Raw genomic sequence first — 144179 nt, 5'->3', positions numbered from 1 at the left:
TTTATTTATGTTACAAGCGGCAGATTATTTCATAAGGAAAAAATCAGTCACTTCGAATTTCAGGGGACCAGTGATAAAAAACCCAATCGCTTCGTTTTGATATGCTACAAGCGAAAAAAAGCACGTATTGTGAATAAGATGAGAAACAAAAATGTTATGCCAATTTCAAACCCAATTTTTAAAGTCAAGATTCAATATTTCAGTGCTCACCAGATGAATTTAGCTGAATTGCGTTCTTGGAAATCCCAGCGGTGACGATCCGGGGCGTTTGCGGTCAGCTCTCCCTTCTCAGAAGATTTTTGAGGTTGGAGACTGAAAGTTTTTCTTCCAGGATGGCCCGTCACTGTCCGCGTCCCGTCCCAGACGATCACTCGAGGGATCCCACTCATGACACCAAATTGTTGTGGAAATTTTCCTTTGCTGCTGGTGAAGAATGAAATAGAGACTTCTGCCGGCCGACAAATGTTTTATTTCTTTGCAAAGAAAGGTCGATCAACACACGAGCGGTCAAAGTGGAGAAAAGACCCCGAATGAAGGAGAGACAGCCCAATTTATAGCTGGAGAATGCCCACTAGGGTGTGGGGCATCTCACAATATACAACATAAAGAGGACCTTGCTAGGTGTGAGAACTTCGTCTGAACATCCCATTTGAAATACAAAGGGGACCTTTTCAGGTGTAAAATCTCATCTGCATATCAACTTTGAGACACAAAAGGGGACAAGGTATCGGCAGGAAAGGGGGAAGGGAGTCTTGCATTTCAAACGGGCTGAGACGAAAATCACTATTACACTGTTCTTCTATTATTCTTTATTAAGGACTCTGATGGCGATGATTCCTTTCACGACCTTGACATTGGAATACTTCTCACTGAGCGTGATGGTACTGTGCTCACATCTTCCCAGCATCTCAGTCCAACCTCGCTGAAAATCATCATTGAGGGACAACTTGTGAAGGACAACATTCAAGATCTGCCAAAAGCAATGTGCATTCTGTTTGCACTCCATCTTAACTACCCCAAGACTATGAAGCGTACATTTCAGTTCATCCAAAAGGTATTGCTCTCGTTGGGCCACACTGACCTAAAGCCAAAGCTACAGACTTTGAAAAATCAGCTTGCAATGTAAAGATATGTCAAGTCTACTGTAAGAAGCTGTTGATTACTTTTTTCTTTTTTTTGCCACACCAGCAAAAACACTTTCTGACCTGTGGGGTAAACTTTTTTATTTTCAGAGAAGAGAAGTTTTTTTTGTTTTTTTTTTCCTAAATTTGTGATTTTTTTGTAAATGTTTTTCTTGCACATTTGAGTGGGGTTTCTTGTGAATTTAAGTGTAATGTATTTACCACTTTATTCTCCGGGGACAACCAGGTTTTTTTCTTGTAAGTTTGTGACACATTCAATATTCAACACCCACACACTCAACACACACAAACAACACTGGCACATACAACGTCCACACACACATTCAACACACAAACAACACAGGCACATACAACACCCACACAAAACTGTTTAAATTATTTGAAATTACCTTTTTCAGGTTTATCTTTTTAGGTTGAACATGTTGAGGTTTACGGAGCCCCAGAGATGACATGGGGAAAAATAATAATAATAATATTTCGTGGCCACGAGATACTATTTCGTGGGAACGAAATAAGTATAACGTGCAGCTGTTTACAGACAGGCTGGATGACGTGGTTCACATAGTGGTGAAGATCGCTGGCTTAAATAGATGGATTAATGTGAGGAGATCATTGCAAAAGTTTTCAATTTCATCAGAGTCAGATGTGCTACATGTGTTGATAACTGGACGGAGTTAATTATGGACTATTTCCCCGCACCGGTAGGTGAGGACACGAGAGGAGAGAGACAGCCGGACCTCCAGCTAGGACGCTAACGGTCCGGCTAGTTAGCCAAGATAATGCCGGAGAGAGTGAGTTGGAGGAAGATGAGAAGGAAGATATTGCGCTCATGGATGAGCCGATGGTAACATACAATGTCTCTGACTGTAGTTATCTAAACGAGGACAATGTTAAAGATACTTTGATAGCTCGGGAGTACAAGTCGAGCCGCAAGCTTCACAACAGCGGGCCTGCTAGCTGCTGTTCACCGGAGACGTGAGAAGACGTGACCTAGTTAAAGAGATGACTGATGGTACGTGCTTATACTTTATCTACACAATCCTCTTTTTTCTGGTAATAAGGGCTAATAAAATCACTAGAGCAGGCTAAGAAAGCAGCTAATAATGCTGTGTGATAACAGCAGTGTGTAACGTTAGCCCAGGTGTGGGTGTGTCTCAGGTGTCTACTGTCTCCTATAAATTACATTTATTAACATAATGAGGAAAATCAGTGTTTGAACATAATCCAGGCAGTGATTACTTTATCACCACACAACTGAGGCTAATTATTTAACAGTAATATACAAACATAATTTGTAGGAGACAGGTTTGCTGTGAGACACAAAGGTGAGGAGATCTTTAGGCTATAACAAAATAAACAGCCTAAAGTATAGTAAAAGTATAGTTAAAGTATTGTTTAAAAGATCTGATATGGTGAATCATAAACTGTGTGGTAAATATGTTATGTTTATGAATATGGGGCTGTATTAATTCCTGTGCAGTCTATCAGTTTATACACTGATCATATTGAAGCAATAATACAGAAATGATCAGGCCTCATTCAACAATGATTCAATATGATTTAGCCAGCCCAAAATGTTTGTGATGACTGGATTTTTCATTTTTGCTATCTTATTTTGTAGATGAGAAACATTTGGTCCATCTTGTGGAGCTCCATACGACTCTATGAGAGGATGCAGTGTGAGAAGCAGCAACACCAGCAGACTGCCTACTTCCTTGATGCATGTGACAGTTTAATTATGAAATAATAATAAATAAATATGAAATAATATAAAATATATTCTGTATTATTATTATATTAAAAGGGTCATTGTCTGTATATATATTTTTAATTATATGGATATGCACTTGTAAGTAAGTGTAAGTACATGTGTGCACGTGGCTCGATATTTAATATTTTATAAATATTCTTGATATTGATATTTTTTAATTACTATTATATTTAAATACCCATCATATTCTGTATTACGTCATATGTACAGTATATTTGTTCATATTTTATCATTATTGTATTCCATATGTTTTGGATACTTGTCTACATGGGCTTCTAGGCCTGTACTGTGTTGTGTATTGCTTTGATTTTTGAATTTATTGGTGTGTTATGTTGTTTAAGAGAGGGTTTTTTTGCTTTGATTTTTGAATTTAGTAGTGTGTTATGTTGTTTAATAGAGGGGTTTTGCTGTGATTTTTAATTCAGTTATTTCTTATTTTTTAAATATGTTATCTTTGATTTTTAATTGTGTTCAGTTCAATAAAGATGATGTTAAAGTCACCTCAGTCTTTGATCTCTTACGTAAGTGGTATAACCTTATGTACAAAGCACATTCACCTTGTCAGTGTGTCTGACAGAATTTTTCTAGTACAAGTAAAATGTTACAAATGACACATCATAATAGCATTATAAATTAGGATAGATAAAGTTTTAACATTTATCAAAATAAACAATGACCCATATTTTACTAGAATTCACTAAAGGCAAAAAAAAACTCGACATTAGACTTCAAAAGGATGCAAACTATTTTAGCATGATGAAAATGGGAATGACAACAGCTTTTTAAAGTTTTAATGCCGCTTCAAACTCCCTTATTTGTCATTTGGTGCATTTCTCACATCAATATTAACATTTGGACAACAGTTAGTTCAACCTCCTCAACATTTAGTCATTTGTGCTCATCATAGTAGCAGTTTCTCCTTACAACAAATTATAAATGCTTTTGGACATGCATTAATTGCTTTCATACAACTCTCTGCTGTCTTATAACATTATCATTGCTTATGTCAAGTCAGTCAAAATTAACTATACTTGTGAATGCTGAATAGTCATTCCATATAAAACTAATAGTCCTCATTTCTTTACTTGAGTCATTACATACAAAAATATAAATATATATATGCTCCTTATTTGTTTATATGCGGCCAATAATAACAACCGAACGGTGCTTCACGGCTGTCATCAATAAGTGGTGCCGTTGAGTAAATCTAACATACTCCTCCAGCTCTACGTTTGACTCCACCCACCTCAACGTCCGTTGAGCTCCGCCCCGATCTGCAGGCTGCAGCCAGGGGCTTCTCTTAATATGTGACCTGCTCCATCAATGTGAGTCACATTGACCCCGAAACACATTTTGAGATTTTGATGTGTATGTAAAGAGGAGACTCTTAGCTTCATGTCAATACCAAAATTATGTTTCTACGCCAAATATTCCATGAGATATGATCATCCAAAATTCGACTGTTCAAAAGTTAGTTTTGAGAAAAAGGGCTTTAAAGAAAATGATACAGATTCCTCCATGTTTCACATTAAAACACATTTATTAAGACTAGACTCCAAATGAACACAATATTTTTGGGTCAAAGGTGATACCCCACATCTGTATGTGTAGTCTACTCATACTGTCACACATACACGTGCACGTGACCTCGTGCACGAGCACATACACAACACAGTACAGGCCTAGAAGCCCATGTAGACAAGTATCCAAAACATATGGAATACAATAATAATAAAATATGAACAAATATACTGTACATATGACGTAATACAGAATATGATGGGTATTTAAATATAATAGTAATTAAAAAATATCAATATCAAGAATATTTATAAAATATTAAATATCGAGCCACGTGCACACATGTACTTACACTTACTTACAAGTGCATATCCATATAATTAAAAATATATATACAGACAATGACCCTTTTAATATAATAATAATACAGAATATATTTTATATTATTTCATATTTATTTATTATTATTTCATAATTAAACTGTCACATGCATCAAGGAAGTAGGCAGTCCGCTGGTGTTGCTGCTTCTCACACTGCATCCTCTCATAGAGTCGTATGGAGCTCCACAAGATGGACCAAATGTTTTCATCTACAAAATAAGATAGCAAAAATGAAAAATCCAGTCATCACAAACATTTTGGGCTGGCTAAATCATATTGAATCATTGTTGAATGAGGCCTGATCATTTCTGTATTATTGCTTCAATATGATCAGTGTATAAACTGATAGACTGCACAGGAATTAATACAGCTCCATATTCAGAAACATAACATATTTACCACACAGTTTATGATTCACCATATCAGATCTTTTAAACAATACTTTAACTATACTTTTACTATACTTTAGGCTGTTTATTTTGTTATAGCCTAAAGATCTCCTCACCTTTGTGTCTCACAGCAAACCTGTCTCCTACAAATTATGTTTGTATATTACTGTTAAATAATTAGCCTCAGTTGTGTGGTGATAAGGTAATCACTGCCTGGATTATGTTCAAACACTGATTTTCCTCATTATGTTAATAAATGTAATTTATAGGAGACAGTAGACACCTGAGACACACCCACACCTGGGCTAACGTTACACACTGCTGTTATCACACAGCATTATTAGCTGCTTTCTTAGCCTGCTCTAGTGATTTTATTAGCCCTTATTACCAGAAAAAAGAGGATTGTGTAGATAAAGTATAAGCACGTACCATCAGTCATCTCTTTAACTAGGTCACGTCTTCTCACGTCTCCAGTGAACAGCAGCTAGCAGGCCCGCTGTTGTGAAGCTTGCGGCTCGACTTGTACTCCCGAGCTATCACAGTCTCTTTAACATTGTCCTCGTTTAGATAACGACAGTCAGAGACATTGTATGCTACCATCGGCTCATCCATGAGCGCAATATCTTCCTTCTCATCTTCCTCCAAAACTCACTCTCTCCGGCATTATCTTGGCTAACTAGCCGGACCGTTAGCGTCCTAGCTGGAGGTCCGGCTGTCTCTCTCCTCTCGTCTCCTCACCTACCGGTGCGGGGAAATAGTCCATAATTAACTCCGTCCAGTTATCAACACATGTAGCACATCTGACTCTGATGAAATTGAAAACTTTTGCAATGATCTCCTCACATTAATCCATCTATTTAAGCCAGCGATCTTCACCACTATGTGAACCACGTCATCCAGCCTGTCTGTAAACAGCTGCACGTTATACTTATTTCGTTCCCACGAAATAAGTATCTCGTGGCCACAAAATACTTATTTCGTTCCCACGAATTAGTATCTCGTGGCCACGAAATACTAATTCGTGGGAACGAAATAATTTTTTTGTTCTTTTTTTTTTTTTTTTTTTTTCCCATGTCATCTCTGGGGCTCCGTAGAGGTTGACCTGATAAGTGTGTCATAACAAGTTTGCCTGTCTTTTGCCATTTTTCTTAAAAATAAAATGCATTGGAACATTAAGAGGTGTTTTTTTTTTAAATTTCCATCCAATTTAATTGAAATAATTTTTCATAGGGTATTTAAAAAAAATTCAAAACTAAATTAGAGGAAAATACAGTAATTGTAATAAATGATAAGTATCAATAACTAGTCATATTAGCTAGTTTTAGCTAATGATTTTGAGTACACACTACTAATAAATATAAATAATAAACTTAAGGTTCCGTGTTAATACAACTCAACATATTTAGTTTTAGCTTGGTAAAAGGTTAGAGTTCCATGTTAATACAATTCAACATATTTAGTTTTAACTTGTGTAAAAACTAAAGTGGTATAGGGCAACGGGTTTCCACACGATTTGCGAGTAAAGTCAACTAATCCGGGTTAACAGTGTGTGACATTCCTGAACTCTACCCCCCTCTCTCTCACACACCTGCCCTCCTCCTCAGAAGCCCCCTTGTGCAATGACAATAAAGATTATTCTATTCTATTCTATATCCTGAAATAGGCCATGATCATCTAATGAAAAAACAGTTCATATAAAATAAACACATAAAAGGCACCTTTTTCTTATTACATTTTAGTTTGTGTTTTTGACGAATACAGTAACACAGTAACAAAATGTATACATTAATGTTTATATAAAACATGAAAAGGTTTAAAGAAGGCACTTTCCACCAATATATCGGTTGCAGCACTTGGTAGAAACAAAGATATAACGTGTACACTCAGCGTGTCCTTTAATCCCCCACCCACTAATCAACCCCACCAGCCACCCTTTTGTGGGCATATGTGTGACAAGAGAATGTTCACCATATTCTTAATAATGGGAGGAGGTGGGTGGAGGTCGTGCGGCAGGTGGTGGGCGAGGACCATCTCCCAGGCATCGATCAGACGAACATTCAGTCCTTTGAACATGGTTCTCAGCACATTGTTACACTGCAGTGAATGCCAGTCACTGTTGGTTAATGACACAGGAAGCGTCAAAGCTTTGAGGTTTCCTGTTCGGATAACGACCAGTGTACCTGGAGACCTGTTCAGCAGCCGCACCACCGCCCTGCGGATGTTCTGCAGCCGCCGGATGTAGATCTCCATGGGGAAAGTGCCAAAGTGAGCCCAGACGCCAAAAACTACAACAGTGTTGGTGCCTCCGATGACACCATCCAGTTCATTGGCAATATATCGAAGCTCACTGGTTGAGACAACAACGATACGGATCGGAGGACCATGGAAGCGGGACGTCACCAAGATGTTGTTTGCATAGTCCAAGGAGATGTAAGGTCCAGCTTTTTTTGGGCTGTGCAGGTCAAACTCCTTAAGATCTGCAAGTATTACAGAGAGAACAGATGAAGCTGCAGTGCTAGCAAAATCAAAGTGTTTCCAGAAATCCCTGTGGTAGATACCTGGTAGTGCTGTGTTGAGGTATTCATAAAACTGCCTGACAGTGGAGTCTCCATACATGTGGACCACTTTGCCTTTCAGACACTGAGTGATGGCAGAGGCGTCGTTGAATTGGTGAACTGTGGTGCCATCTAGTGCTCGCCACACACCCTGGTAGTAATAGCCAGAGGGTCCAGATGTCACAATGCTGCTCTTCACCTCTGATTGATCTGAGAGGGAGTTAAAAGTGGAGTCATTTTACGTCTTTGTTAGTGTCAACATAAAAAGAAGCCATTTTATGGCTTGTATTTATTTCTTATGGACTATCCTTACTTCTGAGGGACTAGATTCACTTCTAACTGCGGGTGCCACATTCATAAACTTTTAGCCTTATGCTCCATACTCTCAGCACACTTGGGCCAAACTCTCTCTATAAGAGAATTCTACACAAAAGCAGGAAGAAAATCATGATTTACCTTGCTTTTTAGGCAACACAGTAACACTGGCCGGTCCTGAAGCCCGAATGGAGACTTTCATGTTGACACCACTGAAAAAAAGCACATCTAATAAAATATCTCTCACACACACTCAAGCTCAACATTACTATTGGTTCTACGTGACAGTGGCCTTTCCCCAGTTCTACCACATTTCAGGAAATTAAAATGTACCCGAGCCAATCTGGGGCCGCACCACAGACCACAGCAAAACTGGCCAATCAGGGACTGTGTTGTAGATGATGATGCAATATATAAAGGGTGCTGCTTGCCAAACAGAAATAGAAGCTCCTGAAAAAACAAACATGAATGCTAGCTTTAAAAAAGCTCTATGTGATAGGATGGTCTTACCAGGCTACAACATCGACATACAGTGGCAGGAAAAAGTATATAAACCCTTTGAAATTACCTGGTTTTCTGTTTTAATTTGTCATAAAATGTTTTCTGATCTGCATCTTGGTCCCAAGTAAAGACAAGCACATTCTGTTAGTCTATACTTGGGACTGATAAACTTGGGAATACATTTTCCTCTCAATGATGGCAATGATGCTGCCTGAGGCAGCGAAGCTCCCTCCACCTATTTCACCGTTTGCATGATGTTCTCATGTTGGTATGCGGGGCTTTTTTGGCTCCATACGTAGTTCGTTGTTCTTCCCTAACAATTCAACTGTAGTTACAACAGTCCTTCTTTTTTCGGAAAGCAGTGGCATCCTCCATGGTGTCCTGCCATGACCTGTTCAATATTTTGCGTATAGACTCATGAACAGATATGTCAACCACTGCTAATGATTGCTTAAAGATTTTAGCTGTGTCACAACGTGGTGAGGTCTTGGGTTTTTTATGTTTTGGTCTTGTCACTGCTTTTATTTTGAAAAGTAACTCTCCTCTCGTTTCAGATCACCTGCCCCTCCCTGTGTGTGTCACCTGCCTGAGTGTCTCCCCTAATTACCAATTGTGTTCACCTGGTGCTCCCTCCCTCATGTGTTAAATAGTCTGTGTCTCCCTTGTCCTGTGCCAGTGTGTCGTTTTTCGTCTCGCCAGCATTACCACAGTTCTTGTCATCGCCACAGTCATCTGCCTTGCTTTGTTTTCAAGTTTGTTCTCCTCGTAAGAGTGATTTTCTTTTGTAAATTTTCACAGCTTAGCTGCCCCCTTAGTTTGTTAGTTGTTTAGAATGCCTTTTGTTTTTCCTCCTTAAGAGTGATTTTGAGTTATTTAGTTTTTCTCCCTTAGATTGTTCCTCCATTTTACGGAGTGATTTTTAGTCTAGTCTTTTTCCCTGTTAGGTCATTTCCTCCCTTTTGGAGCGCCTTTTGTTTATTAGTATTTTATTTTGTCCCTTTTTCCCCCTTCCCTTGTCTAGTTGTTTGTTCCTTATCCCGTAGGATAGTTTGCCCTGAGTTTCAGGATAGTCAGGAGTTTTGTGTTTTTCCCTCTTTTTAGGGATTATTAGTGTTAGGTCTTTTAGACTGTTAATGTTCATAGCCCTTTTGTTTCCTCTGTTCGGGGAGTTCCTCTTGCTGACTAAGTACCAAAATAAAGTGCTTTTGACATACTCTATCTCTGCGTCTGAGTCCTGCTTCGAGCCCGGCCTGACAAGCTGTTACTCTGGGGTTCTCTTTTTATTTTTTATTTTATTTTCTTACCTCACTGAGCATTCTGTGTTGGGCCTTTGGAGTCAACTTGTCGGGGCACCCACTTCTATGGAGAGTAGCCACAGTTATCTCCATTTGTGGACAATTTGTCTAACTGTGGACTGAAGTCTGATGCAAAATATCAATTCTTGATCGTAATTCCCGGTGATCTCTTTTTTGCCAAGCATGGTTCATATCAGCAGATATACTTGTGAAGAACAAACTCCCAATTTTTTACTCAAATCTTGTTTCATTGATTGGACTCCAGGTTTGCTAACTCATGACTCCAGTTAGCTCTTGATGAAGTCATTAGCAAAAGAGTTCACTTACATTTTCCACCAGAACTATGAATGTATCATGGATGTGTTCAATAAAGACATGAACTATTAGAAATTGTTGTGTGGTATACCTGGGACTTAGATGCAGATCAGATCACATTTTAGAAAAAAATTCAAAGGGTTCACATACATTTGTTACCACTGTACATACAAGAAAGGAGCAAAAAACATCTTAAGATGCAATGAGTTGCATGCAGTGATGAATCATCAGATAATCATCATCTGACTTTGCAGCTGCCATCAGCTTTACAGATATTGCAGCAACTTTCTGCTCATTGTTCTGGTTTTACGCCCCACTACTTTACTGTTTTAGACAGATATTCTCCTCTTGACTTGGTTGAGACCAACTAGAGCTTAAAGGACAGTGAATATTATACACATCTGTGTATAATACCTTTTCTACTACTACTACACTACTGAATATAAAAAGACAACTGTCTGTCTGCGACCACTTTAGCCTAAGCTCACTGTGCTGCCTTGACGTGGCAAAAAGTGTGCATCTTGAAATTTCTGCAAAATCCAGATACAAATTTTAAAAGAGACAAGAAAAATGAGTATACAACAAAATTTGATTTGTATTATCTCTTAAAACTTTTGATTAAATCTTAACTGCCTGGAATTAAAATAAATGAAACTTCCCACCAAGGAGATACACACTATCAGTCCTGTCTTTCTAAGACCTCACCTTTGAAAGAGTTTGTTCTCATTGGCCTTGAGGTTTTGTTTGGTTCCTCCCATAGCATGGTTGATTCTGGCATCACAACTCAACTTTTTTGGCTTGTAGCAGAACCAAGGTTCGCCTGTACGGAGGTCAGTATAGTTGCACAATGGCTGGGTTGGACGTAGGCACACGTTACAGAAAGTAGTTTCAGAAAGTGAGCCTGATTGGAAGACACTTTTGAAGTAAATCCTGTCAGGCTGTTCACTGTTCAACCTGTTCAGCACTTGAATAGCCTCACGAGGGTGAACCAGCATCACCTGATTGGAAAGAGAACCAGAGTTGTCAATGAGACCATGACGTTCACTCTCATTCTCATTCATAGACAAGTAAAGACATTTATAAAGATTTACTTCTTTGTAAACTTTTGGTCTTCTATCACTGGAGAATTGTCCATTCAGTAAACCCCCCTCCCGATAAACTGACTGTTCAATCATAGTTTAGCTGCCACCTCTGGGCCTGACAGGTGAGGCCAATGAGGAAGTGCCTTAAACCTGCATTCTTTGTAATGGCCAGCAGGGGGCGACTTCCCTGGTTCCATTAGGGTATATTTCAATGTCAATAGGAATATGATCCTACTTCTCACTTGATTTATTACCTCACCACATTCTCAAAATGAAATCAATCGTGAGTTTCAAATCTTCTTCAATACAGCATGATGCTCATTTTGTAAATTATGGTCCAATTTGAAGTAAAGTAGACGATAAAGCAGGGTATGCTTGAGAACATGTCTACTGTATGATTGATGTGTTACTCCCACTGGGCACTGTGTGTTTCCGTCTTTACTGTTTCACAGTATATTTTAATTTCATCAAAGTTAACTGTAACATTTTGTTTGGGGGGCAGGGTTAAGTGATTAATCAGTTAGAAGATAGATTAAAAACTTCACTTTTAACATGATAATTGAAATCACCTCAACCTGTGCGTCTCCTTCCCAGAGTAAAGAGAAAACAGCAGAGTAGCTGCCATTGAGATGATCCACCACCTTCCCAACCACACCTGCACCAAGCTTCTGATTGTGCAGGCGGGCCACCAAGAAGTCTCTCCCAGACTTCTTGGGACGGCCATGGAAATCAGACATTTTGATAATAATCTCCAGCTGATCGCCGACATGCCACTGTCCTCCTGTCCTCCCTGGGAGAATGGTGAAAGTGCTGTGAGCTGGATCACTGGTCTGATCCAGGGAAAGAGGATCTGACAGAGGCGGAGCTTCAGGCCAAGCAATGGAGTCTAGTAGGAGGCGTTCCTCCAGAGCATCCTCAGGGGATCGTGGCTGGAAGGTGCAGAAGCTGTGATGCATGTTAGGCTCAGTGGAAACTTTTGGGACGATGATGGTGGAGTTCACTTTAGTCTGAGACTAGCAGGAGAGACATGGTGGCAAAGATACATCAAACAAATGCACTGAGAGCAAATTAACAAAATATGGAAAACAGAAAAGTACAAAATTGGTTTGTGGCACCTTACAACCAGGACACACAGGGTGCCGGGGCAGTAGGCTGGTATGTGGTGGTGGAGGTTTGGACTGGGTTTGAGCCTTCAGTAAGAATGGATAGAAACACATGGATCATTGTGGTCTAAAGTATAGAATATTTTCAGCCCTATTTTATAACTAGAGTCAGCTGTAAGATTGGGAGAGAAAATATAATTTAACTGTAAGAACATTACTGTTTCTGAGCCACATTGTGTTTGAAAACAATGTCTTGAAACCTGACTAATAATAAATGTTAAGTCACATTAAAACCAAGTTCTCACCTTCAGAACGTCTGTGTTATGTAGCAGAAAGGTGAAGACAAGGACAGCCAGAAAGAGAAAAATGGCAGCAAGCTCCTTTCTTGTACAAACTCTGGCTTTCATGATCGCCTTCATCTATGGCTGCAGCATGACAGTGTGGCCACTTCCTCTGGTGCTGGATTGAAAAAATAAAAATGAAACTTACACCTCGTTGTCTCGAAGAACCTTATTTCCTCCTTATGAACTCCTCTTTACACTAATAGTGTAACATGTCTGGCTTTTAATTATTAGGACTGAACTTAACTTGATACATTATCACAAGTATGAGATCATTTCTTATTGTTTATATGTTACATGTCTCCAGCTAAATGCAGAGAAGACAAAGGTTATAATTTTCGGCTCTAAAAATGAAAGATCTAAGATCAGCGCTCACCTTGGCTCTATGTCATTGACAGCTACAAATCAAGCCAGAAATCTTGGTGTAATTATTGACTCAGACCTGAACTTCAACAGCCATCTAAAGCTTATCACTAAATCTGCCTATTAACACCTGAAAAACACAGCTAGAATTAAGGGGTTTCTGTCCAAACAAGACATGGAAAAACTTATCCATGGATTTATTCTTAGTAGGTTGGATTATTGCAATGGCATCTTCACAGGTCTTAACAAAAAATCAATCAGGCAGCTGCAGCTGATCCAGAACGCTGCCGCCAGAGTCCTCATAAACACGAGGAAACTGGACCATATTACATCCGTCCTTGAATCACTACACTGGCTGCCTGTGAGTCAGAGGATAGATTTTAAAATCTTACTGCTGGTCTACAAAGCACTGAATGGTCTCGAACCAAATTACATGCTTGATCTGCTACCTCTCTATGAAGCATCCAGACCCCTTATCTGCTGTACTCTACTGCCCTTACTTTTTAACTACGCAATGTTTGACTTGTGCTTTTTATTATTTTATCTATTTTCTTATCCTGCTGAATCTTATTTTATCTTATTTCTATTTCTATTTCCCTGTTTTAATTGACTGTTTTTACTGTTTTCAGTTGTGTCTTGCTGTTTTTAATGTTTATGTAAAGCACTTTGAATTACCTTGTGTTGAATTGTGCTGTACAAATAAACTTGCCTTGCCTTGCCTACATAAATATCAACGAAAGCCTCGATGCTTCATTAGCCCTCATTTGCCCCTCCTTAAGTTCATAGAACAACTGTACTGTTGGCCTTCAACAGGATCATCATTAAACAGACAAAAACCAACCAATAAGATTCACCTTCAAAAGTAAAACATTTTTAACGACATACAATGCCTTGAGCAAATAGATTTTTTCAACACACAAATGGCGTCCTCTCTTGTTCCCTTTACACTAAACCAACCGATCAGAGTACACGTCATCATGTCCAACGCTTTCATCCCATCCCCATCAAAAAATCTTCCTGTAAGTCAACTCACCAGACTGAAGAATATGATCCAGAAGAATACAAAAAGATAGATGTTCTCTAAATTTAGAGAAAGAAATTATCCAGAAGATTGGCTTGTACAAAAGACAATAAGGATCCACAGCATAGACGAGGAAAAAAAGTCACGCCTATATTAAGGTTCAAGGTTCGTGCAGTGTGCTAATAAAAATGAATGGTTTATAGCCCTTCTAGCCAGCTAGACAACTTCCTGTAACAGTTCGGTATCTTTACTGTTGTGATGATTGAAAGGTTTACTGTGAGCAGTTTTGAGCCTTTTGGAGGCATAGCATCCATAGCATTGGATCCATAGAATCCAAATCAAAAGTCACGCCTACTTTAAGGTTCAAAATTGCACTTCCAGCGGACAACCTCCAGTAATAGGTCATCCTTTAATAGCTATATCCTGTTAAAGGGCATATGTTTCCATCTCCCAGGCAGTGGTGATATGATTCACTAAGTCTATTTACTCTGCGATTGAGAATATTTTTTGGTGCTGTAGTGTCTCCAATTCATATTACTTTATACTCTTAATTTATTTCAAAGTAATAGGTACTACACAGAAGCAGATTACTGCAAAATATAATCCACAATGCAGTGAAAATTGAAAGGACAAAGTGATACTAACAACACTCAGTACAACATTGGTCTAGACAGTCGATACACATTTACATCTCTCATGCACCCTATCAGTGCAATGACAACATGACACAGGTAAAAAGCCAAAGACTCGCCAAGGACAACACCTGAGAGCACTGAAGCCACTGTAGAGTCGGAAAAGTGAAGATATGGAGTCCAAATGTTCCTAATGTCCCTCTGTTATGACAAAGTGCCATGCATATGCCTTTTCACATAACTCTCTGAACATTTTCACATGACTTCATATCCCTTTTAATTAATTTTATATCATTTTCATGCGAACACAATCCGCCCTGTTCATCCTGTAAGATAACATGTCACAGTTGCTTCTACTTGTTCTTGCGTAGGATGCCTGCTATCTCAAGTCCTCAAGGTTGTAAGGCTGTACCTCCTTGAACAATACACACACACTCATTGTAACGCTATAAAAACTGTTAGCTCTCTTTGTCTGCAGATTCACTCTGTGCAGACCTTTTTGACTGTACCTTGTGTTCTCCTAATTGCAATTGGAATAAACCTTTTTTGCTTATACTCCAACGACTCAGTGATCTTTCCTCCTTATAACGATTTTTGCCACTACAACTTGGTGTCAGAAGTGGGATCGCCCGGGAGTCTGTCGGGATCGTCGGGACATCGGGGGTGGCCACCTGATCTACAGGATCATCCTCTAACCTCCAGTAAAAAATTCAGAGAAGGGAGGACCGACGTCCTGGGGTCGACTGACTGGCTCCGGCGCGATCCCCAACCAAACCTACACTCTCCTGATTCTGGTGAGATGTTGAATTTCCATTTTCTAAAATTGTATGATTACCAATTCTGATAATTTTGGCAGTAATGATGAATTGAATGACATTGGTAAAGTAGTATTTCTGAGTCTTTGGAGTAAGGCATTTAGAATTGGTCTGGTGTACTTTCCGTTCACTAAAACAATTTACTGCAGTCTAAGATTTACTCCTACTGAGACCAGGTTAAAATCCTGTGAAGTAGCCGGGTGTGATTCATATTAAGACCAGGTCAAAATCCTGTGAGATATATGGTTATATTAAGACCAGGTTAAAAAATCCTGTGAGATATAACAGATATATTTTATATCAAAGACCAGGTTAAAGTCCTGTGAGATATAAAGTTATATTAAGACCAGGTTAAAGTCCTGTGAGGTATAACAAAAGCAGTTTGAAAAAATAAAATAAAAACTAAATAAATAAATTAGATTAAATAACAGAAACTGAATAAAATAAAATAAATTTAAGCAAATTAAAAGAGTAAACAATGGGTTCCCAAGGCAGTAAAGTTGAACAATGTGATCCAAACAGTCCGATAATACAACAAATGAAAAAGAAATACGGCCCTGAATGTTGTGAATGCTTGCCATATTGGATAGAAAAATACGGGTTCCCCAAAGGGGGATCCTTGAGCAAAAATCAGTTGGAACAATTACGAACAAATTTACAGACAGAAAAAGATGAGTTGATGAAAAAAGGCAAAGTTAAAACTGAAAAAATCAAAGAACTTGAGAAACGTGGAATGTCTGAATGTGTGGGAGGATGAATGTGAGCACAGGGAAAGAAAGCAGGGCTTTAAAACCATGACACTGTTAAAAGCTGAAGAGGGATCACAAACAGATAAAGTTGCAAAATTAAAGATTAAATCCAAGTCTTCTCTGTATCCTTCTCTAACAGGTCATGGTGGCGGGCCTCTGAGCAGCGACACTCTCCTCGATCTGCCCCCCCCCCACAACCCGCCTGCTGACGCCGCCTCCCCTCAAAGACAGCCTCCTCCAACCCCTCCAGTGACATCACCACCAACCAGCAGTGCCCTCAGCAGCGCCAGAGATCCACAATCACCACAGCTGCCTCTGACTTTGACTCCACACCCAGGCCCAAGGCTAGCTCTGTGGGACCCCAACAACCCACTCCCACAGCCTGCCTTCTCCCCAATCGCTGACCACACTAGGTCCCACGACAGGAAGGATGACATCGGCAGGGGAGGAGAAACATTCACACTCCCAATGGTCCAAGTGATGGGACATGAAGGCGCAGCTGGTTATGTCTACCGCCCGTGGACTGTAGCCGACCTGCTCCAAGCAGCTGAACACCTCCCTAAAGCCACACAGGGAGGTCAAGTCCTCGGTGATGCAGTGATGGCCTTTATCAGAGACTTTACACCAACTTCCAGTGAAATGGGCCGCGTTATGATGAGGAAGCTGTCCGGAGCAGACTTTGTTACAAGCATCAAAGAAGCTTTCCCTCTTCACAGCGATCTCTCCAAGGTCAACGCCTGCACCCAGAAAGCTGATGAGACCCCTGAAGACTACGTCCACCGCCTGCAACAAGTGTTTGATGACCACAGTGGCATCCCTAAACAACGTAACTTCCCAGGGGACCAGATGTCAGCATATGAGAGCCTCCTGAAGCAGCAGCTCCTGAATGGACTTTCAACTGATGTCTGCCTGGCTGTGAGAGATTCCTGCATTGGTCATAATGAGTCCTCTGTCCGACTGGCCGATGTGGTAAGACATGCTAACCACGCCTACAAGCGCCTGCAAGAAAAGACTGAAGCTGAGAAGAAGAAAAGGAAAGATACTGCCCATCGAGCCCAGCTGCAGCTTCTCCACCAGCAGACCCAGCAGCCACAACGTGGACGTGGTGCACAGCAGGGTCATGGACAAAACCAAGGCCAGCGACCAGGGCCTCAGAAGCAAGGCACCTACGACCCCAACATCTGCTTTAACTGCGGTGGGACTGGACATTGGGCTAGAGAATGTCCCCATCCCAAGGCCAAGCGTGGACGCGGACGCGGAGGACCGCCTGGAGACAACGGTGGACACCTGAGCCAGACACAGGCCTCAGACTGACCGTCCGGGGGTAAGGTGGAAGGGAGGGTGCCCGCTGACCAGACGCCCAGCCAACCTGCTCCACAAAAGGGAAGTGAAAACACACACATGCACGCTTACACCACAGCAACAACACAAGATATTGACAGATGCTATCACTCATTTAGAAAAGAAAATACAAACACAGCCTGTTGGTACATATATTGCACACTTTCATCTTACTGATGAAAGTGTGCAAAAATTACCTACCATGACTTTAGAAGTCCAAGGCCAAAATATTGATTCCATTGTTGACTCAGGTGCTACTCACTCTGTTTTAAAACAATCTGTGTTTCCACACATAAGGTATAGTGGCAGAAACATAATTTCCATTGGTGCATGTGGTAACAGGATCAGAGAACAGTTCACCATTCCCATTTCATGTGTACATCCCGTACCTTTAACCAAAATTAAACACTCTTTTCTCTTCTCTGCTGTCTGTCCTTTCAATCTGATGGGACGAGACCTGGTGATGACTCTGGGAGTGGACCTCATCTCGACACCAGATGGCGTTAAAGCCGTGCGGAGAGGCTCCTCCACCTCCCCTCTGCAAAGTGACCCCGTGGTAACGTACCAATTAGCCAGTTGGCTACCTGACAACCTGCTCTATGTGTACCAATGGAAAATCCCTATTGATGTAGCACAGCCACTGACAGCACGTGCACGTGCACTGGTTAACCCGGCTTCGCAGTTTTTGCGGGCTGAGGCTCTCCACTGCACGTCACACGTGACTCATGACCATGACCTCGACTCTGAGCATGTTTTCTTTGCTGACGTCAATGACAACCTCATGACTGACACCCTCTACTGGTCGCAGACAAGATGTGCACTCTCAGTGACGTTGACTGACAAACAGTTACCCTTTTACCATGTACCAGGTTCACATCCACACATTTCACTCTCCAAACCAAATTCTGATCAATGGAGAGACTTGGGCCCATGGGTAAACTTTTGTGCGACTCTTTCCGATTGGACACAAACTCCTGACCCTGCTGTGATGTATTCATCAAAAGGGGGGGTTTACAAATCATTTTGCAAACTCAGTTTCCCCTGCCTCAGATCAGTGCGTGTACTGACTGACGCAGACAGGGTGGAAGGGGAAACTGCTGTGTTAATGTCTGCTACTGAGGTTCACCCTGCTTTAAAGGAAGTCCCTGACTCCTTATGGGCAAATGGCAAATATTAATGATTAAGAACTGCGAGCCTGTTGTCGTTACACCTAAATCTGATTACAGACCAAAGCGCTCACAATATCCGCTCAGACAGGATGCTACTGATGGCATCACTCCAGTTTTTGAGTCGTTACTAGAAGCTGGCGTAATTATTCCATGTGATAACTCACCCGTTTGCACTCCCATTTTTCCTGTCCAAAAATACAGAGAACCCCCCTCGAAACCCGAGTGGAGGTTCGTGCAAGATTTGAAGGCAGTGAATGCAGCCATTCATGCCAGGACTCCAAATGTCCCAAATCCTTACACTCTTTTGTCACAAGTGCCGCCCACCTCTCAGTGGTTCTCTGTCGTCGACCTCTCCAACGTGTTTTTCAGTGTCCCTATCGACAAAGATTCCCAATTTTGGTTTGCTTTCCAGTTTAACGGTAAAGGCTACACTTTCACACGACTTTGTCAGGGCTTTTCTGAGTCCCCCACCATCTACAATGCTGCACTTTGCACGTCTTTAGCTCCCCTGGAGCTTTCAGACGGAACCGCGCTTCTGCAGTATGTTGATGACCTCATGATCTGTTCCCCCACTGAGGAACAATGCATCGCTGACACTGTGAAACTCCTTAAACACTTGACTCAGGAAGGCCACAAAGCCAGCCTTTCTAAATTACAGTTTGTCAAGGAACAGGTGACCTTCCTAGGACATGTCATTTCAAGTCATGGTAAGACAATGTCTTGCAAACACATTTCTGCCATTCAAACCATTCCCAAACCTGTCACAGTCAAACAGATGCTCTCACTTCTTGGTGTGTTCTCATACTGTCGCACCTTTGTTCCCAATTTTTCTGAACAGGAAAAACCCCTGAGAGCTCTCTGTTATGGTACGGGAAAAACATCTAATTCACCTGTTGAGTGGACACCGGAAGCAGAAGAAGCTTTCTTGAGTCTCAAGCTCCAACTCCAGTCTCCACCGACTTTAGGTCTCCCTGATCCCTCGAAACCTTTCACCCAGACTGTGGACGAGCGTTCAGGTTGTATGACCTCTGTTCTTTTGCAGCCACATGGCGACAAACTTCGCCCAGTTGCATATTTCTCAGGCAAACTTGATCCAGTGGCTGTCGGTATGCCTAGATGTCTTAGGGCAGTTGCAGCAGCTGAAAAAGCCCTAGTGGCTTCACGGGACATAGTTGGCTATGCCCCCCTGACTCTCCTCGTGCCCCATGCTGTCACTTTGATTCTCTCTGAGCAGAAAACATCTCATCTCTCTGCCGCTAGACATCTGCGCTACCACACGTTTGCTGGATATGCCTAATGTCACTATTAAGAGATGCAATGTTCTAAATCCTGCCACTCTTCTCCCCCTCTCTGAGGACGGAGACCCTCATGACTGCATGGCCGAGCTCACATCTGCCTGCTCACCTCGACCTGACCTTTCCGACACTCCTCTGCCTAATTCTGACCTTGTTTTCTACGTTGATGGCTCTGCCTCACGAGACCCTGACACTGGTCTTGGTAGAGCTGGTTATGCTGTCTGTTCTGATCATGATGTTGTGACATCATCTCCTCTTCCTCCACACATGTCTGCACAGGCTGCAGAACTGGTTGCCCTTACTGAGGCTTGTCATTCAGCTAGAGGTAAAACTGTCACCATTTACACTGATTCTAGGTATGCTTTTGGTGTTGTTCATGATTTTGGTGCCTGTCTGCAGATTCACTCTATGCAGACCGTTTTGACTGTACCTTGTGTTCTCCTAATTGCAATTGGAATAAACCTTTTTTGCTTATACTCCAACGACTCAGTGATCTTTCCTCCTTATAACGATTTTTGCCACTACACCTCTGAAGAGTGAAGCAGACAGGTCAGGTACTCAAGGGGGAAACATTCCATAATTATCTTATGCCCATTTGATTGAGTAGGGGGTTTATCACTTATCACTATGATGTATAGTTCGGAGGAAGCTGACATTTTCTCGACAAGAAGGATACAGTGTTTTAAGAGCCCAACTCATACTGGTGGCTTAAGTTGGAAAATATTTTTTTGTTTGTTTTGACACAGAAGTGATAATTGAGTGTTTAACAGTGAAAGTGTCATTGAGAGAGTAGCAGGCAGGTGGCGTTCTTCACATCCTATTCCTTCAAACAAACAAGAATTTTTTACTTGTTGTAGGAGTGCTACTCCTTGATGTAAGTCAGAATAGTTATGGAATAATTTTGGTTCAATGCATGGGTCAACGATATTGCCTTGACTTGGGCACCCTCCCCACTGTGGGTAGCAGGTGACCTTTGCTGGTTGGGTTTCCACGTAGCAAAGTAACCTATTAATAAATGTTATGAAACTAAAATATACATTAAATAATAACAAAACATATCACTACTACCCTAGGGTACATATCACAACTACTATTTCATGTTATCTTAATCTAAACGGTTACAGGTCACTAACATGTGCTTACATTGTCAAAATGCTACAAAATGACAAAACTATAAACAGCTAAAAACAATGTGTTTGTTGGATAGTCTGTAGTGTGTCAATGTAGGCAATAGCTTATATTTTTCCTGCATGAATGCTCAAGTATGTATTGAGCAAGTTTAAGTTTTTTTTAATATAATTTAATAAGTTAAGTTTATAATTTTCAGGGACAAATAATTACATCTAGAATATGAACAAAACGTTTTTATCAAAATAAAAAATGTACAGTCTATGTGCAACAAGATCCAAGTTACAAAAATCAGAGCGTTTTATCAGATTAATGTCAACGATGGAGGAAACAAAAGACAGCGCTCAGACAAACATATTGGACTACATTGCTCTGTGTGACATTTTGCAAACTTTCAAGTCAAGGCAATATATAGCACCAAATCACAACCCATGTTCTTCAGGCATTCAGGGCTGTGAGATTTGTCCTGTTTGTCCTAGTGGAGCTGCCTTACCTTGCTGTCTAATCAGCGATTATCATCAACCAATCATATTTGGTACAATGGTGATTGGTGTGGCAAGGAGCGGAGTAATCTAGAGAGTTTGGAAACCCGACAACGCCACCTGGGGACTTCCACCCCAGGATATGAAACTGAAGGTATTAATTACTATAAGGACACAGGTAAGGGACTGAGGAGGTGTGGCTGGATGGCTGCGTAATCTTCTCTACACTCTCTAGCAAAGTGACCTGGCTTTTGGCACCTCCTACAAATCACTGTTCTCCTACCATGCCCCGACTGGATTCTAGGGCCCCCCTGAAGGGCTGTAAGGCTCTTAGTAAGGTGAGTCAGCTGCTCTTGCTGGTGCTTAAGGATTTCCTTCAGTTCACTCAACTCTGAACTGAAAGGTGAGTTACCTGGCCCCTGGTGGTTGGACCGATTGCCTTGTATGGCGTGCTGGTAGCCAAAGGCATTGGGAACAGAAGAGCTTCTACCCCTTGTGCCCCCAGGCATCCCTTCTTGTTCCCATCTAGTGGCCTCAGTGCGGACATCTAACAAGGTGGCGGTAGGGTGGCCCCGAACAAACTGCTTGAGCTCTTTGCGAAGGGAACAATCAGACACATGTTCAACAAATTGATCTCTCAACAACACCTCCTTATTAAGTGAATTATGAGGGGATTTTTGTACAACCTTCTCCATCAAACACAGTAATGCAAGAGAGAACTCTTGTAATGTTTCACCATCTTGTTGCTTCCTAGAGAAGAAGTCTTCCTGCAGGGACACATGATTTTGTACACCCATAAAGTTATTTTAATATAAGCAGGACCTTGTTGGGATCTCCCCTCTCCTCTGGAGGCCGATACTTGATTTCTTCCCTCGCTTCTCCCTCCAGGTGATCATAGATGAAGAGCGCTTGGTCTGCTGGAGACAGGTGGCGAGCCCGTATGCAGGCATGGACCTCTTCCGTCCACTCCCCAATGTTTAGTCCTGTTTAGTCTTTCAGTGGCTGGGGCAGGAACTGAGGAGAACCCAGGAGCTGACGAACCGGCGGATGTGCCGGGCCCAGGCTGGTTAGCCTCCCGCTCCCGACGCATCTGTCGGTTCTCAGCTTGCAGCTGAGTAATCAAGTCTCTTAATTGGTCGATCTCCTCCTCCATGAGGAAAATAAAAAAAATAAAAAAAGCGGTGAGAGACAACGAATCGGGCCAGGAGCCACCCAGTTCCTGCTGCTGTGCTGTAAAACAAAACAAACTTGTGCGATGCAATTGGGTTGTGGGAACAGAAAAAACAAAACTACTAGTCTCTGCCTTCAGTCATCCTGCCGACAATGCCAAATGTGGCAAGGAGCGGAGTAATCTAGAGAGTTTGGAAACCCGACAACGCCACCTGGGGACTTCCACCCCAGGATATGAAACTGAAGGTATTAATTACTATAAGGACACAGGTAAGGGACTGAGGAGGCAGAGACCGTAGGATAAAAGGAAACAAATATTTTTATTGGAATAAAGTGCATGAATGAAGCTTAAAAATAATACTGCTGCGGAGAGGAAAACAAGAAAAGGTTAAACACAAGGTGGGTCATAAGAAATTATTTTATTAACAGAATAAATGCTAAAAGGCCGGCTAACAATACTAAGATTTAAGGAATGATAACAGAAAACTAAAATCAGTGGGCTGGGGCCCCAGAGGGAGGCATACTACAGTGTGGGGGTGCTCCTCCTTAAGCTGGGGTTGGAAAACACAAACTACACACACACACACAAACTACGAGTGCCCCAGTGACTACTTGCATGCACGGCGATGTGAGGTCCTCACCACGGTGCCTAGCCCCCCACCTGATGACACCCAGGCCACACTGAAACTCAAAAGAAATGACAAAAAGTTAACAAAACCCACAACCCAATCAATAAACAATTATATTGTAAAGGTAAATTAACAAACAGCAACAAACAGACTTAAACTAACCAAACTAAATTGTCAAGACTTTTATTATTTATCATTATTTGTAGCTCTAAATAATTATTTAAGGGTTTTGTGCCTCTCCGTTTTATTTTGAAAAGTCTGTGTTGCTTCCTGTGTTGCATCCTGTGTTACTTCCTGTGTTATTGATTGCAGCAGTTGCATCCAGGGTTTTGACAGGAGCACATAGTCCATTGGTAAGCTGCAGCTAGCTAAGGAATAGACTGCTATTAATGTGTGTCTTATAAATATAATGTATTGTTGATGTGTACTGCACTGTTAGGCAGGCTTGAGAGTGTTATTTAGCGCTCGCGGTTAGCGTTAGCATCGCCGCTAGCTCGCGTTAGCATTGTCGCTAACTCCCGTTAGCATAGGGCTAACTTCATTAGCTTTCAGGCTAGCTCTTAGTTAGGTGTTGCTAGCAGTTAAATGCTAATGTTTAGCTAAGACACGGTTTAAGTTTTGGGTTACTATGTTACTGCAATTCATTACTTTAATTCATAAGAATATGTTTGTATTTAAAAAGAGTAAATGCTTTTTTAATGTAAAAAGTAAGTATAGCTATTTTAAAGCTACAATTTCATTAATATTATTGTATGTAACTTGTTGTTTTTGTATTAATCATTTCAGGTTTATGACCTGTGGTCACCTGTGGTCATTTTGTAATAAATAAAAGAAGACCAAGGATAAAACACGAGTTATTGCTTCAGTGTGCTTACTGTCAAGCCTTTTCAGAGGGCTGAATTTTTAAAATCCGAACATAAATAAACAAAAAGCAACACAAAGAAAGCAAAGCAAACAAAATGATACAACAGAACTGCACCAAAACAAACTAACAAAACAGCACAGCAGCAAGTAAACCTAAAAGACAAAAGAAACACATGTTATTGCAAAATCAAAACTAAAATCACTCAAGCAGGAAAAAGGGGACCCTACTCACCACCAGCCATGCCAGCTCAGAAAGAGGCTGGAGGAGGCCATTTTGAAATCTTATATACCCGCCCAAGCAGGGGAGGAGCTAAGGGAGGTGCTAATGGGAGTGGGTTGCGTTCAGACCCCACTACATTGGCATGCCCACCATGTGTGTTAATATGTTGTGAACAAATAAAATATACATAAGATCATCTCAGCGCTCTGTGTGTGTCTCTGCTGAAAGAACCCACAGTGGCATCAGAGTACGCCACAGTTATCATAGTTTTAAACTGGTCCATAGTTATAATTGTGTTGAGTTTGAGTGAATGTTGTAAGATGTTCCAGGTAGATGCAGCAGAAAAACAGAAAGCAGTTTTTCCAAATTCAGTATTTGTCCGGGGAACATTGAGCATTGAGCTATCACTTGATCACTATGTGATCAGTTTAGTAAAGTGCTGAGGTATGGTGGCGTGTTGCCTATCATATAAATTAAAATTAACCGATGCATATCTCTCCTCACAGGTAAAGGTTCCCATCCCATCATGTTGTTAGTAGTAGTAGCAGTCTTGGGGTGGTGCTGCCCTGCAGTTTGGGGGCCTGTTTGGCTGAGTGTCACTACAGAGCTGTAACACAAATCAGAGACAGTCCTACCAGTGTTTGATTGACATGATACCATAACAGGGGAGTATTGTTATATTTGGATAATTATAATGCTGTGCAGAGAAAATGTAACTTTCCACTATAACCCGCTAGTGATATATATGTATTATGACAAGAAGGCAGAATAGCCAATGTGTTTTATTCCATTGTAGCTCTTCTTTCCAGGCCTTAAACAGTATAGTGTGGTTCTTACAATATGTTTTCTTGTTTAGGTTTTGTAGCTCATAGATACACCTTTAATACAAACAACACACAACAGTAAGACAACTGGCTTTGATTCTGTGCTCATGCTGTTTATTCATCCCTCCCAGCAGGGTGTGGAGGAGTTTTGCACCTTAATTTTAAATTAATATATTGGCAGCAAGCTCAGGTGGCGTGTGTGATGTCATAGGTGAGACATGTTAGCTGTATGTGACATGAATGACATGGTGAAAGACCTACATGGACGAGGAGTGGCAGATGGAGGTCTTGATCTATGGCCCTGGATGATAAGTGGTGGGTGGACAGCCACCCTCTTGAAATCAGTAACCTCACTGATAATCATATTTGTTATTTGCATAGTTCTTATGTGTTGCTGTATCCCCTGTCCTAGAGGTTTAATGAATAGAATGGTAACCACAGACATTGGTGAACCTCACCACCTCATCACTCTCCCTCTTGGTAGGAGAAGGTAACCAGAGAGGCTCTGATGAAGAGATTGGTCCCCTAGAGACCACCTCCTCAGACATTTTCCCCATTTCCGAGTGGAGCAGAGAAGACTTAGATAAAGAAGATTATACCAAGGTGTAGAGAGATACCAGTTGGTCATCAATAAGAAGGTAAAAAGCTCCAGGTCGCAACGGATGGTTTGAACAGAGAATACAAAGCATCAGCTGAGGAAGCCTGACCTTAGCCTAGGGTGTCATCAAGGGCAGGCCGAGTCTAAACCAGGGTGCTGACCAATTAGATAGTTGCACATTCACATTATAAAACTCTGTGTAAAAGTAAGATAGACATCCTTTCTCTGACGGTAGTTGAAGCTAACTGTCTTACAGACTGAGTTCTGATCAGATTAAGGTCCAGATACATGATTCACTCTGTCATTGCTGGCTTAATAAGTAGTAAAAGGGATATTACTCTCCTCTCTTCTGTTCTGCAATAAAAACAACTCTAACAAGGCCAACACTGTAATAAAGTTTGCAGATGACACCATTGTGGTAGGCAGGATCACGAGTAACAACAGAACAGAAGTAGAGAAACTGGTGAGCTGGAGCTGAGAGAACCACCTGATCCTCAATGCAGCAAAAAGAAGGAGATGATCCTGGACTTCAGGAGGAGATCAAAGCCATCACCCTCAACGGCGAGACACTGGAAGCTGTGCAGAACATCAGTAACCTCAGGTTCAACATCAGCCACGACCTGACCTGGACCGACAACGTCACGGCCAAGAAAGGTCTTCAAAGGGTTAATTTCCTGAGTTGTTTGAAGAGGGCTCCCCAGACTGGAGGACATCTACCAGCAACGCTGCATCCGGAGGGTCAAAGGCATCATCAGAGACAGCACATACCCTGGACACTGCCTCTTCACGCCCCTGCCCTCAGGAAGACGATACAGGACACTGAGAGCTGCATGACAAGACTGAAAAACAGCTTCTCCCATAGAGCTGCACTGTAAACCCAGATTTTGTTTCTAATTACACTTCCGAGTGGTCGGCGCGGCCGTTACGCGCCCGGTCGAAATCAGGCTTGAGGACTGCTCACATACTCGCAAGTTTGAGCGATTGTATCATTTATATTTCCGTTACTTTACGTTTATTTTTACATAATTTATTTAAAAATATCTATTTTTAATATATATTTCTGTCATTTTACGCGGTAGAAAATCGGTTCAACCGCTGTCAGGGTAAAGGAGTGTAGCAGGCGCCATGGAGGTATTTATGTTGAGGACACTTGACCGCTCCTTGACCACGCTCTTTTTCCCCGCTCACTCACTCTCACACACAGGCTTGTTTACATACTGGTTTTCACTGTAACACTGACCTTGGTTCGGTTCTATTACCACAACCCGTTCTCATTCCCAAAGCGTAATATACCGACGATTTGTCACACCCCTAGACATATCATACTGACGCAAAGGGTACCCTTCCACGTCTGTGTGAAACGCTCTGGGTTCTCAATTGACTCCAATATAAACCCGCTGGCGGCGCTGAGAAACGCTTAGAGCCGAGGCTACAGCCGTCTATTCACTCCAATGATATCCCGACCACGGCCCTACATGACGCTGCGAGCAACTGTTGTTGAGGATTGTGGGTAATGTAGGCCTTTCCGCTATCCAAAACAAACGAATAAAAGTTTATTTCTCAGAATGGAAGGAGAAAAAAATGATACTGAGAGCCACAACATGAAGCTATATTATTGTTGAATTATCAGTGAGACTTTGATGTGTTTGTGTTGAGAAATGTTGACGATGTCATTAAAAGAAATCCTTAAAATAGTGAGAAAAATACTTCCGTGCACAGGGTCCTCGGTTCTCCAATCAGATTGTCGCTCGCTGTGTCATGTAGGGCCGTGGTCGGGATATTATTGGAGTGAATAGACGGCTGTAGCCTCTGCTCTAAGCGTTTCTCATCGCCGCGAGCGGGTTTATATTGGAGTCAATTGAGAACCCAGAGCGTTTCACACAGACGTGGAAGGCTACCCTTTGCGTCAGTATGATACGTCTAGGGGTGTGACAAATCGTCGGTATTTTACGCTTTGGGAAGGAGAACGGGTTGATTACCAACAGTGACATTGTTGAGCTGAGTTGTTGAGCTAAAAGTTTTCTTGTTCTCTATTTTTCCAGATCCTTGTGTAAAGATGCAAGGTCCATATGAGAAGTTGAGGTAATGACTTACAGACTGAACATTTCAAATCATAGAGTGGACAGTCATGGATGTTTTTCAGCACTAATTTGCAGATGGCTTAGCTGCCTTGTATAGTTCAGTTGAGTTAGTTTTTTTTGTTCTCTGTATTTTTCAGGTGTTCATGGAGTTCAGCACGATCATGGGCAAGAACCTCAAGCAGGAATTCTGTGAGAGCATCGATCGGCACGGTCCCCGTCTCCTCGAGTTATTTGGATCGAAGAGAGGGAATGTTTGGCAGTTGTTGACACGGATTCCACAACAGACCAGGGTTGGTCCATACACTTTATGTACTCATGTCACAGTCCTACTCCATTAGTTGTGTAATTCAATCCAAACATTGCTTGGTTGGTTAAGCTTTCTCATAGATCATTATTAGCTATCTAACTTGTGTTATTGTGTTTAATTCCCAAAAGACTACAGAGCCAACTGCGATCTGGACAAAGGAGCTCAGGGGGCTTCCTATCATCCTTGAGGATGACCCCACAAACTTCTTCAAAGCAGGTTTTGTAAGTAAGCTCTTGCTTTCTTATAGTTTTCACCATTATTTATTTTTCACCATGAACCTCTTATATTGATTAAAGTTGTTTTTCAAATGAGAAATCTAATGTAATGACTGTTTTTCTATTATTCTTTATTAAGGACTCTGATGGCGATGATTCCTTTCACGACCTTGACATTGGAATACTTCTCACTGAGCGTGATGGTACTGTGCTCACATCTTCCCAGCATCTCAGTCCAACCTCGCTAAAAATCATCATTGAGGGACAACTTGTGAAGGACAACATTCAAGATCTGCCAAAAGCAATGTGCATTCTGTTTGCACTCCATCTTAACTACCCCAAGACTATGAAGCGTACATTTCAGTTCATCCAAAAGGTATTGCTCTCGTTGGGCCACACTGACCTAAAGCCAAAGCTACAGACTTTGAAAAATCAGCTTGCAATGTAAAGATATGTCAAGTCTACTGTAAGAAGCTGTTGATTACTTTTTTCTTTTTTTTGCCACACCAGCAAAAACACTTTCTGACCTGTGGGGTAAACTTTTTTATTTTCAGAGAAGAGAAGGTTTTTTGTTTTTTTTTCCTAAATTTGTGATTTTTTTGTAAATGTTTTTCTTGCACATTTGAGTGGGGTTTCTTGTGAATTTAAGTGTAATGTATTTACCACTTTATTCTCCGGGGACAACCAGGTTTTTTTCTTGTAAGTTTGTGGCACATTCAACATTCAACACCCACACACTCAACACACACAAACAACACAGGCACATACAACGTCCACACACACATTCAACACACAAACAACACAGGCACATACAACGTCCACACACACATTCAACACACAAACAACACAGGCACATACAACGTCCACACACACATTCAACACACAAACAACACAGGCACATACAACACCCACACAAAACTGTTTCAATTATTTGAAATTACCTTTTTCAGGTTTATCTTTTTAGGTTGAACATGTTGAGGTTGACCTGATAAGTGTGTCATAACAAGTTTGCCTGTCTTTTGCCATTTTTCTTAAAAATAAAATGCATTGGAACATTAAGAGGTGTTTTTTTTTTTTAATTTCCATCCAATTTAATTGAAATAATTTTTCATAGGGTATTTAAAAAAAATTCAAAACTAAATTAGAGGAAAATACAGTAATTGTAATAAATGATAAGTATCAATAACTAGTCATATTAGCTAGTTTTAGCTAATGATTTTGAGTACACACTACTAATAAATATAAATAATAAACTTAAGGTTCCGTGTTACTACAACTCAACATATTTAGTTTTAGCTTGGTAAAAGGTTAGAGTTCCATGTTAATACAATTCAACATATTTAGTTTTAACTTGTGTAAAAACTAAAGTGGTATAGGGCAACGGGTTTCCACACGATTTGCGAGTAAAGTCAACTAATCCGGGTTAACAGTGTGTGACATTCCTGAACTCTACCCCCCTCTCTCTCACACACCTTCCCTCCTCCTCAGAAGCCCCCTTGTGCAATGACAATAAAGATTGTTCTTTTCTATTCTATATCCTGAAATAGGCCATGATCATCTAATGAAAAAACAGTTCATATAAAATAAACACATAAAAGGCACCTTTTTCTTATTACATTTTAGTTTGTGTTTTTGATGGATACAGTAACACAGTAACAAAATGTATACATTAATGTTTATATAAAACATGAAAAGGTTTAAAGAAGGCACTTTCCACCAATATATCGGTTGCAGCACTTGGTAGAAACAAAGATATAACGTGTACACTCAGCGTGTCCTTTAATCCCCCACCCACTAATCAACCCCACCAGCCACCCTTTTGTGGGCATATGTGTGACAAGAGAATGTTCACCATATTCTTAATAATGGGAGGAGGTGGGTGGAGGTCGTGCGGCAGGTGGTGGGCGAGGACCATCTCCCAGGCATCGATCAGACGAACATTCAGTCCTTTGAACATGGTTCTGTCACACCGTGGTGAGGTCTTGGGTTTTTTATGTTTTGGTCTTGTCACTGCTTTTATTTTGAAAAGTAACTCTCCTCTCGTTTCAGATCACCTGCCCCTCCCTGTGTGTCACCTGCCTGAGTGTCTCCCCTAATTACCAATTGTGTTCACCTGGTGCTCCTTCCCTCATGTGTTAAATAGTCTGTGTCTCCCTTGTCCTGTGCCAGTGTGTCGTTTTTCTTCTCGCCAGCATTTCCACAGTTCTTGTCATCGCCACAGTCATCTGCCTTGCTTCGTTTTCAAGTTTGTTCTCCTCGTAAGAGTGATTTTCTTTTGTACATTTTCACAGCTTAGCTGCTCCCTTAGTTTGTTAGTTGTTTAGATTGCCTTTTGTTTTTCCTCCTTAAGAGTGATTTTGTGTTATTTAGTTTTTGCCCTTAGATCGTTCCTCCATTTTACGGAGTGGTTTTTAGTTTAGTCTTTTTCCCTGTTGAGGTTTTTCCTCCCTTTTGGAGCGCCTTTTGTTTATTAGTATTTTTGTTTGTCCCTGTTTCCCCCTTTCCCTTGTCTAGTTATTTGTTCATTACCCCATAGGATAGTTTGCCCTGAGTGCCAGGAGTTTTGTGTTTTTCCCTTTTTGTAGGGATTATTATTGTTAGGTCCTTTAGACTGTTAATGTTCATAGCCTTTTTGTTTCCTCTGTTCGGGGAGTTCCTCTTGCTGACCAAGTAGCTAAATAAAGTGCTTTTGACATACTCTGATATATCTCTGCGTCTGAGTCCTGCTTCGAGCCCGGCCTGACAGGTTCTCAGCACATTGTTACACTGCAGTGAATGCCAGTCACTGTTGGTTAATGACACAGTGAGCGTCAAAGCTTTGAGGTTTCCTGTTCGGATAACGACCAGTGTACCTGGAGACCTGTCCAGCAGCCGCACCACCGCCCTGTGGATGTTCTGCAGCCGCCGGATGTAGATCTCCATTGGCAAAGTGCCAAAGTGAGCCCAGACGCCAAAAACTACAACAGTGTTGGTGCCTCCGATGACACCATCCAGTTCATTGGCAATATATCGAAGCTCACTGGTTGAGACAACAACGATACGGATCGGAGGACCATGGAAGCGGGACGTCACCAAGATGTTGTTTGCATAGTCCAAGGAAATGTAAGGTCCAGCTTTTTGTGGGCTGTGCAGGTCAAACTCCTTAAGATCTGAAAGTATTACAGAGAGAACAGATGAAGCTGCAGTGCTAGCAAAATCAAAGTGTTTCCAGAAATCCCTGTGGTAGATACCTGGTAGTGCTGTGTTGAGGTATTCATAAAACTGCCTGACAGTGGAGTCTCCATACATGTGGACCACTTTGCCTTTCAGACACTGAGTGATGGCAGAGGCGTCGTTGAATTGGTGAACTGTGGTGCCATCTAGTGCTCGCCACACACCCTGGTAGTAATAGCCAGAGGGTCCAGATGTCACAATGCTGCTCTTCACCTCTGATTGATCTGAGAGGGAGTTAAAAGTGGAGTCATTTTACGTCTTTGTTAGTGTCAACATAAAAAGAAGCCATTTTATGGCTTGTATTTATTTCTTATGGACTATCCTTACTTCTGAGGGACTAGATTCACTTCTAACTGCGGGTGCCACATTCATAAACTTTTAGCCTTATGCTCCATACTCTCAGCACACTTGGGCCAAACTCTCTCTATAAGAGAATTCTACACAAAAGCAGGAAGAAAATCATGATTTACCTTGCTTTTTAGGCAACACAGTAACACTGGCCGGTCCTGAAGCCCGAATGGAGACTTTCATGTTGACACCACTGAAAAAAAGCACATCTAATAAAATATCTCTCACACACACTCAAGTTCAACATTACTATTGGTTCTACGTGACAGTGGCCTTTCCCCAGTTCTACCACATTTCAGGAAATTAAAATGTACCCGAGCCAATCTGGGGCCGCACCACAGACCACAGCAAAACTGGCCAATCAGGGACTGTGTTGTAGATGATGATGCAATATATAAAGGGTGCTGCTTGCCAAACAGAAATAGAAGCTGGGGTGGTCTGTAGCGTAGTGGGTTACACAGGCGCCCCATGTGCAGAGGCTACAGTCCTCGCTGCGGCGGAGCCGGGTTCGAATCTGGCCTAAGCTCCCTTTGCCGCATGTCCTCCCCTCTGTCACCCCCTTTCTATCTGTCTCACTATCAATAAAGCCTTGAAAAATGGCAAAAAAAAAAAAAACTGAAATAGAAGCTCCCGAAAAAACAAACATGAATGCTAGCTTTAAAAAAGCTCTATGTGATAGGATGGTCTTACCAGGCTACAACATCGACATACAGTGGCAGGAAAAAGTATATAAACCCTTTGAAATTACCTGGTTTTCTGTTTTAATTTGTCATAAAATGTTTTCTGATCTGCATCTTGGTCCCAAGTAAAGACAAGCACATTCTGTTAGTCTATACTTGGGACTGATAAACTTGGGAATACATTTTCCCCTCAATGATGGCAATGATGCTGCCTGAGGCAGCGAAGCTCCCTCCACCTGTTTCACCGTTTGCATGATGTTCTCATGTTGGTATGCTGGGCTTTTTTGGCTCCATACGTAGTTCGTTGTTCTTCCCTAACAATTCAACTGTAGTTACAACAGTCCTTCTTTTTTCGGAAAGCAGTGGCATCCTCCATGGTGTCCTGCCATGACCTGTTCAATATTTTGCGTATAGACTCATGAACAGATATGTCAACCATTGCTAATGATTGCTTAAAGATTTTAGCTGTGTCACACCGTGGTGAGGTCTTGGGTTTTTTATGTTTTGGTCTCGTCACTGCTTTTATTTTGAAAAGTAACTCTCCTCTCGTTTCAGATCACCTGCCCCTCCCTGTGTGTGTCACCTGCCTGAGTGTCTCCCCTAATTACCAATTGTGTTCACCTGGTGCTCCCTCCCTCATGTGTTAAATAGTCTGTGTCTCCCTTGTCCTGTGTCAGCGTGTCGTTTTTCGTCTCGCCAGCATTACCACAGTTCATGTCATCGCCACAGTCATCTGCCTTGCTTCGTTTTCAAGTTTGTTCTCCTCGTAAGAGTGATTTTCTTTTGTAAATTTTCACAGCTTAGCTGCTCCCTTAGTTTGTTAGTTGTTTAGAATGCCTTTTGTTTTTCCTCCTTAACAGTGTGTTCAGACCGGACGCGTAGCGAATATTCGCGTCGCGTTACTCGCGCGAATTGATACGCGCGAGAATTGAATTTAATTCGCGTCACTCGCGCGAGTAACGCGACGCGAATTTTCGCCCAAGAGACTATTTAGCGCCAAATAATTGCCTCCATTTCATTCTGTCATCAACCATGGCTGACATTACAAGCATAGCGTCCCTGTACCTGCTCTGCCGTCTTGTCTGGGTGAGTGACATCATCCGGAGGCACACTCAGCACGGAGAGAGGACCGCAGAGTACTTCCACCTTTTTCCTGTCCCTCCTGCCGACCCACTCCTCCTTCCTGCCTCTTTTCTCCTCTCTCTCATGTATGTATCTCGGACACTGTCGTCCAGAATCTCAACGCTGATAGGCTGTCCCGACACAGCGTCACGCGAATATTTCGCCAAAGTTGAATTTATTGAACTCACACGAATTCGCGTTGTTTCATTCGCGCCGCGAAATTCGCGTCAATCGCGGCATTCGTGTCGCGCGAAACCCGCGATTCGCGCCGCCGGCAAAAATTTGCGTCTATTCGCGTGTTTGCATTGACTTTGTATGTAATCTTGTCGCGCGAAATATTCGCTACGCGTCCGGTCTGAACGCACCGTAAGAGTGATTTTGAGTTATTTAGTTTTTCTCCCTTAGATTGTTCCTCCATTTTACGGAGTGATTTTTAGTTTAGTCTTTTTCCCTGTTAGGTCATTTCCTCCCTTTTGGAGCGCCTTTTGTTTATTAGTATTTTATTTTGTCCCTTTTTCCCCCTTCCCTTGTCTAGTTGTTTGTTCCTACTCCGTAGGATAGTTTGCCCTCAGTTTCAGGATTGTCAGGAGTTTTGTGTTTTTCCCTCTTTTTAGGGATTATTAGTGTTAGGTCTTTTAGACTGTTAATGTTCATAGCCCTTTTGTTTCCTCTGTTCGGGGAGTTCCTCTTGCTAACTAAGTACCAAAATAAAGTGCTTTTGACATACTCTATCTCTGCGTCTGAGTCCTGCTTCGAGCCCGGCCTGACAAGCTGTTACTCTGGGGTTCTTTTTTTATTTTTATTTTTATTTTTTTTACCTCACTGAGCATTCTGTGTTGGGCCTTTGGAGTCAACTTGTCTGGGCACCCACTTCTATGGAGAGTAGCCACAGTTATCTCCATTTGTGGACAATTTGTCTAACTGTGGACTGAAGTCTGATGCAAAATATCAATTCTTGATCGTAATTCCCGGTGATCTCTTTTTTGCCAAGCATGGTTCATATCAGCAGATATACTTGTGAAGAACAAACTCCCAATTTTTTACTCAAATCTTGTTTCATTGATTGGACTCCAGGTTTGCTAACTCATGACTCCAGTTAGCTCTTGATGAAGTCATTAGCAAAAGAGTTCACTTACATTTTCCACCAGAACTATGAATGTATCATGGATGTGTTCAATAAAGACATGGACTATTAGAAATTGTTGTGTGGTATACCTGGGACTTAGATGCAGATCAGATCACATTTTAGAAAAAAATTCAAAGGGTTCACATGCATTTGTTACCACTGTACATACAAGAAAGGAGCAAAAAACATCTTAAGATGCAATGAGTTGCATGCAGTGATGAATCATCAGATAATCATCATCTGACTTTGCAGCTGCCCTCAGCTTTACAGATATTGCAGCAACTTTCTGCTCATTGTTCTGGTTTTACGCCCCACTACTTTACTGTTTTAGACAGATATTCTCCTCTTGACTTGGTTGAGACACACTAGAGCTTAAAGGACAGTGAATATTATACACATCTGTGTATAATACCTTTTCTACTACTACTACACTACTGAATATAAAAAGACAACTGTCTGTCTGCGACCACTTTAGCCTAAGCTCGCTGTGCTGCCTTGATGTGGCAAAAATGGCAAAATTGCAAAAAAAAGTGTGCATCTTGAAATTTCAGCAAAATCCAGATACAAATTTTAAAAGAGACAAGAAAAATGAGGATACAAAAAATGGATTTGTTTTATCTCTTAAAAGTATTGATTAAATCTTAACTGCCTGGAATTGAAATAAATTAAACTTTAAATTAAACCCTCTAAGGAGATACACATTGGTAACACTGGTATATATCTATTAGAAGTCTCACAATATGCCAGACCTGTCTTTCTAAGACCTCACCTTTGAAAGAGTTTGTCCTCGTTGGCATTGAGGTCTTGGTTGAATCCTCCCATAGCATGGTTGATCCTGGCATCACAACTCAACTTTTTTGGCTTGTAGCAGAACCAAGGTTCGCCTGTATGGAGGTCAGTGTAGTTGCACAATGGCTGGGTTGGACGTAGGCACACGTTACAGAAAGTAGTTTCAGAAAGTGAGCCTGATTGGAAGACACTTTTGAAGTAAATCCTGTCAGGCTGTTCACTGTTCAACCTGTTCAGCACTTGAATAGCCTCACGAGGGTGAACCAGCATCACCTGATTGGAAAGAGAACCAGAGTTGTCAATAAGACCAATGACATTCATTCACATACTCATTCACAGACAAATAAAGACATTTATAAAGATTTACTTCTTTGTAAATTAGATTGGTCTTCTATCACTGGAGAATTGTCCATTCACTAAACCCCTCTCCCGATAAATTGATTGTTCAATCATAGCTTAGCTGCCACCTCTGGGCCTGAACAGTGAGGCCAATGAGGAAGTGCCATAAACCTGCATTCTTTTTAATGGCCAGCAGGGGGCGACTTCCCTGGTTCCATTGGGGTCTATTTCTATGTCAATAGGAATATGATCCTACTTCTCACTTGGTTTATTACCTCACCACATTCTCATAATGAAATCAATTGTGAGTTTCAAATCTTCTTCATTACAGCATGATGCTCATTTAGTAAATTGTGGTCCCATTTGAGGTAAAGTAGACGATACAGCAGGGTATGCTCGAGAACATGTCTACCGTATGATTGATGTGTTACTCCTACTGGGCACTGTGTGTTTCCGTCTTTACTGTTTCACAGTATATTTTAATTTCATCAAAGTTAACTGTAACATTTTGTTTGGGGGGCAGGGTTAAGTGATTAATCAGTTAGAAGATAGATTAAAAACTCCACTTTTAACATGATAAATGAAATCACCTCAACCTGTGCGTCTCCTTCCCAGAGTAAAGAGAAAACAGCAGAGTAGCTGCCATTGTGATGATCCACCACCTTCCCAACCACACCTGCACCAAGCTTCTGATTGTGCAGGCGGGCCACCAAGAAGTCCCCCCCAGACTTCTTGGGACGGCCATGGAAGTCAGACATTTTGATCATAACCTCCAGCTGATCGCCGACATGCCACTGTCCTCCTGTCCTCCCTGGGAGAATGGTGAAGGTGCTGTGAGCTGGATCACTGGTCTGATTCAGGGAAAGAGGATCTGACAGAGGTGGAGCTTCAGGCCAAGCAATGGAGTCTAGTAGGCGGCGTTCCTCTAGAGCATCCTCAGGTGATCGTGGCTGGAAGGTGCAGAAGCTGTGATGCATGTCAGGCTCAGAGGAAACTTTTGGGACGATGATGGTGGACTTCACTTTAGTCTGAGACTAGCAGGAGAGAGATGGTGGCAAAGATACATCAAACAAATGCACTGAGAGCAAATTAGCAAAATATGGAAAACAGAAAAGCACAAAATTGGTTTGTGGCACCTTACAACCAGGACACACAGGCTGCCGGGGCAGTAGGCTGGTATGTGGTGGTGGAGGTTTGGACTGGGTTTGAGCCTTCAGTAAGAATGGATAGAAACACATGGATCATTTTGGTCTAAAGTATAGGATATTTCCAGCCCTACCCCTAAAATATAATTTAACTGCAAGAACATTACTGTTTCTGAGCCACATTGTTCTCACCTTCAGAACGTCTGTGTTACGTAGCAGAAAGGTGAAGACAAGGACAGCCAGGAAGAGAAAAATGGCAGAAAACTCCTTTCTTGTACAAACTCTGGCTTTCATGATCGCCTTCATCTATGGCTGCAGCATGACAGTGTGGCCACTTCCTCTGGTGCTGGATTGAAAAATAAAAGTGAAACTTACAACTTGTTGTCTCGAAGAACATTATTTCCTCATTATAAAATCTTCTTTACACAGACAATGTAACAGGTCTGGCTTTTAAACATTAGGACTTAACTTGACTTAAATCTCTTTTAACATGATGAATGAAACATCTCTGTAATGTTACATAAATATCAACCATGAAGTTAAAACCCCATGAGGCCCACAGTAAAACTGAGCCACACTAATAAGGTACGTTGAAATGTTTTATACATGGGATTTATATGTCATGCGATAAATTATTTTACTCTAACATATAGCCAATACTATCAACAGATTTAATAATAACACACAGGCTTGTTCAACTTCTATTGCATATAAACACTCTTAGAAATAAATTTAAAAAAGAAAGAAAGCCTCAGTGCTTCATTCGACCTCATTTTCCCATCCCAAGTTAACAGAACAACTGTATTGTTTGCCTTCACCAGAGGTGGGGGAGTGCCCAATAAAACATACTCTGCTGTATCGTCTATTTTACTCTAAATGGGAGCATCGTTTTCAACATGAACACATTATGAGAATGTTTACTGAGGTAATTTATCAAGTGTATGTCTCATCGCCACACACATTCACAGCAAACACCTGATTGAGCCTTTGTTTCTGGAATTAGAAATCTAACAGAAACAACACCAAGTTCTGTAGACTTTGTTCAAGTCTAACATTACAGAAGAGTAATTAAATCAAATGTGGCCACATTCACCTTAAATATTAAGTCTTATAACACACCAGATCAATGAGAATGCACTCTGTCGCTCTTTTGTTCAAATGTAAATATTTTTTTATTTATTTTAAACGACATACAATGCCTTGAACAAATAGATTTTTTCAACACACATATGGCGTCCTCTCTTGTTCCCTTTACACTAAACCAACCGATCAGAGTACACGTCATCATGCCCAACGCTTTCATCCCATCCCCATCAAAAAGTCTTCCTGTAAGTCAACTCACCAGACTGAAGAATATGATCCAGAAGAATACAAAAGAAAGATGTTCTCTAAATTTATGACCTGAGGCAGGGCTATGGCAAAGGTTTACAAATGAGTGAGGTCCCGGTTTTTTCTCTTAATATATTGTATTTGAGGCATTTCAGGGCATGCATAATACATGCCCAAATGACACCTACAAATGCAACCCAAGCTATACACCGACACAGGTTCATCATACATTATTGATTACATCATGTTCATTTGCTTGAAGATCATTTCAAATACTTTGAACCAATTAATGCATGTAATCATTGTCAAAATACTATTACAATTACAACTAATGAAAAAAACACAGGAAAAAACAGCACATTCAGGTTCTATTATAAAAGGCTTGTTAAATAATCTGAACACTTAGTGTTTAGTTTTTTTTTTTTTACATACTTTTAACTTAAAGTTGTAAGATTAGTTTTTAAATCTGTGGAAGTGACTTCTTACGGTAAATAATATTTGCATTGAAAATCCACTCTTAGTCTGTCCAGTCTTTTTGCTGTTAACTTGTGTTAATAACGTTCTATTGGCTTAAAGCTAGCTAGCCCTACTTGAGTATTGTTCCATTCTTGAAATAAGTGAAGAGTGCTATCTACATAATGTATCAATATGCTATAATAATAAATAATAATAAAAAACTGGCCTTAAAATAGTGTAATCCATGCATGCAAAACTTATGCAAAAAGCACAGCCCTTTCCTTTGAAGCTTTTAGTGTGAAAGAGGTTCTCCTCCTTCAATGCAGTCTGGAATTTGTTGGTGTAAAGGTCTCAAGTTCATACACTGGAAGCCCATAAGTAAACACACACTGGAGAAAAAGTACTGGTCTCAATGCAGGCTTTTTATTTAGGTCACAGGTGAAGTTATGCAGATCTGGACTCAGACTGACACAGCTCTCGCAGGATCCCAGTCAGAATGAGCCCCGATTTTTTGTAATAATTTACATTTTATTCTTCTTCAGGGTTCGTACACTTTTTTAGCAATGGTTTTCCATAACTTTTCAATGACTTTTCCATAACCTTTCAATGAATTTTCAAGACCAAAAAATTAACGCATTTCAGTCGGACCACTGTAGTCGGTGCCTCTAAATCAAACCACAGACACATTTTGATACACCTTGCTATGTTTTAATTTCAACTTAAATTCTTAACACATATTTACCATAGCATACATCTCACCAAACACACCACAAACATGGAGTGTTAACAAGAATAAAGGGATAGTTCAACATTTTGGCAAATTGGCCCATTGCCATGATTCCTATAGTCATAGCAGTAGGTTTGTTACCTTTATTTGTCGGTGTAAGTTTTTTTTTAGAACGGCGGAGCAGAGCCGTGAACTGCTCAGAGCTATGCTACGGAGGCTCATGGGATTTCTTGGTTTCCCTCATTAAACTCATCAAATACAGAATCCAACAACTCCAAAACGCTCTGGTGGACAAGTTGTGACCTACACATTCATCACGCTATGAGATAATAACAGAATGTTACCAGACGGAGTTGTTTTAGAGGTAAATGCAAAGACCGCTTGCTGAAAAACTGTCCCTGAAGGCAACATGCATCAGCAGTTTTACATAAATTTACCTCTAAAACAACTCTGTCTTGCATTCCTTCTTGATTTCCAGTGACTGCCTCTCCGATATCTTGTTGGTGGATTTCAGTTGATTCAGACAGGTTTCAGCTGAAAATCCCACACTGACCTTTAGGGGAATGACAAAATTTGGTTATAAAATATTGCAACACAAAATGGTGAAATGATTAGTGAGTGTATCATGAAATAATCCGTGATTCTTCAAAGATATATTTTGTTTAACATTTCATTGTTAGTCATTAATCAAATGCAGAGTTAAGAGTATGAACTCACAGGGGCAGTACACTGAATCTTGAAACACAGAGTGCATAGAATTGTAGTAAAATAATAAAAAACATTACAAACTAAGGTCGTTAGCATTTGAATCCACATGCCTCATTTTTATCTCTACAAATGTGTCCCCGTTACAGGGACACATTTGTAGAGATATTTTCAAGGTTATGGGCTCGGAGGGAGTAAAGCACTGAGAAACACTAGGTATAGTCAGAGAGGGCCAGATAAGAAGAAATGTGTGTGGAACATATTCCTTCAACAGACGCCGACCGGAAGCTCTAACACCAAGAGGCTAAGGACTTAGCCTAGGGTGTCATCAAGGGCAGGCTGAGTCTAAACCAGGGTGCTGACCAATTTTGTACATTCACATTATAAAACTCTGTGTAAAAGTAAGATAGACATCCTTTCTCTGACGGGGGTTGAAGCTAACTGTCTTACAGACTGAGTTCTGATCAGATTAAGGTCCAGGTACATGATTCACTCTGTCATTGCTGGCAATGACAATAAAGATTATTGTATTCTATTCTATATCCTGAAACAGGCCATAATCATTCCTCGCCTCTGGAATGCACTTCCACTGACCTTACGCAGCATAGAGTCCACTGACAGTTTTTTGGTTTTTTTAGATTATTTTTTTTGGCATTTTACTGCTTTATTAGATAGAGACAGACCCGGTTCCGCTGCAGCAAGCACACGGCCTTCATGGTAAGCGCTCTACCAGTGTGAGCCACCGGGACGCCCCCCACTGACAGTTTTAAGATAGAACTTAAAACATATCTCTTTAGGCAGGCTTTCCCCTGATGTTGATGTTTTTCCGGGCATACGTGAAGTTACCTGTTGTTGTGCTATTGTGTGTTTTTTCTGTTAACTCTATATTTTACTGCATTTTATCCCTGATGTAAAGCACTTTGTGATTGTATCTATGAAAAGTGCTCTATAAATAAATTTTACTTACTTACTTACTTACTAATAAATAAACAGTTCATATAAAATAAACACATATAAGGCACCTTTTTCTTATTACATTTTAAATTGTGTTTTTGACGAATTACAGTAACACAGTGACAAAATGTATACATTAATGTTTATATAAAAGATGAAAAGGTTTAAAGAAGGCACTTTCCACCAATATATCAGTTGCAGCACTTGGTGCAAACAAAGATATAACATGTAAACTCAGCTTGTCCTTTAATCCCCCACCCACTAATCAACCCCACCAGCCACCCTTTTGTGGGCTTATGTGTGACAAGAGAATGTTCACCATATTCTTAATAATGGGAGGCGGTGGGTGGAGGTCATGCGGCAGGTGGTGGGCGAGGACCATCTCCCAGGCATCGATCAGACGAACATTCAGTCCTTTGAACATGGTTCTCAGCACATTGTTACACTGCAGTGAATGCCAGTCACTGTTGGTTAATGACACAGTGAGCGTCAAAGCTTTGAGGTTTCCTGTTCGGATAACGACCAGTGTACCTGGAGACCTGTTCAGCAGCCGCACCACCGCCCTGCGGATGTTCTGCAGCCGCCGGATGTAGATCTCCATGGGGAAAGTGCCAAAGTGAGCCCAGACGCCAAAAACTACAACAGTGTTGGTGCCTCCGATGACACCATCCAGTTCATTGGCAATATATCGAAGCTCACTGGTTGGGACAACAACGATACGGATCGGAGGACCATGGAAGCGGGACGTCACCAAGATGTTGTTTGCATAGTCCAAGGAAATGTAAGGTCCAGCTTTTTGGGGGCTGTGCAGGTCAAACTCCTTAAGATCTGAAAGTATTACAGAGAGAACAGATGAAGCTGCAGTGCTAGCAAAATCAAAATGTTTCCAGAAATCCCTGTGGTAGATACCTGGTAGTGCTGTGTTGAGGTATTCAAACCACTGCCTGACAGTGGAGTCTCCATACATGTGGACCACTTTGCCTTTCAGACACTGAGTGATGGCAGAGGCGTCGTTGAACTGGTGAACTGTGGTTCCATCTAGTGCTCGCCACACACCCTGGTAGTAATAGCCAGAGGGTCCAGATGTCACAATGCTGCTCTTCACCTCTGATTGATCTGAGAGGGAGTTAAAAGTGGAGTCATTTTATATCTTTGTTAGTGTCAACATAAAAAGAAGCCATTTCATTGCTTGTCTTTATTTCTTATGGACTATCCTTACTTCTGAGGGACTAGATTCACTTCTAACTGAGGTTGCCACATTCATGAACTTTTAGCCATATGCTCCATACTCTCAGCACAACTCTCTCTATAAGACAATTCTACCCAAAAGCAATACTTTTTCCCCATGTGTTATTGCCTGTTTCCTTCCATTGTATGTAGCACAGTCCATTTTATAGGGCCACAGGGAAAATGCACCGAGCACTATTGTTATACTGTGGATTTTTTTCTGCTCCTTCTTCTTCCGGACACAATTTCGTCCCGCTACAAATTATAAATCAAAACGTGCAGTTTGATTGGGATCTGTGTGCAATTACTTTTCTCTACGGAATAGGATTTTTTTGTGTCGCGAAAAACAAAATTTTGCATTGAAGTGAATGGGACGGCCCAAAAAAAAATGAGCGAAAAAGAACAATAATTGGAGATTTTTAAACGTCTACTTCTCCGGCATAATTTCACCTAGAGACTCCATTTAAACTTTAAACAGTAGACACAAGTCTTGTTAATCGGTGTATTAATCCACGTTTCGATAAGTCATATAGTTTTATATCAATCCCTGTTCAATTACCATGATCATTTTTGGAGAAATTCTGAGATTATAATGGGTGTGTATTGCATGGAATGTTCGTGTCACAGTGTGTGACAGGGAGAGAAAATATTGTCAAAAAATAAATTTGAAAACTGCGCTCCAGGCCGCAAATTCCACTCTACAGAAATATTTTATACATAGAAACTTAGTAAAATTTGTCTTCTCACTCACAACCCTCTGGTAAAGCTGTCAGAGTTATAGTTTGGGCGTAGGACGCACAGATGCGCCACCAACACGCACCAACAGCCTCATTGGCTCCCATATTAAAAACGCAGGAAGATTTCTGAAAAAGGGAGATGTAACAGTTTTTTTAGATAGCTCTAACAAAGCTATTTTTTCATTTTTCATTAAAAAAACATATGTAGACATTCAGAAAGAACTCAGGACGCTCAAAGTGAAGTCGAATCAATGATAGGTATTATGGTTTTGCCAAAAATGCTTTCTGTTCGAGGCCAGAAATTCCAGTCTGTCCACCTCTTGCTGCTGTCACTGTTCCTGGACATTCAGGTGGCAGTTAATTATGTTGATTGCTCTGCTCTGATTGCCTTTGATCTTTGCTCTGATTGCCTTTGATCCTTTGATGTGATTACAGTTACAGATACACGCATACACACATGCGCGTAAGCGTGCACACTCCTCCAGATACACAGGCTTCAAACACACACACACACACACACACACACACACACACAGGTAACCTTATGTGATTTTAATTACACACACACACACACACACACTCAGGTAACTTTATGCGATTTTTCTTACACACACACACACACACACACACACACACACACACACACATTTTGAGGTTAAAGGGCATAGGTTGCTGTATAAATAAATACTTGAAAAGGAATGCTTGTTGTAGGTGTGCTCCTTGTATATAATATAGTATCAAAACATTACTAGTATAAATTGTTTGTAATCTCATCATAGTGTACACACACCGGCAGTAGCCCCTGTGGCCCTTTCAGAATTTCCCCAGAGGAAATTTTCTAGTTATTATTACTAAAGGCACTGGTAGCAGGAAGAAAATCATGCTTTACCTTGCGTTTTAGGCAACACAGTAACACTGGCCGGTCCTGAAGCCCGAATGGAGACTTTCATGTTGACACCACTGAAAAAAAGCACATCTAATAAAATATCTCTCACACACACACTACCTCCTATCACAGGAGCTCAACATTACTATTGGTTCTACGTGACAGTGGCATTTCCCCAGTTCTACCACATTTCAGGAAATTAAAATGTACTCGAGCCAATCTGGGACCACAGCACAGTGTTGTGTTGTAGATGATGATGCAATATATAAAGGGTGCTGCTTGCCAAACAGAAATGGAAGCTCCCGAAAAAACAAACATAAATGCTAGCTTTAAAAAAGCTCTATGTGATAGGATGGTCTTACCAGGCTACAACATCAACATACAGTGGCAAGAAAAAGTATATAAACCCTTTGAAATTACCTGGTTTTCTGTTATAATTTTAATTTTAAAATGTTTTCTGATCTGCATCTTAGTCCCAAGAAAAGACAAACACATTGCGTTTGTCTATACTTGGGACTGATAAACTTGGGAAGACATTTTCACTTCAATGTTGGCAATGATGAACCTTTGGCCGAGATAATCAGACAAGATTCAGAGATAAAGGGTGTGAAAGTGGACCAGACGATACATAAAATTAATCTTATGGCAGATGATATAATTCTGTATTTAACAAAACCATCTGATTCCCTTGCTAAACTAAAAACCGTTTTGCATGCATTTGGATCTGTCTCTGGATATAAGGTCAATTATGACAAATGTGAAATTCTCCCACTCTCAAATTTTGACTACACTGAAAATCAGCAAAGAGGTCCATTTAAATGGTCTCCAAGCGGGATAAGATACCTTGGAATTATGGTGGATAACAACCTTAAAAATGTGTACAAACTCAACTACTTACCACTAGTTAATCGAATAATAGAGGATTTACAGAAATGGATGAATTTACCTATCACTTTGATCGGCCGAATAAATTGCATTAAAATGAATATACTACCAAGGCTGCAGTACCTCTTTCAGTCCTTACCGATTCCAGTGCCATCCAGTTTTTTTAAAAACCTGAATAAACATATTAGACAATTCATATGGAATGGTAAGACTCCAAGGGTCTCAATGAAAAGCATTATTTGGCTGCCCAAATGCGACTCGTTTCTTTTTTATTTGAAAAGGAAAATGTCCCACCTTGGGTCTCAATTGGAATGTATGCTCTTAAAGAAAAGTTTCCTGCAGACTTTATTTATAAATGGACACCTACAACCATCTCCAGAAGAACCGACAACCCTGTCTTGACTCATATCATCAAAACATGGCATGAAGTCCGGAAACATATTGGACTAAGAAATATATTTTCACCCAGAACACCATTGAAACAGAACAAACTCATACCTATGTCAGTGGATAATAAGATCCTGGAAACGTGGCACCAGAAAGGGATTCATCATTTGGAGGACTGTTATAAGGATGGATACCTGATCTCTTTTGAGGACCTAAGGAGGAAATATGATCTGTCCAGCAGAAACTTCTTTTGTTATTTACAATTAAGATAATTTCTTAAATCTGTTTTGGGACCTGAAATGACTTTACTCATGCTCAGTGATCTGGAAAGACTGCTTCATGAGGGTAACACACCTCGTTTTATTTCAAAAGTGTACTCCCTCTTAATGGTTGATGCTCCAAAACCAGGTTTACATAAATCAAGGGCGAAATGGGAGTCTGACTTGGGTGTGGCAATGGGTACAGAGCTCTGGGCTGAATTGTGTCAAAAAAGTCTAACTGCCACTCTTAATTCAAGATACAGGTTGACTTATTATAACTTTCTTCATCAAACCTATCTTACGCTGCAGAAATTACATAAATATAAACCTGAGATATCCAACCTGTGTTTTAGATGTAGTATGGAGGAGGGTTCATTCCTACACTGCACTTGGTTATGCACAAAACTTAACACATTCTGGCATGACTTATCTGACATCATGACAAAACTCCTAGGACTACATTTCCCATTAGATCCTCAAACCTGCTTATTAGGAGATACTACAAATATTGATGCACGATTAAAAAAAGCTCAAAAGAGGTTTCTCTTACTGGCCTTGTGCGTTGCCAGGAAGTGCATCGCCATCACGTGGAAATCTGATTCCCAACTTTCTATAGGAAGATGGGTTTCAGAAATGAATAGCTGTGTTCCACTTGAAAAAATTACATATACACTCAGGAATGATTATAATACTTTTACAGAGATGTGGCAGCCCTATTTAGCATCTATGGACACATTGCCAGCATCTATGGTGGACGGGTTGTAGTTTTTGCATTCCATTTGTTGTCAGAGCTTACTCTTGTCTTCCTTGCCTCTCGACCGTTTTTTATTTTATTTTATTATTATTTTATTTTTTATTTTATTTATTTTTTATTTATTTATTTTATTTTCTCTTTTCTCTCTCGCTTTTCAGTTTGTGGGTGGGTTGGGGAAGGGGTTTGGAGTTGTGTGTTTGTGTTTTCATGTATTTCTTGTTGAATTGAAAACTGAAAAATAAAATATTCTAAAAAAAATGTTGGCAATGATGCTGCCTGAGGCAGCGAATCAGCCCCAAATCAGGATGCTCCCTCCACCTACTTCACCGTTGGGATGATGTCCTCATGTTAGTATGTGGGGCTCCATACAGAGTTTGTTGTTCTTCCCAAACAATTCAACTTTAGTTACAACAGTCCGTTTTTTTGGAAAGCAGTGGCTTCCTCTGTGGTGTCCTGCCATGACCTGTTCAATATTTTGCGTATAGACTCATGAACAGATATGTTAACCACTGCTAATGATTGCTTAAAGATTTTAGCTGTTACTCTGGGATTCTTTTTTTTTTTTTTTTTTTTTTACCTCTCTGAGCATTCTGTGTTAAGCCTTTGGAGTCAATTTGTCTGGGCACCCACTTCTATGGAGAGTAGCCAGAGTTATCTCCATTTGTGGACAATTTGTCTAACTGTGGACTGAAGTCTGATGGAAAATATAAATTCTTGATTGTAGTCCTTGGAGATCTCTTTTTTGCGAGGCATGGTTCATATCAGCAGATTCTACTTGTGAACAGCTAACTCACAAAGGTCAATGTAGCTCTACACCTCACTCAATGACTCAAATCTTGTTTCATTGATTGGACTCCAGGTTTGCTAACTCATGACTCCAATTAGCTCTTGATGGAGTCATTAGCCAAAGGGTTCACTTACTTTTTCCAACAGAACTATGAATGTATCATGGATGTGTTCAATAAATTCATGAACTATTAGAAATGGTTGTGTGGTATACTTGGGACTGAGATGCAGATCAGATCACATTTTACAAATGGATGCAGGATACTAGGTCATTTCAAAAGGTGCACATACATTTGTTACCACTGTACATACAAGAAAGGAGCAAAAAACATCTTAAGATGCAATGAGTTGCATGCAGTGATGAATCATCAGATAATCATCATCTGACTTTGCAGCTGCCCTCAGCTTTACAGATATTGCAGCAACTTTCTGCTCATTGTTCTGGTTTTACGCCCCACTACTTTACTGTTTTAGACAGATACTCTCCTCTTGACTTGGTTGAGACCAACTAGAGCATAAAGGAGAGTGAATATTATACACAACTGTACTACTACTATTACTACTACTACACTACTGAATATAAAAAGACAACTGTCTGTCTGCGACCACTTTAGCCTAAGCTCGCTGTGCTGCCTTGATGTGGCAAAAATGGCAAAATGGCAAAAAAAAAGTGTGCATCTTGAAATTTCAGCAAAATCCAGATACAAATTTTAAAAGAGACAAGAAAAATGAGGATACAAAAAATGGATTTGTTTTATCCCTTAAAACTATTGATTAAATCTTAACTGCCTGGAATTGAAATAAATTAAACTTTAAATTAAACCCTCTAAGGAGATACACATTGGTAACACTGGTATATATCTATTAGAAGTCTCACAATATGCCAGTCCTGTCTTTCTAAGACCTCACCTTTGAAAGAGTTTGTCCTCGTTGGCATTGAGGTCTTGGTTGAATCCTCCCATAGCATGGTTGATCCTGGCATCACAACTCAACTTTTTTGGCTTGTAGCAGAACCAAGGTTCGCCTGTACGGAGGTCAGTGTAGTTGCACAATGGCTGGGTTGGACGTAGGCACACGTTACAGAAAGTAGTTTCAGAAAGTGAGCCTGATTGGAAGACACTTTTGAAGTAAATCCTGTCAGGCTGTTCACTGTTCAACCTGTTCAGCACTTGAATAGCCTCACGAGGGTGAACCAGCATCACCTGATTGGAAAGAGAACCAGAGTTGTCAGTAAGACCAATGACATTCATTCACATACTCACTCACAGACAAATAAAGACATTTATAAAGATTTACTTCTTTGTAAATTAGATTGGTCTTCTATCACTGAAGAGAATTGTATATTCACTAAACCCCTCTCCCGATAAACTGATTGTTCAATCATAGCTTAGCTGCCACCTCTGGGCCTGAACAGTGAGCCAATGAGGAAGTGCCATAAACCTGCATTCTTTTTAATGGCCAGCAGGGGGCGACTTCCCTGGTTCCATTAGGGTCTATTTCTATGTCAATAGGAATATGATCCTACTTCTCACTTGGTTTATTACCTCACCACATTCTCATAATGAAATCAATTGTGAGTTTCAAATCTTCTTCATTACAGCATGATGCTCATTTAGTAAATTGTGGTCCCATTTGAGGTAAAGTAGACGATACAGCAGGGTATGCTTGAGAACATGTCTACCGTATGATTGATGTGTTACTCCTACTGGGCACTGTGTGTTTCCGTCTTTACTGTTTCACAGTATATTTTAATTTCATCAAAGTTAACTGTAACATTTTGTTTGGGGGGCAGGGTTAAGTGATTAATCAGTTAGAAGATAGATTAAAAACTCCACTTTTAACATGATAAATGAAATCACCTCAACCTGTGCGTCTCCTTCCCAGAGTAAAGAGAAAACAGCAGAGTAGCTGCCATTGTGATGATCCACCACCTTCCCAACCACACCTGCACCAAGCTTCTGATTGTGCAGGCGGGCCACCAAGAAGTCTCCCCCAGACTTCTTGGGACGGCCATGGAAGTCAGACATTTTGATCATAACCTCCAGCTGATCGCCGACATGCCACTGTCCTCCTGTCCTCCCTGGGAGAATGGTGAAGGTGCTGTGAGCTGGATCACTGGTCTGATCCAGAGAAAGAGGATCTGACAGAGGTGGAGCTTCAGGCCAAGCAATGGAGTCTAGTAGGCGGCGTTCCTCTAGAGCATCCTCAGGTGATCGTGGCTGGAAGGTGCAGAAGCTGTGACGCATGTCAGGCTCAGAGGAAACTTTTGGGACGATGATGGTGGACTTCACTTTAGTCTGAGACTAGCAGGAGAGACATGGTGGCAAAGATACATCAAACAAATGCACCGAGAGCAAATTAACAAAATATGGAAAACAGAAAAGCACAAAATTGGTTTGTGGCACCTTACAACCAGGACACACAGGCTGCCGGGGCAGTAGGCTGGTATGTGGTGGTGGAGGTTTGGACTGGGTTTGAGCCTTCAGTAAGAATGGATAGAAACACATGGATCATTTTGGTCTAAAGTATAGGATATTTCCAGCCCTACCCCTAAAATATAATTTAACTGCAAGAACATTACTGTTTCTGAGCCACATTGTTCTCACCTTCAGAACGTCTGTGTTACGTAGCAGAAAGGTGAAGACAAGGACAGCCAGGAAGAAAAAAATGGCAGAAAACTCCTTTCTTGTACAAACTCTGGCTTTCATGATCGCCTTCATCTATGGCTGCAGCATGACAGTGTGGCCACTTCCTTCCTTCTGAAAAATAAAAGTGAAACTTACAACTTGTTGTCTAGAAGAACATTATTTCCTCATTATAAAATCTTCTTTACACAGACAGTGTAACAGGTCTGGCTTTTAAACATTAGGACTTAACTTGACTTAAATCTCTTTTAACATGATAAATGAAACATCTCTGTAATGTTACATAAATATCAACCATGAAGTTAAAACCCCATGAGGCCCGCAGTAAAACTGAGCCACACTAATAAGGTACATTGAAATGTTTTATACATGGGATTTATATGTCATGCGATAAATTATTTTACTCTAACATATAGCCAATACTATCAACAGATTTAATAATAACACACAGGCTTGTTCAACTTCTATTGCATATAAACACTCTTAGAAATAAATTAAAAAAAGAAAGAAAGCCTCAGTGCTTCATTAGGCCTCATTTTCCCATCCTTAAGTTAACAGAACAACTGTATTGTTTGCCTTCACCAGAGGTGGGGGAGTGCCCAATAAAACATACTCTGCTGTATCGTCTATTTTACTCTAAATGGGAGCATCGTTTTCAACATGAACACATTATGAGAATGTTTACTGAGGTAATTTATCAAGTGTATGTCTCATCGCCACACACATTCACAGCAAACACCTGATTGAGCCATTGTTTCTGGAATTAGAAATCTAACAGAAACAACACCAAGTTCTGTAGACTTTGTTCAAGTCTAACATTACAGAAGAGTAATTAAATCCAATGTGGCCACATTCACCTTAAATATTAAGTCTTATAACACACCAGATCAATGAGAAGGCACTCTGTCGTTCTTTTGTTCAAAAGTTAATATTTTTTAACGTCAATGCCTTGAGCAAATAGATTTTTTCAACACACATATGGCGTCCTCTCTTGTTCCCTTTACACTAAACCAACCGATCAGAGTACACGTCATCATATCCAACGCTTTCATCCCATCCCCATCAAAAAGTCTTCCTGTAAGTCAACTCACCAGACTGAAGAATATGATCCAGAAGAATACAAAAAGATAGATGTACTCTAAATTTAGAGAAAGAAATTATCCAGAAGACTGGCTTGCGCAAAAAACGACCCACAGAGCAGAGGGAAGAAAGCAAAAGTCATGCTACTTTAAGGTTCAAGTTCTGTTGTCATGAAAAAATGATTGGTTAATTGCAACTGCCAACCAACTGGACAACTTCCTGTAACAGTTCCTCCTTTAACAGTATACTGATGGGATGATGGGAAGTTTTACTGTGTGTAGTTTTGAGCCTAACATAATTCTGTAGAAGACAGCCCTTTTGCATTGCAAATAGCCAACACCGAGACTGACCTAAAAGTGGTGGAATAATTCAGTTCTTAGTCTGACACAATCCTCTGTTAACTGTGTTTTAATTTCATTATATATATATATATATATATATATATATATATATATATATATATGTATATACACATATATATATCTGTTAACTGTGTTTTAATTTCATTATATATATATACATACATACATACATACATATACAGAGTGCACAGAGTAAACGTACTTAGTTATTCATTCACCACTGCCTGGGAGATTGGAACAAGCCCTTTAACAGGATATATTTACGCATATAACAGGATATATTTACGCATATATATCCTGTTAAAGGATATATATAAAACCTAACAAATACTGTTTTAAGGTGCCTCCATTGTAGTGTTTCCATTTTGTGTTACTTTATACCTCTATTCCACTGCTTTTTAGAGGAAACAACTGTACGTTTCACTCTTTATTTATGAAGTGAAAATTAGCTGAAAGGACAAAGTGATATTTACAAATATATTTTGATGTTACAAGTAATACTATATATTGTTAGTGATCCTGTATTTTTAACTTTCAATCTACAGATGAGTACAAAATAAAATATTTCCCTCTGAATTGCTGTGGAGCAAAAGTAAGCAGTCACATAAAATAGAAGTAGAATTTAAGAAGCCTACCTCAGAATACATTTTCTGCTTACACAGCTGTTTGAATCAACACAAATAACCCCCTGAATATGAACTTATTAACGGCATACGTCTATTGATTCACACTGCTACTCTGCCTGTGTTCCTGTTTCACAACACGCAGATCTCCCTTCTCGCAACAGAGGGCGGAGAAGAAGAAACAATAATTACACGTCGTTCATTTATTTTCGTCTGTATCTTTCCTTAGAATATATATTTCGCAAGAACACAGTGATGTAATCAAAGTGTGAGCATTTCGTTTTTACTTTTTCTCTAAAGTGGAACTTCAAATAAAGCTGCTTTTAGCGGAGAATGTGTCTTATCTTAGGAGATATATTAAGTGAGTACATGTTGAGGAAAACCTAACAAATACTGTAAGAGTTGTTAGAAAAACAGCCTCGTGAGGGATTTAATGAAAAGATATTAAAATACAGATTGACAACATAATCAGAATAGCGAGAGCGCCCACCTTTCTATTGTCAGTTCTTCTCCACCAAAAGTTCCTGCGTGCTTCTCTCATTGTCTGTTCAGGTCTGACACACTGAGGTGGCTTGACACTGTATCTCAACCCACCCATACCAACAGGATGTGTCTTTGTGAACTTGTGAAGTTTCCTGCGAAGGGAGGGTCCTTTCCTGTTGCGTTTACTACTCCCATAATTAAATGCGTTGCAGTTTCGCAGAACCGTTATATCTCTGATATTTCAACATTCTTCAAATACATTTGTCCAACAAACAGTGAGGAAATGTTAGTGTGCTGCTTTCTCTTCCTCATTAAAATTAAAGTGTGTTCTGTTTGCTCAAGCTATTTGAAAATAATAGTCATTTTGTTTCATTTATTTTTTCTTATTCAATAATTTATTCATTTATTTCTTTATTTATAAAAAAAGACCATGTACAATATTAATCATAAATGTTGCAAATAATGCAAGATAGAGGATTAAATATTTAGATACAATGGTTCATCACTGTTTAAAATCTTATAGGCATACATTTGAAACATTGGCGTAGCCACGGGTGTGCCGGTGCCACCCACAGAGGCAGCTGGCACACCCAAAAAAACTGCTGTCAGATGATGCGTTGTGAACAGGATTAAATCCACCAGCAGAGCTACAGTGATCACAGTGAGACTTAACAGCATTTCGTTGCTCATATTTGAAAAAGAGCTCGCGGAGAAACTGGACTCCGATGAAATAATAAATGCGTTCAAGGCCAAGCCATGCCGTCTTGCCCTGTACATTGAGAGCTGCGCAGTGCGCACAGGTGAGCACAGCATCGTTGTATCCTTTACTCTGCTGCTAAGCCCAATGTGTTCAGATGGTTAAATAGTTTTTTGATCACACGTAATGTGGATACGTTATGGCTTCGTGCATGAGTAAGTGCATGAATGTTATATTTCACTATGTTCATCTCATTGGGCACGCAATGTCTGTGTGTGTGTTGTGTTTTTGCGGTGTTATTTTGAGAACACAAAGTGTGCTTTTTCTATTACTTTGTTATGCTGGGCTTACACCAAACGATTTCCCCAGTCCCAGACTAAAAACTGAAAGTCTTTACTAAATCTAGGAGTTTTACTGGAGTCACGGCGTTCCTGTCATCTCCATGGTTAAGTGTAAGGTAGTAATCTGCTCTGTTTCATATCAGTCTTTTCCTAGTCTTTGGTTTGGATCATATCAAACGTGTTTGATATTATCTCAAGTCTCAGTGATATAACAAAATCACCAACCAATAGATGAGCAGGGAAAATGTCCCCGGTTCCAGACCGGCCAGTAAAACCACTTCCACAGGAAAAAGTAACATCACAATAATGTTAGTAAGCTCAGTCCTCAATACAAATATAGTGATGTCATATATTTACAGCCACAAGCGGGATTTTGGGGGCGCTGTTTCTTAGTGAAGAGAACAGTAAGGGGAAATGTATAAATAAATGTAGGCCTATACTAGCCTGGGTATACCCAGACTGCCTTGCGCGCTCGAATTTAATTTCGAACTGCGAAAGGGTCTGGAATCCAGGAAGGATTCCTAGCCCTTTTTTAGGGATCCAATAACAGAGCGGGGAGGGACGGCAAGACGATGACGCGTACTACTCGGCACTTGGAAGCTTGTAGTTTTCCGGATCCAACATGTCTGCAGCAGACGCGAAACTCTCTTTAGCTGTAGATGATGTTTTAAATAGTTTAGAGCGAAAGTTGAAAGGCGAAAGGTCTCTCGGCGGCTCCGCTGAGATCACCGGCGTTATGGTAGCGGGGCTATTAGCGTCGCTAGCGGCTATTAGCGCCGTTAGCGGCTAATAGCTAATAGCCGCTAATAGCTAATAGCCGCTAACGGCTAATAGCCCCTCTACCGCGGACAGCGGAGCCGCCGAGAGGCCCGCAGCAGCTTGTTTATTGCCCATAAAATCAGTGGATGTGTGTGGCTGAATGACATGAGGGGGAATAAAGCGTGAAAATAAATAATCTTGCAGAAAGCGAGAACTGGAGAAGCAAATCAGCAAACAACACTCTCTCACAGACACACACACAACAAACATCCATTTCTGTTGCTCTACTACGTCATCTGTTATAACTGATCTGATTGGCTAAGAGCTACCTAACATTCTAAGCGTCCAATAAACGGCTCTGGAAGATCGTAAACCACACCTCCTCTACGGAAAAATACATTGCTAGTTGCCAGACTAGACCTCATTTGAGAATAGTCTGGTGTTAGCCAGGCTAGGCCTATACATAAATAAGTAATAAATAATCGATAATTAATGTATGATTAACTAAATGAGAGTTGAAAGAGCTGATAAATATAAATATTCAATTAAACACATAATTAAATAGGGCATAAATGTATATCATGAATTCATACATGTTCCTTTCCTTTATTCTTCCTTATATCTATTTTAACTGTAAAATAGTCAACTTTTCATGTCAGAAAAACAGAAACCCTTTGTCAGCTTTGTGAGGGGCATTTTGTGGCGTCTATTCTTCTTTTTATTGTTTTTGTTTTTTTCAACACAAACCACTGCACACACTAGAGCAGCTGGAGCCAAAAGCTGCTTCTCCTCCATTTAGTCAATTTTTACTTAGAGCATGATGAGGGAAAAAAATGCATGGTAGGTAAAAAATGCTAAAAGAATCTAGTTATAGTCTTGAACATAGTGACCCTGAAAGATTGACAGTCTTTGTAGAATCTCAGTGTGAGACTAGGCTGGGACTAAAAACTCTAAACACTTGTCTTTAGATGTGAGCAGGTGTGAGCTGATAGGCTTGCAGGAGTCTTTTCAAAATATTTTCAAACTCTTCTGGTGTATAGGTAGCATTATCGATTTATTTGAGAGCACGTCACAAGTGAATGTTTAGACCTGCTGTGAACTAACTGTTGACTATTACTGAAGAGAATGTGTGGATATGTTGTTGTTGTGTTAATAATGTTGTATTCCAGAGACACATTCTTTTGAATGTTTGTGGAGGTGTAATACTCTGTTGAAATTTGGCACACCCAGTATTGCTGGTGCACACCCAATGTCTTTTTTCTGGCTACGCCAGTGATTTGAAAATAATCCAAAATTCTCAAAGCTTAAAAAATATAATAAAAATAATGATGATAATATTTATTATTTATTTATTTATGAATAAATAAAAAAAAGACCATGTAGAATATTAAACATAAACATTGCAAATAATGCAAGATAAAGGATTAAATATTTAGATACAATATAAGATCATTGTTTAAAATCTTATAGGCAGAAATTTTAAAATAATCCAAAACTCTCAAAGTTTAAAAAATATAATATTAATACAAATAATGATGATGTTTTTTTATTTATTTATTTTATTTTATAAATAAAAAGACCATGTACAATATTAAACATAAATGTTGCAAATAATGCAAGATAAAGGATTAAATATTTAGATATGTCATCATCACTGTTTAAAATCTTTTAGGCATACATTTGAAAATAATCCAAAATTCTCAAAGTTAAAATAAATAAATAAATTAAAAATAATAATAATAATAATAATGATGATGATGATGATGATGATGGTAATATTCATTTGTTCATAAATAAAAAGATTATGTACAATATTAAACATAAATAATGCCAGATAAAGGAATAAAAATAATTCATCACTGTTTACAATCTTATAGGCAATAAATACATTTAAAAAGAATCCAAAATTCTCAAAGCTTATATATATATATATATATATATATATATATATATATATATATATATATATATATATATATATATATATATATATATATATATATATATATATACAATTTTAACATGAAATGGAAAGTTCATGTTGAATCATGGCATTCATGAAAAATAATTCCAGTTGAGCTATCTGGGAAATGTTCAAGGCTAAAGCTCCCACAAGGCCTAACTGAAAGACAACAACCAAACAGAGGAGACTGAGAGGAACCTTAAATTAGAAATATGTATTGTTTTCTGGCAGTTTGCACCTGTTGCTCACTTCAAGTCACAGCAGCACACATCCTGTTTATTAATATTTTGCAGAACTACTGATCTGTATCAAATTGCTGTTAGAAAACAGCCAAATTGTGACAGTAACATTCTGTTTTCCATTAAAAAGGTATTATACTGTAGAAAAGAAAAACATTCTGGGCAATATTTGCAGGTAGTTTGCAGTTTCCCATAAAATACTGAGACTTGGAACATCCATTTTAATCCTGCAATTCTTGAGCATATCGCAGGGTAAGTTGAAATATATTTTATTTGTTAGAAGATGTTTGCTTACTATTATACTATTATTTTATTTTAGTTAAACATTGATTAATCAGTCCGTTACTTTGGCAGTAAGGCAGATTTCTGTTTTAAATAAGTTTGGTTCTTATTTGTTCAGTAGGTTGTTAGGTGTTTGTTCGTTTTCGGTGAGACCATTGAGAAGCTGAATACAACCTGTTTGATCTCATGTGCAGATGTTAGCCTACAGAGAGAGTTAGCCAATATTAACAACGCAGTGAGGCTGTTTGAACTACTTAGCTCTTTCTTTTAATGTTTGCAGTACATATTACATTAACAAGAATCACACTTAAATGTGAGCTTATCCGCTTTTTGGTGTGTGTATTGTCAGTTTTTTTTATTTCATCACTGTTGGATTTACTGTCAAATATTTCTATGTCAGGTCTGTTCTATTGAATATACCACTCTATCCGCATATGTAAGGCACATGAGAATTCATAACAATATTCCAAATTCAGTTTTCAAGTGTGTTATGTGTGTTCGAAAGTTTAATTACAAAGATAAAAAGTCCAGTAAAAGATGAGACCAGAAGTAAAAAAAAAAAAAAAAGTGAAAAAACTCCATTACAGTAGTTCTTACAAAACTGTTCTCACTACAATTATATCGTCTGTGCCCTACAGTTGTCTGCCACAGTTGATGACGTCGAGAATACCCTCACCTTACCCCCAACTCCTCGTCTAATCATCCTCTGTATGTATTCAGTAAATGGACATCCTGTTAATACTGATCATTTTTAAATAAAGGTTATATAACTGATATTTTCTAAGTCTCTTCTTGTACACTTTTTCAATGGCTGTATTTTACTTAACTAACTCATTCAGTATTTGGTATATTAAAATTACTGAGATTACAGAAAAGACAGCGCTTAATTCATAGTAATTGGCTTTCATTGCAACTCGCTTCAGCACTTTTAGTCTACTGTAAAAATCAATGAACTGCAGGACTTTACTGTAATTCAGTTTGTGGTTTTATCACAGTAAAATCCTGTAAAGTAGATAACAGTAGGGGAACTGCCAAATTAACAGTAGAATGCTGGCAACCCTGCTGCCAGTATTTTACTGTTAATGTACAAGACAATTGTTTACAGTGTTGCAACTGCAGCCAACACTTGTCTGCAGCTCTTGAGCAGTCTGACAAAGTCCCACAGTGAAAGTTGAAACCACTTTTCTGTACCATCTGGGCATGTTCCAGGAAGTGGGTGGGTATTTCAACCATGATATGAGGGAAACTTCTAGAGTTTTCGTTACAGAAAGACAGATAACTGAAACCGTGCTTCTCTTTCCCCTTCCTTTCAGAGACAGACATGCCATATCATTTCCACTTTGATTCAAATCACACTTCAAGACACATTAATCAGCCGGTTACTTGCATGTCACAAACACTGCACATTGAAATAGCCACTGAATTATATTTACTTAAATCAGTCAAATATGAATACAATGAAATACAGCCATGAACCTGTTAAACCTATGTACCTGTTATTTAATTTTTAGCTGCTTCCACATCAGGATTACAACTAAATGAAATAAAGTTTAGGTTCAATACCATTTTGCCAGTTTTAACTTGTAATATTATACTTGGGAATAAATCTGAAATAAATAAATTCAAAAACTAAACTAAATTCAAACTTGACGCATTGACTCAAGCAGCAATTAATTCTTCTCTTTTGCAGCTGCAACCGTGTTTCTTTTTCTTCTAAAAATGTGTTCACGTGAGGATTTCCAATTAAACGATTTGTTTTAGCTGTTGCCATGGTGAATCGTAATATTGGGTTAGGGCAAACCCTAACCCTAACCCTGACCCTGTCAGGCCGGGCTCGAAGCAGGACTCAGACGCAGAGATATTTCAGAGTATGTCAAAAGCACTTTATTTAGATACTTGGTCAGCAAGAGGAACTCCCCGAACAGAGGAAACAAAAAGGCTATGAACATTAACAGTCTAAAGGACCTAACAATAATAATCCCTGCAAAGAGGGAAAAACACTAAACTCCTGACTATCCTGATCTCAGGGCAAACTATCCTATGGGGTAAAGAACAAATAACTAGACAAGGGAAAGGGGGATAAAAGGGACAAACTAAAATACTAATAAACAAAAGGCGCTCCAAAAGGGAGGAAAATCTAAACAGGGAAAAAGACTAAATTAAAAATCACTCCGTAAAATGGAGGAACAATCTAAGGGCAAAAACTAAATAACACAAAATCACTCTTAAGGAGGAAAAACAAAAGGCAATCTAAACAACTAACAAACTAAGGGAGCAGCTAAGCTGTGAAAATTTACAAAAGAAAATCACTCTTACGAGGAGAACAAACTTGAAAACGAAGCAAGGCAGATGACTGTGGCGATGACAAGAACTGTGGAAATGCTGGCGAGACGAAAAACGACACACTGGCACAGGACAAGGGAGACACAGACTATTTAACACATGAGGGAGGAAGCACCAGGTGAACACAGTTGGTAATTAGGGGAGACACTCAGGCAGGTGACACACACAGGGAGGGGCAGGTGATCTGAAACGAGAGGAGAGTTACTTTTCAAAATAAAAGCAGTGACGAGACCAAAACATAAAAAACCCAAGACCTCACCACGGTGTGACAGACCCTAACCCTTCCGTTTTAACCCGAACCTAACCCTCGGTTAGGTTAGGTTAGGTTAGGGTTACCATAAAGAATACCACCTAAAAAATATATTTTTTAGATATATTTTATAAACTCAGATCAGATCTTAATAGAATTGCACTTAATTCTGTTGTACAATGTGTGACAGTAAAAGGTATTATATAAAATGTATTATATAATAGTATATGTGTAAAATATTAAAAATTGTTGGGTTATGGGTTGCATATAATCAGATTATTTGTTACTGCTTCTCCTGCAGGTACCCCCCCCCCCCCCCCCCCCCATTAATTTATTTTTTCAAAAGTATTTTCATTTTTTTTCACTGCTGATCAGTATATTGTAGGCCACAAAAATGCACAATGTACAGGCCTATAAAGAAAAAAATATCTGCCCCCCCTGACAGTGAGGTTAAGATACCCAGAAGTCAATAACCCACATAAAAAAACCCAAATCATACGCCTCTGTAGGGTCCTATGTATCAAACTAAAGTCTTCTCCTCTGTAGTTCATTGGTGGTGGAACGACCTTCCAAACTCCATCTGATCTCCTGACTCCCTCAATCTTTAAGAAGAGACTACTGAACACCTTAAAAAAACACTTTTATTACTATGTGCACTATCCTTATGCCTGATAGCACATACGTCCTAATGGACTCATACTTAACCCATGGCACTTACTCCTGTGTTGTCTTGTGACTTCATATTTGCTTGTATTGTATGAACTCTCAAATATTTGTCGATTTGGATAAAAGTGTCAATTACAAAGTGATTGCAATGTTCTCATCTAAGCCCTGACCAGTTATTAAAATGATGATCCTACCAGAATATAATTTATCACTGAGACTTACTCACACAACCACTATGTCATTATCATCATGGACAAGGTGGAACATGTCTCTGTATTTTCCTCAATGTTCTCATAGATTTCACATGGTCTGATTCATGAATCTAAGTCTAATATTTTAAGGCATCCCCCTGCAGCAAATATTTCACTCCCTCAGAAAACAGAAGTCGACTGAAGATTCATCCTTGTTTTATTTGGCTTTTACTGGTGTGCCACTGAGTACTGAAATATTTCAGAACAATAAGCTGCTCTAATTAGACCATGGTGTGATCAACCACAACTCCCAACATTAGAAGACATTAACAGAACCCATTGCTTCCGGAAAACCCTCAAGGGTCCAACTTATTCCAGCCATCGCATGTTTATCCCGCTGCTGTCTGCACAGTAATACAGAAAATTAGATTTGTAACACGCTCTCTCACAGTCTGCACACCCAGTGTGCCTTGCAAATGGTTATTTAATTTGCTTAGGCTGCATCAACAACCAGTTATTACCTTATTGTATGTAAAAAGGTATTTCTAAAAATCACAGGCAGTTTAATGTCCTTATCAAGTTTTTCATCTTTTTTAAATTGTCAGCAGCAGCATCTAGCAAACTAGAAGAATATGAAGGTAGATGAATTTGAAAAAGGCAGCAGCAAGAAACCAGGGAGAAAAACAAAGAAATAAATAAAATTTAATGGAGACAAGGACAAATTTGGAGATCTATAGGACAAACATGGAGTCATGATTAAGGATCAAACTTGCTGATGTACTTGATGTTAAAAGTATTTCCTGTGCCTTCTTCAGTGACACACATCCGGAGTTTGTTGTTTACTAATTGCTTCCCACGTAATGCATTGTAGAATGGTTCCAGTAAAGGGTGCTGTTGATTGCAGACCATATGGTGTGATGAGCAAGGCTTTCAGGCCCTCTCAGAGCCTATTATAAGGCGAGCTTTATTAGAAAATGAGTAAAATGTCTTCTTTCCTTTCCCCCCAAATAAGATTAGATGAGAGAATTGAGTCCTAAATGTTAATCCAGTGGAGGGAGGGCAACAGTTCATTTCGCCTGAAGACAGTAAAAAAGTTGAAATGAAACAACATCTCTTTTGGTCTTAAACCTATACTCATGTACATTCATAGCATATTTGTCCATAACTTGTCCACATTTTGCCTCCAATTTTCCCAAAAAATGTCTAACTTAATACTAATTTCATTTAAATGTACATGTAGGCTGTGAAACCAAGAACAACTGAGCCTACACAAGATTATTTTCTGTCTCCCCTTCATATCATGGTGAATTGTGAGTGTAAAGGAAAGTGGATAGAGACCTGTTGATCTTCTGCAAGTGGTAGGTGCACTCATTTAAAAAAAATGCCCTCCTGTGGGTTGTAAATGAGATTAGAAACAACCGCATGTCGCTGTAACTAGCGTAGCGTATAGAAGCACAGCCCCGTCAGCAAGCAGAGGAAAGGCTGCAGCCTGATATTATATTACACCAAAACATTAAAAAGAAACCTATAAACAGTTCATGCTGGCCTTTATTAATCCTCCAGTCTGTAGTCATTTGGGACTGTTTTATGCTGGGTTTTGGTACCCGTCCCAGATATGGTATTACATGGAAAAATAGCATTGCACAAGACCTGGATTCACCCCCTCTATTCATGCATGTAACATAGGCTAATTATCCAATTATCTCTGGATAAAAAAAAAAAAAAGATTGCAAGCGCTGCCTTTCTCAGCTACCTTGATAGTAAACTTTTCGATCTTTAAGCTGTCATTTGGTCTGTTTTAATGCTTCTGAATGCTGTCTCTGATGTTACAAAGTGCTATAAAGCATGCCACCACACAGAAAAAAAAGAAAAGAAAATACCACCACATTGAGATGGAAAAACATTTTCTTTTCTCAAGAAACCCTGTAATAAACACACAGCAAACATTTTAAGTCATACCAGCAAACAACCTTTGGTTTTCTCATGATAAGGAGTAAATAATTATATCTTGGGATAAGAGAGTTGTCTTTTCTCTACATACTAGGCTAATTATCTAATTTTCTCAGGATAAAGGCAATAAAAAAATAACTGCAAGCACAGCCTTTCTCAGCTTCCATACACATCTACGTTAAAAGTAATATTTTTGGTCTTTAAGCTGATGTGGCTGTTATGTTCTTACATGAAGAATCAGATAGAACTTTCTGCTAGCTTCCAGCTAGCTGTTTATTTGCAGAACTTGTTGAACACACCAGCACTTACTTCTTCTTGTAACCTTTAACCTGACGGAGCCCCACCTTGAGGTTGCACTGCCCCCTACTGGCACTACCTATCACTACAGTGGCCTGTTTCATGCTTCTGAACGCTGTCTGAAGTGTTACCAAGTGTTACCAAGTGCCACCATACAGCCATGATTTTGACTGACTGGTTCAAATTAAATAGAAAATACCATCACATTGTGAGGGAAATTTATTTTATCCTGGATTTTGCTTGATCATTTTTTTTTTTTTTTTTACACCCTGCATCCGTGAAAATCTTTAACCCGAATACTAGCCGGACGTCCCCGAATAGAAACATTTCCAATCGATGCTGCCACACGCTCCTCTAACTGGGACTGAATTATTACTAAATGTAAAGAAGTGAATAATATCTCTCCATCATAGTAATAAAATATTTGCATATTATATATGCAATTAGGCTTAATATATCACAATGTATAAATGAAATATTCCAACCTCACCAGGAGTTGAATGGCCCACTGCTACTCTGCTGACAGCACCACTGATTTCCTTCCTTTTCACTTTTTATGCTGCCAAACAAAACCATTTTGATGTGTTGCAGCTGTTGGACGTCAGAGTTTCACTTTCTGCCTCTGAGAAATTCCTCTACTTTTGGAAATAAAACTTACTTTAAAACATTGTTTAACCCCTGGCTGCAACCAAAAGGCTGTGAAAACGTTTAAGTCCGTGCTCCACATGTAAAATATTCAGTGAACTTGTGGAGTGGAGTTTATAACTATAAGTACTTTTATTTCATAAACCTCTGTTACTGCATATTTCTGTAAAGTGTGTATTTCGCTCCTGTTGTTATTTGTAACGGTGCACTTTGCTAATAAAGCTGACCAACCTTAGGGGGAAAAAAATCTTCTTTTTGGTTGTATTGCATCCTTCGGTGACGTAAACTCTGGAGGCGAGCCTTCTGAATCGGGTATATATCATATATATATATATATATATATATATATATATATCCTTTGATATATATATATATATATATATATATATATATATATATATATATATCCACATTTATCAACAGCCAATCATTCTTACGCTGTGATTGGAGAGATACGATCATTTGATAAATCACACGTTGTAAGATGAAATATACACTCAGATCTGCGCTCGTTTCTACACTCCTTTGATAAATGAGGGCAATTTTTTTTTCCAAGAAACCCCAAATTAAACACGAACCAAATGTTTCAAGTAATACAAGCAGACAAACTTTTGTTTTCTCAAAAGGAGTAAATAATTATATCTTGGGATAAGAAAGTTGTCTTTTCTCGAGGTAACATAGGCCATTTATCTTATTTTCTCAGGATAAGGGCATTAAAAAATAATTGCAAGTGAGGCCTTTCTCAGCTTCCATACATTTCTACCTTAAGAGTAAACTTTTTAATCTTTAAGCTGTCATGTGGCCTGTTTCATGCTTCTGGAAGCTTTCTGAAGTGTTACAAAGTGCTGTACAAAACGCCACCACACAGCCCTGATTATGCCCGACTGGGTTGTATTGAACTCAGGTCTTCATGGATCCCTCTCGGTGCGGATCCACGGTTCTAGAGCACTTACTTTTCAACAACATCGCGCTGAAGAAGCTGCCGGTGGATGACTCGGAGGAGCCCGGTTGCCGAACGGTTCCAGCAGCATGTTTTTCCAGGATTCGGGCTCTTCAGCCTCTGGTACGGCCGACCTTCGTGGCCCTGTCCCAGTCAGCGCTGGCCCTGCTCGGTCTCAGTATACAGGATGTGTTGGGTACCCCCCTGGGACCGGAGTATTTGAGTGGTTCCAGGCTGTTGCCGGGCTCCGAGCCGGCTGCGCACTGTTACAGCGGGCACCAGTTCGGCTTGTTTGCGGGACAACTGGGAGATGGAGCTGTGATGTACCTGGGGGAGGTGGACACGGGTACCAATGGGAGATGGGAGATTCAGGTGAAGGGCGCAGGAGTCACACCTTACTCCAGGTAATTTTACCATCTCATACAAAACACCTGAGGCAGTTTATGTACTATGATCCAACCCAGAAATAAGTTATAATATATGTATTGGTGCAACTGATTGATACATTTTCCAAGTGAGAATATCTCCATCCCAGCAGGTCACACAGACAGTCTTTCATAAGCCTTGCTATCCTCAGTCATGTGAATGCTTTAACCCAAGGAGAGCTGCTTAAGAGCTTAAGTGCTTGGCACACATTAAATGTGTCCTCTATTGCTTAACAACTGTGTGTGAGTCAAACCAGTAAAGACTTAACACACATAGTATAAGATATCTAGGATTGTCTTTTATCCTTGAATTACAGTACCAGTCATAAGTCTGGAAGTTTTTCTTTAATATCTCATTACATTTGTGACATTGTAGATTGATATTAACAACATCAAACTATGATGAAACGCATATGGAATTAAGTAGTAAACATAAAAGTGTTTTATATTATATATTTTCAAAGTAGCCACCTTTTGGTTAAGATGGCAAGAAAGGTGCAACTGTTAACTGAAAACCATTCCAGGTGAGCACCTCATGAGTAACAGAAGTGTGTAAAGTAAATTTAAAATTAAATTATCTGACTCCAACAGTAAATCCTCTTACCAATTCTCTGCGCAGATCATTTGATGGGGAATGATGAGCAGGAGACGTCCAAGTTCTCAGTTTAACATAATTTTATTACAATACGTCATGAAATGTGCAGTTTCTGTCTCTGGGTTCAAACATCACTTCCCTGATTTACAAAATTAAGGCGGATCAGTCCATGAAGTCTGGACCCCCTTTTGTCCCTTGAACCCTTTTTTATAGCCTAACAATGTTTTACTAAGGATGTGGGTAGAACTCTCCAGAAGGTTTGTCCCTCTCGAACTGTTGATTCGTCAGTTTTAATCAATATTGTGGACACGCCATGTCACCTAACACATCATGTTCGTGACTTGACCTGTTACCAAAACATTCAACACAACCCCCTGCCTTGTTATGACTTGCAGAGATATTCGTGGAGACACAGATTTTTCAATGTCCACATATAATATATCCTTTTATGATGATAGAATCTTACTGAGTTTAAGCAGTTGGAATAAATGTATTTAGAGTAATCATAGTTTTAAAACAATATTAGCACATGATCATTGTATCAAAGCATCTTACATGATTAATCTATAAATGCATAGAGAGAGGGCACACACACAGTTGAATGACGCAGGCACAGACAGTGACCTAGTCATTCAGATAGTGATCCCCATGCACAGACAACAGAGACAGAATAACAGATTATTTCTAACACTGACACAAAATCTGTAACTCACTGTCTCAGAGATGGTGATGGCAGGAAGGTGCTCCGCTCTAGCATCAGAGAGTTCCTGTGCAGCGAGGCCATGGCCGCCCTGGGCATACCCAGCACCCGTGCAGCCTCCCTCGTGACCTCTGACCTCTATGTCAGCAGAGATCCACTCAACAGTGGCAGGCGCGTTCCTGAGCGCTGCTCAGTCGTCCTGCGTCTCGCCCCTTCCTTCATCAGGTACAAAACATTTTAGACACAAATGTTATCTGTGGATCCATGTGCTTTATTATGTCTCTGTCTTGCTTTAGATTTGGATCTTTTGAGATCTTTCTGGGCCGAGATGAGTTCTCAGGTCTGCAGGGTCCCAGTGCAGGCCGGCATGACATTCGTGCTCAGCTGCTGGATTATACCATTGAGACTTTTTATCCTTGGATCCAGCAGACTCATAGCAACCGTAAAGAGAGGAATATGGCTTTCTTCAGAGAGGTGAGAACAGAATGTCAAACATTAGCTCTGCACTGATTTGTCCCCCATTAGGTTGTTTCATTTCATGAAGGTGTTTTTTCATTTTGAGGCTTCTTTTAGGGCTGCATGATATTGGAAGAAACTGAAAATGCGATGTTTATATATAAAGGCTTTATTGCAACAGGAACAGAAAATACAGGATTTTTTTCAGATTATTTAAATAGCTCTTTTTGGAAATAATCATTTTAAAATTAATTTTATAATTATAATTATTGGGTGGATTTTGAACATATGATACTCGTGTTTATTTAGCTTTTTATTTTATTTGTATTTATTCTTTATTTTCTCATTGTATATTCTTAGAATCAGTTGACAATGTTATACATTGTTTGCATATTGTATAAAAGTGTATATTCATGTTAAATATTCTTAAATAAAGTTAGTTGTTTAAGATAGCAGCCTTTGCAGAGTCACATAGATGCAAAATCAGTGCACAATCCACACAGAAAATGTCTTATTCATTGCAGCTCAAAAATTCTCTTTATCAACTGGCATTAAGGTAATTTATACATTTTTTCCTGTAAAATTAATATCGGTATTGGTCTCAAAAATCCCATATCAGTAAGGCTCTATAGATTAGTGTTTTAACCATAGATGGGAGACCTCTGGCTTCTTTCACTCTATTAGCTTTAAACAGGCAACTAGCTTTTGTACTGCAGCAGCTCTGCTGTGAATAGTTGAGCTGGATTGTCTATTCTTAACAGTTATGATACAACCCTGGTTCCAGGAATTCCTCCCCCTCCTCTCTCTTCCTCTCTCTGTTTTCTCTTGATGCAAGTTTACCAACATGTCATATCCTGCCTGGTCTGGCCCTCCCCCTTAACATTCTTGAGCCTATCTTTGGAAATCCGTGGTTCGGCAAAGCAGCAGACCTTCAGCCCTCTTGTGAGAAAGGCTAAAAAAAGAAATTGTTTACACAAATCACTGTCTGCTTCAGAGAGAAGACAGAACCAAGAATCAAGATTATTACAGAAAATGCTTTTAAAATGCTCAATAGTAAATTGGAAAATCTTATCTACATATAAAATGTGTGACATCGACATTATCTGAAACATAAATAAAGCAAAATATGATCATTTGATTTATGCATTTGGCCTTGATGAACTTTAAGATTTGTCAATATAAACTAGAAACTATACATTTTCATTACATTGAACACATCGTTCCAACTTCTTTTGACTTTGGATTGTATAGACCCTTATCAGAATATGTCACTCTGGCATCCCACTCAAATGTGCATGCACGTTGGTTGCACTTTAATCACAGGGAGACTTTTTGAACATGTTAATTATAAAAGATTTATAAAATCTTAACTGACCGGGGGGGGGGGGGGGGGATTACAAGTATTCGCATTTCGCGTTGGTGGAACATAACCAGGTTGTAAGTAGAACTTTGAAATGCAAAAACAATACAGGAGCAAGAGACAAAAAAAAAATAGAGTTCAAGAGTGTTCATTGCATTATATAATTTCACACAGTTACATATACATTGTTTTACACTTGCCTATCCCAGAGTGACAACTTCATATCATTTAGACAGTAAAATAAAGAAAAAGGTCAATGTTTGTTTGTTGTTTGTTTAATGTTTTAAACATTAAACAATGTTTGTTTAATGTTCGTTTACACATAGAGGTACAGGTCTCACAGAGTCTCACTTCCCATTACAACACCAAACGGCTGGTAACATTAGTAATAGAAAATGGGAACAGTTTTTTTTATTTTCACACATCACACATAGCAATGACGATGCTGAAATGATATGTATCGTAACTGTGATCATCATATCTGCAAGTAAGCTAGCCAATCTCTACCCTGGTTTAGACCCGACCTGCATCAGATGCAGACAGGACCCAGCTACCCTCAGTCACATGTTTTGGTTCTGCCCGAAACTGGCTCTATTTTGGACACGTATATTTGACACTTTTTCATATATGTGTAATAAGGTTGTCAGTCCCAACCCACTGACTGCATTATTTAGGGTCGTCCCTCAAGAGACACCATAGGCACCAGGCTGAGGCTATAGCATTCTCCACTGTATTGGCTCGGCGTCTGATACTTTTTAGTTGGACGAAGGTTACGCCCCCCTACGGCGTTGGGTGGAGGAGGTGATGTCCCATCTCAAACTTGAACAACTTAAATACACTACCCGGGGCACTACCCATAGATATTGCAAAGTTTGGCAACCATATTTAAAGTATTTTGAGGAGGAACTCCCATCCCTCAGTGTAGGGTCTTCTTTTGAGTTTGAGTTCAGTACTACTGTGAGTGTATAATGTGAAAAGCAATAAAAATATTTGAATAATAATAACTGTAATAATAATCTCTATCCCCAGGTGATGAGGCGAACTGCTAAACTAGTGGCCCAGTGGCAATGTGTTGGCTTTTGCCATGGCGTCCTTAACACAGACAACATGAGCATCTTGGGTCTTACTCTGGATTATGGGCCCTTTGGTTTCATGGACAGGTAAGATGCTTGAAGTGGAATTTATTTATTTCACCAGTATCTTATACATTTACCAGTTAGATCACTCACACTCTAAGAAAAATAGTTCTTCTGCTCCACTCAATAAGGGCAAACTCAGTAAAATGGTTAAAAAATTGAGATCACAATCTGTTTAGACATACAGTAACTAGAAAGAGGACTTCATATTGTAACCTAAAATATATTTTGTATGAAAACTCTCCTACGTGTGTTAGATTTGATCCAGATTTCGTTTGCAACAAGTCGGACAAAAGAGGGCGCTACTCTTACCAAGCCCAGCCATCTGTGTGCCGCTGGAACATGGCTCGCCTGGCAGAGGCGTTGGGCTCTGAGCTGGATGCAGCTGAGGCAGGGGCTGTGCTGGATGAATTCGAGCCCACATACGACGCATTCTACCTGAGTATCATGAGGAAAAAGCTGGGCCTTGTGAGAAAAGAAGAGGCAGAGGACCGAGAGCTCATATCAGACCTACTGCGCCTCATGCACAACACTGGTACAGAATAACAGTACATAGTAGGCTGGTCCCCCCCTCAGAAAAGGTCATCTGTAGAGGTAGAATTTTTTTTTTTTATAATTATTAATCATAATAAATGAAATGGGGCACCACTCTGAGAAAAGATTGCCAGTTCACCTAAATCAGTCTCATAAAGTTACCAAACCAAATTACCAAATTTCAAACTCTGACTAATAATTAACTTAATACCTATAATGAAATGACCATATTCATATTTAGTAATGGTTGAAGGAATTTGGAATTCTTTTCCTAGAAGAGGCTGGCATCTCACTCATACAAGCACAACAATAAAAGGACAGCATGTGTAATCCAAAAGAAGTATTTATTCAAAAAACCAAAGCAAAGTAAAGCAAACAAACACACAACGTCTAATCTAAAGGGACAGTGTGGAAATGTGAGAAAGGGTGAGTGTGTGTGTGTATGTGTGTGTCAATATGGCTGCCAATTATGAATTATTGAGTAAATTGAGTTTGTAAAGTAGAGTTGAATTGCACAACCTTCTGTCTGTGTAAAATGACTAACATTCAACTTCAAGTGGTGTGGCTACACAAATATCACAATAATAGTACTTAACAACACACATAAAACTAAAACCATCAATTACAGGTTAAAATGTGCTTAGCCTTGTGTTTGTTTCTACCTTATTTAAAGCCCAGTACTTTACGACCATCCCATGAAGGGATTAGGGAATCCTTTGGTGAAGAAGGCAGGGAACAGCTGGAAGAACTGTCTTGTTGGGTACATTCCATTGCCACAAACAGGCTCAAGCCTGTCCTATACGGTCTTCTTTCAAGCTGGAGGCCTTTTTTTCTGGAAAATCAGGTTCTGTGTCTCCTGGGAGAGACTGCAGGAGAAAAGAGAAGCTGAGATGGAGATATGTGCATTAACCCTGAAAAACAGTTCAAAATCCCATCTGTGACTTACGTGTGATCCCAACACATTTATGTAGAATAGAATAAAATAGAATAGAATAGTCTTTATTGTCATTGTACATAGCACAACGAAATTAGAGTGCAGCTCCCATAGTGCACAAAACAAATTTAGAACAACAACACACAAACACTTAAGGGCAATAAGGTATAGAGGTATAAAAGGTATAAAATATCACAACAAGAATAAATAATTGAATGGCAAAAATGTTGAATATAGAATAAATAGGTTGGGTGGTGATAGAGGATGAGTGGTACCATGTAGAGGTATTTATTAGATAATATGAATATAAATATAAATATATTGCACTATAATATTATTGCATTTAAGAGTATTTATGGTGGTGATAGCTCGAGGTAAGAAGCATCCTTCAGTCTGTTTGTCTGTGTTTTATGTGACCTGGAGCGCCTGCCGGAGGGCAGCAGGTCAAACAGATGATGACCGGGGTGGTGGTGTCCTCCAGGCTGGGCAGAGAGCAGCCAGTGATCTTCTGTGCAGTATTTATCACTCTCTGCAATGCTCTTCTGTCCGCTGCTGTGCAACCAGCATACCAAGCTGAGATACAGTATGCCAGGATGCTCCTGACGGTAGCACGATAGAAGGCAACCAGCAGCTTCTCGTCTGTTTTTTTTTTCTGAGTATTCTCAGGAAGTGGAGACGCTGCTGTACCATCTTCACTGCCACAACACTGTGGTGTTAGCAGCCCAGGAGAGGTCGTCAGAGATGTACACCCCGAGGAATTTAAAGAGTCTTTCTACACAGTCTCCGTTTATGTAGAGTGGTGCTGGGTCTGCCCTGCCTTTCCTAAAGTACATTTCTTTACTTTTCAAACTCTTTTATTATGCCTTACCAGGAAGTTTTTTGCCCTAAACCTTGATTAGAGGCCCAAATTCAACAAAACTGAAACCGCAAATTGTATGTGTATGTATAATTACATGTATGCTATTTTTAAAACGATCTGCACCATACCAGCGAAACGCTCATATGGGTTGTTATGGGTGGTATCTACCAGTGGTGGAAGAAGTATTCAGATCCCTTACTTAGGTAAACATACTAATACCACACTGTGAAATAACTCCACTACATGTGAATGTCCTGAATTCAAAACTTACTGATCTAAAAGTACAAAAGTATCAGCATCAAAATGTACTTAAAGTATCAAAAGTAACAGTACTGGTTATGCAGAATAGACCCACTCAGATTTTTATATATTCCAAATATATTGTTGTATTGTTGTTATTGATGGATTTATGTTAGCAGCATTTTACTGCTGTCCAGATAGGGCTCGCTCATTTAAACTAGCTAATATACTGTTAGGAGGTTTAATTAAAAAAAAAAAAAAAAGTTGACGTGAAAAGTAACTAAAGCTGTCAGCTAAATGTAGAGTAGTAAAAAGTACAACATTTGCCTCAAAATGTAGTGGAGTAGAAAGTTACATAAAAATGGAAATATTCAAGTAAAGTACAAGTACCTTAAAATTATTCTTAAGTACAATATTTGAGTGAATGTACTTAGTTACTTTCCACCACTGGTATCTACAAACGACCTATTCTGTCATTTAGGTGGGTGATCTTATTGTACATTTTACATTTTGGTAATGTGTAATATTATAGAAATGTATAAAATTTTACATGCTATGTTTTAGCAGTCTCGGTACTATAACATAATGTGTTTCCAGGTGCAGATTTCACCAATACCTTCCGCCTGCTGAGCCGTGTCCCCTGGCCTGAGGAGTGCGTCAGTGAGGGGGCCACAGTGGGACCAGTAGTGGACCTCATCCTAGAGCAGTGTGCCTCTATTGAGGAGCTAAAGGTGGCTAATAAGCCAACTATGGAGGACCGGTAAGGGAGTGTATGGTGGTTGGATACACATGTTTCTTCACTGAGCAGCTACTCTAAAACAAGGATATAAAGTCTAGCTGCCCCACCATATACTCCTCATAAACAGACATTTAATTCTCAATGAGCAGAGCACTGTTTTCCAATGACTTAATCTCTCTCATTCTCTAATTTGTTATTTCCTTTTATATGCTAGCATTTTGGGGAAAAAGCTAACCAAGACAATATGTAAGTGAAATGTAAGGATTTATGTGGAGACAGTAGCAGGCCAGCATGAAACATCATCTACGACAAGAGCTATATCTGTTATCAACATCACTTACTTCTGACTTTGTCTCAATTTCTAGTGAACTGGCGATGATTCTGTCCATGGCACAAACCAACCCAGTCATGTTTGGGATGGTGGCAGACACGCCAGCTGTGTCCCAGCAACTGGAACGCATGGGACGACTAAAGGAGCTGCTCGAGACGGACGAGTATGAGCTTAAGAAGAAGCAACGTGATGACTGGATTCGCTGGGTTAGCCGATACAGGTAAAAAAAATATTTTTTTTAACCCTATGTGTATTAAGAATTTTTCTTTCAATAAAGAGGATCGGATTCAGAGTATCAGAGTTTAAGTTGAATTTATTATTCTTGTACAAGAAGGAGCGTTTCACAGTGCAACACAACAGCTGAGGTTACAGAGTAAAAGGCTCACCCTCAAGAGCCCCAACAGTTAGTTTATATGCTTCTTACAATGGGCGGTCTCTGTCATAATTCTAGGCAATTCAATCATGTGGTTACACAGATGTTCAATCAAACGGCATCTTTCATAAACTTTCTTGTTTGTAGGCGAGGGGAAAACCTCTCGGCCCTTCTCTGACCCCACAGGTGTCTTGAGTGTCTCTCTTCTCTACTAAGTTTGACCCTTCCTTGACCCATTCATCTTAGAACAGAGAAGTCATCAGTGTAACACTGATGTGTACCCCGGACATATAGAAGGCTGGCAAATGTCCAATTACTCTTTAAATCCAATTTGCCCATCCTACAGATCATTTAACATGTCAAATCATATAACAGACATTTCCTAGAACATTTAAGCATGTTAATGACACACAATGCATGTGTCCTAAACATATAGCCATATGAGGGACATCTGAACCACATAACTAAATCATCCTATATGACTAGGTTACACAACACAATACATTATGTGAACAGCCCAGTATAATGTAATTTTTATAACACTATGACTCTGCAGATACCCTCAGCTCAATGGCGTTGTCATTGGAAATCGGAAATAAAGAGACTGGACTCCAACCCAGTCTTTGTGATTATTTATTAAACCCTTTATAAAGGATACAGTACAACACAGAGCAAAGCAGAAGCGGATGCAGACTGATGTCTTTTGGTCAGGCATGACTTTCACACAAACGGGTATTTCTGTTAACAAAAATTAGGAACTGCCACTGAAACACTTCTCACAGGGGTGACAAGGGTTAATAACGGACATGCAGTGGTGTCAACACCCAGTACAGATACGGTTACATGAGTCAGCAAAAACCAACTGAGTCAGTGTGTGACAGCTGCCTACTGGTGTCAGATGCTGTACGCCGACCAAAAAAGAGGCGCAGAGGTGTAAAAAAACCCCCAAAAACCTGAGCGACTTGGCAAACCTCCAGCCTCAAGGGTTTTTGTTTTTTTGTTGTTTTTTTGTAACATTTTGTTAGCTGTTGGGACAATATCTTATTACTCAATTGGCCAAGAAGTCTATGAAAATTTGCGTTTACACTACCCACAACAAGGCAGCTGTTTTTAAAGGCAAACAATGTACTACACACTTGCAAACGTAGTTAGGCAGACCACACTGGCAAATTCTGACTTACATATGATGGGCAGCCAAAAATATAACTTATGCTAATGCCAATTTAATGCTAATGTTATCATTTTAAATAGTTACATATATGATAATGACATAGAAATGTATATTTATTCTACACATAGTGGCCCTCATTTATCAAGCGAGCATTGAAACGAGCGCAGATCTGAGTGTATATTTCGTCTTACGACAGGGTCCACGTGTGATTTATCAAACGATCGTATCTCTCCAATCACAGCGTAAGAATGATCGGCTGTTGATAAATGTGGCGGCTCGAAACAAGCGTCATTTAAATACCACGCCCTAATATATACCCAATTCAGAAGACTCGCCTTCAGAGTTTACGACACCGAAGGACGCAATACGGCCAAAAAGAGGATTTTTTCACCCTCCAAAGTCAGCTTTATTAGCAAAGTGCACCGTTACGATCAACAATAGGGGCAATATAGACATATTAAAGAAAAACGCAGCGACGGAGGTTTATGAAATAAAAGTACTTATAGTTATAAACTCAAACAAGTCCAGTGATTATTTTACATTTGGAGCACGGACTTAGAAGTTTTCAGCTTTTTGGTTGAAGGAGGTAAACAATGTTTTAAAGTAAGTTTTAATTCTAAAAGAAGAGGAATTTCTCAGTCAGAAAATGAAACGCTGACGTCCAACAGCTGCAACACAACAAACTGGTTTTGTTTAGCAGCATAAAAAGTGAAAAAGAAGGAAATCAGTGGTGCCGTCAGCAGAGTAGCGGACTATTGAACTCCCGGCGAGGTTTGAGTAATTACATGGTGATATATAAAGCCTAATAATCTATATAATATCCGAATATTGCTATTATTATGATGGAGATATATTATTGACCTCTTTACATTTACTAATAATGATGTCCTAGTCAGAGGAGCGTGTGGCAGCGCTGATTGGAAATGTTTCTATTCGGGCAGCACCGCTGGTGAAGGAGACGCTGACGCTCCGGTGTCGGAGCGGGATAACAGTAAACAGCAGAAGACAACAACATTTAATATCCTCGGCTGGTATTCTGTTTAAAGAATTTCACGATCGCATGGTTTATTTATTTATGGATTATGTTTTAATGATAAATTATGTAGTCTAAACATGTTTTGCTTTGTCACTATTAAAAATCAAAACACCACAGAGTTTTATCAGCTCCAGGCATCGATACTATAGTCTAAGATCAATTCTCCAACTCAGACCTGTGGACTTCACGCTGACTCAGATTTGCGTACACGAGCTGAGAGCAGACGTGAGATCTGATCGTACCGTCCGCTCACGTCCATATTGATAAATGCCGAGGCTTGCGTAGAAATCATCTTACGCCCACTTTACGCACACTTTCTGACGTACGCTCGTTTGATAAATGAGGGCCAATATGTTTATCTCATATATGTGATAGAAGTGAGTGTGTTTCTGTCTCTATCTGATAACCTGTCCAGGGTGTACCCAAGCAGAAACCTCTGGGCCTGATGAGTGAAGCCAAAACACAAGAGCCTTAAACCTGCATTCTTTTTATTGGCCAAAAGGGGGCGACTTTACTTAGTCAATAGGAAAGTCAATAGGAAAATAGGACTTGATTCATTACCTAAGTATTCTCATCACGCTCATTTAAAGTCTTCTTTAATACAGCACATTTATTTTGTAGATCATACTGTTTAAAATGATATGAATGATAATGTTTACTGAGGTAATAAATTAAGTGAGAAGTATGGTCATTTTCCCATGGACTTGCATACAAATTGACCTATTGGCACTTGTCAGACCTGGAGGTGGCGATTCATTCCACATATATCATGTGTGAATCCAACATTGTTACCTACTGTATATACTGTATATGCATACTATATTCCATATGGCATAAATAATCAAATTTACTTTTCTTTGAAAAACTTTCCCTTGTCTTGAAATACCAGGAGGCGTTTAGCCAGTGAGTGTGGTGGCACAAGTGACTTGTTTCTCATCAAAAAGGAAAGGCTCAGTGTGATGAACAGCACCAACCCTCAAGTCGTACTGCGCAACTACATCGCCCAGAATGCAATTCAGGCTGCAGAAAAGGGAGACTTCACAGAGGTTCGGACACCTATAGTAGTTTTCTTTTCCTTTTACTAAATATCCACTGGGATATGTAGACGCATTAAGACTGGGCTGAAATGTAACATGCAGTTCACAAAGTCGTGAATATAGAATGAGTTAAAGTTAAGGTGGCCACTAGGTGGAGACAGACACAGATTAATGGTACAGATACATTGGTAAGGCCTGTTATGGTATGCGGTCTTGGGCTGTTTTGTCAGTTTCTTAATACTTTTCATTCTAACGCATAAAATGTTTACCATGCTAGGAGGCTATCCATTTTTTCAGCACAACCTCTTCTATATGACCTGATAAAAAAATAATTAAAAAAAACCCTAAAAGAAACAAAAAAACAAAACAAAACTTAAAATCTGATTTAGAAAATTTGGAATTTTTATATTATTTCAAAACACAGTCATGCTCAGTGAAGATGTTTATGTTGTTTACAAATGTAATATACACGGTCACCTATAAAGTTGTAATAATTTTTGTTTTCAGACACAATCCCCTGTTAATTGTGCTTTTATCTCCATTATGATATGTTTAGAATAGATTGATTAATAAAGATATTGATCAAAAATATTTAATTACAACTTTATGAGCGACCATGTATAAGAAGTAAAATGAGGATAACATCTAGTTCTATATTTTTATACTAAATATATATTGACCCTATCTCCGAAAGATTTGAAGCCAGGGCTTTAGGCAGGGCTCCATTATGCTTAGTTTTTATGTCATGATTTCATGAAGAAGTAATGTGCCGGCACTTTCATGGACTCCAGAGGGTTAACAACCTGAGTTGTCTCAATAGAGGTTGTAAAGCAATGTTTGTTGTAATTATATTAGATTTAAATGATCAATAGTAGTCGTCTAATCTGTATGTTTTCCTGCAGGTCAGCACGGTCCTCAAAGTTCTGCAGAAACCATATTCTGATGAATTTGGGCTGGAGCTGCTGGATGGACCCAGTACATGTGGCGAAAAGGAGCAGACAGAGAGGGAACTAACTGCTGCCTACATCAGGAGACCTCCTGCCTGGGCACAAAGGATTTGTATCACCTGATCCTCATAGAGCCTTCCAAACAGGTCAAGGAGAGAGGTCTGGTTCCACTGGTGGATCATACAAGCTTCAGTTTTCAAAGCAAACAACACTGTTGTTCCTATGAGAACTGTACTGCTGCTGCTATTGTCTGCCACCTCAGACTTTTGTCCTGCTTCCTGAAAGGATGTTATGTTACCCAGTGTATTCCAGTTTCATCAGTGATTATTATCAGTGATAGATTATTGTTTGTGTGATCATGATGTTTTAAGCTCTTGAATACATAGACTGTTAGACTGTAAATTTAACAGAATGATCACCCTTACAACTAGTCTGTGGATTTGCTGATGATGTATGATGGCTCAGATAACCAGTCACACAGTGACCTTTCTGGGTCTGAAACACCAGGAGCACACTGACTGGAGATCAACCTGTCAATCACAAATATGAGCAAAATGACTACCATTCATTTCTCAAAGCTCCTGTAGATAGAATAGATCAAATGATTGTTGGTATTTTTCCAACTCTTTATAAAAGTTTGAAATAAAAGATCATGTTGTTTAAAATAAAGTGTGTTCATTAATTATGTGTCTGTTTTAAGCCTATACATACTAGGTATCTTAAAGGGCCTGATTTCTTACTATAAACAATTAGCTCCTACATTTTTTGTGCCAAAAAGAATTTTTTTTTTTTTTTTAAACAAAAGGATGTCTGGATAGGTGTGTTCGTTCAGACTTTTGTCACTAGTTTCGAAAAAGGTGATGTCACTAATTTTGTTGCAATGTTTAATCAAATTATAGCAGTTGAGTTTTTTTAGCCGCACCATTGTCATCAAATCTGATCAAACCACACCCAGACAGTGCTGATGAAGCAGATTATCCGAGGTATTAAATGTTAGACTCTTTATAAATAATAACCCAATCTTTAGCTTACAGGTGCATCTCAAAAAATTAGAATATCATGGAAAAATCTATTTCCAGTCGTTCAAGTCAAACAGCCCCAACCAAGTATTGAGTCATCTAGATGGACATACTTTTCAGAGGCCAACATTTCCATATTAAACATACTTTTTAAAACTGGTCTTTTGTAATATCATTTTTTTTTTTGAGACACTGAATTTTAGGTCTTCATTAAATGTAAGCCATAATTATTATAATTAGAAGAAATTAAATATATTAAAATATACAATGTTTCATTCTGTGTGTAATGAATCTATATTATGTGTAATTTACATTTACATTTAGTCATTTAGCAGACACTTTTATCCAAAGCGACTTACAGGAAAAAAAGGGGAACAATCAAGGTATAGTGCAATAAATTTCCATTTTTTGAATTGAATTACTGCTTAGCTTGGCCCCCCGGCAAAAATTATTTAGTCCTTGACAAAAGTTTTCCCTCCATAGCATCAAAGCTCTGGAATTTAAAAAAACATTTTTTTTTTACATTTTAGTTTGTAGGTGTTGAGGCTCTAGCCAGTGCCTGTTCATTTAGCCCCAGGGTCATCAGCAAGTACTTTAGATGACGTACAGTCCGTCTATGCAGCAGGTCTGTTTTTGTAGCCTTCCTCTGCCCCTGTGGGACTCCCATGACATTTAATACCTGCTTTAATTTTGCTTTTTCTCTTTCTCTGGTGTTGTTATGAATAGATCAGTATACAAACTGCTATCATGCCTCATATCTGTTAAGTTAAATAGGTGTGGTAGCAGTCATGTGAACCACAGCAAGAATGAGTATATACATCTATTTTGTTTTCTACGTATGAGGCTCATTTAAAATTCTGCTCTCACTCTATATATTTTTTTTATTTTCTTAAGATGAGTGTATTCATGTTAATTGATAATTATAAGCATGTTTAACTTATTGAAAGTTGTGTTTTATCTGTGGGGAAAAACAAAAAAAATCCTAAAATTGAGACGATGATGATAATGGCCAACAGTTCAATCTATAAGTGTTTTGTGTGGTGTCTGAGTCTGAGAAACAAAAGGAGGGTAAAAAATAATTCCATCATTCTTTCCTAATGCCCTCTAACCTGCTGGTTCCCTGAACTTAAAACTAGAAGCTGACCTGCTTGAGTCAAAAAGAAAAGATGCTTCACTAACCTGTCTGTGGTTTAATACAGTTTGATGCCTGCAAAGACAAATTAAATGTTAAATTTCCATCGTCAGGTATGTCACCCCCTTCTCCTGTTTACACACACATTCATACAAAGATACACACATAGAGACACTCACACAGGCAGTACATCCAAGGACCTTCAATAATCTAATGAGCAACACAACACCCCCACCTAGTGGACACACAAGCACACAGCAAACCTACAGTGTTTATTGAATCTATTCTCAGACATATAAAATAAACACAACCTCGACTTTATCCAACTCACTGCTCTCTACTTTAACACTGTTTTGTTATACCTCTAAAAAGTGTATTTTAAATAATAGTAATTAAAACATGTAGTATATGGAGACCTAAAGTTTATGACAGTATACAGTCGACCAAAGATCCCCACAAAATATTTCAAGCAGTTTAATAGACTATGCAACAAATTCCTATGGAACAATAAACGACCCAGATTAAACTTGAAAAAATTCCAGAGGCCAGTGGATCAAGGTGGACTGGGGGTCCCGAAATTGCTTTTCTATCATTATGCATTCAGCCTGAGACACTTCTCCTGAGAGAGCACCCCCGTGGTTCGGCCTGTCAAGCCTGTCACTGTCACGCTGGATATATTGATAAGGATGAAACTCAATTTGTGGGCTGAAACACTAAAGAACAAGTATGATGAAGGTAAAACCTCTAAAAAGGACAAAATCTGACTGTTTCATTAGTTTTAAGGCTAAAACTAGCTTGGCCACTTAACAGCAACAGTATCTCTTCTTTGTTTCTTTATCAGTTCCAAGCAATCAAGCGGGCAAAGGTAAGACAAAAAGGCACCCACACACAGTCATGGCAACAAGTTCAATGTCTATACTTGTATGGACACAATATTAAAGGTATAGGTATTTTTTTTCTTCTTTGAGCAGAAATCAACCACCACATAATCAGAGAAAAACTTAAATCCACCCTGAGGAGAAAGTACCAAAACATTTACGAGGGGAATGCAGATGAAAGAGACACCGTCTACTTGAAAAAAATCTACACAGAGCTGCACGTGATCGAAGGAGCCCGGGGAGGCTTCAATGAGGAACATGAGGTCCGACAGCAGAGGTCCAACCATGTGATGACAGAGGAAACTTCCATTGAAGTGAGGGACATCAAACCCAAGCCCAACCAAGAGAAGCGAATCAGAACTGTGCTTACCCAGGGTATACCTGGATCGGGTAAAACTGTCTGTGCACAGAAGTTCACACTGAGCTGGGCAGAAGGAGAGGAAAATCAGGACATCGCCTTCCTCTTCCCGCTTTCTTTCCGTGAAATGAATCCCAACATTGGTGAGAAGGACTACAGTCTGATGCAGCTGCTCCATCAGTTCTTCCCAGAGATGAAGCCCCTTGAGACTTTGGGGACAGAATGCAAAGTCCTCTTCATCTTTGACGGCCTGGATGAGACTCTCCTCCCCCTGAACTTCAAGCACAACAAGGTCTTAAGAGATGAGACGGAGCCGGCCTCGCTAGATGTGCTGATCACCAACCTCATCACGGGCGATATGCTCGGCAATGCTCTCATCTGGATCACGTCCAGACCTGCGGCAGGTAGCCGGATCCCTCGAAAGCACATCCACCAGTGGACAGAGGTGAAGGGCTTTGCTACTGAACAGAGGGAGGAATACTTTAAAAAGCGTTTGCATGATGATAACCTTGCAGTCAGGATCATCAACCACGTGAAGTCGTCAAGAAGCCTCAACATCATGTGTCAGATACCAGTTTTCTGCTGGATCACAGTCACTGTAATGAAGAAAATGTTGCACAACAACGTATCAGGAAGCATGCCCAACACCCTGACCGAGTTGTACGCATATCTCCTTCTCTGCCAGACAGACCTGATGGTTGAAGGACACTACCCAATGGGAAGCGACAATGTCGTCTTGAAGCTGGCAGAGCTTGCGTTCCGTCAACTGGAGAAAGGCAAACTGATCTTCTATGAGGCTGACTTGAAAGAATGTGGCATTGATGTCAAAGAGGCTACTATCTACTCAGGAGTTTGCACAGAGATCTTTGTAATGGAGGGCAGAAGGAGGAGAGAAGTTTTCAGCTTTGTACATTTAACCATCCAGGAGTTTCTGGCAGCTGTATATGTCCATCACTCCTACATGCAAAGAAAAGAAAATGTTCTCCTTGGATATCTGAAAAGGATCTCTACAAGATGGCTCCCCAAGTCTGTGTTCAGGTTTCACAAGATTGCCATTGAAAAAGCCTTGGAGAGTCCAGAAGGCCGATGGGACCTCTTCCTTCGCTTTCTCCTAGGACTGTCGCTCAAGTCGAACCAAGAGCTCCTGGGTAGAATATTGTCTTTGGAAGCCGAAGGCGAGGAAGCCGAAAGCGAGGAAGACTTGGCGAAAACCATCCAGTTTATCAAGGAAAAGATCAAGGAGGAACCAGAGTCCAAGCTCAACCTCTTCCACTGCCTGAGTGAGCTGAAAGAGTTGTCCTTGGTGCAGGAGATCCAGAGCTTTATGAGTTCTGGGAGGCTTGAAGCCAAAAAGATGGATCCGGTCCAGTGGTCTGCTCTTACTTTTGAACTGATGACATCGGAGGCAACAGGGGAAGAGTTTGACTTGAAGAAGTACATTAGATCAGAAGAAGGGGTAGTGAAGCTGCTGAGCGTTATTACTTCCTCCACACGTGCTCTGTGAGTTTACCTACATGATAATGCGTTCCTCTTGCTTGTTGGTTTTAGTTGCCCGGCATGATGAAAATAAATTTATTTTTCTGTGTAGTTCTACATTGTTGGACCTTGGTCCGAGAACTTGTCACCCTGCAATAATAGAAAATGTTTTGTTTGTTTGTTGTATGATTTTGTTTTTCTAGGCTAAATCGCTGCAACATAACTGAAAATTGCTGTGAAGTTTTGGCCTCTGCACTGAGCTTGACCTCGTCTCACCTGACAGAACTGGACCTGAGTGACAATAAGCTGAAGAATTCAGGGGTGAAGCTGCTTTCTGTTGGATTAGGGAGTCCACATTGTAAACTGAGAAGTTTAAGGTCTGTAACAAATGTTAACATTATTTTCAAATTAACCCTGTATGGTTGAAAGACTTTTGGTTAAGGTTTACTGTTGTTTGCTGTCCTAATTGTTATGTAATTGTATAGCGCCTGCCTGCTATTCTTTAGTTCAGATTGTTCAGAGGTGCTTTCTTTTATGTCCCTTTTTCAGATTACATAAGTGTAAACTGGAAGGAGACTGCTGTAAGGCACTGGCTGTTGCTGTCAGCACAGAGTCTAACAGACTCAGAGACCTGGACCTGAGTGCTAATGACTTCCAGGAAGCAGGAGTGAAGGCTCTGTGTGTGGGACTGAGAAGCCCCCACTGCAAACTAGAAACAATGAGGTTAGACCCTTTTTGCTGACAAACCCAAATCACTTGCTTGGACTTAAATTTAAGTTTTTATTTATTTTTTGTGTATAAACTTTCGCAGGTTAAATGAGTGCAAGCTGAAAGAGAACTGCTGTGCTGATTTGGCTTCAGTCTTGAGTGCAAGCACATCACAAATGAAAACTCTTGACTTGAGCAACAACAGCCTGAAGGATTCTGGTGCATCTCTCCTCAATGCTGGACTAAAGAGTCCACACTGTAGACTGGAAACACTGAGGTCAGTGAAGATTATCACTCACTCAAGGGCTAGAAGATTGTTCCTTTAGTGCATAATGAATCTTGCACATGACATGTTTAATGCTGATATGTTTTATATTAAAATATATTTTAATGGTGCACATTTTTAACCTATAGGGGACAGAATAGTTATAATAAAGCAAGCCAAATAACAGATATAGAGCATCACACACATTCTACCGGATGGAATTTTCTCTTCAGCTAGCTGCTAAATGTGACCTGCTCCATCAAAATGAGTCACATTGACCCCGAAACACATTTTGAGATTTTGATGTGTATGTAAAGAGGAGACTCTTAGCTTCATGTCAATACCAACATCATGTTTCTACACCAAATATCCCATGAGATATGACCATCCAAAGTTCGACTGTTATCAAAAGTTAGTTTTGAGAAAAAGGGCTTTAAAGAAAATTATACAGATTCCTCCATGTTTCACAGGGATTTAAACACATTTATTAAGACTAGACTCCAAATGAACACAATATTTTTGGGTCAAAGGTGATACCCCACATCTGTATGTGTAGTCTACTCATACTGTCACACATACACATGCACGTGACCACGTGCACGTGACCTCGTGCACGAGCACATACACAACACAGTACAGGCCTAGAAGCCCATGTAGACAAGTATCCAAAACATATGGAATACAATAATGATAAAATATGAACAAATATACTGTACATATGATGTAATACAGAATGTATGATGGGTATTTAAATATAATAATACTTTAAAAATATTAATATAAAGAACATTTATAAAATCTTAAATATTGAGCCACATGCACACATGTACTTACAGTTACTTACAAGTGCATATCCATACAATTAAAAATATATATACAGACAATGGCCCTTTTAATATAATAATACAGAATATATTTTATATTATTTCATATTTATTTATTATTATTTCATAATTAAACTGCCACATGCATCAAGGAAGCAAGTAGTCCTGGTGTTGCTGCTTCTCACACAGCATCCTCTGACAGAGTCGTATGGAGCTTCACAGGATGGACCAAATGTTTTAATCTACAAAATAAAATAGCATTAATAAAAAAATGCAGTCATCATCACAAACCTTTTGGGCTGGCTAAATCACATTGAATCATGAGGCCTGATCATTTCTGTATTATTGCTTCAATATGATCAGTGTATTAACTGATAGACAGACTGCACAGGATTTAATACAGCCCCATATTCAGAAACATAACATATTTACCACACAGTTTATGATTCACCATATCAGATCTTTTTAACAATACTTTTACTATACATTAACCATACTTTAGGCTGTTTATTTTGTTATAGCCTAAAGATCTCCTCACCTTTGTGTCTCACAGCAAACCTGTCTCCTACAAATTATGTTTGTATATTACTGTTTAATAATTAGCCTCAGTTATGTGGTGATAAGGTAATCACTGCCTGGATTATGTTCAGAAACAATAACAACAATTTTTTTGAGTGAATGAAACACTGCTTTTCCTCATTATGTTAATAAATGCAATTTATAGGAGACAGTAGACACCTGAGACACACACCTGACACGCCCACACCTGGGCTAACGTTACACACTGCTGTTATCACACAGCATTATTAGCTGCTTTCTTAGCCTGCTCTAGTGATTTTATTAGCCCTTACTAACAGAGAAAAAGATGATCGTGTAGATAAAGTATAAGCACTTACCATCAGTCATCTCTTTAACTAGGTCGCGTCTTCTCACGTCTCCGGTGAACAGCAGCTAGCAGGCACTGCTGTTGTGAAGTTTGCGGCTCCGCTTGTACTCCCGAGCTATCGCAGTCTCTTTAACATTGTCCTCGTTTAGATAACTACAGTCAGAGACATTGTATGCTACCATCGGCTCATCCATGAGCGCAATATCTTCCTCCTCATCTTCCTCCAACTCACTCTGTCCGTCACTATCTTGGCTAACGTTAGCCGGACCGTCCGCGTCCTAGTCGGAGGTCCCGCTGTCTCTCTCTCCTCTCATCTCCTCACCTACCGGTGCGGTGAAATAGTCCGTAATTAACTCTGTCCAGTTGTCATCACATGTAGCACCTCTATCTCTGATTAAATTGAAAAGTTTTGCAATGTTCTCCTCACATTAATCCATCTAGTTAAGCCACTATCTGAACCACGTCATCCAGCCTTGGTCTGTGTGCCGCGAAAAACTTTCTGACAACGTTACATTTAAGAGCTTAAAAACTATACTTATCATTTGAATTTCATATAAATGTTAACATTGTCTTAAAGCTGAGACTTTATTTATTCAGAAACGCATAAAACCCCAAAACAGCCCAAAATCACTTTTTTCATGTTTAAACGTGTTTTTACAAGAACGGGCGGTTGCGACTTCCGACTAATTTTGATGGAGCACAAATGGTCTTTTATTTGGTGCTGGGCTGGTAAAGTGAACAGTGCAGTGGTTTAATCAGAGCCTCTTTGTAGAAATGAGTAGTAGACTGAAGCATACAACAAATGTGTAGATCATGAAACCATAATAAGCTGCTAAAAGAGGCTAAAAAACGTATGTAGCTACATGTAGAAACTCCTATAAAATATGAATATAATAAAAATGTTGATTAACTCCAAAGCTGCGCTAACTTGAATTTATGATACAATTAAAACAATAAAACAAGTGGTACTGAAAGGTAAGCTAAATTGCTATCAATTTAGCTTACCTTTCAGTACCACTTGTTTTGTCTATTTTAAATAAAAACTTCAAACTCCTGGTCTCCTCTGGAAGGTTGTGAATCTGGATTTCGGAACCACCACCTCAGGGCTCGTAATGGCAGATTGGTTAAAGAGAGTTAATTGGTATAACGATAACGACGATCTAATTTAAAATCACTGTCCATCTTAAAACCTAAATTTGACACAGTTGGTCTTATAAAATCTGCCAGAGGGCCCAAGTCAAAAGGAGGGGTCACACAAGAGCCACTAGGGCCAAACACTATCACTTCTGTCTTCTTCTCATTAAAATTTAAAAAGTTCAAGGCCATCCAGGCCTTGATGTCTTTGAGACATGACAGGAGCGGTGTGAGGGAGAAAGCATCTTTTTTCTTCAGTGGCACATATATCTGACTGTCGTCAGCATAGCAATGGAAAGGGATAACCTATGACCTGAAAACTTCAAACACTCCAAAGGGAGGAAAAACTACACTGGTGTTAAATGTGCAAAATAACACACACTCCTAAAAATCTGAAGCAACACTAAGCTATGAAAAGGTACAAACAAAAAATCACACATATTGAGGCAGAGAATAAAGACTTATGCTGGGCTTACACCAAAAAATTTCCACAGTCCCAGACTAAAACCTGAAAGTCTTTAGTAAATCTAGGAGTTTTACTGGAGTCATCTCCATTGTTAAGTTTAAGGTAGTAATCTGCTCTGTTTCATATCAGTCTTTTCCTATCAGTCTTGGGTTTGGATCATATCAAACGTGTTTGACATTATCTCAAGTCTCAGTGACGTAACACAATCACCAACCAATAGATGAGCGGGGGAAAGGTCCCCGGTATATTTACCGGTATATTCCCCCATATATTTATGGCCACGAGTGGGGTTTTTGGGGGCACGGTTTCTTAGTAAAGAGAACAGTAAGGAGACCCAGTTAAAATGTATAAGTAATGGATACATAAATAATCAATAGTTAATGTATGATTAACTAAATGAAAGTTGATAGAGCTGATACATATATTTATTCAATTAAATAAATTATAATTAAATAGGCTATAAATGTATATCATGAATTCATTTCTAAATGTTCCTTTCCTTTATTCTTCCTTATATCTATTTTTTATTGTAAAATAGTCAACTTTTCATGTCAGAAAAACAGAAACTCCTTTTCTGCTTTGTGAGGGCTTCTTCTCCTTCTTCCTTTTTTCTCAACACAAACCACTGCACACACTAAAGCAGCTGGAGCCAAAAGCTGCTTCTCCTCCATTTTGAAAGGTTTTACTAAGAGCATGATGGGAAAAAATTGCATGGTGGCAAAAACATGCTAAAAGAATCTAGTTGTAGTCTTGTAAATAGTGACCCTACAAGATTCACTAATAGTGCAGCAAATAACCAAAACAATCGTTCAGTTTGTGATAAAAGCCTGAAATTTGGTACACATATAGCCAAAGGCATACCGAAAAGATTTGGATATGGAGGCATCATGAATTTTCAACATGGCGCCCATGGCAGCCATTTTTCAAAATGGCCACCAGCAATGCCTGTTTTCTTATGAGTGACAGACATAATGTGATATTTTAGACATATTTACCATATATTGTACTTGGTAAATGTCTATAGGATAATTGAAAAGTATCATTTCATATTCAAGATGGCCGCCATTTCCCAAGATGGCAGCCGTCACTTGTATGACGGTCTGATATGTATGATGGGGGAGGTCTCCGACTGGGACAGAAGAGTGATCTGCTTCCATGCCTGGAACAAGTTCACAGTGCATACTCAGAAAGTCCAAAGGATACCTGTGCCATTGTAGATGGGGCAGCCATCATCCAGATGCTGAAACCAAGTTCAGTAAAAACCTTCAATGACTATGCCCATGGGATCTTCATTCCATATCTGACCAGAAAACTTGAAAGTGTGTCCAGGCTTGATCTGGTGTGGGACCTCTACTTGTCTGATTCTCTGAAAGCTGCTACAAGAGCAAAGCATGGAACTGGGATTCAGAGACATGTGGTAGGTGATGTAGCCATTCCCAGGAACTGGCCAAACTTTCTGAGTTGACAGCAATAAGACAGAATTGTTTGCCTTTCTCTCAAAAGCTCTGCTCACATCGTTACTGCAGGAGGATAGACAGCTTGTTATCACTAGTGACATAGAAGTCCTTAGCAAGCCACCACTCCCAGATAGGTCTTCGATTGCTCCTTGTACACATGAGGAAGCCGATAGTCGCATGTTATTACATGTAGCCCATGCAGCAAGAAATGGCCATCATAAGATCATGATTCAAACAGTTGATACTGATGTTGTGGTGCTAGCTGTGGCAGTGGCTCAGACTCTACAACCAGAAGACGAGCTTTGGTTGGCTTTCGGAACTGGAAAGAGTTTCCGATACTTAGCAGCCCATGAAATTGCAGCAGGGCTAGGACCTGAGAAAGCACGTGCGCTACCACTGTTCCATGCAGTGACCGGTTGCGACACTGTGTCAAGCTTTGTTGGCCATGGGAAAAAGACAGCGTGGGCTGTATGGACTGTGTTTCCTGAACTTACGCATGCCCTGTTGAAACTGTCTTCAGCCCCAACTGAGATACCACAAGAGGTAATGGCCACAATTGAGAGGTTTGTTATCCTACTCTATGACCGAACCAGCACATGCACAGAAATAGATACGGCAAGAAGGAAGTTATTCGCCAAGAGGCACAATGTAGAATCAATCCCTCCAACCAAGGCTGCCCTGGAATAGCATGTCAAGAGAGCAGTATACCAAGGAGGTCATGTGTGGGGTCAAGTGCTGGTGTCAACACCAGAACTACCTTCACCGTGCAAATGGGGTTGGTCAAAGACATCTGAGGGAGACTATGAACCCTTCTGGACATGCCGACCAGATGCAGGCCAGTCCAGTTATGAACTTGTCTCTTGCAAATGTAAGAAGGGTTGTGTTGGGCATTGCAAGTGCAAAAAAGCTCAGTTGCAATGCACTGCCCTCTGCTTCTGTGAAGGCGAGTGTGAATAGTCTTCCTTGTGATAGACCCTAGATTTGGCCTCACTTAACATATGTCTTGTGAGATAGAGCAAATATTCTCAGAAATTCTACATTTACTAATTCAAATTATGCATCAAGAAAAATGTATAATTTGACACAGAGTTTATGCGTATCTAACCAGTCTGGATACAATGGCGGCCATTTTGAATTTTTAATGAAAATGTCTAATCCAAAAAACACATTAGCAAGCACTTATGGTAATTAATTAATCGAATTCTGTGTACAATGTCACATTATATCCATCTCTCATAAGAAAACTGTTGTTTCTGGTGGCCATTTTGAAAAATGGCTGCCATGGGCGCCATGTTGAAAATTCATGATGCCTCCATATCCAAATCTTTTCGGTATGCCTTTGGCAATATATGTACCAAATTTCATGCTTTTATCACAAACTGAACGATTCTTATACATATTGGAGTTAAGCTGCTGGACTATAAGTCTTTGTAAAATCTCAGTGTGAGACTAGGCTGGGACTAAAAACTCTAAACACTTGTCTTTAGATGTGAGCTGCTCGTCTTCCAGGAGTCTTTTCCAAATATTTTCAGAGTCTTCTGGTGTATAGGTAGCATTTTGTAAAGCAAAAAGCAAAACAAGGACCACACATGGACTATGGCTGGGGTGCACACGAAACAAAGGGAGAAGCAGACTATAAAACTATAACAGGAAGTAGTACATTTTCACAATAAAACCAGACAAAAACCCAGGACAAGACAAAACCTCACCACGGTGTGACAAATTTATTATAAAACCTCATAATGTATTTATTAATATGTGTATTTATATCATCCTTTCTACAGTGTGGAACACAATGCAGAGTGCTACCTGAAATCAACACTGAAAAACTGTAAGTAGAGTATTTTATATTTATACTATTTTATATATACTTGTTTTTAACTTGACATGTTGTATTTTCATTAGTCCAGCAGATGGCAGGATAGACATCTATTTACAGCTGATATCGTGAGCTCTGTTATTCTGATTTCTTTCTTTCTGTAGTTCTTTGTGTCTTTCTTTCTCTCTCATCAGACCCTGGGATCTGTGTGGTAATTTGTGATAGTTGAAAAAAATACAATTGTGTTTTTTTAACACAATATGCACCACAAAAGCACATTAAATGAAAGGGATCTTCACCTTATTATACTGTTGAGCATAGGTGTCATTTAAGCTTCTCCCCATCACTTATTTAAATGGCTGATGTGATCCTCATCATTTGTTTGAAAAGTTCTGAAAAACAAAACACAGATAAAAGTGTGGGATATGTTTTGAATGTGCAAAAAGATTAAAACATGAGCAGAAATCTTGGTCAAACACATATGAGCTATTAGTCCAGGGATTATAAATGCTATAATTAATTAATGTACGTACATAACTGCCATGGACACTTCTGCTGTCATTCTATTTTTACTTCTGCTATGACTATAACCATAATTCATGTTACTTCCATCACTTCTGCTACTACCACGGTCATTTGACTTAATCTACCAGCTTCACATCTACCTTCATTCATCACAGACTGTAGGGTTAGTGCTATTAGTTGTGTTTCCACTAGGGAGAAAAGTCTCAGGCCACACCCTCTCAAAAGTCCTCTCACTCAGCATGTCTCCATTACAAAAAGGCCCTCAGAGGGATTTACGAGACTCCAGAGGTTATGTATGGTTTTCGACTGTTGCGTAATCGCTTAGCGACAGTTTCGTCCGTGACGTCACATACACGGTGGATTAAACAGGGGAGACAACTTTGGCCGGCATTGCTAACTGTGCACAAGCTGATCATAAACAAACCAGCATGGCTAATTATGCACAGCGTCTCTGCTGATCATAAACATTGTGATCTTAATTAACCGGCATCGCTAACTGCACAGAGTGTCTGGTGCTTGTTGTAAACCAACAGAGATCGCTAAGTGAACACCTCCTGCAGCAGCAGCACATACACACTGTACTGCTACAGAGCTAACTGTTAGCCTATTAGCAATTTGCAGACTGGATGCTAAAGGGTCAACATCCCCTCTGGCTCTGCAGCTGGGAGAGACTGCTGCAGGAGGACTGTGCCACTTCAACTCGGTCTTACTCTTCTTAACGAGCTGCCGGCCCGCAGCACAGTAAGAAGGAGTCTACAAAAATCTCCAATAATACCAGAAAAAGTCGCTGGATTTGTCTCCAGGCGCTTTCTTGAAAAATAGTCGCTAAGGGGGTCTGAAAAGTCGCTAAATATAGCAACAAAGTTGCTACGTTGGCAACACTGCTTTGCCGGCTTTTACAAATGGCGTGTGTTGTTGTCATGTAGAGTACTACGTCATATCCCGCTTAGTGATCTATCCAATCAGTAACCAGGCTTTTTTCAGGGGAGAAAAAAGAGCCTGCTCTTCGACAGGGACAAAGAAAGTCCCAACAAAAGTCTGCTCTAGACGGCTCGTATTCAAATTAGGGGCGTTTCGGCGAGTGAGACCCGCCTCGTTCCGAGTATTGGGCTGTAGTGGAAACAGCCCTAAAATTGTTGTCCTTGTTCATCTTGTTCTTCTCTGTCTCCCCTCTCACAATCTCTCTACTCTATTCTACTATGTTGTTCTATTCTGTACAAACAACATCTATTGCACATCTGTCCATCCCTCCTCTGTTGCTCTCCCTGAGGTTTCTTTTACTGTTTCCCTGTTAAAAGGGCTTTTGGCCGCATTGAGGGTCAAAGGACCCTGTACAGTCTGTAAAGCCCTTTGAGGCAAATCTGTGATTTGTAATTCTGGGCTAAATTAATAAAATAAATTTGAATTGAATTGAAAGAGGTTACTTCCCCAGAGACAGGACACAAAAGAGGATGGAACAATAAATCCTTCCTACGTACGTGTGGACTGGAATAACATGAATCTACTGGAGAATATATATTTGAAATGCCTTACAGCCTTACTGCAAAATATTTTATTATATATTTTTTATGTTGAACTGTCACCTGGTGTTAATATTTTTTTCTTTGCATTAAAAAAAATATCTCCACCATAAACTGATGTGGAAAGATTCACCAGATGTTAAGTGTTTAACGCTCAATTTCACTCTTATGGGTTATATGGTCTTGGATCTCATATTTTTCTGATATAAGAAAAAATGCTTCAAAGAAAACCTAAATAGACATGTATGTGTTACAGATGCATGCACGCTGGCGTTGGACACAAACACAGCTGCCAAGTCTCTCTATCTGTACGACGATGGAAAGCGGGTGACGTGGGTCAGGGATAGCCAGCAGTACCCAGATCACCCCGAGAGGTTCGAGAGTGTCTCCCAGGTGCTGTGTCACCAAAGCCTCACCCAGCGCCACTACTGGGAGGTGGAGTGGCGGGGACGCTGGGTGGATGTGGCCGTGGCGATGAGGGGGATCCGTCGGAGGGCGAGCTCTCACCTCTGTGGGTTTGGCTCCACTCACCAGTCCTGGAGTCTGTACTGCTCTGAGGATCACTACAGCGCTCAACACGACCACCAGCCTGTGGAAATACCAGCACCTCCGTCTCGCTCTCACAGGGTTGGGGTGTACCTGGACTGGCCGGGTGGCACCCTGTCCTTCTACAGCGTCTCTTCTGGGACCCTCAGCCACCTTCACACGTTCTACAGCACCTTCACTGAGCCCCTCTACCCCGGGTTTGGGATGGAGGAAGATGACCGCTCGGTAACTATTTGTACAGTGGAGAGTTTGTAAGAACTCATTCATGGATCAGCTTGTGCAGAAAGAACTCACAAACTTTGAGTGTTGTTTGATTTTCTGCTCACAGAGTGTGGTAGCAGTGCTGGGGAATGACGTGATGAAAAGAGTGATAAAAGAGAATTTTGAATGGTCTCTTAGGCTGCTGTTAGGACAGCATATGCCAAAAATGAACTTAGTTAATTTATTTATATTGGACAGGTTTTTAATGTAAAAACAACAGCATTCTGGACACTTTTGATCTGTGAAATAGGGCTGGGCGATTTGGACCAAAAGTCATATGCCGATATATTTAGGCTGAATATCGATATATATCCTGATATTTTTAGTGCAAAGTGAGAGCAAATGTTCAGTCAAAGTCAAAGCCAAAAATGAAATGTCATAAGTAGTTTTATTAAAACCTTTTAAGTGAGCATTATTACTGTATAAGAACAGGAGTAACTTAAAAAAAAAAAAAAATCAAAGCTCCATAAAGTGCACATTTGAATAAAAAAACATCTTAAATAAAAATAGCCTATGAAAGAAAATAGGCCAATCTGTGTCTGTTCCAGCCCCTCCCCTCTCTGTGCATGAAAGAGGAGGGGCAGGGGCTCGAGAGCATGGGGAGCTGCTCGTGATATGCACAAGTGTTGCTCAGGTTCGAGGCGTATGATAACCCCGACACGGCCTAACTCATTCATTCATTCATTCATTCATTCATTCACTCATTCGTTATCCTTAATCGCATATCTGAACTCGGGTCATCTAACCCAGGGCTGTGATTCATATATTTAAGACTTTCTTTTATACTTATCAAACATTGAAGACAAAATATATATTTCTATATTGATTTAAAAAAGGATCATGTAATGGTAGCATCTTTCATTAAAAAGGTTTCTGTAAAAAACAGCCAATTGTAAAAAGGCATCTGTCTTCCAACCTGTACATAAATGTACCACAGTGAGACACACATATGCGCTTTTCGAATGCTGCCAGTAAGAAGCATCAAATATCATCAACCAGTGGACAAAAAACATTTTAGAATTTTTGTGCTACAATGATTTCCTCATCATGACGAAGGAAATAATGGACTTATACATCTGATAACTAGAAAAGGCACTCCCTGGATGTGTCTCCCTCTCTCCTCTCAAAGAAGAGTTGAATCTCACTGAGTTCTTCTCACAGCCAAACTGTCTGGTCATGATGGTTTGTCTCGCTGAACTGCTGCGGCCTGCCTGCCAACCCTTTTCTTTTTACACTGTGTTTTCCTTTCATAATGATCGTTAATAAAATGTTTTATATAATCTTATTGTAAATGTTGGTTATGTTGCTGGTGTGATGCTGAAATGACTATCAACACATTGTTTTTAGGGTCTATCTTTGCTTGGAAAATCACATGGGGGAAAAAAGAGTTACCTGGTGAATCTCCTCATGAGGTACCTGAGCCACTGTGTATGCTCTAACCTGTTGACATGGGCACCTGATTGACAAGCAAGAGGTGCTGTAATGCACATGTGCTGTCAGACAGCACTGTACCACATCCATTCAAGATAACAGCAGAGATAAGAAACACACCTTGTATTCTGGTACTTTTGCGGATCAGAACAGTGAGGAGTCAGCAGTCAATGACAGTATAAAACAGCAAATAGGTTTTTCAAAAAAATTGAAAAACACATTCTCATCCCAACTTGTCAGATACTGACGAATTGTCAGGTCCTTGGTTGTCTGATACAGATGCACAAGACTTTTGGTGGGTGTGTCACTTTCAAATGTTATCTTTTTAAATCTTGTTATCTTCAGGAAATAAAACAACCTTTCTAACATTTGGGTAAAAGAACACTTAAAAACAAACACTTCTGCACCTAAAAACTGGATGCAGTTAGACAGGTTGACCCCAAATAACAACAGTGCCTCTTGGTTTCACACTTTAAACCATTCTTCTGGGTCCAAATCTGGGTTTAGTTTGAAAAAATCCATTGCCACTCCCACCCTAAACAGACTTTCCCACTCTTTGTATTACACCCATTATCAAAGCATCCAATATTGTCGTGAATGGGTTTACATTGGACCTAATAGAAACTTGGTGTGTCTCATACAGAAGCAAAAGGGTCCCTTGTGCAGTTGTATCAGAGGCTGGGGCATGACACAATGTCAATATCTGACGAGTTGGTAGTAAGACCGTACTGAACGGCAACTACAGCAGCTGTTTACAATCCAAAGTTTAGTCTGTTTCGATCAAACTCTGGAGCAGACTGAGGCCGCGTTCAGACTGCAGGCGAATCTGATTCAAATCAGATTCCTACTCAAATCCGATAGCGACAACAACAACAACAACAACAAACATGATGGAGGCAGGTCACCTCAGTATATTGGCCTTATCACTGTCCAGTCGAGGTAGACGCACCAGGGGAGAAACTGGGCGGATGGACGCCCCCGTCGGGCCCGCATGAGTCAGGCGCGGCTGCCGGTGGACTCCTCGTCTCTGTGATGCCGGCGCTATGCGTGCCGCGTAGAGTGACGTCACGGACAGTCAAAACCGATCTGAGTGTTTGAAGCGGTTCAGACTGAGACACATCTGTCCAAATGCGATCTGAAACTACCTCCCGAAGGTGGTTTCCATCCAGTTTGCAAAAATCGGATTTCATGTGATTTGTGACTGTTCAGACTTCAAAAGAGCCATGCAGTTCCAATCTGGATGGGTTAAAAATCGGATTTTGGCTGGCAGTCTGAACGCGGCCAAAAACAACTGGTCTGAGACCAGTTGTACACAGAGCGACAGATGCAACATGACTACGAGAGGACTGACTTGGACTTCTATCCGATGTTTGCTTGACATCTGGGCCGTGTTCAGCTTCATGTTGCTTTGTTTATTTCCGTGTTTACATTTTCTTCCGCCAACTTTCCAACCTATAAGAAATAATACTGCAAGTATATTTCTAGCCCTCTGAAAAATTTTTGCACTGTGAAAGCAAACCAGACTAAATACAAAACGAACCAAAAGTATCAATTTTTACTCTGATTTGGACTAACCAAACGGCAAATTTTTCTTTTAGGTTGATTGGTCCAATAGCATAAGAGATAAGCTGCGGACAGACGGACAGACAGATAACACATGCACTCATGCGACCAAATGTATGACCCCCAACAAGCTTACACCTGCCAGGGATAATAGTTAAAAAAACAGAGCAAATCCTTATTCCCACCACAGATACTTGTAAATGAGGAGAGAAACAACTTTAACCTAACAGCAGAGATAAGAAACACAGGTATTTACTCACCTTGTCTTCTGGCACTTCATCAGAACATGTCAAGGATTGATTTAATCTGCAGATGCCCTGCTTCAAAATGAGACCACATTTTTCTATGGATGTCAGTTTCTGAGTCATGACAAAGGCCAAAATGTGGCCTGCAACAAACTAGGTAAAGCTTGTTTTAAGAGTGAGTGAGGAGTCAGCAGTCAATTACAATATAAAACAGCAAATAAGTTTTTCAAAAATTTTGGAAAACACATTCTTATCCCAACTTGTCAGATACTAACAAATTCTCAGGTCCTTGGTTGTCTGATACAGATGCACAAGACTTTTCTTTGCTTCTGTTTTGGACATGTCACATGGTGTTACATGGTGGCTTTTCATAGTAACACTTCCGTGTTCACAGCAAATGTTATCTTTTTAAATCTTGTTATCTTCAGGAAATAAAACAACCTTTCTAACATTTGGGTAAAAGAACAGGGTTGCACAAATACTTCCAAACTTAAAACCTGGATGCAGTTACACAGGAACTGTTGTAATTTGACCCCAAATGACAACAGTGCCTCTTGGTTTCACACTTTAAACCATTCTTCTGGGTTTGCTGGCACTGTTTAACATTTTAGAGAACCATGAAGTCACTGAAATTCATCCTCTGGACCCACAATTGCCAAGAGAAACAGCCTTTCTATCCTGCATGAGGAAACGGTGAGTAAATGGCATGCAGAACAGGCTTCTTCCAGTTCTGGCACTCTATCATGTTTTCAACAAGCAGCAGGTATTTCTTGTTTGAGTCAGCCTTGGAATCTTGTTTGACTTGAGCTGTTTAGTCTGATGGTAAAAGTCTGAGTAAGATGCCCATAAGCACTGCCGGCCACATTTTAGCACAGCAGTGTTTAAAAGTCACAGCTGTTAAGAAAAAAGCCGTGTGACATACTTTGTAAGAAAAAACAAGTTACTTTAGAGGAGTAGGGGGAGCTAGATGACTGGCTCTGTTGTTCAGACTTTGGTCCTGCTCAGTGTGCATGGCAGGAAGTGACGGCATCTGTCGTAAACATGAAGGAGGTGTGGTGGTTTAGTTGATGAGAAAGTCTGCCTTTCCTGTTGTGGAATTTGAGTTAGCATACAAGGTTCACCTAACACACAGGTAAGTGCTACAAAGAATTATTATATTATTGCTGGCTGTTAATGGTAGTATCATGAATTCAAGTAACACTGTTGTGGAAGTTTAGTGTTGACTAAAAGATGACATTTCTGTATAGAATGTTTTAAAAGAAACATTAACTCTTAAAGTTGACACGTCACTTTTAAATTCAGGTCAACATGAAGATTCCTGTTGGGTATTGTATGTTCATCTTGGCATTTCTTGTGAGCTGCACAGAACAGGCTATGGTAATAAAAACTACCTGCTATTAACTCTTCTCCTCATAAAAGCATAATGCTTTCACTTGAGAAACAAAATATTTGCCCGGATTTTCTGAATTAATGGAATAATTATTTCTGAATTCTAAGTGAAAGGTTTTCATGGAATAAGACTTCTGCTCTTGTTTTTCTACATTAATTTAATAATTATGTCAGATATTTTTTTCATTAAAAACCTTACTCAGAATTATGAAATAATTATCTAAATTTTTCAGAAAAACGGGGCAGCATTTTCAAGAAAAAAAAGAATTCACAAACACAACTAAAAACTTTTTTCAAAATTCTGAGTTAACTAACATTTTAATTCAGAAAACTGAATTCTGAATTAATGAGATTATTATCCAAGTTTTTCTTAATGAGACTATCTCTCGAATTCATGAGATAATTATTTTATTTATTAAGAAAAACAAGATTTTTTTTTTCCTCATTAAAAACATTGACAGGATTCTGAAATATTTATCTCATCAATTTAGAAAAACTGTGAAAATATCCATTTTTCTACGAAGAAGAGCTTTGTCCGCTTTTTTTGTCATTATTTTATTTTTTCCTTTTTTTCCTCAAGTGAATGCATTACTGTCCTGTACCTCTTCACCCTCTTTTCTCTTCAATATGTTTCAGATAATTTAGTATTCCCCTCAGTCTTGGCTGTATTTTATAAATCCCTTTTTACAATTCACTTGTGAAGTCTCACTTTAACTCCTTTTCTACGGTTTTACTAGACGAAACCTTCAAGACTTTCTTCTCAAGGTACGGTGAATGTTATTATTGCACACATTCAGATTTAATGTTGCTTATGTAACTCATGTTTTTTTCTCATGCTAACCTTAGGAACAGACTGCACACAGATTAAGGCTCTCTCACCACAAGCATCCAGTGGGGTTTATGTTATCCAGCCCTCCAAATCCAAGGCTCCATTTAAGGTAAATAAAACATCTGAATTAAAAGTAGAAAGCATGTATTGCTTGTTATTGACTTTCTAAGCTACACCCCTTTATTACTGTTGTCACCTTGTCAATACTACCACAAAATATTTTCTGTTGTGTCATGTTTTACTGAAATGTATTTCATTTTGCGTCTCTTTGTAGTTGTTTTGTGACTCATTGTAATTGTTTTGTATCTCATTGTAGTTGTTTTATGTCTCTTTGTTATTGTTTTATGTCTCTTGTAGGCATTTTGTGTCTCTTTGCTATTGTTTTGTGTCTCTTTGTAGTTGTTTTATGTTTTTTGTTATTGTTTTGTGTCTCTTGTAGGCATTTTGTGTCTCTTTGCTATTGTTTTGTGTCTCTTTGTAGTTGTTTTATGTTTTTTGTTTTATGTTTTGTGTCTCTTTGTAGTCATTTTCTGTCTCTTTGTAATTGTTTTGTGTCTCTTTGTAGCTGCTGTGTGTCTCTTTGTAGTCATTTTATTTCTCTTTGTTATTGTTTTGTGTCTCTTTGTAATTGTTTTGTGTCTCTTTGTAGTTTTTTAATGTTTTTTGTTATTGTTTTGTGTCTTATTGTAGTCATTTTGTGTCTCTTTATAATTGTTTTGTGTCTCTTTGTAGTTGTTTTCTTTCTCTTTATAATTTTTTTGTGTAGTCGTGTTTTATCTTTAGGTCATTATGTTTTTCTGGTAGTGTGTGAAAAGAATGGAAGCTGTTTTTCTTCACATGTATGTTTACTGGACTGCCTGCTCAGGTGTTCTGTGAGATGAGGACAGATGGAGGCTGGACGGTCTTCCAGAGGCGGAGTGGAGGAGCACTTTCCTTCAACAGGAAATGGACAGCATACAAAAAGGGTTTTGGAAACTTGACACGTAAGTAAAAAAACTGGCTATGTTTGTTGATGGGTGTGGGGCAAAATCTAACTCGGGACGAAGGTGACACACCCTTCTTTACACAGTGATTATAAATGCCCAGAAGGGTCTTAGTCTTCGGTCTTAACTCATAATGCATATGAAAGCTCTCCTCCAGAATGTCAGAGTGAAGAGTCGTAGGCCAACAGAATCCAGCTCAGTTAGATTTGATTACACTGTGATATCCGTGATAAACATGCAAATATTCTACCGCAAACAAATGTATGCAAATCCGGTTGTGGTGTCAACCATTGCTGAAGGAAATCACTGTGTGAACTGACTCACTTGCATTGTTGAATATTGATGCAGCCATGATGCACATGCACTATTTGGTATGATCACACCTGTCTTATGCTGCCATCTCCTGGTCACAGGCCTGTAGGACAACAAAACAAACACTCAGCCGAGTGTTTAAAGCTCATACAGCTTTGAAATGTTCTGTTTATGACCACTGTTGTTATTTGTATGAGATACTGCATGATTAAAAAATGTGTTTTAACAGCACATGGTGAAAAAAGATTTTAAAAGTTCATCAACAAGCGGGACAGTTACATCAAACACAACAAAACTACCTTTTCAGTTACAGAAAAACAGTAGAATACCAGTCATACAAATATGAGTTTCATATTTGTATCAGAGTATCAGAGTATCAGATTTACTAGGTTTAAAATGAATAACAAATGCTTACTGGCCGGTCCTACAGATGCATTTAAAACATTTTATTAATGTATTTGTTTGTACTTATTAATTAACTTATACTCAATTAGCATTGAGCTATAGGACTACCTGGTGCAATACAGTGTCCCTGTTTTACACCAATAAACCAAATTCATAGGCGACTTGACTGCGTTTGGTTTTCCATTTTATCTGACACAGTAGGTATAAAGTTCCCTTTATAAATCCAGGGCGCAAAGCAGCAATAGTGGTTATTTCGACCAGGGCTGATGACACAATGTAACGTTAATGTTTACACTGGTATCTATAGCAAGAGGTTTCACAATGTAGAGCAATGAACACATGTTGGAATAGACCAAAATGTGGCCTACAACAAACGAGGTAAGACTTGTTTTTAGCCTGGCTGATTGCAGGAAATGCCTTAGCTATATAAACTCAGCAGTTGCTGATGACTTACGGCCTCTACTGGCCGGTAGAGTGTAGAGTCGGTTAAGGGAAGTACAAAAAAAAAAAAACCTTTAAAAAATAAAATAAAAAAATAGATAATTAAAACAGAAATTATCTTCTTTTTTTTTTTTTTTACCCTCCTGTACTCCTTTTGACCCCAAATCATTTTCAACATATAATTAATATAGGTTAACTTTCATAGAATTTTCAGCATATGTGCCCCTCTGCATCCTTTATAGATAATATGAATTTCAACTTTCTACATACATTTTTACGTGTTTTATACATTTTTATAGCACCTATCTTCCTCACCCATGACATCAGACTTGTTTTAGGACATGTAGAAAAAAATGATTACAAACTTTTTTTTTTCACCTTTTAAGGCAACTCATGACAAATTTTTTTGTTTTTTTGTTTTGAAAACATTGTTCATTTTTAAATTACAGCAAAAAAAAAGTTAAAAAAAATTACCTATGGTCCTCAGGGGTCAAAAAGGACCCCAAGACATTTGACTGGTTTTAGGACATGTAAAAAAATAAAATAAAATAAATATATATATATATATATATATATATATATATATATTTATTTTATTTTATTTTTTTACATGTCCTAAAACCAGTCAATATATAATTTATTATTATTGGTCAATTGTAGGTCAATTTTATTACTTTTCATGTAATACAAAATTAAGGCCTCATTTTTAGGTTTGACTGTGTGCATGCATGTGTGCTTGTGAGTGTGTTTGTGTGTCCTTGTGAGAAGATATGTACCTGTGAGTGTGTGTTTTTGTCTGAGTGTGTGTGTGTCTATGACTCTGTGTGCCTGTGTGTGTGCGTTTGTGAGTGTGTGCATGTGTCTATTTGCAAAGACAAAAAAACCTTCAATCCTTTCCTTGTGCTCTACTGATTCCCTCAGATGACCACTGGCTCGGTCTGAAGAAGGTTTTCTCTCTGACCAAGAACAGGACCAAGAAGTGGACCATGAGAGTGGACCTGTGGGACCACGACAGTTCCACGAGTTTCGCAGAGTACAGACACTTCAGACTGGGAAATGCAAAAAATGCTTTCAAACTGCATGTTGGGAAATACAACGGAAATGCAGGTACTGATGCCTTTTCTCACTGTTCCTCTTTCCATTATGCTTTTACCAGACACACTAAGGCTATCCCATTTATTTCACTTTCATTGATAATTTTAATAAACGTAAAGTAAAGATACGTAGTGCAGATATTCCTAGCATAAAGACAAGTCTGTGAGCACAAGCCAATAATAGAGGTTTTATTGTTTCTTGTTGTTACCTTGTAAATTACTTGTCCTGGACTCCATAATTAAAGGCGTCTTGTGGCTTTTTAAGGCCTCAGTAATTTTGTTTGAGCTTATGCTTCGGACAACTTTTTGCCTTCCTTTAAAGACCTTTGCTCCTTGAATCACATATAATGTGATCTTCTCTTTGACTCGAATTTCTGCCACTATATCTGCTTTCAACACAAACTCTGTTTAAGGTCTGTTTTCTCTGAAACAATAGCGCCCTCTTGCTCTTTGTGGTGTACAGCAGCTTCAAAATCAGCCTTCATACCAAAGTGTAGAGCAGCTTGAGGCTGACAGTGCTGTACTATCATTCTGTTTCATTTATATTTTAGACAGCATCCCAACTTTTTTGTAATTGTGTTTTTAAAATGACCTAATTTGTAATGTGTCTATCTTCACTTACAAAAAAAGATGCGTCCATTTGTATTGATGTAACCTCACCGGCCACATACTTTCATATATCCTTTACTTTGGATTGGATGTTAAGCAATTTATCCACTGAAGAGCAGCTCAGCTCAGCAGTTCCTAAAGACAAACACGGCGACAGTGGAGGAGGTCATAAGACTGTACCTCGAGGGCCAAAGCGTAGACAGTGTTGAAGACAACTGTTGTCTGTGAGGCCAATAAATAAGTCACGACATGTGGACGGGTACTTTTTTTCCACTAATATCTGCTCAAAAAGTTCCACGACGATCTGTGGTTGTGTCTGACCTGAACTATTCTAGTGTTGGGAAGTCTTTTCACTGACTCAGGTCACTGACTCTGGAACGGTCGATTGAACAAATCTTTTCTTAAGTCATTTTGTTCATTTTTTTTTTTGGCCATTTTTCAAGGCTTTATTGATAGTGAGACAGATAGAAAGGGGGTGACAGAGGGGAGGACATGCAGCAAAGGGAGCTCAGGCCGGATTCGAACCCGGCTCCACCGCAGCGAGGACTGTAGCCTCTGCACATGGGGCGCCTGTGTAACCCACTACGCTACAGACCACCCATTTTGTTCATTTTAACTAGTGCAGCACCCACAGCCCTTTGGCTCAGCTACCTGTCACATGACAAATGAACGGCAGACACAAACCCGACAATCTATTATGAGACGAGTCGACTCATTTGTGCTGCTCAGCCCACAGCCCTGGGGCTGATGACAAATGAACGAGAGATTGAAATTTGAGGACGCATAGTTGAGTTCAATTGTTTCCTGTCCTGACTGAGCCGATGCAGCTGCCATGTGATGACGGAACGTACTGCGTGAAAATGAACGAATCACTCACTGAGACTAGTGATTACTCCCCAGTCATATAAAAGATTTGTTCAAAGAGAACGAAATGTTCACAAACAAAACACTAAACTATTTGTTACACTCGCCGCATGACTTCCAGTCATATTGCTGTTTCTTTTGTGTCCGTAAGCTTTTAAAGAAAACATGCAGAAATTCAGATGAAATGAATGCAGAGCACAGACAGAAGGCTCCCTCCACACCCGTATATATATCTAGTGTAACTGTATCCCAAATTGGACACCGTTCAGCTAAGATTCTATCAAAATTTCGCATTAACTACCAATATAAATGACCATGTTATGCTTCCAATTAATTAAATGGTGTGAAACTAAAGTCTAACTTCTTATCTTTCGAACCATGTATGTTAGATTGGGTTTAGCAGAGTCGGCTAAAGGACGCTAACGCCGGTAAATTAGCCGTGCGCTTTAAAACAGTGGGGGCTGCTGAGTTTTTAGGGGGAATTTGGATATTTCTGGGTAAGCCAAATAAATATCACCATCATCAATCATCGTGTGTCAAAACACACCCAGACTGTACTTCTGTCCTTCACAATAAAATACACTAGAGTAAAAATAAAGATGTACTTTTATGATCGTCGCCTGAGTGTCACCCAGGCGTTCTCACTGCTTTCTCTCATCAGAGTTATTTTGGTATTGTAATTAGACATGTAAATCTCCATGTAAATAAATTAAATTTCACATGTAGATTGTTAAATATGTATATATCAATTAAACCTACACTGGTGGTGGCTATCTTATTCAAAATGACCGTGAAAACACCAGAAAGTGCGGCATTGCAGATGTGTCCGACTTGGTCTGGTATGCCCAGTAGCTTATGGTGGCTAATGTTAGTTAATGTTGTTAAACTTAAACTATTCTTGCTGACCTTATTACTCCTGTGTGCTTGTACTGGAAATTCAAATTGTCTTCATCTTATACCTGTCGAACATTTTAAAGGCACTCTTTGAATCCTAAACTTACTTTGTCCAAAGGTGATGCTATCCGTGGAGCCTACACAGGCATCAACCAGAATGGCTTCGGCTTCAGCACCATCGACAACGACAATGACGGCTGCAACCCTGAGTGCATCTTCGGTGATATTGCTGAGAGGGAATGTGCCTCTGCAGACGGTGGAGGTTGGTGGTACAGCCGCTGTGGCTCTGCCAGTCTGAACGGCGACTGGCATCCTGCTGGGGACAACATCGGCTGGGCGTCAGGCCTCCACTGGCACACCTGGAAAACTGTGCCTTATTCCATGAAGGCCACCAGAATGATGATCAAGTCGGTGTGAGAGGAGTCAACCCACAGTTAACTCTGTTCTCATTTTTTATATGAAAACCATTTTGTTTCTATGTTTGGATACTGGTAATAATGTTTATTTTACACTTCTTTGTGCCTTTAGAGAAGGATTTTTCTTTATTATTTGCTCGTTATTGAGGTATTCCTTTTTAAAAAAAGAATAAGGATGATGATAATGAAATGACTTGCAGGTATGCCTAAAATAATTGAATTCTTACAGTTTATTGTTACATAAATCAGCAAAATATCTGAAGGGTGAACAAACATGGAAAACCATGGAAGGCGCTTAACGCTGGATGCTAGGGCTCTGTCATATGTTTTTATTACTTTTCATGTACTACATCACTTTGCAAAGGATTTTATTGAATAGTGTGCATTGTTTGTAATGGCTAAATGAGTATAAATACATCTTCACTCAATGCTTTTCCTTGTGTTACTTGTGCAGGTCTGCATATTACCGCAGACAAACTACTAGTATTATGAACAATTATCTTTATGCGTTCATTTGTTGCGCAAACAGTGAACAAGTTACTGCCTGTTTGACAGTTGCATCATGTGTGATTCTGATGAGTAAGTTACACCTCAGACAGGACATTGCTTCCATCGCTTCCTGCTGTCTATTCAGCTTAGTCTTCTGAATGCAAATTTTTATTCAGTTGGTAGATCAGTCACCCATTGATCGGAATGCCAGTGGTTCGATCCCTGACCATGGGTATCCTTGGGCAAGATACTGAACCCCTAATTGCTCCCGATGCTGCGTTCATCAGTGTGTGAATGAACTCCCAATGGTGGCAGGTGGCACCAGTGTGCCCTGGTAGCCTCGGCCACCAGTATGAATGTGTGTGTAAACAGGTGAATGAGCGCAGTCTGTAGTGTAAAGCGCTTTGGATAAAAGAGCTATATAAGTGCAGTCCATTTACCATTTATTTTAGCCAAGTCAGAAAGCTGCTCATAGCCAATTATGTTTGCCTTACAGTGTTTGCACTAACTCCCAGTGATTTTATCCTCTACATCAGCACTTATGGACAGCCGCTAGACCAATCAAATGACTTGGTTGGAAGCAACATTAAATGTCAGAATATACAGTAGATGAGTGAAACATCGTATCCATCATGGTAAAATCAGTTTTAACAGACTCCACTGTGCAGCCTGTGTGTACAACTGATTATTTGATACATCTGCAGGTGTTTTATACACCAGACAGCAAGGTTAACAATAATCGAATAACAAGACATATAAGCAAATGGGAAATTTACAGTACAGTAGCCTTACACAAACTGACCAAAAAACAAACAGAACTCACAAAAAAAACTGATAATAGTGAATATTAAAAGTCTATGGAAGCTGCAGCAGGTGAAACAAGCATTGTCAAGCTACAGTGAGTAACTAGCCTGCCACTTGTCATAGAATTAACAGCAGAATAATACATCCATGCAGAGAACAGCCAAAAACGTGCATATTATAGAAAAAGAGAGAAGGCACAATTTAAAAAAAATTTTGTACACCATTTTATATTTTTAAAAGACCACCAGGGATTATTGTCACAAACAGCAGAGAGAGCAACCACCTGGATCACACAATGTCGTAGATGTGTTTGATACGGATGATTTTTAGTGTTCTTGTCTTGCATTGAATAACTGGTTAATTAAGATATCTTTTTTTAAACTGCGCTGAGGTACCATAGTGCTGACCATAACCCATAATGACGTGACCCACTTTAATTCATTTTCATGCATTTTTTGTACTTGTCACTAGATGCTGACCACACCCGAGTGCAACTCCTAACGCCCACTCAGGCAGAATAAAAGAAACATCAGAACATGTATCTTTTACAATATGAGCTTCAAGGAACTCTGTACTCTTGAGGCCGCACACACAGCAGCAGTTTCTCCTCTGCTCTTCTCTGCTGCAACTACTGAATTATCACCTCTGTTTAGTTCCATTCTCACAGTTTCAGGACTTCCATATAACTTTTGTTTTATACTCTGTAACTGACTTGAAATATATATAGGCTAGAAAAGTCCCTGGGATAAAAAGAATACTTAAAATGAAATCAATTAGCACATGGAGTAACCAGACGCACGGTGAGATCGCTCTCCCAGACAAACCGCAATTTACACCCAAACTAACTCAAAATCCAGTATTGGTAGATAAAAAGGACAGATGGATTGGGGAAGATCACTTAGAAGCCAAAAAACCGAAGAAAAAGAATCTACAAAACCGAAAAACACGACGACAGCCAGAGAAAGTGTCGACAAAGCGGACCAAGCTGCGATGGCGCCCGCAGACATAATTAAGGCGATTAACGATCTCAAAATGGATCTAAAAGGCGATAACAACTCTTTGCGACAAGAATTCACACATCTTGGACAAGAAATCAAAGGTAAACTGGATAAGCTCGGCGCCGATGTACGTAACCTATCGGACCGGGTGGAGGAGGCTGAGTCCAGGGTGGAGACGGTCGAGAGATGGGCAGCTGAAGTGACCGAAGCTCTGAGCTCCTGCTTAAAACAGCAAAAAGCCCTGCAATATAAACTAAATGACCTAGAGTCACGCTCCAGACGCAACAACATCCGTATCTTTGGAGTAGCAGAAGGAGAGGAGGGAGAAGACTCGGTGCTGGAGTTTGTGGAGGCGCTCATCCGGAGCAAGCTACCGATCCCGGGCGGCATGGAGCTAAACTTACAACGGGCACATAGAGTCGGCGCGCACAGACCGGCACCTGACAAACCCCCTAGAGCAATCATAGTCAACTTCCAGGAGTTCGCAACCAAAGAACGGGTTCTAAAAGAGGCATGGGGGAAAACCAAGACGGAAAGGATCCAGCTGAATAACAAGCCTCTCTACTTTGATCATGACTACACTGCAGAGGTGGTCAAGAAACGCAAAGAATACAACGGGATTAAGAAGGCTCTGAAAGTGAAGGGAGTCCGGTTCCAAACACCGTATGTAAACATGCGCATCCACTGGGAGACGGGAGCCCGACTTTATAACAGTACGGAGCAGGCGAGAGCGGAGCTGAGGAGACGTGGGATCAAGGTGGAAGACGCGACGCCGGCCGAGGGGGAGACCGACTGGGGAGCACACCTGGGAGAGATGCTGGGTTCGTGGCAGAAGGTAACGGGACATCGCGAGGCAGAGGACGACGTCACCCGGAGAGCGCGGCTTAAACTTCAGAGTTTCCAGAGTGATCATACTGCTCAGAGTTGATCACCAGCACAAGAGAGGTAAAATGAAGAAAACATCACAAACTGGTAAGATTACTGCCACTACGAAACTGGAATACAAGATTTGAACTGGACTGGCTTTGGCTTATTATCAACAAATGTCTGGGAATGACGACTTCATTTCCTATAGCTTACGTTGGACTTTAGGATGGTAGGGCTAGTCCTAGCCACCCTATGTTTAGGGCCCTATCTTAGTCATAGGATTTCCCTTAGACCCACCAACGGGGTCTCAGTGAGGAGTTATCTCCTCCCAGTTTGGAGGTCTGTTCTTTACTATGTTCAGTTGACCTTGTTCTGTCTTTGTTCTTGTTTTACTGTGTTATTTGGGGGGCAACAGTATTACGAAGCCATCTACATTTTTCTGTGTTTGAGTAATAATGTCACATAATCTGAAAATAGCCTCTTTGAATGTTAACGGCCTGAGTAACCCGGTCAAGAGGAGTAGGATGCTAATGAAAATGAGGAAAGATAAGTCCCAAATAATATTTTTTACAAGAGACACACATGTCGAGACCAGAACATGAAAAACTAAAAAAGTTTGGATACTCCAACACCTATTATAGTTCATGTAAAAATAGTAGAAAAAGAGGGGTTGCGATAATGATATCTAATTCATTGAATTTTGATCTGATTAAAGAAAAAAAGAGATGATGCAGGTAGGTACATAATAGTTAAGGGCAGGGTGGATAATATCCTGATCACATTTGTGAATGTCTATGCTCCTCCGGAGAGTGACAGATCATTTTTCAAAAACCTATTTGACCTGATTATGTCTGAGAGTGAAGGAATCCTTGTCTGCTCGGGAGATTGGAATACAATTTTGAACCACCAATTAGACACAACAAGCAGGAGCAGACATGGATCCTCAAAATCAAAAGACCTAAATATTTTGATAAGAGAAACAGGCTTATTTGATGTGTGGAGAAGTACCCATACAAGGGAGAGGGAATTCACACACTACTCAGCTACATACAAAGTACACTCTAGGTTGGATTTTTTTCTGATGAATATTACAGATAGACATAGGGTACATGAGTGCACAATCGGAACAGCGGATCTATCCGATCACAACATTGTTTATCTAAATATACATCTAAACAGCAAGCCAAGGAACACACTATGGAGGCTGAATACTGGTATTCTAAACAATAAATCCACAGTGGAAGAAATTAAAAAAGAAATTGGTGAATGCATAAATGATAATAAGGATGACCAGGTCGATCCAACTATTATCTGGGATACAGTGAAAGCAGTAATGAGAGGGAAGCTAATATCAAGAACAGCTCACCTAAGGAAAATCCGGAGGTTAAAATACGACCAATTAGAGAAGGAATTGGAAAAACTAGAGAAACAACGACCCAAAAATGACAATAAAGATACAATAGGGAACCAGATTAAAGATGTAAGGAAACAAATAGAAAATTTAATGAACGATGAAATTGAAAATAAGTTAAGATTCATGAAGCAAACCTTCTATGAGTCAGGCCCAAGGGCAACACGAATATTAGCGAGGCGTCTACGAACGCAACAAATAAAGAATTCAATCCATAAAATTAGGGACCCTTTATCAAATTCATTAAAATATGATCCAGAAGAAATTCATAGAATCTTTAAAAACTACTATGAGGCTTTATATTCACAAGCTGAGACGGTTGACGAAGAGAAAATAAAACAATTTCTGATTTCACTCGACCTCCCTTCTATAGGCTCTGAGCAAAATAAACATTTGACCTCCCCTATTACAAAAGAGGAATTAGATAAAGCCATAGGTAGACTGGCGACTAATAAGAGTCCTGGGAGTGACGGTTATCCAAGCGAATGGTACAAAAAATTCAAAGAAATCCTTGCCCGGGTACTATTGGATTCATATAATTGGACGCTCGAGAAGGCTATAGCCCCACCATCTTGGAGGGATGCTGTGATATCTGTTATTCCCAAAGAGGGGAAAAATAAAGAATACTGCGAGTCATATCGCCCAATATCAATACTAAATGTAGATTATAAACTTTTCACATCCATTATCACTAAAAGATTGGAACATTTTCTACCCGACCTGATACACGAAGACCAGACAGGCTTTGTAAAAGGACGCCAAACACAGGATAACATCAGGCGCACCCTTCATATTATAGACCATGTTAATAAACACCATACAAGCGCTGCCCTGATCAGCTTAGACGCGGAAAAAGCGTTTGACAGGGTTAGTTGGGACTTTTTATATAATGTACTAGAGAGGATGGGTTTCAATGATACATTCATTAAATGCATAAAGGCACTGTATACTAACCCATCAGCCAGAGTTAAAATTAATGGTCACCTGTCAGATACTTTTAAACTATACAGAGGGACACGACAAGGTTGTTGTGCCAGCCCTGCCCTCTTTGCCATTTTCATAGAGCCACTCGCTCAAATGATTAGACAAGAAGACGGGCTGACAGGAATCACAATAACAGGAGATGAACACAAGATAGGTTTATTTGCTGACGATATAATCACCTTCCTTCAAGACCCAAATAGAACGTTTATTAAATTAGTAAACATAATGGAAGAATTTGGATCGATGTCGGGCTACAAATTAAATATGTCTAAAACTCAGGTTTTAACCTTTAACTACAAGCCAAATAAAGAAATAAGGAAGAGATATAAATTAAATTGGAATGCTAAGTCAATAAAATATCTAGGAGTGATAATAACTCAGGAATTCGACAGATTATTTGAGACAAATTACAAACTAATGAACGATAGAATTCAAAAAGATGTGGCAAAGTGGTCAACATTAATAATGGATTTCAGCTCAAGAATTGAGGCAGTCAAGATGAATCTCTTACCTAGATTGTTATACCTTTTTCTATCGCTCCCAACAAAAGTACCAGATTCACAATTCTCAGCATGGGACAAGCTAATATCCAGGTTTATCTGGGCAGGAGCCAGGCCTAGGATAAGGTTTAAGACCCTTCAGCTAGACAAAGAAAATGGAGGACTGGCTTTGCCAAACTTTAAAGAATATTACTATGCCGCTCAGTTAAGGTACATCGTATATTGGTGCTCTCTGGGTTATCAAGCCAGGTGGAAGGACATTGAGATGAGTCTGGGTCAGGCCCCTCCACACTCAAGGTTAAGTGGAAAAGAGCATATAAATCTTAAAGGTGAAAACTCGATCATGAGAGAAACGTTTGAAATATGGTATGATGTGGTTAAAAAGTATAAGTTAACAGGAGACTGTAAGCTGTTGATATGGCCTTCTCATTCCTCCAGGTTCAGACCAGGAATGTTAGATAAGACTTTTGAAAAGTGGAGAGACAAAGGATTAACAGCTGCATGTACTCTGGTAGACAAGCAACATTTTAAATCATTTAGACAACTTAAAAAAGAGTTTGGACTGGAAAATGGAGATCTATTCAGATACCTTCAATTAAGACACTTTTATGAGACAGAAATTAAAAAGGAAATCTCATTGGAAGGGAATGTTGTGATAGAGGTATTGACAGGTGCGTTCAAGCAAACTCCTTCAAGAATTGTCTCTAAACTGTACAAGGGCCTATTGAAACAACAGGGGAGAAATACAGAGTACATAAAAGTAAAATGGGAAAAAGAATTTGATATTGAGTTGTCTGGGAGCGATTGGCAGAAGATATTTCAGACTCAACATACTTCAACAAGTTCTAAAAAATGGAGGGAGTTTGGTTGGAAAAATTTAACACGGTTTTTTATCACACCCAAAATCAAAAATAAACAATTAGGCCAACAACAATATTGTTGGAGAAATTGTGGGCAACTGAATGCCAACCATTCTCATATATTTTGGTCATGTGAGAAAATACAATTGTTTTGGGAAGGGGTTTTAAGAGCTATGGGTGAAATTTTTGGGTATAATATCCCTAATGATCCACGGTGTATATATCTAGGACTGATAGCAGATAATGTAATAGGTAAATAAGACATATACCTGTTCAAGATCCTATCACTTGCAGCTAAGAAAGCCATTACAAGAAGTTGGCTGAGAACTGACCCTCCTGGACTGAATAACTGGCTGGACATTGTAGAAGAAATTCGATCAATGGAACAAATGACCCACAGTCTTAGAATCAAAACAGAGCTATATGTTGTAAGATGGACAAAATGGCATCTCTATGTGACAAAGTAGTGTTAACCCCCCTTGTGTTTTTGTATGTTTCTGTATGTGTTTTTATTGACTGGAAAAAATAAAGTTTAAAAAAAAAAAAAATGAAATCAATTATATTTTATCATACTAAAAATAATACTAAAAAATGACCTTTAGAGAGAATGTGATATTTGCAACTTACACCTGACAGTATATAAACAAATACAAAAAAGTCCCGACTTTACACTAACCTACATCCAAAAGCATAACTCTTTTCCTACCATCCATTCATATCTTGTGATATTCATGAAATAACATTTTGTTAAGAAAAGGAAAGACCTTCCCAAAGACAACAAGATCTACCATGTAAGTGTTATAGGTACTGGTAGGCAGATTCTGTTCCTCTCCCCCAACAAACCCAAACCCTAGCCCCCCTTTTGAGGGCACACGTTGGACAAGAGAACGTCAATCATATTCTTAATAATGGGAGGTTGTGGGTGGAGGCTGTGAGGTAGGTGGTGGGCCAGGACCATCTCCCAGGCATCGATCAGATGAACATTCAGTCCTTTGAACATGGCTCTGAGCACCTTATCACGCTGCAGCGAGTACCAGTCACTGTTGGTTAACGTCTCATAAAGACCCAAAGCTTTGGGGTTCGCCGTCCGGATGATGACCAGCGTACCTGGAGACCTGTCCAGCAGCCGCACCACCGCCCTGCGGATGGTCTGCAGCCGCCGGATGTAGATCTCCATGGGGAAAGTGCTGAAGTGAGACCAGATGCCAAGAACGACGACAGTGTTGGTGCCTCCAGTTACAACATCCAGTTCATTGGCAATATAACGAAGCTGACCGGTTGGGACTTGGGAAAAGCGTATCGGAGGACCATGACAGCGATACGTCACCAAGATGTTGTTTGCATAGTCTAAGGCCATGAAAGGTCCAACTTGTTTTGGGCTGTGCAGGTTAAACTCCTTAAGATCTGAAAGTATTACAGAGACAACAGATGAAGCTGCAGATTTCAAATGAAGGTTTTACCATTAATCCCTGTGGATTAGATACCTGGTAGTTGTGCGTTGAGGTATTCAAACCACTGCCTGATGGTGGAGTCTCCATACATGTGGACCACTTTGCCTTTCAGGCACTGACTGATAACAGAGGCGCTGTTGAACTGGTGAACTTTGGTGCCACCTAGTGCTCGCCACACACCCTGGTAGTAATAGCCAGAGGGTCCAGATGACACAACGCTGCTCTGTACCTTTGATTGATCTGAGAGGGAGTTAAAGGTGAAGTCAATTAATGTTTTTGTCAACATAAAGAGACCAAACCAATACATAAAATGATGTCTGAATCTCTTATGGACTAACCTCTCTCCTGTGAGACTAGGTTCAGCTTTAACAGCTGATTCCAGGTTCGTTAACTTTTAGCCTTTTGCTCCATACTCCCAAATTGGGATGAATACATCTCTTTATAAGAGAATGCTACACAGAAGTTGTTTTTTACCAATTTTTTCCAGTTTTAATTTGTTTGCAGCGTATTCAAATTTGAATCAAGGATGGCAGTTATTAAAATCTTAATTTACCTTCTTTTTTTGGCAGTACAGTGACATTGGCAGGTCCCAAAACCAGAATTGAGACTTTCATGTTAACACCACTGAAAAGGAAAGCACACATAATAATAAAAATAAATATTCTCCAAGTTGGCAACAACATTAACATCATAAGGAGGGCAAATCTTCAGAATCATTTAATGAGTTTAAACTAGAAAAACCAAGCACTTAAATGGGAACAAGTACTTGAAAATTAATTCACATAACTTCCCTTTTTTAATTAAAGCTGCACTGATTTAGATTTCCACATAAACAGTCAGTAAAATGACTATGTTTAATGTTTAAGATGACGTAAATGGTGAGGAACGCTCACATCATGTCACCTAACTTTACAGCTCCCCTTAACTTCCACAGAACATTTTACCATCTTTTAGCCCATAATTTGGGTTTTATGCTCCATTACTTTCCCCCACTACTCTTTGATAGAGTTTCAGTGGTCTCACTTATGGTGGCCCTGAGAGCTCACAGCGCTGCAACTTAAGAAAACACATGCAAATACACAAAACACAGGTAAATTAAGAAAACATCTTCATCAATTTGACAACACAAGCACATAATTTAGAAAACTTGCTGCAAAGACCACAACACAACACAATAAGAAAAAGCGCTGCATATATACCACAACACAACAGAAGTGTTTCCAGAGGACACTTAAAAGTGATGCACATGCGTGCTAGTGCTAGCGTGCTAACATTAGCGGCCCGATCGATAGCATGCTATGATATGGACACAATGTGAGCTCTCAGGGCCACCGTACATTAACATATTATATCCGATATATTCTCGCGGAGCTACTGTTGAAATGATTGAACGTGACTTCTGGTAAGTTAGTGGAAGCAGCAGTAAGCTAGTAAGTCCCAGTAGCTGCCTCTGGCTAAAGTAACTAGCCTTCAATTTGACAAATACTGTTCCATTTTTTAAAATGAAATATAGAATGATAGTTTGGGTTTTTGTTTTGTGGTTGTATAAATTATTTATTATACAAAGTCAGTGTATTACCTACTGGAGAAGCCGAAGTAATGTAATGCTGTGTACAGCTAAACATTGTTAAGCATAAAAACATTAAAAGGCCAACCTAATAAATCAATATCATAGCACACTAGCCATCATATCCATCTTTGCTTTTTTTCGAAACCACCAGACTCCATTAAGACGTTCATCTCCTGTGTTCTGTCAGGAAAAAACAAACATTTTTTTTAATAGAATCTGGAGTCTTTAAAGATGGCATAGATGAATATAACAACTTCAGTTGCTGTCTGACTGCAAGTTATACAAAATAGCGAACACTAAAACTGATACTGTTTGGTGCAAACTGGCAGCAAATAGACTGCTATTTTTCTTCAGTTTGTTGCAGCAGGGCTAATAAAATAACAAATTGTGCAAGTGCCAGCCAGAAGTTGTGCCAAAAAACTCATGCAAGGCATCATTAGGGCGAGGATCAAGGTCAGTTCAACACAGCAGGCAACTATTTTCAAAAAAGCTACCGACAAACAGAGAAAGTTAGCAGGTTTACATAGCAGAGCATTTAGAAGCTAAACGATCCCTAAGAAGTCAATGGAGACCAAACTAAAGCTAAAACTTTAATGAATATTGGACATAGCCGGTATAAACACCGCCAAACTCTGAAGTTGCTGGATATACTAGATGTGCAATAGTCCAGTGCTTGCTAACACTATCATATTGAAAAGGTGTTCTATAACTTGTTGTGCTGCCCCAAGACTTAAACTCTTGTCTGTTGCGTTTAATGATATTTTAGGGTTGACATCACGAGCAAGAGCAGCATTTTGTCTCTAATTCTGTGCTGCTTGCCAATAAGTTAAAGCACGCCGTGCTTTAAGAACGATGTGATGACAGTACTTCTAAATTACCCAAGCATATTTTTCTGCATTATATTCTGTAAAAAAAGTTTTCATCAGACAACATTTACACCGACACTGATGTATTTGGGATTTTTCAATGTCAGTCCTGTCTCTCTGCTCCCTTACCTTTGAATGAGTTTATCCTCATTGGCCCGAATGTTTTTTTTAAAATAGCCAAAAAAGTGGGTGATCCTGGCATCACAGCTTAACTTTTTTGGCTTGTGACAGAACCAAGGTTCGCCTGTACGGAGGTCAGTGTAGTTGCACAGCGGCTGCTTGGTTGGACGTAGGCACATGTTACAGAAAGTAGTTTCAGAAAGTGAGCCTGAGCGGAAGACACTCTTGAACATAATCCTGTCAGGCTGATCATTGTTCAGTCTCTTCACCACTTGAATAGCCTCACTAGAGTGAACCAGCATCACCTGATTGGATAGAGAACAAAAGATTAAGATCAGTGGCTTGAAATGAGACACTGCGTTCAGGCATAGCAACAGTGGCGAAAAGGAACGGGTAAGATTAAAAACACCCACAGGTCAACCCCATTTAACATGATGGATTTTAGCATCACCTCAACCTGTGCGTCTCCTTCCCAGAGTAAAGAGAAAACAGCAGAGTAGCTGCCATTGAGATGATCCACCACCTGCCCAACCACACCTGCACCAAGCTTCTGATTGTGCAGGCGGGCGAGTAAGAAGTCTCCCCCAGACTTCTTGGGATGGCCCTGGAAATCAGACATTTTGATAATAATCTCCAGCTGATTGCCGACATGCCACTGTCCTCCTGTCCTCCTTGGGAGAATGGTGAAGGTGCTGTGAGCTGGATCACTGGTCTGATTCAGGGAAAGAGGATCTGACAGAGGCGGAGCTTCAGGCCAAGCAATGGAGTCTAGTAGGAGACGTTCCTCCAGAGCATCCTCAGGTGATCGTGGCTGGAAGGTGCAGAAGCTGTGATGCGTGTCAGGCTCAGTGGAGACTTTTTGGACGATGATGGTGGAGTTCACTTTATAGTGAAACTAGGAGGAGATGGAGAGAGACAGATGGAGAAAAGAAAAGAAAAGCACAAAATGGGTTTGTGGCCCCTTACGACCAGGACACACAGGCTGCATGAGCAGTGGGTTGGTATGTGGTGGTGGAGGTATGGACTGTTATATACTGTTTATATAGGGCGCTGGAATTGACTATTAAATCTTTTCAAAATGAACAGTGCCATCTGCTGGACGTCCTTCAGATGTGCAAATACAAATCTGTATTCAGTTAGCTATAATGAAAACTGATATTTAACACAACTTTCCACTAATAAATGCATACATACACTGTAAATATACCTTTTATAACTCATGTGCAATGTGATACTACTATGCACATACAGTATCATTCACATAATGAAGATTTAAAGGGGATATATATGGAGTTAGATTTGTGCCAAAATGTTCAAACAACATTTTAAATTCAAACAAAAAATATTAATCAAAATATCAGTTATATTTTTCTGGGTGCATTCCTATTGGCCAATGCGTTTTGACTGACAGCTGAGCTGAGCTGCAACTGCCCTGGAAGTTAAAACAAACCTCTCTCTGCTTGTTTGAGAGCAGACTGTGAAGAATTTCTGGTGGTGAAGGTAGCGGTAATTTGGATATCCCAGGACTGTCAGCAGCCATGGCGCAGACGGGTGATGTTTGTGTTAGCGATTCTTTTTGGAGTAATACCTCCAGGAGGTAGACCGCACATTTACAAAATGCTAGCTAGCAATGTTGCTAAGAGCTTAACAAATGACTTAAATATTAACCACTTCATCAACACTATTGTCAAAATGCCCAAAAGCAACAACTTTGTTCATCTCATTTATTGTCTGGTGTAGCACAAAAGCATGGTGCAATTAGCAAGCTAGCTAACTAACTGTGGTCTAATAAACAGTAACTTCATCAATGCAGTCGAGGCTTTTGTTTACTGCCATGGCTGTGGTTTAATCTAAAGTTGGTTGGAAAAATGATAGGCAGTGATGGCGTCGGAAGTAATTATGTTGTATTTTTCTCCATATTGCTGCTTTGTCTTGTTTGTTGTTTTGTATACAGTTTTAATCTTTGTTTTATGACATGCTGGTGAAAGAAATTTCTGATCTGAATGGATTAATTCCTGGTTAAATAAAGGTTAAAAAACAAGCAAAAGATTGTCAAACAAACCCAGTGTGTGTTCCACAGCAAGGACTGTTTTGTTTCTTTGGGCAGAATCCTTTGTTAACACAAAGCCTGAAAAGTTTTGTTCTTTTCTCAACTCCCGTCCCTTCTCGTGTGTCTCTCTCTCCAGACCGTAAGTCCGCCCCTCACTTCAGACCTCTTCTATTTTACTTTTATTCTTTCTGTGTTTTACCTGCGGTTGGCAACCAACAATAGGTGCACTACTGCCACCTTCTGCCCCAGAGAGTCTCGCCCCTCTCAAAGGAACTGTCATTCCCTGTCAGTGTTTCACTTCATGTACTGAAGTATCAAATCAATTTTATTTCAATTTTATTTATATAGCCCAAAATCACAAATCACAGATTTGCCTCAAAGGGCTTCACAGACTGTACATGGTACGACATCCTCTGTCCTTAGACCCTCACATCGGGCAGGGAAAAACTCCTTAAAAAACCCTTTTAGCAGAGGAAAAAGAAGAAGAAACCTCAGGGAGAGCGACAGAGGAGGGATCCATCTCCCAGGACGGAGCAGTGAGACCAGCAGGAGTGATGGAGCAGGACCACAGCTCCACACCCTGTGAAAAGAGAGCAGAGAAAAGTGCGAGTACTCTGGGAAAATAAAAGCTTGTGTCATGTATTTTTGGGACATCAGAGAGAGAGAAAGAGGGCCCCGGTGTATCGTGTCCCCCGACACATTGGGCCTATAGCGGCATAACTAGGGGCTGGTCCAAGGCATGCCTCGGCCAGCCCTAACTATAGGCTTTGTCAAAGAGGAAAGTTTTAAGTTTACTCTTGAATAAAGAGAGGGTGTCTGCCTCCTGTACTGAGACTGGGAGATGATTCCACAAGAGAGGAGCTTGATAACTGAAGGCTCTGGCTCCCAATCTAGTTTTAAGGAGTTTAGGAACCACAAGTAACATAGAATTTTGGGACTGTAGTGCTCTAGAAGGGTAATATGGCATTATGAGGTCTTTAAGATATGATGGTGCCTGACCATTTAGAGCTTTGTAAGTAAGAAGAAGGATTTTAAATTCAAGTCTGGATTTTACAGGGAGCCAGTGCAGCGAAGCTAGAACAGGAGAGATATGATCTCTTTTCTTGGTTCTTGTTAGTACACGAGCCGCAGCATTTTGGACTAACTGAAGAGTTTTAAGGGATTTATTGGAACAGCCTGACAGTAAGGAATTACAGTAATCTAACCTTGAAGTAACAAAAGCATGAACTATTTTTTCTGCATCCTTTTGAGACAGGATGTGTCTAATTTTTGTAATATTACGTAGGTGGAAAAATGCAGTCCTTGAAGTTTGTTTTATATGGGAGTTAAATGACAGATCCTGATCAAAGATAACTCCAAGATTCCTTATGGTGGTATTGGAGGCCAGGGTAATGCCATCGATGCTAATTAAGTCTTTAGATAATGAGTTTCGGAGGTGTTCGGGTCCCAGCACAATCACTTCTGTTTTTTCCGAGTTTAACATTAGGAAGTTGTGGATCATCAAGGTTTTTATGTCTTTAAGGCATGCATTAAGTTTGGCTAGCTGATCAGTTTCACCTGGCTTGATTGATATATATAACTGAGTGTCATCAGCATAACAATGAAAGTTAATTGAATGTTTTCTAATTATATTACCTAGAGGGAGCATATAAAGGGTGAATAAAATTGGTCCAAGCACAGAACCCTGTGGAACACCGTGGTTAACATCAGTGCGCACTGAGGATTCATTGTTCACATGAACAAACTGGAAACGGTCTAATAAGTCCGATTTAAACCAGCCCAGTGCTGTTCCTCTAATGCCAATTACATGTTCCAGTCTCTGTAATAGGATACGATGGTCAATTGTATCAAATTGCAATTTGATACAATTGCAATTTGATGCAGCACTCAGATCTAGCAAGACAAGGACAGAGACAAGTCCTTTGTCTGAAGAAATTAAAAGGTCATTTGTCATTTTTACCTATGCTGTTTCTGTGCTATGATGAGTTCTAAATCCTGACTGGAAGTCCTCATATAGACTATTGTGTTGAAGAAAATCACAAAGCTGATTTGCGACTGCTTTCTTCAGGATCTCAGAGAGGAAGGGGAGGTTAGATATTGGTCTATAGTTTGCTAAAACGCCAGGATCTAAATTAACCTTTTTGAGAAGAGGTTTAATTACAGCTACTTTAAATGATTGTGGCACATAGCCTGTTAATAATGACAAGTTGATTGCATCTAAGAAAGTAAAGGTAGAACCTCTTAAAGCAGCCTTGTTGGTATGGGGTCTAGGAGACAGGTTGACGGTTTAGATGAAGAAATCATTGAGGTTAGTTGTTGGAAAGTGATGGGAGCGAAGCGATCTAAATATTTGAGGGTTTTCAGGGTTTGTACCCGTTTCTAAGGCTCCAGGGTTTAAGGATGCCTCAGTACCAGTTAATGGCAGGAGGTAGTGAATTTTATTTCTAATAGTTATAATTTTCTCATTGAAAAAGCTCATAAAATCATTACTAGTGAGGGCAATAGGAATACATGGTTCAATAGAGCTGTGACTCTCTGTCAGCCTGGCTACAGTGCTGAAAAGAAATATTGGGTTGTTCTTATTTTTCTCAATTAATGACGAATAATAGGCTGATCTGGCTTTACGGAGGATTTTCTTATATGTTTTAAGACTGTCCTGCCAGGTTAAAAGAAATTCATCCAGCTTAGTTGAACGCCATTTCCTTTCGAGCTTTTGTGAAATTTGCTTCAGTTCACGGGTTTGAGAATTGTACCATGGAGTTAACTTTTTCTGTTTTATTATTTTCTTTTTTAGTGGGGCAATAAAATCTAGCGTTGTTCGCAGTAAATCTGCAGTACTGTTGACAAAGTTATCAATTAGGGACTGAAGTTAACATAGTCCTCTATTATGTTGGAGCACGACAAAGAGTTAAAGACAGGTGGAATCACTTCCTTGAACTTAGCTACAGCACTATCAGATAGACATCTAGTGTAGAAACTCTTGCTTATTAGTGAGTAGTCCAGTAGCAGGACTTCAAAAGTTATTAAATATTACTAGGCTTGATAAAAACTCAGAGAATTGTGATAAAAATTCTGAATATGGACCGGGAGGCCGGTAAACTATGACAAATAGGATTGGCTGTTGGTTTTTCCAGGTTGGGTGTGAAAGACTGAGAACAAGGCTTTCAAATGAGTTATAGTTTAATTTAGGTTTTGGGGTAATTAGAAGGTTTGACTCATATATCGCTGCAACTCCTCCTCCTCGGCCTGTGCCACGAGGGATATGAGTATTAACATGACTAGGAGGAGTAGATTCATTTAGGCTGACATATTCTTCATCACGCAGCCAGGTTTCAGTTAGACAAAGTAAATCAATATTGCAATCTGATATTAACTCATTTACTAATAAAGCTTTAGATGATAAGGATCTAATGTTTAAGAGTCCACATTTAATTATTTTGGGTTTTTGTTTATTTGCAGTTGAAGTTTCAATTTTTATCAGGTTATTTTGGGTAACTCCTCTTCTGATTGAACCTGGTTTAAATAACTTAGTTTTGGGAGGACAGGGGACAGACACAGTCTCTATGGGATTTTGGGTGGATGACTGCTCAAAGGGAAAGGCAGAGAAGTGTTTTACACTGCGACTCTGCCTCCTGGTCTCAACTCTGACTTGTCACGGGTTTGGACCGTTCAGTCAGTAACCTGACTGAAAATAAACACTTTAAACAATCCCATTAAAACCAAGTTCTTACCTTCAGAACGTCTGTGTTACGTAGCAGAAGGATGACGACAAAGATAGTCAGAAAGAGAAAAATGGCAGCAAACTCCTTTCTTCTACAAACTCTGGGTTTCATGATCCCCTTCATCTATGGCTGTAGCGTTACACAGTGGCCACTTCCTCTGGTAATGAATAAACAAAAACAAAAGTCACCTTGTTATGCAGAACCACATTATTTCATAGCTTTCTAACTTCATTATGAAATTCTCTTTGATAGAGCACATTCCTGGCTTTTGATCATTAAGACTTAACTAAATCCAGTCACCAAGGTAATTAATTTGTTTCATCCATAGACTGTATATAAACAATGGACGTAGTCACCGTGACGTCACCCATTGGTTTGTGGACTGCCCGTTGGAAGCCATCTTGTTTCCAACACGCGGAGCAGACCATATTTGGACTGTGGCGGAGCGCGAGGGATCTGACGACACTGACTACACGCCTCTCTACACCGGCAACCCGACTGAGAGAAGCCGCTGCTAATTCATGTTAGCATTAACTGGGATGTTAGTTTTGGCTAGCAAAAAACAAAAACAAAATGTATGTTACTGACCTCAGAAAACCGAGCAGTGACTCCTTGGAGTGTCTGTTAGTCCAACCAAACACTGAACAAGAAATTTTTACTGAACAAAGCGTTCAAATAAACTGTCATTCAGTTAAAATACAATGTGAAAGGGTCATATATATATATACACACACACACACACACACACACACACACACATATATATATATACACACACACACACACACTTATATATATATATATATATATATACATACATACGTACATACAAACGTACATACAAAATAAAAAAGTAGCACAGTCGGGCTACCCAGCGGGAGGCAGGTAAGACAAAACAAGAGTTCCTATTGTTTTATTTATTTCTATTTTTTGATTGATTGTGCCTTGGGCCGCAGCTGAACCCGGAGGCAACTGCTGGCCCGTTGCCTCTCTCTCTCTCTCTGGTGTAAAAAGTCATGTAACAGGATTTGAATATATGGAGATTAAAAAAAAAAGTAAAACTTCATCAACCAATTTATACTAAAGCTTTGTGAAGTGCAATGTTCAATACATTATGTCAGGTGAATACCACATGACTAACGACGTCTACCACTGCAAAATTATCAAATCACTAATCATTATTATCAAAACTATGTTACTATGTTAATGAGAATAACTGAGAAACATGGTGATGTACACCAGAAAGACATTATTATAAGTACGAGAACATTTCTTATTGATTATATGTTACTTAAATATCAACCATGAAGTTAAAACCCCATGAGGTCCACAGTAAAACTGAGCTACACTAATAAGGTACATTGAAATGTTTTATACATGGGATTTATATGTCATGCGATAAATTATTTTACTCTAACATATAGCCAATACTATCAACAGATTTAATAATAACACACAGGCATGTTCAACTTCTATTGCACATAAACACTCTTGCAAATAAAAAATAAAAAAAGAAAGAAAGCCTCACTGCGTCATTAGGCCTCATTTTCCCATCCTTAAGTTAACAGAACAACTGTATTGTTTGCCTTCACCAGAGGTGGGGGAGTGCCCAATAAAACATACTCTGCTGTATCGTCTATTTTACTCTAAATGGGAGCATCGCTTTCAACATGAACACATTATGAGAATGTTTACTGAGGTAATTTATCAAGTGTATGTCTCATCACCACACACATTCACAGCAAACACTAGCCTGGCTAACACCAGACCAAATCTCATTGGAGATTAGGTCTGGACACCTTCAATGCTTTTCTCCGTAGAGGAGGTGTGGTTTACGATCCTCCGGAGCCGTTTATTGGACGCTTAGAATGTCTATCAAAGCGTCTGTAGGTAGCTCTTAGCCAATCAGATCAGTTATACCAGATGACGTAGTAGAGCAACAGAGATGGATGTTTGTTGTGTGTGTGTCTGTGAGAGAGTGTTGTTTGCTGCTTTGCTTCTCCAGTTCTCGCTTTCTGCAAGATTATTTATTTTCACGCTTTATTCCCCCTCATGTCATTCTGCCACACACATCCACTGATTTTATGGGCAATAAACAAGCTGCTGCGGGTCTCTGGGGGCTCCGCTGTCCCCCGATTCGGAGCGAGATCACCGGCGGTGACCGGCGGTCTCACCGGCTCGGCGCAACGAGCCGCAGAAACCGCCCGTGCGGCGCTAATAGCCCCGCTACCGGTGATCTCGCTCCGAGCCGGGGGACAGCGGAGCTGCCGAGAGACCTTTCGCCTTTCAACTTTCGCTCTAAACTATTTAAAACACCATCTACAGCTAAAGAGAGTTTCGTGTCTGCAGCAGCCATGTTGGATCCGGAAAGCTTCCAAGTGCCGAGTAGTACGCGTCATCGTCTCACCGTCCCTCCCCGCTCTGTGATTGGATCCCTAAAACAGGGCTAAGATAATCGCCTCGTTGCCAGACCGCCTGGAGGTTCGAAATCAAATTCGAGCGCGCAAGGCAGTCTGGGTATACCCAGGCTAAGCAAACACCTGATTGAGCCATTGTTTCTGGAATTAGAAATCTAACAGAAACAACACCAAGTTCTGTAGACTTTGTTCAAGTCTAACATTACAGAAGAGTAATTAAATCAAATGTGGCCACATTCACCTTAAATATTAAGTCTTATAACACACCAGATCAATGAGAATGCACTCTGTCGCTCTTTTGTTCAAAAGTTAATATTTTTTAAAGGTCCCATATTATGCTAGTCTGAACTGTGTAATACATGTCCAATGGTCCTTAAAATCAATATTATGAAATCAATTCTAAAAAATCGCTCACATACAGCCTGAAACAGGCTGCAGAAATTGGCAGTTTCTGCCAATATACAGAAGCTGTATTGGGTGGGCGGAGAAACTATGTTAATGAGACGCTGCTCTGATTGGCTGCCTAAAAGGCTTGGCTTCCTGGAGGAGGTGGCTACGCACAGAGCCGCCTCTATCAGCTGACTTCCAGCCACGCTGAAAAAACAACATGGCTAGCAGGCAGGATCAAATATTGTGAGACCGTACGTATTTGACCCGGAGTCTGACCCTGAACAGGAAGAGGCAGCTGTCCAAGTGTTGCAGCAAAGGCTACAGCTGGATGTCCATGCGTGGTGGGTTGAAATTTCACTGTTCATATTATCTTGCCTAGCATGTGTATGTGCTAACGTTTGCCTCAGCTATATTAGCTAGAAATATAACGTCAGGACACAATTGTAACCATTTACAATTAAACAGTAATATTCTTTTACCTGCCGGAGTGTGCACACTTTGTCAGTGTGTGTGTTTCTTTTGGTTTATTTTATTTTTTGTGTGTTGTTCACCAATGCTGGGGTTTAGAATTTCACTGTTTTATTTCTATCATTACTGTTCCATGACAAATCTGACAGTCGTCATTGTATTGGCCAGGAATAAAAACAAAACAAATTCACACTGACGGTATGTAACGTTAGTTATTATTATTATTATTAGTTATTGAAAAAGAAATTGGGGGAATAGTTATCCTGTTGTATCAGGTTACAGTTTGATATCTACCCCCCCCCCCCAGTTTAGGATTAGCATCATTGTGTGTATTCTACATTATTTCAAAACATAACATTGTCTATTCATTTTTCAACAGGTGCTTATGTGGGAATTGTGCAACAATGCCCACAGAGCAAGAAAATGTGTGCTGCATGGAGATCCCACAGGTATCATTACCAAATTACATAAATAAGAGTTACAGGTAAAATGGTCTTTTAGTTAGCAAAAATGACTGAATTACCTGTTTTCATTTATTAGGTTACAAGAAGAGTAAACCAGCTCCAGGATCCACCAAGATGTATGCTTGACCATCCTGGTCTTGAGCCTGTATGTTTAAATATATTCTCTTTGCAGAATGCTAATAACATATATCGAGCTGACTATGGGCCTTTGCGGCTTAGAAGTTTAGAGCAGTAAGTTTCCCTTTGCATTCAAAGAATAACATTTGCCAAATAATATTTTGAACTTGACTTTTGATTTTACTGTATGTCAATAAATGTAAGTAAAACAAATGTTTGTATTATGTTATCACTCTATGTAGTAAAAGTACACAGTTAAGTATTGCATTTGAAGTGTGCAGGACAACACCCAGGGTTACTGAAAAAGAAATGGCATATAATTCTACACACACTTCAATTATACAGAGTTGCAGCGGTATTCTGTGTTGTAGCAAATAACAGTTGTCAGACCATGGTCATTTACCTATCTAATGTATTCAATTCATTTTAGCTAAATATCAACTTTTTTAGCATACTAACATGAAATACAGTTTGAGTTATAATTATAGTCAAGGTTTGTTGCAATTCCGTGCAAAGGATAATAGTAATAATAATATTAGTGTAATACTGTATGCTGTAAAAATGTTTCTTCTCAGACTGTTACCATACCACTGCAACCCTTCAATAACACGGTGCTTTACCACAGTTTTACATATTTTTCCATTATGTATCACTGTAAACTAAATGTGAAGACCAGTACTCACAACACTGTTTCTACAAAATAAATGTACTTTATTATATAACAAAAGTAATAAATACATGATTCTTGTATGAAATACAACAGAGCAGGGTTGTCCTCTGGGTTATATGGTGAGTCTTGTGGTCCTGGAGCCACCATAGATGAGGTGTTCTCCCCAGGATCTTCCTCATCCTCTTCGTCCTCCATTACCTCACCTTGATTGGTGTTGAAGTCATACTTGGTTCTATTGAGAGGAATGGGATGGTGGACGTGCCAACTCCCAAATCAATGGTGGAAAGTGTTGTCGTCTGGGTACCTTGAATGTACATAACCAGACATAAGATACATAAAATTGTGAATATAAGTGAATTGAAATTGAAAAATATAATATTTCATAATATAAGATAATGACAGATTATCTGACTTTTCATGTATGAGTTGCCACAAACCTTTACTTCTGAAATGAGGCTTGAGTGTGTTCAAGGACAGCTGTGTAGCCACCTGGCAGCCAACATGCTGTACCCTTAGCACCCATGTACTGGCCTAAAACCAGACAATAGAAATGTTAAAAGCAACCAAACACTTGATCTGATATACCTTTTAGCATATTTTATCATAAGTTACATGCTCTGGTTTTGAACAGCATAAAAAAATCATAACCTAACACTATACTGAAATCCTATAGCACAATACCACAGACTCAGTAATTACTACTGTTTTCATTGCCATTATAAAATCTCAAACACATTCTATTTGAATGTAAAATAAAAAACACATTAGGTGTTATCTATACTTCGGACGATGGACACTAGAAAAAATTAATTGTGTCCACCAATAGATACATTCTGCATTGCACGTGAAATTACATAAACTGAGCATGAAAAATCCGCGACACCGGCGGCGGCGGCAGCATGGAGATGCATTGCACATAACATTATATGAATGTCTGCAATAATATCATCCATATTCGTGAATATGGGCTTATATTATGAAAAGTCCTCGGCACAGCCGCGCAGAGCCCCGGGGAGCCGAGCTAAGAGCAGACAGACAGCCGTATGTCACACATAACTGCTGACACGGTAACAGGAAAAACACCATTAATTAAATACCATGTCCCTTTGTCTTTCTAACCACACAAGGCAGCAGATTAATCAGCAAAGGTCCATATAATATAAGAATTAGAAGTAATAGTGTAACCTAGTTTTGTTATGGCAGCTCTTAGTCAAGCTTTGTCAGATGTTGTTCAGTACACGAGTGTTTTATTTCTATGAACCGAGCTGATTCCTACCGCGAAGTGCAGGTCCGACGACACGGCATATAGGTTGTGCTAATTAAACTTTAGCAGCTAAGCTAAACGGCGCTAGCGGTAGCTAGCTACGTCGCTAAGCTTCGGCGAACTGTTTCTGCGGTCCTTTATCTTATTGTCCACGAAGGGAAAAATCCCACCGCTGCCACCAATGTAACCGAGTAAGGGCGCCTATACTGTATGGATAATAAAACAATAAACGGACACAAATAGCTGTCTTCAACAGGAGAGTCTCACTCTTTATTTCTCTTCACAGTTTTTTTCTTCCAACCACCGTCAATACTCCCTCGGACCAAACACACATCACTTCCGGTCTCCCCTTCACAATAAAACACTCGTGTACTGAACAACATCTGACAAAGCTTGACTAAGAGCTGCCATAACAAAACTAGGTTACAATAGTAGAAGTTATAACAGTGACGCTAACAAGCCGATAGCACACGTTAGCACGGTGAGACATGCTATTGGACCAAGGTAACGCTAACTGCACATGATATCACAAAGTAGCAAAGCACCAACTTACCGATGGCACGTTTGCTGTAGCTTGGTCGCGTATAGTGGGTCTGGCTCCAACCCTAAGAATCAGTTTAGAGGCATATCCAGCGTTGAACTGACCCGTGTTGGTGAAGCAGTCAAGGGCAAAATGGTTAGCACAGACTAACGCGTTAGCATTAGCTACTGCAGGAACCTGGTTGTCATAAATAAAAACGAGCCATTGATTCCTTCTATCCTCCTGTGATGGGAGGGGAAATAGACTATTGTGCTCGTTGTTGCAGCCAACAACAGAACATTTGCCATGTCTCAGTCTAAGCTTTGACAGCTCGAGCTGGGTTGCAATGGCAGATAGTGATGGTCCGCTGACACTTGAAGCTCCGACACATGCGCGGTAGCTCATGAAGCAAACGTCCCGAAGCACTGTGCCGAGGCTTGGTTCGGTCACGTGACTCGTGACGTTCGAAGCAGCAAAGTGCTTCGAACGTCACGAGTCACGTGACCGAATCACCAACACTATTGTGGAAGTGAACCACTACCTCGCTGATCTCTTTCCCTACCCACCCATGAACCTCTTTAGCAATTGTCTTATTTTTTGTTTTACTAGTGCTGTGGTGGCTCTGGTTAGAGCATTTGTCTCGGGGGCACATCATGGTCAGGGGGGGGGTGACCAGTTCTGGTTGCTTCACCTCGCCATGAGTTTCAGTGTATAAATACCCACCGCTGGTCATCCACATGAAGACTAGGGTTAGATTAGCTAGACAGTAATGGTCAGGTAGTCAGCTAGAGGGGAGCCTTGTTTACTGTCTAGGCCATAGTGTTTGGCTGGTTGTGTATTGATTTTTTGCACACACACAAGTATGACAAGTGTTGAGTTATTTTTTATTTTTATTTTGTTCTTTATTTTTTATTTCTCCTTTCAGTGGAGCTTATTGGCTTTCTGCACAAAAGAGCAGCTGTTAAAAATAGCACAACATTTTGGCCTTGACGTTGGTGACAAAATTATAAAAGACAGAGTGAAACTTGTCTTGAAGGCCAGTTAAAAAATAAAAAATTAAAAAATAAAAGAGGGGGGATTTATCAGAAGTCCCGTCAGCATATTTAAATGTTGTCCATTCATTATATTGCAAATATATATTTATATAGCAAATTGCAGCCGTTTTAAATGCAGTCTGTTTTTACCCCATTGGTCAAAGTTATGTTTTGGAACTGAAATAGATTGTTAACGCAAGTTGCTCAACTTCCTGTGTAAATTGTGATATCTTGCTAAAGGATAGATGACAGGTGGTTGAAATCAAGTGAGTGTAATAGATGGAAAAGAGTACGTAGGGGAAGAGAGACAAAAAAGAAGGTATTAGTATGTGTTGACAAGAGAAGAAAAGAAAAGGGCAACTTGCTTGCTACGAACTGTATGTAATTAAAAAAAATTTTTTTTTTTGGATGTTTGAACTCACAATCTGCCTGAATTTATATTCTTGCCCCAACATTTCATGCAATTTATTCTCCGATACAGATTCAGTTATCAGTGTACTGAGATATTTTGTTACATTTTGGTTTCATTTCCACTGAGTGTGCTTCACTATTCTACAGTAAATGTTTTAAAGGGCCAGCCACTGTGGGTGAAAGGGGGGTGCCCCTGGATTTACCACAGTTGGACCATGTGTCCTTTTGCTGTACATTAACTGCACTGGAAGCCTCCTGTCCACACAGGTCCAGGAGACATGACAGCTCCAGACAGAGAAAAGCTCGGGAAAGAGTGTAAGACTCTCTGAGTGTGTGTGGCTGAAGGTCATCAACAGGAAGTGGACAGAACCACGTTGGGCAAGTCCATATCAGGTTAAAAAAGAGCTGTGAGAATCATACATTCATGAAAAAATCATATTCATATCATCAATTGTTTTTGACATTATATACTGCAAAGATTTTTTGATAAATGGGTACAGAAAGATTGTTTTGGAGAAGGCTGTGTTGTTCTGTTGGCTCTGCTATCTCTCTTTATAGTGCTTCCTGTTGTGTCACCTGGAGCCGAGGGGGAGAGTGGACGGTGGTAATATTACTATATTATGTACAGAAATTGACATATTGATGACACAAGCATAGTGGTGTTGTGTGTTGTGTGTATTTCTCATATCTGTTCTGTCTGTGTTTTGCATCTCCATGGTCATCGAAGGTAAAAACCCTTTCCCCATATCAAATGACATTAATCCACTCTGAAATGCTTTGCTGCTCACTGATATTGCTACTATTCATAATTTTGTTTGAGTTGGCCTAATGAATGTTAGGCCAAAAGAGGGAATTGTTAAAATAATTGATTATTTTCTATATTGGTAAATGGTTTTATGCTTTATTTCTGCTTCTCTGTGGTCTGTCTCTGTTCTCTGTGAGTGACGCAGGTCACTATCAAAGGTCAAACCTTGACTGTAATAAATATCTCTATGCATTTATATTAAGTCAGACAATATGATTTGATACATTGATTGTGTTTGTGTGTTAATATTGATGTAGAAAACTATGATTACTTTAATATCATATATTCCATTTGCTTAAACTGATTAAGATTCTATAAATCACAAAGAATGACATCCAGATATATTGGTGCACAGTTTTTGCTGTGTGTGTATGTGCATTTGTGAGTGTGTATGTGTGTCTGGAGAGGGGAGACCACAGAAGGCCGAATGAAAATCCCGTGTGAGAATCTCTGTAAGTCATAACAAGGAAAAATGTTTGTGCTAACAAGTTTGTTAGCAGGCCACAAGGCTTTGTTATGGGAAGCAGTGATTGTATTGCCCAGGTGGACTGATGTGTGACGGTATGAAAGAAGACTGGCGAATGAGCGGATCAAGAAGGCGGGACTTCCTGGAAGAAATCGACCAGCATGTTTTGTAAACAAATGTTAGTATTTTAATGGGTTCCAGGGAGGGAGTCGTGGTTCAGACTTCACGAACTGAAACACGTCTGTTTGTATTCAGGGACATGAGTTGATTTTGAACCCGGAGATCTCTGTAAAGTTCACATTTTTTGACGTATTGTAATAAAACTTTTGTTAAACTGAGAAACTTGGACGTCTCCAGCTCTTCATTTCCCCATCAAAGAATGCGCAGAAAAATGGTGAGGTTTTTTTCTGTTGGTGACAGATTTTTTCTGTCGGTGACAGATTATCAATTTTCAAGGTTTCCTCATGCAATTTTTCTAACACAATGAACCCCAAAACATTATTTGCCAAAATCCATAATATAATCTGTATTTGCACCAGCCCCATGTGAAAATGTATGAATGTAGCAGCACCATTTAAATGTTTCATAACACAAAAGTGAAGTCTATATAGGGTAACAGACAGGTCAAATAAGAAACATGGTCTTCAGTAGTTAATGTCTTTATTATTACTAGCAATATTATTATTTATTTGATTTTTTTAAGCTTAATTTTTTTTGGCATTTTTCATGCAGTAATAGATAGAAAGGGGGAGACAGAGGGGAGGACATGCGGCAAAAGGACCTCAGGCTGGATTCAAACCCGGGTCCGCCGCAGCAAGGACTCTGCCTTACAGTGTGAGCCGTCAGGATTCCCCACTATTAGCAACATTGTTGTTATATCGACTCGAAACATACAGTCAACTAGTGTAGTTGAAAACAAATCCATGAACCAATCAATGACACGTCTCGATTGCACTTCATTTTATTTACCACTAGATGTTCTACTGGAGCACTGTGTGTCATTGAAGCTTCGAGTAATGAACCATGTTTTGTAAAAAAGTGTCGAAGCTTCAACAAAGCCTCGATCAGCCATCACTAATGGCAGATGCTACTGAAGTCGCAATGACGTCTGAGACGGACTGACAGGTGGCAGGTGGGAGCAGTCAAAGCCTTGATTGACGGCTCTGGGAGTAATTATTCACCAATGTATGCTAATTCCCCGGAGTCTACGCACCAACGAGTGGCAAATTAAAATGGCCCGTAGGTGGGCCAACAGACCACATTTTTCACAATAGGGGACCTTTAACGACATACAATGCCTTGAGCAAATAGATTTTTTCAACACACATATGCCGTCCTCTCTTGTTCCCTTTACACTAAACCAACCGATCAGAGTACACGTCATCATGCCCAACGCTTTCATCCCATCCCCATCAAAAAGTCTTCCTGTAAGTCAACTCACCAGACTGAAGAATATGATCCAGAAGAATACAAAAAGATAGATGTTCTCTAAATTTAGAGAAAGAAATTATCCAGAAGACTGGCTTGTGCAAAAAACGATCCAAAGAGCAGAGGGAAGAAAGCAAAAGTCATGCTACTTTAAGGTTCAAGTTCTGTGGTTATAAAAAATGTACTGGTTTATTGCAACTGCCAACCAACTGGACAACTTCCTGTAACAGTTCCTCCTTTAACAGTATACTGATGTGATGATTGGCACAAATGATTGAGCCTTTCGCAAATGCAATTCCTCTTAATACATATAATTCTGGAGAAGACAGCCCTTTTGCATTACAAATAGCCAAGACTGACACTGACCTAACAGTGGTGGAAACATTTTGTTTATTTTGACACAATCCTCTGTTAACTGTGTTTACTGTGGTTTCATTTTATTATGATATATATGCACGCACACACACACACACACACACACACATATATATATGTGTGTGAAGTAGAATTTAAGAAGCCTACCTCAGAATACATTTTCTGCTTACACAGCTGTTTGAATCAACACAAATAACCCGCTGAATATGAACTTATTAACGGCATACGTTTATTGATCCACGCTGCCACTCTGCCTGTGTTCCTGTTTCACAACACGCAGATCTCCCTTCTCACAACAGAGGGCGGAGAAGTAGAAACAATTATTACACGTCGTTCATTTATTTTTGTCATTTGTGCGCAGAGAAAATAGGTGAGGATTTTCGGTTGGTAGATTATTCAATTTTCAAGGTTTCCTGAAGCTATTTTTCTAACAGTTGTTTTCAATTAATTAAGTAAACATTATTTTCTTTTAACTTGAATACATGTGTGGTCTCCCTTGTTTTGTCATGATCTATGAGCAGGTTCATGACACAGTACTCCATCAGTATTGATGGAACACCAGAACAAGAACCAGAACGCCAGAACGCCTCGGCCACCAGTATGAATGTGTGTGTGAACGGATGAATGAGCGCAGTCTGTAGTGTAAAGCGCTTTGGATAAAAGAGCTATATAAGTGCAGTGCATTTACCATTTATTTTAGCCAAGTCAGAAAGCAGCTCATAGCCAATGATATTTGCCTTACAGTGTTTGCACTAAGTCCCAGTGATTTTATCCTCTACATCAGCACTTATGGACTGCTTCTAGACCAATCAAATGACTTGGTTGGAAGCAACATTAAATATACAGTAGATGAGTGAAACAACATCTTATCCATCATGGTAAAATCAGTTTTAACAGACCCCACTGTGCAGCCTGTGTGCACAACTGATTATTTGATACACCTGCAGGTGTTTTATACACCACACAGCAAGGTTAACAATAATCGAATAACAAGACATATAAGCAAATGGGAAATTTACAATGCAGTAGCCTTACACAAACTGACCAAAAAACAAACAGAACTCACAAAAAAAACTGATAATAGTTAATATTAAAAGTCTATGGAAGCTGCAGCAGCTGCAACAAGCTTTATCAAGCTACAGTGAGTAACTAGCCTGCCACTTGTCATAGAATTAACAGCAGAATAAAACATCCATGCAGAGAACAGCCACAAACGTGCATATTATAGAAAAACAGAGAAGGCATGATTTAAAAAAAAAATTTGTACACCTTTTTTTGTTTTTTAAAGACCACCAGGGATTATTGTCACAAACAGCAGAGAGAGCAAGCACCTGGATCACACAACGTCATAGATGTGTTTGATACGGATGATTTTTAGTGTTCTTGTCTTGCATTGAATAACTGGTTAATTAAGATATCTTTTTTTAAACTGCGCTGAGGTACCATAGTGCTGACCATAAACCATAATGACGTGACCCACTTTAATTCATTTTTGTGCATTTTTTGTACTTGTCACTAGATGCTGACCACACCCGAGTGCGACTCCTAACACCCACTGACACTCAGGCAGAATAAAAGAAACATCAGAACATGTATCTTTTACAATATGAGCTTCAAGGAACTCTGTACTCTTGAGGCCGCACACACAGCAGCAGTTTCTCCTCTGCTCTTCTCTGCTGCAACTACTGAATTATCACCTCTGTTTAGTTCCATTCTCACAGTTTCAGGACTTCCATATAACTTTTGTTTTATACTCTGTAACTGACTTGAAATATATATAGGCTAGAAAAGTCCCTGGGATAAAAAGAATACTTAAAATTAAATCAATTATATTTTATCATACTCAAAATAATACTAAAAAATGACCTTTAGAGAGAATGTGATATTTGCAACTTACACCTGACAGTATATAAACAAATACAAAAAAGTCCCCACTTTACACTAACCTACATCCAAAAGCATAACTCTTTTCCTACCATCCATTCATATCTTGTGATATTCATGAAATAACATTTTGTTAAGAAAAGGAAAGACCTTCCCAAAGACAACAAGATCTACCATGTAAGTGTTATAGGTACTGGTAGGCAGATTCTGTTACTTTTTTAGGCTAGCTGTTTCCTTGGTTCCATATTGATTTCCTGCATCTCCCAGAATGCTGCTTGACAATCATAAAACACGGTAGAAGTAATAAGGTTGTAAAGTGTGATCATCCAGCGATATATACCCACATACCCAGAACCAACATCACCCGGAGCTTCTTTTCATGCAGTTCTCTATTTTGTTTTCTGTCAACATTCCCTGATTAAAGATAGATTAGTAACATTTCAATAGTGTAATCTGTGAGTGGACTGCTGAAGCAGAGATGAAGCACTTGTTCTACAAACTCAGTGAGTTCTTGAATCTCCACTCCTCTCCCCCAGCAAACCCAAACCCTTGACCCCTTTTTTGAGGGCACACGTTGGACAAGAGAACGTCAATCATATTCTTAATAATGGGAGGTTGTGGGTGGAGGCTGTGAGGTAGGTGGTGGGCCAGGACCATCTCCCAGGCATCGAGCAGATGAACATTCAGTCCTTTGAACATGGCTCTGAGCACCTTATCACGCTGCAGTGAGTACCAGTCACTGTTGGTTAACGTCTCATAAAGACCCAAAGCTTTGGGGTTCGCTGTCCGGATGATGACCAGCGTACCTGGAGACCTGTCCAGCAGCCGCACCACCGCCCTGCGGATGGTCTGCAGCCGCCGGATGTAGATCTCCATGGGGAAAGTGCTGAAGTGAGACCAGATGCCAAGAACGATGACAGTGTTGGTGCCTCCAGTTACACCATCCAGTTCATTGGCAATATAACGAAGCTGACTGGTTTGGACTTCAGCAAATCGTATCGGAGGACCATGACATCGATACGTCACCAAGATGTTGTTTGCATAGTCTAAAGCCATGAAAGGTCCAACTTGCTTTGGGCTGTGCAGGTTAAACTTCTTAAGATCTGAAAGTATTACAGAGAGAACAGATGAAGCTGCAGTGGTCATTGAGTATGTTCTTATGTTGCTGAGGTTTTTTTCATTGTTTTTTCCTCCTTTACTCTCCTCACGTTGTGCTGTATTTCTTTTCTTTCATCTCCGTCTCCCTGTCCTGTCCACTTCTGTCATATTGTATGTGTGTTTAAGTATACGTTTGGACGGGTTGATGACTAATTTCGTTGTCCTAGTACTTGTTTCTTGTGCAATGACAATAAAGGAAAATCTGAATCTGAATCTGAAGGTACCTGGTAGTGTTGCGTTGAGGTATTCAAACAACTGCCTGATGGTGGAGTCTCCATACATGTGGACCACTTTGCCTTTCAGACACTGACTGATAACAGAGGAGTCGTTGAACTGGTGAACTGTGGTGCCACCTAGTGCTCGCCACACACCCTGGTAGTAATAGCCAGAGGGTCCAGATGTCACAATGCTGCTCTTCACATCTGATTGACCTGAGAGGGAGATAAAAGAGAATGGCAGGTTTATCCCATTAAAAGACCAAAACCAACAAATAAAGTGATCTTATGGACTTATAGACTACACCCTAATAACTAGATACACTGCTAGCCTAGTGTTCCTTGCTCTCAGAACTCTTCTCAAATTGGGTTGAAAACGTTTCTGTTTAGAGGGCTTTACCACAACGCAAGATTATTGTGTCTTTGGAAATAGTGTCGCTCTAAAAAAAGAAACCTTCTACAAAAACACAGGTAAGATCCATTAAGAGTTCAATATGTTACTGATTAGTGTTATGCCTACATGCATATGAAATGTGGACTCATTCCTTTAAACAATATCATATTGTTACCACTTTTATTATAGGTGGTCGAAATTATGAAAAAAACAGCTTTACCTTCCTTTTTTGGCAATACAGTGATATTGGAAGGTCCTGAAGCCCAAAGGGAGACTTTCATGTTGACAGCACTGAAGAAAAGAACACCACATTAACTTCATAATATAAGGAAGAAGGACACAAATCTGAAATCATTTCATTAAGTTAAACTACAAAAACAAGTACTAAAATGGGAATAAAAACTTCTTGAAAGTTTGTTCAACTTTCATATAAATGATGGGTCCAATGACGATGTCACCTTACTTTGAGTTTCCCCTCAGCTCTACAGAACGTAGTAGCATCTTTCAGCTCATTGTTTTAGTTTTAAGCCCCATTATTTCACTGTTTTGGTTGAGTCTCACAGCTCTCATTAATACAGTTTATTACTCACTCCAGGAAAGTGTTGTCAAAGTGGTTCTGGTTAGTCAATTGTGCACCACTAACTACTTAACAGCAAACAGAAGAGTTAGCAACTAACAAGTGAATATTTAGAGACGAAAGATCAAGAAACGCCCCTAAAGAGTTGGTGGAGACAGACAAGAGCTAAAAGGTAAATGAATATTGGACTTGTCCTGGTACCCATAAACACAAGTGTTGCTAAATGCACTAGATGTGTAATAGACCACTGTTTGCTAACACTAACCATATCATATGATCACGTCTGTAGCTTGATTAGCTTTGTTTTGTCTGGGGTTTTTTTTAACTTAAATTAAAGCCTGACTGATCCTCCATTTTTTATGCAAATTAGGGAGCATTTCTAAATTACCCAAGCCTCTTTTTTCTGTATTATATTCTGCAACATTTAAGCTGATACTGATATATTTGGGATATAAGCTTACTAATATATTGGTCGAGCTCTACTTTTACTCAACTATTAGTAGTTATTTTAGTTATACATAGTTATTCTACTGTTAACAAACAATGACATGATCATTTTTACTTCTTAATGGTAATGCTATTATTGCCAGGTTGCCGCCTGGTTTTAATGTGTGCAACAATAAACGGTTTTTACAACAAATTATAGCATAGCAATTAGTAAACATAAATTATCATTGCATTGTTCTCAGAAAACAATTGTTCACAACATTTTAATAAACTATCACCATGTATTAATGAAGGTTCTTATGAGGTGTTATCGATTCCCACTGTAGAACTTCTATGCCAGTCCTCTGCTCCCTCACCTTTCAAAGAGCTTCTCCTCATAGGCCTTGATTTTCTTTTCAAATCCTCCCATCACATGGCTGATCCTGGCACCACAACTCAACATCTTTGGCTTGTAGCAGAACCAAGGTTCGCCTGTCCGGAGGTCAGTGTAGTTGCACAGCGGCCGATTGGTTTGACGTAGCCACACGTTACAGGTGGCAGTTTCAGAGCGGTAGCCTAAGCGGAAGACACTCTGAAAGAAAATCCTGTCAGGCTGTTCACTGTTCAGCCTGTTCAGCACTGGAATAGCCTCACGAGGGTGAACCAGCATCACCTGATTGGAAAGAGAACCAGAGATTTCAATGAAGATCTACTGGCTAGAAATGAGTAGAGCTCGACCGCTATATCTGTTGGCCAATATTGGTCTATCTTAGATACATTGCTATTCAAATATTTATGTCCTTTATAAAAACTTTTTTCCTGAATCTATAATATAGAAAATGAAGCTTGAGGCAATTCAAAAATGGTGTCACCATTACGTACTTTGTTTAGCACAGCACAGGAAAAATAAATGTTCTTTCCCTGATATCCCTGAAATGTTTCTCAAAAATGTCCCCAACCTTTTTGCATGGGTTGCCATGATAACAATGTTGGCATCAATACAATATGTTGCTATCCTTTCCAACATGGAAATGTGGCTACCAAGCTAACTAGCTAGCCACTAATGCTAAATGAGTAAAATTTAACAGCAAAATTCCATATAAGTCGGGCCCGAGAAATTAGATCCTGTTTCTGTCTCAAAGAAAAACGTCTTATTGTTTCTAAAAATTATCAGTGGTACATTTGCAACGGTTATTACAAACTGCTTTGTGCCATGTGAGAAGAGAAAGTGAACATGCATAGCAACACTGGCTAAGAAGGGTGGGGCGAAGTGAAAAGACAGATAGATTAAAAAAAACGCTTTTCACATGATGGTTTTTAGCATCACCTCAACCTGTGCGTCTCCTTCCCAGAGCAAAGAGAAAACAGCAGAGTAGCTGCCATTGAGATGATCCACCACCTGCCCAACCACACCTGCACCAAGCTTCTGATTGTGCAGCTGGACGAGTAAGAAGTCTCCCCCAGACTTCTTGGGACGGCCCTGGAAATCAGACATTTTGATAATAATCTCCAGCTGATCGCCGACATGCCACTGTCCTCCTGTCCTCCCTGGGAGAATGGTGAAGGTGCTGTGAGCTGGATCACTGGTCTGATTCAGGGAAAGAGGATCTGAGAGAGGCGGAGCTTCAGGCCAAGCAATGGAGTCTAGTAGACGGCGTTCCTCCAGTGCATCCTCAGGGGATCGTGGCTGGAAGGTGCAGAAGCTGTGATGCATGTCAGGCTCAGTGGAAACTTTTGGGACGATGGTGGTGGACTTCACTTTAGTCTGAGACTAGCAGGAGAGAGATGGTGGCAAAGATATACACATTTAAACTATGATGATGTCCACAGTGAAACATCAGGATGGACGATGCTATGATCTGGGAGAGTCGTCCAAACTGATCAAAACATATAAGCACAAACCCTGCTACAGGAGTTAATTATTAATAAAAGCATGTCTGTCATTTTATCAACCCTAAATGTGCTCACAAATCATAATGTTGGACTCAGTGATCGTCCCAACGCTAATGACAACTGCTATGAACATTGACAAATGGGAAAAGTTTATTTTGTTTTGCACAAGGCAAGAAGTTGGACGTTCAATTCAAATATTTGACATCCAAGGCTAACACCTGATGGCAGAGGAAGATTTCGATGGTTGGAAGACACATTTACTTTTGATGCATACATGTTGGACTGAACCACACTAATGGGCAAAAACATCAGGGACTTCTATTTTTTTCCCCACAAACTCCACTGATGAGAGTATCCAAGTAAAAGCCATTAAACCTCATTGATTTCCTGTAATGAATCTTTACAGATCACAGTGCAGGAAATCGAGGTGAAGTGAACCAGATGAATCAGGAGAAATTTAAAGCTATGAACACAACTAGGATAATGACTGTAACACACACACCAATATTTCTTTGCAGCACTAAAACCAAGTTCTCACCTTCAGATTGTCCGTGTTACGTAGCAGAAAGATGAAGGCAAAGACAGCCAGAAAGAGAAAAATGGCAACGTACTCCTTTCTTGTACAAACTCTGGCCTTCATGATCGTCTTCATCTATGGCTGCAGCATGACACTGTGAAAACTTCATCTGGTGCTGGATTAAAAAATGAAAACAGAATTGACACCTTGTTATGCTAAAGAACATTTCTTGCTTAAACTTGGACTTATTTGTCAATCCCTGCATACAAAAAGCATTAAAAAGTGTAAAAGTGTCCTTAGGATTTAACCAAATCCAGTCATCCAAGATTTTTTTTTCCACTGATCAACTGTCAGACAAGGCCACAACCAAAGACAGCTGTCTCTTTCCCTGTTTAATATTTCTATTTTTTTCTAGGTAAATATACCCTTTGCAACATCATGTAAATATTTGAACACAATTGATCACTGCAGTGTTTTGCAATCCACATCATACTCTGCAAAGTTACCCCTACAACAGCTTGCACAAACATTTGTTTTCACTTATATTACACACAGAGATCTAACTAAAGTTTTTATTAATAGTTACTAACAGGTTTTACAACTAACTTCTGTTTTCTACTTCTTTTTTTTTAAGATTATTTTTTTGGCATTTTACATGCTTTATTGAAAGCGAGAGACAGATAGAAAGGGGGTGACAGAGGGAAGAACATGCGGTAAAGGGAGCTCAGGCCGGATTCGAACCCGGCTCCACCGCAGCGAGGACTGTAGCCTCTATAAATGGGGCGTCTACTTCTTGTTTACAGTCACTTATTCATTTAAATATCCAAATTACAGAACACCAGCGTAAACAAATGAGGTTACATACTGTGTTGATCACAGACACCACTGCAGCATGGATCAGTATCTAAATTAAGTATCTGAATTGAAAATTACTCACTGAACTTCTGGCAGCCTGCACCTGCAGCTGACTTCCGCAAACAGCAGCACAGAGATCACCACTTCCCGTCTGAGCTGTTGCAGAAGGCGTCTATTAAAAAATATTTTGAAGAACTACTGTTTCTTAATCTGAAAAGTTGTACAGAGATTGTTGAGACGGAAAGTAAAGTGATTCATCACACTACATTGTGCAATAGTTAATTATTGCAGCATGCATTTACCACATTGTTTCCTATTTCTTCATAGCACTGCTGCTCTATTGACATCAAATGCATATTATATTCTCAGGTTTCAACCCATTTTCTCAAACTTTCATTCCATATAACCATTTTCTGAATGACATGCCATAGTATATAGCCTACAAGGTGTCCATACAGTCTCTTTACAATTTAAAAAATATATATTGCAAAGACAATTAATGAGATATGTTATTCAAATTTGTTGTATGTATTCAGTGGTTATTAAAGTTTTACATTTTTTTGTGTATTCCAGGTACCCTGTATAGGTGTATGTATCTATAAATACTGTGCTTGACCATTGCTTTAAGGTGCTGGAGTGTTACCATTTTATGTTACTTTATACTTTTAATCCACTCCTTTTCAAATCAAATAACAGTACGTTTCACTCTTTATTTCAAAATTATAGTTACTTTACAGATCCAGATTACGTAATACAAATATAATCAACAAATAAATGATAATGTATTAAGTATATATAGTAGTGAAAATTAGGTGAAACGACAAAGTGATACTTACAAGTATATTTTGATGTTACATGTAATACTATATTTTATCAGTGATATGTTTTTAACTTTCAATCTACAGTTGAGTACAAAATAGAATATTTCCCTCTGAATTGTAGTGGAGCACAAGTATAAAGTCACATAAAAATAGTAGTAGTAGTAGTAGTAGTAGTAGTAGTAGTAGTAGTGATATTTTTAAAAACTTAAGCAATTCTTGATTTTTCAGTGTGGCATTTAAGAGTTTTCCCCTTTAATTCTAGAGGTTATGACTCACTACTTTGGCTTATTTAACTGAAATGCCAGAAGCTCCAAAGCTTTTGGGTTGTTCTCATAACATTTTTGTCTTGTAAGGCAAGAGCTTTTGTTCTGTTCCATCTGCTATCAATTTATGTAATTTATTTCACTTTTTTAAAGTTCTGCTTTATGTTTTTTATCCCTTGTGTTTTCATGCATCTGTTGTAGCTTTAATACGTCTGTTTTTATTGCATTTACTACCTTTTTTGTTTTGTCCTTTTTACAGGGTGCATATGATATTAAGCTGCTTCCCATAATACAAGGGGTGTTAGTTCTACATTGTCATTACAAAATTAGTAGTAGTAGTAGTTCCATTGTCTATGAAGTGAAACTTCAAATAAACGTTTAGATTTTAGTGTAAATGTGTCTTACCTTAGCAGATTCATTGAAAGAACATAGTCATGTCACCCTTTATCTTGCTGATTTGCAGGAAAGCACATTTGGTTAACTTCTAGGAAATGACTGTGAACTTAGTAACCAGAGACAGCACTGCAGCACCTATCACAGTCATTCCTCAACTGAACAGCGTGTACTGTGGATAATGCTTTTTTTCCTTCTAAATGGCAAAGCCAAAAGAACCTCCCCCCATTAAGTGAGTTTCTTTTACAGGCACATCTGTTTAACAAAAACAATTCCCAGAGGAAGCTTTAAAGACAGAAACTGATACAAATATGTAAAAGTTTTCTCAGGCTTTTCTTAAACTTCTTACTCTGAATCGTACACTTGGGATTAGCTACAACAGCACACTTGTGAAGAATAGAAGATTTTAAATGTCTCCATTTAAATCAAAGAAAAAACAAAACAATGACAGAAAGCCAACCATATGGTAGCCAAGAAAGGACATGCTTGCAAATGTTTTTGTAATGCCATTGTTTACTGATGTAATAAATCAAGTGAGAAGTACATCATTTATTCATAGACTTCTATACAATTGAACTTCTTTTTGAAGCCAGTGGAGTCGCCCCTGCTGTTTGAAAGAATAGGAGTGTTTCCATTACAGTCCAATACCCGGAATGAGGCGGGTCTCACTTGCCGAAACACCCCAAATTTGAATATGAGCCATCCTGAGAGGTCTTTTGTCTGGACTTTTTTTTGGCCCTGTCAAAGAGCAGGGCTATACTAGACACTCTTCAGTCAGATAGAAACGAATAAAGACAAACAAAGGTCTTAGTGGGAGTCTGAGCTGGGATACATGTCTTTTGAATATCCATAGTTGCTCAATAAATGCTTGGCATAAACTAATTCAGTTCAAAATTATACACAGATTACATGACTCAGAGCTAAAGATCAACAAAATGTATCATATAATATATCAGCATTGTGTAACAAATGCTGATATATTTGAACCAGGTTGGAACACTCACTCATCAACTCTGGACATGTCCCAGTCTTCACTCATTCTGGTCTTCAATATTTGATTTTTACTCAAAAGCTTTTAAAAGGAGGTGTGAAGCCTGCCCCTTGGTAGCCATTTTGGGGTCATCGGGTGATTCGACTCAGTACTCTAACAGTACAAACTCGATACAACAGTCTCTCTGTTTTGGTGTCATTTTGGCTAAAAGACTTATCCTAAAACACTGGAAGTCAGATAATGTTCCTTCAATTGAAATGTGGATGAGGGAGCTCAGTGAGACCTTATGTATGGAGAAACTCCGATATAAAAATGCAGGCAGGTGGGCAATTTTTGATTAGGTATGGAAGCCTGTATTAAAATTTCTGAAGGACCTGAGAGAGGTTCATGTTAAAATTTGAATGATTCCAATTAAGTGATCATACTGACTGGAAGCTAATCCTTCCCTCTGCCATAATGTATGGATCTCATCTGATGGCAAACGCAAAGCTCCATTTATGTCTTAGTTGCTGCTGTTGTCCTATAAATATCCAATTCAGGTCAGCACTTTTCTTTTTCTTGTTGCTGTTGTTTGGACACTGTACCCAAGTTGTGTGGTAATTCGCCATTTTGTCATATCCAATCTATTTATGTTTTAAGATGCTGCCGTGTTGTTTGTTTTGTTTTTTTGTTGGTTTGTTTGTTGTTGTTTTTGTTTTGTTTTAACTTGTATTCTTTCTTGTATACCAAAAAAGCATATAAAACTATGCTTTTGCTTTTATATTGCTTTGTGTGAAACATGTATTCTAACCAATGTGAACTTGGCAATAAAAAGAATATAAAAAAAAAAGAAGAGCAGGGCTATTTTTCTCCTCTGAAAAAAGCCTGGTTGCTGATTGGATAGAATGCTAAGCAGGATGTGACGTAGTACTTGACGCCACAACAACATGTTACATTTGTAAAAGCCGGCAAAGTAGCGAGTAGTCACAAGCGACAATAAACATAACCCTTTCATAGTGTGGTCCCGCAAATCCCCGCCATATTACTGGAAAGACTTGTGCCGGCTCTTCGTCTTAGGGTGTTCATAGTGATCCCGCAAAGGCGTGATTTTCTGCCCTTTCAAAGTCAGCATTGTGGAACGAGGTGCACAGTAGCACAGTGCTAACAGGCTAACAGTTAGCTCTGTAGCAGTACAGTGTGTATGTGCTGCTGCTGCAGGAGGTGTTCACTTAGCGATCTCTGTTTGTTTAAAACAAGCACCGGACAATGTGCACCATTAGCGATGCCGGTTAATTCGATATCACTACGTTTATGATCAGCTGAGACGCTGTACAAAATTAGCCATGCTGCTTTGTTTATGATCATCGGCGGACATTGTGCACAGTTAGTGACGGCGGCCGCAGTTCCGTGTTAAATCAGTCGCGTATGCGATCATGGATCACGGTCAAAATCTGTAGCTAAACGATTAAGCACCGTTCAAAAACAATACGTCATCTCTGGAGTCTCGTAAATCTTTTTTTTGTAGTGGAGACACGCTGAGTGAGCAGACATTTGAGAGGGTGTTACCCTAAAGGACATGGCTAATGCAGGTTTCATGCATTTCTGCATTGGCACCATAAGTCAGTGCCTCGATTCTTTCCTTAAATAAATAAATGTCTTTGTCATACATTATTCATATAATTTGACAGTGAATGCAAACATATAACAAAGAATATACTATATAACAATTTGTATTAATTTTTTGCTTCATTTGTTTGTTTGACTTGTTTTAATTTAGACATTCTGAATCTTCCATACATCACAGGAATATACTAGCTTGGGTATACCCAGACTGCCTTGCGCGCTCGAATTTAATTTCGAACTGCGGCGGGGTCTGGAAACTAGGAAGCATTCTTAGCCCTGTTTTAGGGATCCAATCACAGAGCGGGGAGGGACGGCAAGACGATGACGCGTACTACTCGGCACTTGGAAGCTTGTAGTTTTCCGGATCCAACATGGCTGCTGCAGACGCCAAACTCTCTTTAGCTGTAGATGGTGTTTTAAATAGTTTAGAGCGAAAGTTGAAAGGCGAAAGGTCTCTCGGCGGCTCCGCTGTCCCCCGGCTCGGAGCAAGATCACCGGTAGCGCCGGTGATTAGCGCCGCACCGGCGGTCTCGCCGGTGATTAGCGCCGAGCCGCTGAGACCGCCGGTCACCGCCGGTGATCTCGCTCCGAGCCGGGGGACAGCGGATCTGCTGCGGGAGCTGACAGGCAGCAGCTTGTTTATTGCCCATAAAATCAGTGGATGTGTGAGGCTGAATGACATGAGGGGGAATAAAGCGTGAAAATAAATAATCTTGCAGAAAGCGAGAACTGGAGGAGCAAAGCAGCAAACAACACTCTCTCACAGACACACACACAACAAACATCCATTTCTGTTGCTCTACTACGTCATCTGGTATAACTG

General features: G+C 39.7%; 8 protein-coding genes and 2 long non-coding RNA genes across 14 annotated transcripts; 5 read left to right on the top strand and 5 right to left on the bottom strand.

The window, feature by feature from the left end:
• The first annotated feature begins 1951 nt into the window (after window positions 1-1951).
• Window positions 1952-3413, top strand: LOC131960481 (uncharacterized). The gene is made up of 2 exons (XR_009389682.1): window positions 1952-2154; window positions 2764-3413. It is a non-coding gene; the product is annotated as an uncharacterized LOC131960481 (long non-coding RNA).
• Window positions 3414-7117: 3704 nt separating this feature from the next.
• LOC131961107 (NXPE family member 3-like) lies at window positions 7118-12776 on the bottom strand. Its single transcript, XM_059326375.1, has 6 exons — window positions 12675-12776; window positions 11836-12279; window positions 10890-11182; window positions 8215-8285; window positions 7762-7968; window positions 7118-7680 (listed from the first exon to the last, which is right to left on the bottom strand). Exons 1-6 carry the CDS (start codon window positions 12774-12776, stop codon window positions 7118-7120), a joined length of 1680 nt encoding a protein of 559 aa, XP_059182358.1.
• Window positions 12777-30411: 17635 nt separating this feature from the next.
• LOC131961104 (NXPE family member 3-like) lies at window positions 30412-37681 on the bottom strand. Its single transcript, XM_059326373.1, has 8 exons — window positions 37568-37681; window positions 37367-37441; window positions 36821-37264; window positions 35872-36164; window positions 32297-32367; window positions 31844-32050; window positions 31360-31762; window positions 30412-30571 (listed from the first exon to the last, which is right to left on the bottom strand). The coding sequence occupies exons 1-8, from the start codon at window positions 37679-37681 to the stop codon at window positions 30412-30414; spliced, it is 1767 nt and encodes a 588-aa protein (XP_059182356.1).
• A 2827-nt stretch (window positions 37682-40508) lies between these two features.
• On the bottom strand, window positions 40509-52768 carry LOC131961038 (NXPE family member 3-like). The gene is made up of 8 exons (XM_059326314.1): window positions 52669-52768; window positions 50075-50227; window positions 49874-49948; window positions 49328-49771; window positions 48378-48670; window positions 44400-44470; window positions 42456-42662; window positions 40509-42374 (listed from the first exon to the last, which is right to left on the bottom strand). The coding sequence occupies exons 2-8, from the start codon at window positions 50186-50188 to the stop codon at window positions 41812-41814; spliced, it is 1767 nt and encodes a 588-aa protein (XP_059182297.1). The 5' UTR covers window positions 50189-50227; window positions 52669-52768; the 3' UTR covers window positions 40509-41811.
• An 11305-nt stretch (window positions 52769-64073) lies between these two features.
• On the top strand, window positions 64074-77760 carry selenoo2 (selenoprotein O2). Its single transcript, XM_059325468.1, has 9 exons — window positions 64074-64628; window positions 65966-66169; window positions 66241-66418; window positions 68790-68920; window positions 69154-69431; window positions 72061-72223; window positions 72568-72753; window positions 76003-76159; window positions 77053-77760. The coding sequence occupies exons 1-9, from the start codon at window positions 64195-64197 to the stop codon at window positions 77227-77229; spliced, it is 1908 nt and encodes a 635-aa protein (XP_059181451.1). The 5' UTR covers window positions 64074-64194; the 3' UTR covers window positions 77230-77760.
• Window positions 77761-78714: 954 nt separating this feature from the next.
• Window positions 78715-92728, top strand: LOC131961103 (NACHT, LRR and PYD domains-containing protein 3-like). The gene is made up of 9 exons (XM_059326372.1): window positions 78715-78741; window positions 79875-79983; window positions 80090-80113; window positions 80220-81984; window positions 82164-82337; window positions 82510-82683; window positions 82772-82945; window positions 89485-89531; window positions 91821-92728. Exons 1-9 carry the CDS (start codon window positions 78715-78717, stop codon window positions 92363-92365), a joined length of 3039 nt encoding a protein of 1012 aa, XP_059182355.1. The 3' UTR covers window positions 92366-92728.
• Window positions 92729-96188: 3460 nt separating this feature from the next.
• LOC131960849 (angiopoietin-related protein 5-like) lies at window positions 96189-104274 on the top strand. Of its 2 annotated transcripts, none has more exons than XM_059326122.1 (7): window positions 96189-96303; window positions 96913-96987; window positions 97737-97764; window positions 97846-97937; window positions 98694-98811; window positions 100891-101076; window positions 103549-104274. In XM_059326122.1, the coding sequence occupies exons 2-7, from the start codon at window positions 96919-96921 to the stop codon at window positions 103845-103847; spliced, it is 792 nt and encodes a 263-aa protein (XP_059182105.1). In that variant the 5' UTR covers window positions 96189-96303; window positions 96913-96918; the 3' UTR covers window positions 103848-104274. The 2 variants fall into 2 exon arrangements, with proteins under 2 accessions (XP_059182105.1, XP_059182104.1); XM_059326121.1 differs by lacking the exon at window positions 96189-96303 and adding an exon at window positions 96669-96742.
• Window positions 104275-111372: 7098 nt separating this feature from the next.
• On the bottom strand, window positions 111373-120661 carry LOC131960805 (NXPE family member 3-like). The gene is made up of 6 exons (XM_059326075.1): window positions 120548-120661; window positions 115218-115661; window positions 114776-115071; window positions 112764-112834; window positions 112244-112450; window positions 111373-112163 (listed from the first exon to the last, which is right to left on the bottom strand). Exons 1-6 carry the CDS (start codon window positions 120659-120661, stop codon window positions 111610-111612), a joined length of 1686 nt encoding a protein of 561 aa, XP_059182058.1. The 3' UTR covers window positions 111373-111609.
• A 2913-nt stretch (window positions 120662-123574) lies between these two features.
• Window positions 123575-124988, top strand: LOC131960806 (uncharacterized). Its single transcript, XR_009389759.1, has 3 exons — window positions 123575-123686; window positions 124193-124262; window positions 124354-124988. It is a non-coding gene; the product is annotated as an uncharacterized LOC131960806 (long non-coding RNA).
• Window positions 124989-130245: 5257 nt separating this feature from the next.
• On the bottom strand, window positions 130246-140910 carry LOC131960948 (NXPE family member 3-like). Of its 4 annotated transcripts, none has more exons than XM_059326210.1 (8): window positions 140776-140910; window positions 139369-139458; window positions 138453-138606; window positions 137349-137792; window positions 136399-136694; window positions 135239-135309; window positions 134634-134840; window positions 130247-134354 (listed from the first exon to the last, which is right to left on the bottom strand). In XM_059326210.1, the coding sequence occupies exons 3-8, from the start codon at window positions 138564-138566 to the stop codon at window positions 133744-133746; spliced, it is 1743 nt and encodes a 580-aa protein (XP_059182193.1). In that variant the 5' UTR covers window positions 138567-138606; window positions 139369-139458; window positions 140776-140910; the 3' UTR covers window positions 130247-133743. The 4 variants fall into 4 exon arrangements, with proteins under 4 accessions (XP_059182196.1, XP_059182193.1, XP_059182194.1 ...); XM_059326211.1 differs by having other exon boundaries at window positions 139369-139442; XM_059326213.1 differs by lacking the exon at window positions 137349-137792 and having other exon boundaries at window positions 130246-134354.
• Between the last annotated feature and the right edge of the window lie 3269 nt (window positions 140911-144179).

The sequence above is a fragment of the Centropristis striata genome, chromosome 22 (genome assembly GCF_030273125.1).
Source record: "Centropristis striata isolate RG_2023a ecotype Rhode Island chromosome 22, C.striata_1.0, whole genome shotgun sequence".
Taxonomy (NCBI): Eukaryota; Metazoa; Chordata; class Actinopteri; order Perciformes; family Serranidae; genus Centropristis; species Centropristis striata.
The sequence above is the reverse complement of the archived record's forward strand: the minus strand, read 5'-3'. Positions and strand labels throughout refer to the sequence as shown.

Coding starts and splice junctions, on each gene's coding strand:
- LOC131961038 (XM_059326314.1), bottom strand. CDS start 50,188: ATGAAGGCGATCATGAAAGCCAGAGTTTGTACAAGAAAGGAGTTTTCT. Junction 44,471..48,377: donor GAGGACAAACTCTTTCAAAG/GTGAGGTCTTAG, acceptor GCTTTTTTTCAG/TGGTGTCAACATGAAAGTCT. Junction 42,663..44,399: donor TGTGTTGCCTAAAACGCAAG/GTAAAGCATGAT, acceptor ACTCCCTCTCAG/ATCAATCAGAGGTGAAGAGC.
- LOC131960805 (XM_059326075.1), bottom strand. CDS start 120,661: ATGAAGGGGATCATGAAACCCAGAGTTTGTAGAAGAAAGGAGTTTGCT. Junction 112,835..114,775: donor GAGGATAAACTCATTCAAAG/GTAAGGGAGCAG, acceptor TTTCCTTTTCAG/TGGTGTTAACATGAAAGTCT. Junction 112,164..112,243: donor CCTCAACGCACAACTACCAG/GTATCTAATCCA, acceptor TAATACTTTCAG/ATCTTAAGGAGTTTAACCTG.
- LOC131960948 (XM_059326210.1), bottom strand. CDS start 138,566: ATGAAGACGATCATGAAGGCCAGAGTTTGTACAAGAAAGGAGTACGTT. Junction 135,310..136,398: donor GAGGAGAAGCTCTTTGAAAG/GTGAGGGAGCAG, acceptor TCTTTTCTTCAG/TGCTGTCAACATGAAAGTCT. Junction 134,355..134,633: donor CCTCAACGCAACACTACCAG/GTACCTTCAGAT, acceptor TAATACTTTCAG/ATCTTAAGAAGTTTAACCTG.
- LOC131961104 (XM_059326373.1), bottom strand. CDS start 37,681: ATGAAGGCGATCATGAAAGCCAGAGTTTGTACAAGAAAGGAGTTTTCT. Junction 37,442..37,567: donor GTAACACAGACGTTCTGAAG/GTGAGAACAATG, acceptor TTCTTACTGAAG/GCTCAAACCCAGTCCAAACC. Junction 36,165..36,820: donor AAGGAGACGCACAGGTTGAG/GTGATTTCATTT, acceptor CTTTCCAATCAG/GTGATGCTGGTTCACCCTCG.
- LOC131960849 (XM_059326122.1), top strand. CDS start 96,919: ATGAAGATTCCTGTTGGGTATTGTATGTTCATCTTGGCATTTCTTGTG. Junction 96,988..97,736: donor GCTGCACAGAACAGGCTATG/GTAATAAAAACT, acceptor CGGTTTTACTAG/ACGAAACCTTCAAGACTTTC. Junction 97,765..97,845: donor TTCAAGACTTTCTTCTCAAG/GTACGGTGAATG, acceptor TGCTAACCTTAG/GAACAGACTGCACACAGATT.
- LOC131961103 (XM_059326372.1), top strand. CDS start 78,715: ATGACGTACAGTCCGTCTATGCAGCAG. Junction 78,742..79,874: donor ACAGTCCGTCTATGCAGCAG/GTCTGTTTTTGT, acceptor TTCTCCTGAGAG/AGCACCCCCGTGGTTCGGCC. Junction 82,946..89,484: donor TGTAGACTGGAAACACTGAG/GTCAGTGAAGAT, acceptor TCCTTTCTACAG/TGTGGAACACAATGCAGAGT.
- LOC131961107 (XM_059326375.1), bottom strand. CDS start 12,776: ATGAAAGCCAGAGTTTGTACAAGAAAGGAGCTTGCTGCCATTTTTCTC. Junction 12,280..12,674: donor ATAACACAGACGTTCTGAAG/GTGAGAACTTGG, acceptor CTCTCCTGCTAG/TCTCAGACTAAAGTGAACTC. Junction 7,969..8,214: donor TGTGTTGCCTAAAAAGCAAG/GTAAATCATGAT, acceptor ACTCCCTCTCAG/ATCAATCAGAGGTGAAGAGC.